At 35.7% G+C, this 144,179-nt stretch overlaps 1 protein-coding gene, 3 long non-coding RNA genes, 1 other non-coding gene and 2 pseudogenes across 24 annotated transcripts; 4 read left to right on the top strand and 3 right to left on the bottom strand.

Moving 5' to 3' along the window:
• Window positions 1-29,518: 29,518 nt before the first annotated feature.
• Window positions 29,519-31,798, top strand: LOC148783844 (uncharacterized). Its single transcript, XR_016055066.1, has 3 exons — window positions 29,519-30,040; window positions 31,118-31,310; window positions 31,460-31,798. It is a non-coding gene; the product is annotated as an uncharacterized LOC148783844 (long non-coding RNA).
• Window positions 31,799-48,590: 16,792 nt separating this feature from the next.
• On the bottom strand, window positions 48,591-50,094 carry LOC148783843 (putative glutathione S-transferase; annotated as a pseudogene). The gene is made up of 2 exons (XR_016040243.1): window positions 49,635-50,094; window positions 48,591-49,239 (listed from the first exon to the last, which is right to left on the bottom strand). The product of XR_016040243.1 is annotated as a putative glutathione S-transferase (transcript).
• A 12,302-nt stretch (window positions 50,095-62,396) lies between these two features.
• LOC148783842 (putative glutathione S-transferase) lies at window positions 62,397-64,012 on the top strand (annotated as a pseudogene).
• A 10,518-nt stretch (window positions 64,013-74,530) lies between these two features.
• On the bottom strand, window positions 74,531-79,262 carry LOC110006494 (uncharacterized). 3 transcript variants are annotated; one of them, XR_016055063.1, is made up of 3 exons: window positions 78,958-79,230; window positions 78,405-78,875; window positions 74,531-74,928 (listed from the first exon to the last, which is right to left on the bottom strand). It is a non-coding gene; the product is annotated as an uncharacterized LOC110006494 (long non-coding RNA). The 3 variants fall into 3 exon arrangements; XR_016055064.1 differs by lacking the exon at window positions 78,405-78,875 and having other exon boundaries at window positions 78,958-79,262; XR_002279509.2 differs by lacking the exons at window positions 78,405-78,875; window positions 78,958-79,230 and adding an exon at window positions 75,480-77,320.
• Window positions 79,263-81,539: 2,277 nt separating this feature from the next.
• LOC105421937 (uncharacterized) lies at window positions 81,540-107,112 on the top strand. Of its 17 annotated transcripts, none has more exons than XM_088865977.1 (6): window positions 81,540-84,102; window positions 84,422-84,587; window positions 96,914-97,040; window positions 97,354-97,819; window positions 106,163-106,355; window positions 106,505-107,112. In XM_088865977.1, the coding sequence occupies exon 1, from the start codon at window positions 81,677-81,679 to the stop codon at window positions 83,870-83,872; it is 2,196 nt and encodes a 731-aa protein (XP_088722103.1). In that variant the 5' UTR covers window positions 81,540-81,676; the 3' UTR covers window positions 83,873-84,102; window positions 84,422-84,587; window positions 96,914-97,040; window positions 97,354-97,819; window positions 106,163-106,355; window positions 106,505-107,112. The 17 variants fall into 17 exon arrangements, with proteins under 17 accessions (XP_088722103.1, XP_020517764.1, XP_011629387.2 ...); XM_088865987.1 differs by having other exon boundaries at window positions 81,545-84,102; window positions 106,231-106,355; window positions 106,503-107,112; XM_088865991.1 differs by having other exon boundaries at window positions 81,551-84,102; window positions 96,919-97,040; window positions 106,503-107,112.
• A 5,501-nt stretch (window positions 107,113-112,613) lies between these two features.
• LOC18425645 (putative glutathione S-transferase) lies at window positions 112,614-112,919 on the bottom strand. The gene has a single exon (XR_016040228.1). It is a non-coding gene; the product is annotated as a putative glutathione S-transferase (transcript).
• Window positions 112,920-120,185: 7,266 nt separating this feature from the next.
• On the top strand, window positions 120,186-121,799 carry LOC148783841 (uncharacterized). Its single transcript, XR_016047036.1, has 2 exons — window positions 120,186-120,479; window positions 121,292-121,799. It is a non-coding gene; the product is annotated as an uncharacterized LOC148783841 (long non-coding RNA).
• Window positions 121,800-144,179: the final 22,380 nt, after the last annotated feature.

Genomic DNA, 144,179 nt, shown 5'->3' with positions numbered 1-144,179 from the left:
ATGGTTATTATTTTATTTCTGTATACATGAGGCACGGCTTCAAAAGTCTAAGCTAATGTAATCTCTGTAAGATAGGCCTTGTTGCCTTCTTTTAGGGCCTTCTTTTATGATTTAATTGAGTCTATCAATTCTCTAGTTTTCTCCCTCTAATTATTCTCTGGTATGTTTCTTGGTGATTGCTTGCAGTTTAACAAGTTTCGATTGGTCTTACTCTGATTTTTAATGTTCCTCTTTTATCATTCAATTTCTGGCATGCGTCTATATGTATTCAACTAGGTATAAGGTAGGCCTAGTTGCCTTCTAATAGGGCCATCTTTTTAGTCTTTCAATTCTCTATGTTTCTCCCTCACATTATTTATTCTCTGGTATGTTTCTTGATAATTTCTTGCATCACTAGTTTTGATAGATTTCATTGACTCCTAATGCTATTGCACTCGGGCTGCCCTCCAACTCTCCTCTAGGTGAAGTTGGTAAAGAGTAAAGAGGTGTTCTTTTTGTTCAAGCATAAAAAATTGCTCTCTGATTCTTCTTGGTTATCGATTAGAGTGTTATCATTGTAACATTGTAACCTGACTTTATTGTTTGGTATTTGTGTGCGGAGGAATAAGGTTTCATCACCATACTTAATTTCATCACCATACTTCATATTTTGGCAAGCTTCTCTGTGTATTTACGTGCACTTTACTATTTTAGTCATTTTAGGGTATCATAGAATGATGGTTATTATTTTAATAATGCTCATTTTTTGTGCATCAATTTTTGGCTTGCTTCTATGTGTATTTGTGTGTTCTTTTCTATTTTAGTCATTTTAGAGTATCATAGGATGATGATTATTATTTTATTTCAGTATACTTGGGTCACGGCTTCTAAGGTCTAAGCTAATGTAATCTCTGTAAGATGATCAACTCCCTATAAGATAGGCCTTGTTGCCTTTTGTTAGGGCCTTCTTTTATGATTTAATTGAGTCTATCAATTCTCTGGTATGTTTCTTGATGATTGCTTGCAGTTTAACAACTTTTGATTGGTCTTTCTCAGATTTGTCATGCTATTTTTTTATGTTTCAGTTTTTGGCATACTTTCTATGTGTATTTATGCGCTCTTTAATATTTTAGTCATTTTAGGGTATCGTAAGATGATGGTTATTATTTTATTTCAGTATACGTGAATCACAACTTCAAAGGTCTAAGCTCATGTAGTATCTCTGTAAGATAAGCCTTGTTGCCTTCTGTTCGGGCCTTATTTTAGTCTATCAATTCTCCAGTTTTCTCCCTCCAATTATTTTCTGGTATATTTGTGGTTATTATTTTATTTCAGTAAACTTGAGTCATGGCTTGCAGTTTAACTAGTTTTGATGCATTTCATTGTTTTGTGAAGTTGGTAAAGAAGTGTTCTTTTTGTTCAAGCACCAACTGCACATAAATACACGTAGAAGAATGCCAAAAACTAAAGTATTGTGATGAAACCTTATTAATTGTGGTGATGAAACATTATTCCTACCCACACAATAGCGAACTATAAAGTCATATTACATTGGTTACAATGATATAGCTCTCTAATCGATAACCAGCAATAGTCAGAGATCAATTTTCAAAGCTTGAATAAAAAAAACACCTCTTTACTAACTTCACAAAACAACATCACCTAGAGGAGAGTTAGAGGGCAACCCGAGTGATAGCATTAGCACTCAATGAAATCCATCAAAACTAGTTAAACGTCAAACAATCATCAAGAAACATACCGTAGAATAATTGGAGGGAGAAAACCGAAGAATTGATAGACTAATAGAAGTTCCTAACAGAAGGCAACAAGGCCTATCTTATTGAGATTGCATTAGCTAGACCTTTGAAGTCGTGACTCAAGTATACATAAATAGTATAACCATCATCTTTTGACACCCTAAAATGACTAAATTAGTAAAGAGCGCCTAAATATGCATGCCAAAAATTGAAGTATGGTGATGAAACCTTATTCCTCCGCTGCACGCAATAGCAAACTATAAAGTCAGGTTACAATAGCAAACACAATACCAAGAATAAACATAGTGCAATTTTCGATGCTTGAACAAAAAGCACACCAACATGATACAACAATCTGAGTAGAAGTAATCCACAATAGCTTAGGCCAGAACTGTATAGGCTAAACAATGCAAGTCTATTTTAGTCATTTTAGGGTATCTATCATAGGATGACCGGTGGTTATTTTTTTATTGCTTCTTTTTTATGCTTCAGTTTTTGGCATGCTTCTATGTCATTTATGTGCTATTTACTATTTTAGTCATTTTAGGGTATCATATGATGATGGTTAATATTTTATTTTACTATACTTGAGTCACGACTTCAAAGGTCTAAGCTAATGATACTCTGTAAGATGATCAACTCTCTGTAAGATAGGTGTTGCCTTCTGTTAGTCTATCAATTCACCAGTTTTCTCCCACCAATTAATTCTCTGGTTTGTTTCTTGATGATTGCTTGCAGCTTAACTAGTTTTGATTGGTCTTACCTCGTTTTTCATACTTCAGTTTCTGACATGCTTCTTAATCATTTTAGGGTATCATAAGTTGATGGTTATTATTTTATTTCAGTATACTTGTGTCACAGCTTCACGGTAATCTAATCTCTGTAAGATTTCAACTCTTTGTAAGATAGGCCTTGTTGCCTTATGTTAGGACCTTATTTTTGTCTATCAATTCTCTAGTTTTCTCCCTCCAATTATTCTCTCGTAGGTTACTTGATTGCATCTTGCAGTTTAACTAGTTTTGATGAATTACGTTGACTCCTAAATCGCACTCAGGCTGCCCTATGACTCTCCTCTCAGTGATGTTGTTTATGAAGTTGGCAAAGAGGTGTTTTTTTTGTTCAAGCTTCAAAAATTGATCTCTGATTTTTGTTGGTTATCAATTAGAGAGATATCATTGTAATTTTATAGGTTGCGATTGTGTGCGAAGGAATAAGGTTTCATCACTATACTGTGCATAAATACACATAGAAGCATGCTTGAAACTGAAGTATGGTGAGGAAATATTGTTAACTATGGTGATGAAACCTTATTCATCTGCACACAATAGCATACTTTAATAATGTCAGGTTACAATGATAGCCCTTTAATCGATAACTAAAAGAGAGAGTAATTTTCGATGCTTGAACAAAAAGAACACTAACATGATACAACATTCTAAATAGAAGTAATCAACAATAGCTTAGTTTTCTTCAGTTTTCTCCCTGCATTTATTCTCTGGTATGTTTCGGGCTGCTCTCTGACTTTCCTTTCTCGGTGATGTTGTTTTGTCAAGTTGGTAAAGAGGTGTTCTTTTTGTTCAAGTATCGAGAATTTATTTATGATTCTTCTTGGTTATTGATTAGAGAGTTGTTATCGTAACCATTGTAACCTAACTCTATAGTTTGATCACCATATTGCGCTTAAATAGAAGCATGCCAGAAACTGAAGTATGGTGATGAAACCTTATTCATTCGCACCAGTAAACTATATAGACATTTTAGAATGGTTACTATGATAGCTCTCTAATCGCTAACAAAGAAGAAACAGAGAGCAATTTTTGATGCTTGAACAAAAGAACATCAACATAATACAGCAATATGAATAGAAGTAATCCACAATAGCTTAGGAATTAGAACGACATAGCCTAAATTCACAACAACAATGCGATTCTATTTTAGTCATTTTAGGATATCATAGGCTGATGGTTATTATTTTTTAAATGCTCTTTTTTATGCTGCAATTTTTGGCATGCTTCTATGTGTATTTATGCGCTCTTTACTATTTTCGTCATTTTAGGGTATCATCATAGGATGATGGTTATTATTTTATTTCAGTATACTTGAGTCACGGTTTCAAAGGTCTAAGCTAATGTAATATCTGTACGATCGGCCATGTTGCCTTTTGTTAGGGCCTCCTTCTTTTATGATTTAATTGAGGCTATCAATTCTTTAGTTTTCTCCTGCCAATTATTCTTTGGTATGTTTGTTGATGATTGCTTGCAGTTTAACTAGTTTTGATTGGTCTTACTTAGATTTGTAATGCTCCTTTTTTATGCTTCAGTTTCTGGCTTGCTCTTTACTATTTTTGTCATTTTAGTGTGTCATAAGATGATAGTTATTATTTTATTTTGATTATACTTGAGTCGTGGCTTCAAAGGCCTTGTTGCCTTCTGTTAGGGCCTTTTTTTAGTTTATCAACTCTTCAGTTTTCTTCCACCAAATATTTTCTGGTATGTTTCTTGATGATTGCTTGCAGTTTTACTAGTTTTGATGGATTTCATTGACTCCTAATCCCACTGACTATCCTCTAGGTGATGCTGTTTTGTGAAGCCAACAAAGTGGCGCTCGTTTTGTTCAAGCATCAAAAATTGCACTTTGATTCTTCTTGATTACAAGCTTTTAGCATGCTTCTCTGTGTATTTATATGCAATATGGTGCTGAAACTTTATTCCTCCGCACACAATAGCAAACTATAATGTTATGTTACAATGGTTACAATGATAGCTCTCTAATCAGTAACCAAGAAGAAACTGAGAGCAACTTTCGATGCTTGAATAAAAGTAATCTACAATAGCTTAAGCATCAAAACTACATAGGCCAAATAAACAGCAATAACGCAAATCTATTTTTTTCATTTTTGGGTATCATAGGCTGAGGGTTATTATTTTTGCAATGCTTCTTTTTTATGCTTCCATTTTTGGCATGTTTCCATTCTTATTTATGCACTCCTTACTATTTCAGTCATTTTTCTCTCATTTTAGGGCATCTACCGTTATTATTTTATTTTTGTATACCTGAGTATCTAATGTAATCTCTGTAAGACAATCAGCTCTCTGTAAGGTAGACCTTATTGCCTTCTTTTACGGCCTTCTTTTATGATTTAATTCTATCATATTCTATTAATTCTCCAGTTTTCTCCCTCAAATTATTCTCTGGAATGTTTCTTGGTGATTGCTTATAGTTTAACTAGTTTTGATTGGTCTTACTCTGATTTGTAATGCTCTTTTTTTATGCTTCAGTTTCTGGCATACATCTATATGTATTTATGCGCTCTTTACTATTTTAGTCAGTTTAGGGTATCATAAGCTTATTATTATTTTGAGTATGCGTTCTTTACTATTTTATTTATGCACTTCTTACTATTTCAGTCATTTTTTTGTCATTTTAGGGTATCTATGGTAAGTATTTTATGAAGTATACTTGAGTATCTATGATTATTATTATATATTTTAAGGTAGCTAATGTATTCTCTGAAAGATGATCAACTCTTTGTAAGATAAGCCTTGTTGCCTTGTTAGAGCCTTCTTTTAGTTTTTCAATTCTCCACTTTTTGCCCCCCAATTATTTTCTGGTATGTTTCGTGATGATTGCTTGTAGTTTCACTATTACACTCGGGTTGCCAGCAGACTCTCCTTTAGGTGATGTTGTTTTTTGAAGTTGGTAAAGAGGTGTTCTTTTTGTTCAAGTATCGAAAATTGCTCTCTGATTATTCTTGGTTATCGTTTATAGTGCTATCATTGTAACCATTATAACCTGGCTTTATTGTTTAGTGTGCAAAGGAATAAAGTGTAATCACCATACTTCATATTCAAGGATGCTTCTATGTGTATTTATGCGCTCTTTACTATTTTAGTCATTTTAGAGTATCATAGGATGATGGTTATTATTTTTGGAATGCTCCTTTTTTATGCTTCAATTTTTCACTTGCTTCTAGGTGTATTTGCGCGCTCTTTACTATTTTAGTCATTTTAGTGTATCATAGAATGATGGTTATTATTTTATTTTAGTATACATGAGTCACAACTTCTAAGTTCTAAGCTAATATAATCTCTTTAAGATAATCAACTCTCTGTATGATAGGCCTTGTTGCCTTCTGTTAGGGCCTTCTTTTATGATTTAATTGAGTCTATCAATTCTCTAGTATGTTTCTTGATGATGCTTGCAGTTTAACAAGTTTTGATTGGTCTTATTCAGGTTTGTAATGCTCTTTTTTTATGTGTATTTATGCGCTCCTTTTTATGCTTCAGTTTTTCGCTTGCTTCTATGTGTATTTGGGCACTCTTTACTATTTTAGTCATTTTAGGGTATCATAGGATGGGTTATTATTTTATTTCGGTATACATGAGTCATAGCTTTTAAGTTCTAAGCTAATGTAATCTCTGTAAGATGATCAACTCTTTGTAAGATAAGCCTTGTTGCCTTCTGTTCGGGCCTTATTTTAGTCTATCAATTCTTCAGTTTTCTCCCTCTAATTATTCTCTGGTATGTTTGTGGTTATTATTTTATTTCAGTATACTTGGGGCACGACTTGCAGTTTAACTAGTTTTAATGCATTTCATTGACTTGTGTTATTGCACTCGAGCTGCCCTCCGACTCTCCTCTAGGTGATGTTGTTTTGTGAAGCTGGTAAAAAGCAGGTGTTCTTTTGTTCAAGCACCATGCTGCGCATGTAATCTTGAGCCACGGCTTCTAATGTCTAAGCTAATGTAATCTCTGTATGATGATAAACTCTCTGTAAGATAGGCCTTATAGCCTTTTGTTAGGGCCTTCTTTTATGATTTAATTGAGTCTATCATTTCTTTGATGTGTTTCTTGATGATCGCTTGCAGTTTAACAAGTTTTGATTGGTCTTACTCAAATTTGTAATGCTCATTTTTTAAGCTTCAATTTCTGGCACACTTTCTATGTGTATTTATGCGCTCTTTAATATTTTAGTCATTTTAAAGTATCATAAGATGATGGTTATTATTTTAATTCATTATACTTGAGTCACGGATTCAAAGGTCTAAGCTAATATAATCTCTGTAAGACGATCAACTCTTTGTAAGATAGGCCTTGTTGCCTTATGTTCAGCCCTTATTTTAGTCTATTAATTCTCTAGTTTTTTCTCTCCAATTATTCTCTGATATGTTTGTGGTTATTATTTTATTTCAGTATACTTGAGTCACGTCTTGCAATTTAACTAGTTTTGATGCATTTGGTTGACTCTTAATGCTATTGCACTCAGGCTGCCCTCGGACTCTCGTCTAGGTGATGTTGTTTTTGAAGTTGGTGTAGAGGTATTATTTCTATTCAAGCACCATACTGCGCATAAATACACATAGAAGCATGCTAAAAACTAAAGTATGTTGATGATAGCTTATTAATTATGGTGATGAAAACTTATTCCTCTGCACACAATTGCAAACTATAAAGTCAAGTTACAATGGTTACATCGATAGCTCTCTAATCGATAACTACGAAGAATGAGAGATCAATTTTCGAAACTTAAAAAAAAAAACACCTCTTTACTAACTTCATAAAGCAACATCTCCAAGAGCTTCACAAGGCAGCCCGACAACATTTGTTAAACTGTAAGCAATCATTAAGAAACATAACTGAGAATAATTGGAGGGAGAAAACTGGAGAATTGATAGACTAAATGAAGGCCCTAACAGAAGGCAACAAGACTTATCTTGCCATGTTAAGGTATCATAGGATCATGATAATTATTTTATTTCAGTATACTTGATTCACTACTTCAAAGGTCTAAGTTAATGTAATCTCTATAAGATGATCAACTCTCTATAATTGCCTTCTTGCTTTACGCTTCAGTTTAACTAGTTTTGAAAGATGTTGTTGACTCCTAATGCTATTGCACTCGGGCTACCTTCTGAATCTCCCCTAGGTTATGTTGTTTTGTGAAGTTGGTAAAGAGGTGTTCTTTTTGTTCAAGCATCGAAAATTGCTCTCAGATGTTGTTTTGTGAAGTTGCTATTGTGTGTGGAGGAATAAGGTTTTATCAGCATATTAATTGCATTGCTGTAGTTTAGCCTCTACAGTTTTGATGCCTAAACTATTGTGGATTATTTCTATTCAAAATTTTGTATCATGTTGGTTTTCTTATTGTTCAAGCGTCAAAAATTTCTCTCTGTTTCTTCTTAGTTATAGATTACAGAGCTATCATTGCAACCATTGTAACCTGACTTTATAGTTAGCTATTGTGTGCGGATAAATAAGGTTTCATCACCATAATAAGGTTTCATCACCATACTTCTATTTCTGGCATGCTTCAATGTGTATTTATGTACTCTTTACTATTTTAGAAATTTTTATAATGCTCAGTTATTTTGCTTTAGTTTTTGGCATGCTTCTTTTATGTGTATTTATGCGCTCTTAACTATTTTAGTCATTTTAGGGTATCAAAGGATGATGGTTATTATTTTATTTCAGTATACTTGAGTCACGGCTTCAAAGGTCTAAGCTAATGTAATCTCTGTAAGATGATCAACTCTCTGTAAGATAGGCCTTGTTGACTTTTGTTAGGGTCTTCTTTTAGTTTATCAATTCTCCAGTTTTCTCACTCTAATTATTATCCTCTTGTATGTTTCTTGATGATTGCTTGCAGTTCGACTAGTTTGGATGGATTTTGTTGACTCCTAATGTAATTGCACTGGCTGTCCTCTAGGTGATGTTATTTTGTGAAGTTGGCAAAGAGGTGTTCTTTTTGTTCAAGCACCGAAAATCGTTGTTTGATTCTTCTTGATATTAGATAGCTATCATCGTAACCATTGTAACCTGACCTTATAATTTGCTATTGTCAGCGGAGGAATAAGGTTTCTTCACCATAGCATTGTTGCTGATGCCTAAGCTGCTGTGGATTACTTCTATTCTTATTCTTGTGTCATGTTGATGTTCTTTGTTTAGGCATCAAAAATTACTCTCTGTATCTTCTTGGTTATTGATTAGAAAGCTATCATTATATAAACGTTTTATAACCATTGTAACCTGACTTTATTCTTTGCTATTTTGTGTGCAGAGGAATAAGGTTTTATCACTATACTTTAGTTTCTGACATGCTTCTATGTGTATATATGCACTCTTTACTATTTTAATCCTTTTAAGGTATCATATGATGATGGTTATTGTTATTTTAATGCTCCTTTTTTGGGTTTTAGTTTCTGGCATGTTTCTATGTGTATTTATGAGCTCTTTTCTATTTTAGTCATTTTCGGGTATCATAAATGTTCATTATTTTATTTCAGTATACTTGAGTGACGTTTCAAAGGTTTAGGCTAATGTAATCTCTGTAAGATGATCAACTCTTTGTAAGATAGTCCTTGTGGCCTTCTGCTAGGGCCTTCTTTTATGATTTAATTGATTCTATCAAATTCTGCAGTTTTCTCCCTCCAATTATTCTCTAGTTTTCTTTATGATAGTCGCTTGCAATTTAACTAGTTTTGATTGGTCTTACTCGAATTTGTAATGCTCCTTTTTTATGCTTCAATTTCTGGATTGTGTCAATGTGTGTGCTCTTTACAATTTTAGTCATTTTAGGGTATCATAAGATGGATGGTTATTTTTTTATTTCAGTATACTTGAGTCACGGCTTCATTGATCTAAGCTAATGTAATCTCTGTACGATGATTGTTTTCTGTAAGATATGCCTTGTTGCCTTTTGTTACAGCCCTCTTTTAGGCTATCAATTCTCTGGTATGTTTCTTGATGAATTCTTGCTAATGCTATTACACTCGAGCTGCCTTTTGACTCTCCCCTAGGTGATGTTGTTTTGCGAAGTTGATAAAGTGGTGTTCTTTCTGTTCAAGCACCATACTACACATAAATACATATAAAAGCATGTCAGCAAATGAAGTATGCTGATGATAGCTTATTAATTATGGTGATGGAACCTTATTCCTCTGCACACAATTGCAAACTATATAATCAGGTTACATTGATAGCTCTCTAATCAATAACCAAGAAAAATCAGAGATCAATTTTTGAAACTTAAACAAAAAGAACACCTCTTTACTAACTTCATCAAACAACATCACCTAGAGCTTCACAGGGCAGCCCGAGTGCAATAGCATTAGAAGTGAACAAAATCCATCAAAATTTGTTATACTGCAAGCAATCATCAAGACACATAACTGAGAATAATTGGAAGGAGAAAAATGGAGAATTGATAGACTAAATGAAGGCAACAACAAGACCTATCTTACATACATTATCCATGACTCAAGTATACTGAAATAAAACAATAACCATCATCCTATGATACCCTAAATGACTAAAATAGTAAGCAGCGCGCACATGGAAGCCAGCAAAAAATTGAAGCTTAAAAATGGAGGTGTTCTTTTTGTTCAAGCATCGAAATTGCTCTCTGGTTATCGATTAAGGAACTATCATGGTAACCATTGTTACCTGAATTTATAGTTTTCTATTGTGTATGGAGGAATAAGGTTTCATCACCATACTTAGTATGTAGTTTCGATACCTGAGCTATTGTGGGTTACATCTATTCAGATTGTTGTATCATGTTGGTATTCTTTTGTTCAAGCATCGAAAATCTCCCTATGTTTCTTTTAAGGTTATTGATTAGAGAGCTATCATTGTAACCATTGTAACCTGACTTTATAATCTATTATTATGTGCTGAAGAATAAGGTTTCATCACCATACTTTGAAGTATATCATTAGATGATGGTTATTATTTTATTTCAGTTTACTTGAGTCATGACTTTAAAGGTTTAAGCTAATGTAATCTCTGTAAGATAGGCTTTGTTGCCTTCTGTTGCAACCTTCTTTTAGTTTATTAATTCTCCAGTTTTCTCCCTCCAATTTTTCTTTGGCATGTTTCTTGATGATTGCTTGCAGTTTAACTAGTTTTGATGCATTCCGTTGTCTTCTAATGCACACTCGGGCGGCCCTCTGACTCTCCTCAAGGTGATGTTGTTTTGTGAAGTTGGTAAATAAGTGTTCTTTTTGTTCAAGCATAAAAAATTGCTCTCTGATTCTTCATGGTTATCCCATTGTGACTTTATAGTTTTCTTGGTTTCATCACCATTCTTAATGCAGTTCTGATGTTTAAGCTATTGTGGATTACTTCTATTCTTATTGTTGTATCATCTTGGTGTTCTTTTGTTCTGGCAACGAAAATTTCTCTCTGTTTCTATTTGGTTATCGATTAGATAACTCTCATTATAACCTGACTTTATAGTTTACTATTGTATGCATGGGAATATGATTTTCTCACCATACTTAGTAAGGTTTCATCACCATACTTCATTATCTGGCATGCTCTATGTGTATTTATGCGCCCTTCACTATTTTAGTCATTTTAGGGTATCATAAGATGATGGTTATTATTTTATTTCAGTATACTTGAGTCGCAGCTTCAAAGGTCTAATAAGCTAATGTAGTCTCTATTAATCAACTCTGTAAGATGGGCCTTGTTGTTTTTTGTAACTTCTTTTAGCCTATCAATTCCCCAGTTTTCTCCCTCCAATTATTCTTTGGTATGTTTCTTGCGGATTGCTTGCAGTTTAACTAGTTTTGATGGATTTTGTTGACTCTTAAAGCTATTGCACTCGAGCTACCCTCTATCTGACTCTCCTTTAGGTGTTATTGTTTTGCGAAGTTTGTTCAAGCATTGAAAATTGCTCTCTGATTCTTCTTGGTTATCGATTAGAGAGATATCGTTTTAACCATTGTTACCTGACTTTATAGTTTGCTATTGTGTGCGAAGGAGGCTTCATCACCATACTTAAGTAGGCCTTGTTGCCATCTGTTAGGGCCTTCTTTGATAAGTTTCTTGATGATTTCTTGCAGTATCACCTGTTTTGATGGATTTCATTGACTCTTAATGCTATTGCACTCAAGCTGCCCTCTAAGTGATGTTGTTTTGTGAAGTTGGTAAAGAAGTGTTCTTTTTGTTCAAGCATCGAAAATTGCTCTCTTATTTTTCTTCTTGGTTATCGATTACAGAGCTATCATTGTAACCATTGTAACCTGACTTTATAGTTCGCTATTTCGTGCGGAGGAATAAGGTTTCATCACCATACTTAATAAGGTTCCATCACCATACTTCATATTCTGGAATTCTTATTTCTTTATTTATACGCTCTTTACTATTTTAGTAAATTTTAGGGTAACATAGGATGATGTTTATTATTTTTGTAATGCTCTTTTTTTATGCTTCAGATTTTGGCTTGCTTCTCTATGTGTGTATTTATGCGCTCTTTACTATTTTAGTCATTTTAGGGTATCATAGAATGATGATTATTATTTTATTTCAGTATAATTGAGTCACGACTTCAAAGGTGTAAGCTAATGTAACCTCTGTAAGATAGTCCTTGTTGCCTTTTGTTAGGGCCTTCTTATGATTTAATTGAGTCTATCATTTAATTGGGATCAACTCTCGATAAGATAGGCCTTGTTGCCTTTTGTTAGGGCCTTCTTTTAGTCTATCAATTTTCCAGTTTTTTCCCTCCAATTATTCTCTAGTATGATGATTGCTTGCAGTTTAACTACTTTTGATGTATTCCGTTGACTCTTAATGCTATTGCACTCGGGCTACCCTCTGACTCTTCTCTAAGTGATGTTCTTTTGTGAAGTCGGTAGATAGGTGTTTTTTTTGTTTAAGCATAAAAAATTGCTCTCTGATTCTTCTTTTTGTTCAAGCATAAAAAATTAGAGAGCTATCATTGTAACCATTGTGACTCTATGACTTTCTTGGTTTCATCACCATTCTTAATTTAGCCTATGCAGTTCTGATTCCTAAGCTATTGTGGATTACTTCTGTTCAGATTGTTGTATCATGTTGGTGTTTTTTTGTTCAAGCAACGAAAATTGCTCTCTGTTTCTTCTTTGTTATCGATTAGAGTGTTATCATTGCTATTGTTTCTTCTGGCATGGTTATCATTGCTATTGTTTCTTCCTAAGCACAGTATGGTGATGAAACCTTATAGCTCCGCACACAATAATAAACTATAAAGTCAGGATATCATTGGCTTCAAAGGTCTAAGCCAATGATAGCTCCTTAATTGATAATCAAAAAGAAGAATCAAAGACCAATTTTCAATGCCTGAACAGAAAGAACACCTCCGTACCAACTTCACAAAACAACATCACCTAGAGGAGAGTCAGAGGGCAGCCCGAATGCAGTAGAAGTCAACGAAATCCATCAAAACATGTGAAACTGCAACAAACATATCAGAGAATTTTTTGAAGGAGAAGTTTGGAGAATTGATGAACTAAAAGAAAACCCTAACAGAGGCAACAAGGCCTATTTATAGAGAGTTGATCATCTTACAGAGAATGCCCAAAATGAGTTGATTGCCCAAAACAAGTACGAGTTGATTGCCCAAAAGAGGTGAGTCGCCCTGAAATAAAGACTTGATTTATATAAATATACTAGTATCTGAATGACAAGTGACGAACGCCAAAAGTCATGTTAATTGAGGTAAACTTCCCGTTTTCCTCCCTGTGCCCGGAGGGGATAGTCACAATTGACCTGAGCTGAGCGGACGAGAGAGTATAGAGCGGGACAGAGAGGCTAGTTACTAAAGATCGGAGGGGCTAGAAATGAATGGCCCGAGGTTAAAGTTGGCTATTCCAAAGGGTGTTTTTCCGATCTTCAAGCTTTCTCATGGTGCGAAAATGAAACGCCTTAGCTGTGGCTGGAGAAATGCTCTTAGTTGAAGCTTATATATAGTGCGATAGATAAATTGGAACAACAACCTTCGGTTCCATCATTCCACCTTAACTAACTCATAAACTAAGGGCATTTTGATTAGCATGGGCATGGCATGACCTTCTTTCTCATCTAGAGAGTAAATAATAGAATGAATCACCTTTTCGTCCTTGGTCGCACTATCTAGTAAAACTTACCTCGCGTACTTTCACGTAGCGGTCCGTTCGCGACTCTTCCAGAGTCATCAAAGGAGCTATTCCTGCATTTGTTGACTCTCGAAAGTCCTCTCCTATTAATTAAGAACCGGAACTTTCACCCCGTACATCTCGTATGGCCGTCATCAAACGTCCTTATGTCCCATCTCTCACCTATTCGTCTGTCAGAAAACAGGTCAGCTCTGTGATCTTGCTTACCACGGACTAGCCCTCCTATGAATGAATTCTTCCTTCGGGTGATCAAACAGAGGTGGCTTGCTTTTTTTTGCTATCTATTATTCTACTCTGTCGGGTTTAGTAGAATGCTTTCTTTCATGCGGCATTGGCCGGTGGAAAGTATAGATGTTTTTGGCATGGCATTCTTTTTTTCTTTCTTAGCTTTGAACCTAAAGTGTTGAGCCTAGTGGGCTTATATTGGTAGAAATCATTTTCTTCGCTCTCCCATGAGCAAATGAATTGGTGCTTGCCTTTGTCTTCAATCACTTTTGAGCTCATCATAGGATAAATCTCCTTATCATTGGCAATTCCCATCTAAATCAGCATAAAGATATATTCCACCAACGGGCACATCATTAGAGGAGACCAAAGGAAAGAGGATTGAATGGATTGTTTAATGCCTCGACCGAATGAGGCTATGAAATAGATTTTGTTCGTTTAGTCACTCTTAGCTGGTTCCTTAAGTTTCAACCATTGAACATGTGAATCTTATAATATCAAGTATCTATCTTTGGGACGCATCGCCATATGTAAGGCCGGTTGGGCTAATATGAAAGGGAATATAGCTCGTTTCGTCCTTGTGTCCGTTGTCTTGCAGACCCTCACGCATTCCAGCTACAACGTAACCATCCTGAACCTTTCTTTACCCTGCTTTTCTCCTCTATAGCATTGTTGAATACCATGGAACGCAGCTACTATGCAGCAACAACATAACCGTGCCATCAAACATGCAGTTGAATAGAAGCCATTGCTTGATGGGAAAACTCCTATTTACCGGGTCTGAAATCGATTTCAACTCGGAGATTGCTTGGTCTTTCTTGCCTTTTTCTACTATGCCTTTCGTCGTGAACTACTAAATCGACTCCTCTTGTTGGCAAAGATAAATCTAGCCTTTTGGCTTTCTCGGGTCCGGGCTAATTCTTTGTCAAGCACCAATTCTTCCTTTAAGGGATCTACTATGGAAAGCATATGAACAAGACCGATACTGATATCAGCATAACATGAAGCCTACCACCCTACCTGAAAGCATTCTCTATCCGAAAGCCAACCATCGACATTGACTCAATGTAAGGGAAGGAGAGTCATTATTCAAGCCATCCTAACATTCGATCCCAGTCAACAAGAGAGAAGAACTTCTGAAGTATGTCTTTTCCTTGATTCCCTTCTACCCCAGCCCGGCTCAACGCCATGAAGCTTCTCCGCGGGTTCCTTCGCCTCTTCTTCTTTTTGTGCCACATTCAAGCAATAGAAAAGTTATTCTTCTTAGCAGTTGAACAAGTGAATGGGATGATTCTTCCCCCAAGGGTGACTTCACTACCTGGATCCTCATCTCTTGAACTTGTTCTGACAGCTAGTTTAATGGCACTGACATCTCATCTAGTCGTCATCGATTCCCTAACTATTTTAGTTATTTTATGCGCTCTTAACTATTTTATTCATTTTAAGGTATCATGGGATGATGGTTAATATTTTATTTTAGTATACTTGAGTCACGGCTTCAAAGGTCTAAGTCAATGTAATCTCTATAAGATAATCAACTCTCTGTAAGATAGGCTTTGTTGACTTCTGTTAGGGCCTTCTTTTAGTTTATCAATTCTCCAGTTTTCTCTCTCCAATTATTATTCTCTGGTATGTTTCTTGATAACTGCTTGTAGTTTAACTAGTTTTGATGGATTTCGTTGACTCTTAATGTTATTACACTCGGGCTGCCCTCTAGGTGATGTTGTTTTGTGAAGTTGGTAAAGAGGTGTTCTTTTTGTTCAAGCAACGAAAATCGTTGTCTAATTCTTCTTGGTTATTGATGAGACAGCTATCATCGTAACCATTGTAATCTGACTTTATAGTTTGATATTGTATGCGGAGGAATAAGGTTTCATCACCAAAGCATTGTTGCTGATGCCTAAGCTGTATTGGATTACTTCTATTTCGATTCTTGTTTCATGTTGATGTTCTTTTGTTCAAGCATCGAAAATTGCTCTCTGTATCTTCTTAAATATCGATTAGAGAGCTATCATTGTAACCATTGTAACCTGACTTTATAGTTTGCTATTGTTTGTGGAGAAATAAGGTCTCATCACTATACTTCAGTTTTTGACATGCTTCTATGTGTATATATGCGCTCTTTACTATGTTAATCCTTTTAGGGTATCATAGGATGATGGTTATTATTTTTTTAATGCTCTTTTTTTATGTTTTAGTTTCTGGCATGTTTTTATGTGTGTTTATGAGCTCTTTTCTATTTTCGTAATTTTCGAGTATCCTAAGATGGTCACTAATTTTATTTCAGTATACTTGAGTCATGTTTCAAAGGTTAAGGCTAATGTAATCATTGTAAGATTATCAACTCGCTATAGGATAGTCCTTGTGGTCTTCTGTTATGGCCTATTTTTATGATGTAATTTGATTCTATCAAATTTTGCAGTTTTCTCTCTTCAATTATTCTCTGGTTTTCTTGATGATAATCGCTTGCAGATTAACTAGTTTTGATTGGCCTTACTCAGATTTGTAATGCTTCTTTTTTATGCTTCAATTTCTGGCTCGCGTCTACGTGTGAGTATGTGCTCTTTACAATTTTAGTCATTTTAGGGTATCATAAGAAGGATGGTTATTATTTTTATTTCAGTATACTTGAGTCACGGCTTCAATGATCTAAGCTAATGTAATCTCTGCAAGATGATTGCTCTCTGTAAGATAGGCCTTGTTGCCTTCAGTTAGGGCCTTCAGGCTATCAAATCTCTAGTATGTTTCTTAATCCTTGCTAATGCGATTGCACTCGAGCTGCCCTCTGACTCTCCACTAGATGATGTTGTTTTGTGAAGTTGGTAAAGAGGTGTTCTCTCTATTTAAGCGCCATACTGGGCATAAACACACATAGAAGCATGCCAGAAACTGAAGTATGGTAATGATAGCTTATTAATTATGGTGATGAAACCTTATTCCTCTGCACAATTGCAAACTATAAAGTTAGGTTACAATGGTTACATTGATAGCTCTCTAATCGATAACCAACAGGAATCAAAGATCAATTTTCGAAACATGAACAAAAGGAACACCACTCACCAACTTCGTAAAACAACATCAGGGCAGCCCAAGTGCAATAGCATTAGAAGTCAAAAAAATCCATCAAAATTTGTTAAACTGCAAGCAATCATCAAGAAACATAATTGAGAATAATTTGAGGGAGAAAACTAGAGAATTGATAGACTAAATGAAGGCCCTAACATGACTAAAATAGCAAGGAGCAAGTATTACATTAGCTTAGACCTTTGAAGCCGTGACTCAAGTATACTGAAATAAAACAAGAACCATCATCTTATGATACCCTAAAATGTCTAAAATAGTAAGGAGCTCGTACATAAAAGAAAGCAAAAAACTGAAGCATAAAAAAGAAAGTGTTCTTTTTATTCAAGCATCGAAAATTGCTCTCTGATTATCTATTAGAGAGCTATCAATGTAACCATTGTAACCTGACTTTATAGTTTGCTATTGTGTGCAGAGGAATAAGGTTTCATCACCATACTTAGTATGCATTATTGCAGGTTATGCAGTTCCGATGCCTAAGCTATTGTGGATTATATCTATTCAGATTGTTATATCATGTTGGTATTCTTTTGTTCAAGCAGCGAAAATTGCACTCTGTTTCTTCTAGGTTATCTATTAGAGAGCTATCATTGTAACCATTGTAACCTAACTTTATAGTTTGTTATTGTGTGCCGATTAATAAGGTTTCATCACCATATTTCATATTCTGGTATTCTTCTATGTGTATTTATGTGCTCCTTATTATTTAAGTCATTTCAGGTTAACATAGGATGATGGTTATTATTTTTGCAATACTTCTTTTTTATGCGCACCTTACTATTTTAGTCATTTTAAGGAAATGTAATCTTTGTGATATCAACTCTCTGTAAGATAGTCCTTGTTACCTTTTGGTATGCCTTCTTTTATGATTTAATTGAGTCTATCAATTATTTGGTATCTATCTTGATGATTGCCTGCAGTTTAACTAGTTTTGATTAGTCGTACTCATACTTGTAATGCTCCTTTTTTATGCTGCAGTTTATGCACTCTTTACTACTTTAATCATTTTAGGGTATCATTAGATGATGGTTATTATTTTATTTAAGTTTACTTGAGTTATGGCTTTAAAGGTCTAAGTTAATGTAATCTCTGTAAGATGATCAAGTAGTAAGATAGGCTTTGTTGCCTTCTGTTACGACCTTCTTTTAGTCTATCAATTCTTCAGTTTTCTCCCTCAAATTTTTCTCTAGCATGTTTCTTGATAATTGCTTGCAGTTTAACTAGTTTTGATGCATTTCGTTGACTCCTAATGCTATTACATTTGGGCTGCCCTCTGACTCTCCTCTAGGTGATGTTGTTTTGTGAAGTTGGTAAAGTGGTGTTCTTTTTGTTCAAGCACCATACTACACATAAATACACATAAAAGCATGTCAGCAACTGAAGTATGGTGATGATAGCTTATTAATTATTGTGATGGAACCTTATTCCTCTACACACAATTGCAAACTACATAGTCTGGTTACAATGGTTACATTGATAGCTCTCAAATCGATAACCGATCAATTTTCGAAACTTAAACAAAAAGAACATCTCTTTACCAACTTCATCAAACAACATCACCTAGAGCTTCACAGGGCAGCCCGAGTGCAATAGCATTAGAAGTCAACAAAATCTATCAAAATTTGTTTTACTACAAGCAATCATCAAGAAACATAAATGTGAATAATTGGAGGGAGAAAACTGTAGAATTGATAGACTAAATGAAGGCCCTAACAGAAGGCAACAAGACGTATCTTACAGAGATTATATTAGCTTAGACCTTTGAAGCCATGACTCAAGTATACTGAAATAAAACAATAATCATCATCTTATAATACTCTAAATGACTAAAATAGTAAGGAGCGCGCTCATAGAAGCAAACCAAAAACTGAAGCATAAAAAAGGTTTTCTTTTTTTTCAAACATCGAAAATTGTTCTCTGATTATCAATTAGAGAGTTATCATTGTAACCTAACTTTATAGTTTGTTATTGTTTGCGGAGGAATGGGGTTTCATCACCATACTTAGTATGCATTGTTGTTGTTTATGCAGTTCTGATGCCTAAGAAATTGTGGATTACATCTATTCAGATTATTGTATCATGTTGGTATTCTTTTGTTCAAGCATCGAAAATTGCTCTTTGTTTCTTTTAGGTTATCTATTAGAGAGCTATCATTGTAACCATTGTAACCTGACTTTATAGTATGTTATTGTGTGCGGAGGAATAAGGTTTCATCACCATACTTCATATTCTGGTATGCTTCTATGTGTATTTATGCGCTCTTTATTATTTTAGTCATTTCAGGGTATCATTAGATGATGGTTATTATTTTATTTCCGTTTACTTGAGTCATGGCTTTAAAGGTCTAAGCTAATGTAATATCTGTAAGATGATCAAGTCGTAAGATAGGCTTTGTTGCCTTTTGTTACAACCTTCTTTTAGTCTATTAATTCTCCAGTTTTCTCCCTCCAATTTTTCTCTTGTATATTTCTTTATGATTGCTTGCAGTTTAACTAGTTTTGATGCATTTCGTTGACTCCTAATGCACACTCAAGCTGCTCTCTGACTCTCCTCAAGGTGATGTTGATTTGTGAAGTTGGTAAAGAGGTGTTCTTTTTGTTCAAGCATCGAAAATTGCTCTCTGATTCTTCTTGGTTATCCCATTGTGACTTTATAGTTTTCTTGGTTACATCACCATTCTTAATGCAGTTCTGATGCTCAAGCTATTGTGGTGCACTTCAGATTGTTGTATCTTAGTGTTCTTTTGTTCTGGCAACGAAAATTTCTCTCTGTTACTTTTTGGTTATCAATTAGAGACCTATCATTATAAACATTATAACCTGACTTTATAGTTTGTTATTATTGTGTGCGGAGGAATAAGGTTTCATAACTACACTTGAGTCACGGCTTTAAGATGGGCCTTGTTGCCTTTTGTAACTTCTTTTATCTATCAATTCTCAAGTTTTCTCCCTCCAATTTTTCTTTGGTATGTTTCTTGTTGATTGCTTGGAGTTTAACTACTTTTGATTGATTTCGTCGACTCTTAAAGCTATTGCACTCGGGCAACCCTCTGTCTGACTCTCCTTTAGGTGATGTTGTTTTGTGAAGTTTGTTCAAGCATTGAAAACTGCTCTCTGATTCTTCTTGGTTATCGATTAGAGAGCGATCGTTGTAACCATTGTTACTTGACTTTATAGTTTGCTATTGTGTGCGAAGGTGGGTTTATCACCATACTTAATAACGCTTCATCTACATTCTTCAGTTTTTGGCATGCTTTTATGTGTATTTATGTGCAATATGGTGATGAAAATTATTCCTCGGCACACAATAGCAAACTATAAACTCAAGTTACAATGGTTAGCTCTCTGATCGATATCCAAGAAGAAATAGAGGGCAATTTTTTATGCTTGAACAAAGAACACCAACAATCTGAATAGAAGAAATCCACATTAACTTAGGCATCATAACTACAGGCTAAACAAACAGCAACAATGCAATTATATTTTAGTCATTTTAGCGTATCATAAAGTGATGGTTATTATTTTTTTAATGCTTCTTTTTTAGGCTTCCATTTTTCTCATGCTTCTATGTTTATTTATGCGGTCTTTACTTTTTAAGTCATTTTAAGGTATCATAGGGTGATGGTTATTATTTTACTTGAGTCACGTCTTCAAATGTCTAAGCTGATGTAATCTCTATAAGATGATCAACTCTTTGTAAGATAGACCTTTGCCTTCTGTTAGGGCTTTCTTTTATGATTTAATTGAATCTATCAATTCTTCAATTTTCTTCCTCCAATTATTCTCTGGTATGTTTCTTGATGATTGCTTGCAATTTAACTAGTTTTGATTGGTCTTACTCAGATTTGTAATGCTCCATTTTTATTCTTCGATTTCTGGAATGCGCCTATGTGTATTTATGTACTCTTTATTATTTTTGTCATTTTAGGGTATCATAAGATGATGTACTCTTTACTATTTTTGTCATTTTAGGGTATCAAAATTTTGTATCATGTTGGTATTTTTTTGCTCAAGCATAAAAAATTGCGCCCTGTTTTTTCTTAGTTATAGATTAGAGAGTTATCATTGTAACTATTGTAACCTAACTTGATAGTTGCTATTGTGTGCGGAGGAATATGGTTTCATCGCCGTAATAAGGTTTCATCACCATACGTCTGTTTCTGACATGCTTCAATGTGTATTTATGTACTCTTTACTATTTTAAACCTTTTTGTAATGCTCATTTTTTTTGCTTCAGTTTCTGGCATGCTTCTATATGTATTTATGCGCTCTTAACTATTTTAATCATTTTAGGGTATCATAGGATGATGGTTATTATTTTATTTCAGTATATTTAAGTCACGTTTCAAAGGTCTAAGCCAATGTAATCTCTATATGATGATCAACTATCTGTAAGATGGGCCTTGTTGACTTCTGTTAGGACCTTCTTTTAGTGTATCAATTCTCCAATATAAGCATGCCAGAAACTGAAGCATAAAAAAGGAGCATTAGACAAATGAGTAAGACCAATCAAAACTAGTTAAACTGCAATCATCAAGAAATATACTAGAGAATAATTTGAGGGAGAAAACTGGAGAATTGATAGACTAAAATAAGGCCCTAACAGAAGGCAACAATGCCTACTTACAGAGAGTTGATCATCTTACAGAGAATACATTGGCTGACTTTTGAAGCCATGACTCAAGTATACTGAAATAAAATAATAACCACCATCTTATGCTACCCTAAAATGACTAAAATAGTAAAGAGCGCATAAATACACATAGAAGCATGCTAGAAACTGAAGGAAAAAAGAGTATTACAAAAATAATAACCATCACATCCTATGAAACCCTAAAATGACTATAATAGTAAAGAGCGCATAAATACACATAGAAGCATGCTAGAAACAAAAGTATGGTGATGAAACCCTATTAATTACAGTGATGAAACCTTATTCCTCCGTACATAATAGAAAACTATAAAGTCAGTTTACAATTGTTACAATGATATCTCTCTAATCGATAACCAAGAAGTAACAGAGAGCAATTTTTGATGCTTGAACAAAAGAACACCAACATGATACAACAATCTGAATAAAAGTAATCCACAATAGCATAGACATCATAACTGCATAGGCTAAAATGACTATTTTAGTCATTTAGGGTATATCATAGGATGATGGTGATTATTTTTGTAATACTCCTTTTTTATGCTTCTGTTTCTGGCATGCTTCCATGTGTATTTATGCGTTCTTTACTATTTTTGTTATTTTATGGCATCATCGGATGATGGTTATAATTTTATTTCAGTATACTCGAGTCACGACTTTAAAGGTCTTAGCTAATGTAATCTCTGTAAGATAATCAACTCTCTATAAGATAGGCCTTGTTGCCCTATGTTAGAATTGAGTCTATCAATTCTCCTGTTTTTTCCCTCCAATTATTCTCTAGTATGTTTCTTGATGATTGCTTGCAGTTTAACTAGTTTTGATTAGTCTTACTCAGATTTGTAATACTTAGTTTCTGGCATGCTTTTATATGTATTTATGCGCTCTTTACTATTTTAGTCATTTTAGGGTATCACCTTTGAAGCCATGACGCATGTATACTAAAATAAAATAATAACCATCATCTTATGATAGTTGATCAACTCTCTGTAATCTCTATACTACCATCGAGTTATGCTAATGTATTCTCTGTAAGATGATCAACTCTCTGTAAGATAGTCCTTGTTGCTTTCTGTTAAGGCCTTCTTTTAGTCAATTCTCCAGTTTTTCCCCTCGAATTATTCTCTGGTACGTTTCTTGATGATTGCTTGCAGTTTAACTAATTTTGATAGATTTAATTGACTCCTAATGTTATTATTGCACTTGGGTCCTCTAGGTGATGTTGTTTTATGAATTTGGTAAAGAGGTATTCTTTTTGTTCAAGCATCGAAAATTGCTCTCTGATGTTGTTTTGTGTAGTTGTTATTAATAAGGTTTCATCACCAGACTTATTTGCATTGTTGTTGTTTACCCTCTACAGTTCTGATGCCTAAGCTATTGTGGAATACTTCTATTCAGATTGTTGTATCATGTTGGTGTTCTTTTATCCAAGCATCATAAATTGCACTTTGTTTCTTCTTGGTTATCGTTGTAACTATTGTAACATGACTTTATAGTTTGCTATTGTTTACGGAGAAGTAAAGTTTCATCACCATAATAAGGTTTCATCATCATAATAAGGTTTCATCACCATACTTTTGTTTCTGGCATGCTTCTATGTGTATTTATGCGCTCTTTACTATTTTAGTCATTTTTGCAATGCGCCTGTTTTTTGCTTCAATTTCTGGCATGCTTTCTATGTGTATTATGCGCTCTTAACTATTTTAGTCATTTTAGTGCATCATAAGATGATGGTTATTATTTTATTTTAGTATACTTGAGTCACGGCTTCGAAGGTCTAAGCCAATGTAATCTCCGTAAGATGATCAACTCTCTATAAGATAGGCCTTGTTGCCTTCTGTTAGGGCCTTCTTTTAGGTTGTTCTCTGGTATGTTTCTTGATGATTGCTTGCAGTTTAATTAGTTTTGATGGATTTCGTTGACTCCTATTGCTTTGCACTCGGACTACCCTTTGACTCTCCTCTAGGTGATGTTGTTTTGTAAAGTTGGTAAAGAGGTGTTCTTTTTGTTCAAGCATCGAAAATTGCTCTCTGATTCTTCTTGATTATCGATTAGACAGCTATCATCGTAACCATTGTAACCTGACTTTACAGTTTGTTATTGTGTGCGGAGGAATAAGTTTTCATCACCATACTTAATTGCATTGTTGCTAATGCATAATATATTGTGGCTTAATTCTATTCCGATTATTGTATCATGTTGGTGTTCTTTTGTTCAAGCATCGAAAGTTGCTCTCAGTTTCTTCTTGTTTATCGATTATAGAGCAATCATTGTAACCATTGTAACCTGACTTTATAGTTTGCTATTGTGTGCGGAGGAATAACGATTCATCACCATAGTTCAGTTTATGACATGTTTCTATGTGTATTTAGACGCTCTTTACTATTTTAATCATTTTAGGGTATTAGAGGATGATGGTTATTATTTTTGTAACGCTCCTTTTTTATGTTTTAGTTTCTAGTATGTTTCTATGTGTATTTCTGTGCTCTTTTCTATTTTACTCATTTTAGGGTATCATAGTATGGTCATTATTTTTTTTCAATATACTTGTATCACGCTTCAAAGGTCTAAGCTAATGTAATCATTGTAAGATGATCAACTCTCTGTAAGATAGGCCTTGTTGCTTTCTGTTAGGGCCTTCTTTTACGATTTAATTGATTCCATCAAATTCTGTAGTTTTCTCTCTCCAATTATATTCTGGTTTTCTTGATGATAATCGCTTGCATTTTAACTTGTTTCAATTGATCTTACTCGGATTTGTATTGCTCCTTTTTTATACTTCAATTTCTGGCATGCTTCTATGTGTATGTATGCACTCTTTACAATTTTAGTCATTTTAGGGAATAAGATGATGGTTATTATTTTATTTCAGTATATGAGTCACAGCTTCAATGATCTATGCTAATGTAATCTCTGTTAGATGATCAACTATTTGTAAGATAGGCCTTGTTGTCTTCTGTTAGAGCCTTCTTTTAGTCCATCAATTCTCCAGTTTTTTTTTTTTTTCTTCAGTTTCTGGCATTCTTCTTTGTGTATTTATGCGCTCTTCACTATTTTAGTCATTTTTGGGTATCATAGGATGATGCTTATTATTTTTGTATTTCTCCTTTTTTATGCTTCAGTTTCTTGTATACGTCTTTATTTATTTATGCGCTCTTTACTATTTTAGTCATTTTAGGGTATTTGTGAATGGAGTAATGTCTCCGCTAGAGGTTTGGAAGATGTGATTGTAGCAGTCTTTTGAAGTTCAACTGCATATCCAGGCTTTTGTATCGCTTACATCTGGTATTTATTTGCTTATTGCCAGATCTCGTTCTAGTTACACTCTTATTCATGGCAGCATCTGCCTATCCATTTGTTTGCATCAGTTGCTTCCTCTTGATACGTGCTCTTCTTGAGGTGGAAGGTTATTCTACTTTCTCAAGATCTATTTGAACGGGTGTTGATTTAATTTTATGTGAACACAGTAGAAGTTGCTGGCTTAATGCAATGTTTGATTTGGATGAATAGATTTTCTAGATTTCTTCTGTTCAGTGTTGAATTACTGCATCAGTAATATCCTTTTTAGTGTAACATTGTGAAACATGACGAGTACATGAACTACTATTTTGATTGGATTGTTTCTAGAGTTATGCAAGTTCCGAGTTTATGGTGTGGCCATAGGTATTTTTATTTCTTGTGGTTTTGGAATGCAGTAGATTTCGCAGTTTAATTATTCACCCAAAGAACATTATTTGGGTGTAGTCAATCAAGCTCTTGTTGCACTGGATTTCATCAAAACTCTGAATTTTATATGTGTACATGTAAGAGATCTTCGATGATGGGTGAAAACGCCATGATAAGCTTGGACTGCCTTCTTGATCTATTAGGCATGTTCTCGAGTAAACATAAGCATCATCTTCATCATCAGATAATGTCAATTCAAGATTTATAGAAATTTTTGGCAAAGTTTTACGTTGGTTATCCTGGAGTAGACATATCCTATGGAATCTTCAGCGTCCCAAAGAAGCGCAACTCCAAGCTCTCCACAGTTGGGACTTGGTCGAAGAAGACCAGCCTCTATCCCACGAGAAGAGGAACCTTAGAACCCAACCCCAAATCGGATACCAGCTGCTCCTCTGTGAGGAAGAAATCTTCTGATATCAATGTTTGAGAATTAAAGGTTGAAGCATGATGATCTTAACACTGCCTTCTTCTACAAAACCACCAATTGCCATAGGCCGGACAACACGATCACCCAGATTAAAGTGGGAGACTCCATTTACGACAACCTTCTCAAGTGGAAGGGGCGATCATTGAATTTTTTGGCAACCTCTTCTCTATTCCCTCGGCCCCTAAACCAAGGATGGCAGAGCTCTCCTTCAGGTCCGTTCAACTAGACAAAGTGGCATGGCTTCAACGGTCTTTCATCGAAGACGAGATCTTCAAAGTCATCAACGACCTAGGCCAGGACCAAGCCCCTAGACATAAGGCTTCCCGATAGCACTCTTCAAAACCTTCTGGACATCCATCCTGATATCCTATCCTTCTTCAAGGAATGTCATTCTAGAGGCATTATCCGTAAGGCCTTGAATGCCATTTTCATTGCATTGGTACCTAAGGTAGAGGGCATGGAGGAACTTAAGGACTTCATACCCATTAGCCTCATTTATAGCTCTTATAAAATTCTATCCAAGGTTCTTGCCTCTCGCTTAAGAGAGGTCCTAGACTGGGTCAAGGGGGCCTTTGTCAAGGATAGGCAGATCCTAGATGGAGCCCTAGCGGCTAATGAATGTATACACTCTAGACACCTTACAGAATCCTTGGAATCGTTATCAAAATTGATTGGGAGAAGGCTTACGATCATGTGGACTGGAATCTCCTGGATGCTTAGAATGGGTTTCGATAGACGTTGGAGGACTTGGATTAAAAGGTTGCATCTCCTGACCCTTTTTCTCTATCCTAATCAACAGCACCCCGAGAGGTCTTTTCTCTTCTTCTAGAGGTCTTCGACAAGGGGATCCCCTATCCCCTTTCCTATTCTCCGTGTTGGCAGAGGTTTTCAGCAGGTCCATTGAAAGGATGCACCAACATGGACTGCTGGAAAGGTCAAAAATTGGGAGTCAAAGCCAGGTCATCTCCCACTCCAGTATGCTGACGACACCTTTCTCTTCTGCTGGGCCACCACTCAACAGGTGGACTCCCTCTTACTTCTTCTCAAGTGCTTTGAGTTGGCCACTGGTTTAAGGGTCAATATGGCCAAATCCAAGATGATTGGTGTATCCGTTGATGCCGAAGTGAATAACTTGCCGTCCACCTACCTTGGCCTACCCCTCAGTACTGGACTCCTTAGAAAGCAACAATGGAGTTACATTGCTGGACAAGTTTGAAAGGGAACTGGCTGGTTGGAAAGGCATATTCCTATCATTGGCAGGTAGAGTCACGCTCATCAAGGCCACCCTCTCTAACATCCCAATTTATCAGATGTCCCTCTTCCATATGCTTGCCTCTATAGCAAACTGTCTAGAGCAGCTCATGAAGAATTTATTGTGGTCTGGTCTGGAAGAGCAACAAAAATTTCACCTCATCTCTTGGGAAATAGTGTGGAGGCTTAGGAATTTGCAACCTGAGAACCAATAATTTGGCCCTTTTAGGTAAATGGTGGTGGTGCTTTTTCATCTAGGATAGCCAATTATGGATTGAGGTGCTCCAACACGAGTACCTTTGTCACTAACCTTATACGCTATCTGATCCCACAATCACCTGTAGATCCTCTGGGTCTGGAAATCTATCCTTCTGCTCCCTTGATCTTTTCAAGGCTCACATTTACTTCCACCCCTGGTTGGCCAACAGGGTCAAGTTTTGGCACGATATTTGGCTGGGCAGTTCTCCCCTAAAGGACCTATTGCCTCTTCTTTTCCAAGTGACTCTCAAAACGGAATCCATGGTGTCTGACCTCTTTGTACCCCAGGGTTCTTCTCACTTTTGGAATCCAAACTTCCGCAGGCCAGTAAACAACCATGAAGTTGAAGAATTCCTCCATCCATTTCTATTCTTCACTTATCTTTCTCTCTGCATTTGGAGGGGTTCAACTAATCTGGTCCCCCTCCACTTCGGGTCACTTCTCAGTTTCCTCTTTCTACAACATACTCCATCCCCCCTCCTCTCCCACGTCCCTCTCTCCCCCTATCGTTAGTAAGGCTTGTTTCTTCTTCATTTCCCCCAAAATTCAGGTCTTCTCCTGGATTGCCCTATCTGAAAGATCTCTCACTGTCAACTAGATCCAAAGGAGGAGAGTCCCCATCGCCAACAGATGTGTAATGTGTAGGCCGATGCGGAGACCAATGCCCACAACTTCATCCACTGTGAAGTGGCATTGACCCTCTGAGGAGACATACTCCAACTATTTAACTGGTCATGGGTCACCCTGCGATCTGTTCCCCACCTTTACCCAATATCTCTACCCTGTCCCATGGTTGAAATCAGGTTCCCTCCTGTGGTGTGCCTCCATTGCAGCCACTCTATGGGTTCTTTGGATGGAGTGCAAAAACAGAACCGTTAAGGGAGAGAGGACACCATTGAAGCTCTTAAGGCCTGGATAAAATTGTTGATTATCTTTTGGGCCAATAACAACAACCTTTTCCGACATCTTGCCTGTGCTGATTTTCTTCTTAATTGGCAAACTTTGCTCATTTTAAGCCCTGCTCGCGCACCCCGAACCTGGTCAAGTTGAATTTTGATGGTTGCTCACTCAGGAACCCAGACCCAGCTGGGATTGGTGGCATCTTTAGAGACCATCTCAGTGTCATGCTGACATCCTTCTCCAGATCCATCAGCCACACCAACTCCATCATGGCAGATGCCATCGTGCTCCTCGAAGGGCTATGCATTTTCAACCTCAGTCGGAGCCCGACTCTAATCATAGAAGGGGATGCAAAAAATGTCATCTCCTGGTCCTCTTGCTCTTCCCCTTGCCCTTGGAGGTTGTCTCACATCTTCGACAAGATCTTCCATATTTGTAGGCCTATTATTGTTTCATGGTGACATACGTGGTGCGAGGCAAACTCTACAGCAGATGCCCTGGCTAAAGCAGCAATATCGCAGCACCAAGATGGGGCCCTTGTAGAACAGCAGTAAGTTCCTGGATCACCATTTTTTTGTACCTAAAAGAGATACTGTAAAGCATTTTTTGGACTCTCCTTTGGGGCAAAATTTTATCCAGAGCACCCAACTAGTGGGTTTACCCATTTCTTGTACAATGGATACTTCCTCTTCAACACAAGATAAACAGTTTAAAAAAAGTACATGCGCATGCGTATAATAATGGTTGTCATCACTAGTGGACTGTAGAGATGAGTGGCTTTTCTGCTCAAGTCCACTTTTGTCTGTCATAGTAACAGCAGTTTGTCTTGGATGCCCATTGACGATGATAGGCAGTGGATGGCTGGTTTCTCCATTGATGATGATAGATGATGAAAGGATACTCATGCATCATTTGCATGGCTACACGGTTAGCAATGAGTGCATCCACTTTAGATTCCAAAGTTGGATCATGGGGATGGACTGTGGTTCTGATGATGGGCATCATTTTGATTTGCAATTGTTCATAGTTCACAATGACATAAAAAACTCAAAGTTGCTAGTCCTCTGCAGCTCTTGGGAAGTTTCTGGAATGATCCAAATGGACATATGACAATCGCTCTTTGTGGTGTTTTTTTTTTTTGACATCTTAACAGGTAAGAATGGAATCATTGATGTTACATGGTGGCTCTGCCACATTGACCACCCAGGACAAAGGCCAATTACTGATGGCTGCTCGCCCTTTGTTCCCATGTGCTGCCTTCCAAGCAATTCTGCCTCCATTTTGTGGGCATAAAACACTTCAAAACAAACTCAGTGCAGGACTTATAAATAACAAGGGTGAAGGATAAAAAGGCAGGCGAATTATCTTGTAATATTGTTATGAACATGAATTGAAACACACAATCAAGGGAAGAGGCCAATCCCAAAAAACAGTCCTAAGAGCCATCTTGTGCGGCTCCCTCCTTAGCGAGTGTGTCAGCTGCTTTGTTTCCTTCCCTCCAAATATGCCTCCATAAGACCTGCGTATCCCTGCAAAGGTGGTTAATCTCCTAAAAAATATGAGCTAGGACCCAGTGTGGGGGAGAATATTTGGAAGCCCAAGCAATAACGTTCTTGGAGTCTCCTCAATGGTGAGGGACTCGAATGTGAAGGGAGGAAGGAGCTTGGCATCCTCATGTCGCGTGGTTTCCTCTGCCTCCATAGAGTCGGAATAACCTATGAATTTAGAAATGGACGCAATAGTGGATCCTGAGTCATCCCTGAGTATAGCGCCAAGTCCTTTTTCCTTTTACCAACCAAGCAAGTAGGCCAGAAGAGTTGAATGGAGTTCTTCCAAGCTTAGCAATGGCCAATATGCTTGGGTTTGTGAATGTAATTGAGAGCCAAATTTGGACTACTACTTCTGGTTCATTATTTATTTTGTTTCACTTGCGACTTTGTTTTATGTGGTGCTTTGAAAACCTTGGCTCTCTACCTTGGTAACGTTTACAACTTCTTGTTGGCAATACTTTAAGAGCGCATGTACTATGCTCCTGCGAGAGCATACTCTGCATTTACTCCTCCTCCAGGAAGACTTTGGAGGATTTTTTGATTTCAGAATTTGGGAAACACTAAGTATCCTTATTTGATTTATTTCAAAATAAAAACTGTGGATTTTGAGTTCTCTAAACACTTGGACCCCACCCTAAAACAATTGGATGGTCTCTATTCAATCTTGATGCATTTTATTTTCAAGCATATAGTGGAATTTTTTTCTTTTTTTTTCTTGAGGTTAGTCTATAGGTTGAAGACTTTACATCCCCACAATTTGAGGTCCTAAAAATACTCCTAGATTGGGTTTTACCTGATGAAATAAATGCAGAATATGCTCCCACGGGAGCATGGAACCTTTTGGCTGTCTTTAATATGAACAGAGTGAAAATATATGTCATTGATATCAAACATGGAACATTTATTTTGGGGTTTTGCCTTTTATGCATGCGATGCAGCTTTTGTTTTTGTTTTTCTTTTTTAATCTTTTGTATAAGACTAATTATGATTTGTCTTGCCTCCAGAAAATTAATCATGTTTGTCAAACATATCCATGTCATCCTTGGTGAATTGTCTCTAGTGCTCAATGATTTACTTTGATTCTTGATTGTATATGCATTTATTCTTGTCATATTTTCTATTTAAATTTTAATAGATCCTTGTTTCTTCTACATGTTGCGAAAGCTGAAGAACATGGTTCGCTTTGAAGAATATGTGCTTTTTGAACACATGCATGTGTGAAATGCATTGCATGTAAAATTATGTTGGTTCCATTGTGGTCACTTAACATGGAAATACGTTAGTCGAAGCTTGTATGAGATACTGTTTCATTGCCAGAACTTGTTCCTCTGCTGCATCGTAAAACAATAGTAGCATCCAAAAATTACTAGCTTGTATGAGATACTGTTGCATTGCCAGAACTGGTTCTTCCGCTGCATTGTAAAACAATGGTAGCATCCAAAAATTACAATGATTCACTGCTCAAGACCACAACTGTGGGGGAACCCTCGATGGACCTAGTTTTTGATGCACTTCAAAGAAGGTTCTTTGGGTTTTCACCGCAGTCATAAAATGGACAAGGAGAGAAGTCACGTGTTTCAGGCCTCTTAAGGTGTTGTTTCCCACTAGCCAGACTGTGAAACCTTAAATTCCTTTTCCAAATGCCATCTTTTTTCCTCATACGTATACTAAATAACACGATTGTAAACTTTCTACACAACACTAACTTTGGATTTTCTTTTTCAAAATGAACATCTATAGGTTTGGGTCTTACGACTTCTACAAAAAGAAGAAGTTTGTGCAGAGAAAGTGGGACATGTGAAGATGCACGAGTTCGTGAGGAACTATGCTTCACTTCTCTGGCGTTCTGCACTCCTCTCCTCTGATGCCCATGGATAAAGAGATAGAGTACATAAAGCCGTGTACTACAGAAATAGATGGAAATACAAGTAAAATGACACTATTTCCCTGTGACTAACAACATGTTCTTCTCACACTGATGTTCTTTATTCATGAACATCAGTTTGTTGACCAAGATTTGAGAGTGGCTTTGTCTGCGGACAGGTATTTATAAAAAAGATGCATATGTTCATGAGCAAATTTCTTTGGTTAAGTGGCTATTTCCCTAATTGTTTTTGTGCTTCCACGAAAACTGAATTAAAGGAAACCTGGACCGAACTTGGAATATCAAATTGGAGTTGGAGTTGTCATGAGAAATTTGTATCTTTATAACCCATGTAAACAAATAACCTTACTACAGGTAGAAGGCATCTCATAGGGAGAAAATGGGTTTTAAGAGGAATGAGAGATTAGGTTTCTAGAGAAAGAAAATGAGTTTTTAGAGAGATTGAGTTTTTAGAGAGAAAAAATGGGTTTTTAAGTAGAACGAGAGATTGGGTTTTAGAGAGAAAAAGAGATTGGATTTTTTAAAAGAGAAAGAGAGAGATTCGGTTTTAAATAGAGAAAATAGGTTAGGATTAGGTTTTTAGAGATAAAGATATTTGAATTTTTATAGAGAGAATAAGTTTTAAAGAGAGAAAGAGGTTGGATTTTTAGAGAGAAGAGAGATAAGTAGAGATTGGGTTTCTAGAGAAAGAAAATGAGTTTTTAAAGAGAATAAGAGAGATTTGGTTTTTAGAAAGAAAAAGTTTTTAGGGAGAGAGAGAGAGATTAGGTATTAGAGAGAAAAAGAGAGATTGAGCTTTTAGAGAGACAAATAGAGATTGGATTTCTAGAAAGAGAAAATGGGTATGAGATAAGGCGGGAGAAAGAGAGAGATATATGGGGATAGTTTACTAATGGATTACCAAACATAAGAAACTGGTGCACATGAATTCTAGATATGTTGACCGAACATGGGAAAAAAATAAAATTGGAAAGCTATTACACAGTAAACTGTTTACATATGAAAATTGTTTTATAGACAGCATGCATCAAACGAACCTTTAGTCTCTTATGCAAGAAAAAACTAAAAACTTTCTTATCGCACCACATTAAATGTACTATATCGGCTGCCCTTGCTTCATTCAAAAGCCAAAAAGATTATTCCCATTTTATATTTTCATAGTCGTGGGATGGGTTTCCGATGCTGGCAAATGGTACAATTATTTTCTATTGTTGCATGTCGGATCTCCTAAATTAGGGCCTGTTTGGCAAATTAGAATATTCAAATTTTTGAAAATTTAAATAAAAGCATTGCTTGCTTTTCATATATCTGAATTATATATTATCTCGATATTTGTCTTTTTGTGCATGTTTAATTTATCTTCCTGTATTTTAGAAATTTTTAAGATTTAAGATACTTGATTGTTTGGATAATAAAATCACAATAAATTGAATTTTTTTCATTAAGCACACTTGATTTGTAAAAAACTTGTATTTTTTCTTGCTACTAAAGATAGGCACTTCTCATAAAAAATATGTATAAAAACCAATAATTTATAGAAGCACAAGGTAATAAAGATAAAAAGAGGGAGTTCATGGGTAACATCAAACCTTTATTTTTAGTAAGATATTAAGATTGCACGAGAGGAATAGAAGGAGACCATTTGTTTTTAATTGAAATTTTATTGGCGTTCTATATAAGAAATTTGCTCCATTAAAAAATCAATATTGAGACATAATCCCAAATTAAGCTAATTGTGAAGAAGTTTTTTAAAAAAAAATATCGGGCAGATTTATAAAAACTTGAAAAGATTGAAAATTGACGATCCAATATGCATTACAAGAAGCACTATTTCCAAAACTTGAAATCTAATTTTTTTTTTCATGTCCATGAGGTCGAGATGATCAATTTGAAGATATTTGAGCTTCAAAACACCCTCTTGTACTGAAATGTTTTGGGGCATGCTCTAAAGAAAAAAGAAGTGCAACAGGGTCAAAGCATTCACCCTTTATGGGCCTTCTAGCACTGGCAATCTCTCAGAGCTCGAATAGAGAATCCAATTCTCTTCCTCTTTCAAAAGTCATAACTTTAGTGATTAACAAATTATAAATTTATTGCATAGGGCAATGAGCGGATCATGACTTTACAATATGTGCTTTCAATTCTGCTAAATCCAATGGAGGGTCTTTCTCCACTACAGAACCGACAATTAGGTTTTCCTTCTCAGCTAAATCTAGAGGAGGTCGTGATGGTTTTTCTTCTCTGACAGGGTAGTTGACATTCAGGTAGCCTCCATGGTTGAGAGTGAGCTACTGAGAGAGTTTCTTGGATTGGAAGGAGCCATCCTCTTTCTCAAGGATTTCCTAGTCCTGCAAATCGATCTCATATGTGACAAAAGGGACGCAAGAGAGAGAGGTGTTCAACGAATATTTGTTGCTTTACCACTGTTGCACTTTTTAGAGAGAGAGACGTTATAGAGGGTTGGGGGCTTGAGAGCTGTGGGTTTGAGAGAGAGAGAGAGGAGAGAGATGTGTGGGTTGTAGAGAGAGACGGTATGCGCTTGTGGGTTTCACAGAGAGATGAAAGAGATGGTGTGGGTTTTAGAAAGACAGTATGCTCCAGTGGGTTTTACAAAGATAGAGAGGAGAGAGATGTGTGGATTTAGAGAGAAACAATATGCTCGATTTTGAAAGAGAGAAAAGAGAGGTCATTTCATAAGTTGTTTGGGTCGATTATATATGGTCAAAACGGGTTATTTGGGTCAAAGGGTTAGGCAGATACAAAAAATTGGAATTTTATACTGCAAAAAAAAGTTTTGAAACTTTAGATCTTTTAATAAATAAGTTTCAAAACCGTACAAGAGAAACGAAAATTGTTTTATTAGAAGGTCCAGATAATATATTACAAGCACTATTTTCATGACTTCAATTTAATTTAATTTTTTTTCTTATAGAATGTTGTTATATTTTTTAACATTAGAACATCTTTCTATAGAGTTTTTAGGTGCACCTTAGCTTTCTAGTAAAAGGTTGTTTTCCTTGATAATATGAAATTTATTTTCCCGATGAATTTCTACAATGCTGACTGCTACCTTGTTGCACCACAGCCAATAATGACATTGCTGTATACAAAATTGGGAAGGTAAACTATGAACCCTAAATCTAAAAAAGTCCCGAATAAATAATAATTCAACATAAACAATAAATCTTCCAAGAGTGCTCGATACTCGCAATCACAAGAACTAGGCATGCAATTAATCTCTATAGATGCTGAGCACCCAACGATCACGATCTATTGAAGAGAGGAATGCTTATAACATATCACAATCATCGATATTAAGGGTGATGCATGTTACGGGTGATTATTAATAGTGTATGTGACCATTTTAACAGTAATTTCACAAGTCTTTTAAAGCTCTATATAACGAGCCTTCTTCCCATTATAAAGAAACACAATATATACCATTATCTATACAAAATTCTAGAAAGAATAAAAAACTCATCCATTTCTCTCTACGTCTCTTTTTTTTTTTTCTCTTTAAAATACAAGACTCTTAGGCCTATACAATAGGCTTCTTGTTTGGGTGCATAAAACTAGAAGTGCAACAAATTGCATTTTCTTATGCACACCATTTACAATAGGGTGCGGTTGGTATTGAGCCGATGCCCTAAACAATCAAAGTAAAATGCACCTTCAAATAAGGTCAAAAAATGTAGTTTCAATAATGGAAATCTTTGTGATAGTCTTAAAATATATTTTCATTTTTAATTATAGAATTTAAAACTTAAAAAATAGTGTAAACGGAGGAGATTTATAAAAACTTGAAAAACTTGAAAATTGACAATAAAAAAATGAATTACAGTGTGTACTATTTTAAAAACTTGAAATCTATTTCTTTCCGTATCCATGCATCTTAAGGTCGAGATAATCAATTTGAGAATATTTGAGCTTCAAAACAACCTTTTCTAGTGGAATTTTTGAGACGAGTTCTAATTTGAATCTTTAGAGCATCACACTCGTATAAACTTTTTCCTTTCATGCCCGGGAGTTTGACTAATTTGTTCATATATATATATATATATATATATATATATATATATATATATATATATATATATATATATATATTTGCCCATTTTCACTCAACCGATGTGGAACACAATGTTATAGGAAAAGTATTTAGTGGCCCCACATTACCACAATGTACACTTGTTCGCCCAACGACCACTTTAGGTAATTTGAATGACCGTAAACTTCTCAACGCCTTTGATTAGTGGAAAAAATTATATTAAAGGTTGTTATCTTTCTTGTAGAAATAAGTTTGTACATTTTTTATTTTATTTAAATTGGATAGGTGGATTTGACACTTTCTAAAGGACGATCACTTTTTTATTACCAAATATACAGTCATTTATCCAAAATTACAAGCATCACCTCCCCAATCTCATAGGTTTTTTTTTCAAAAGTTGGCAATGCAAGTACCCGATAGGAGTAGGGATAATTTTTTGAGAAAATTACAAAAAAACCCCAAGCTCACACTTTTTATGCAACTTGCTTCTAATCTAACTTTTTCTCTCAACTTTTTCTCTTATTGGTATTAATTGTAGGGACGAGTTTGTGAAGGAGCTTGCTGTTGTTTTGGGATGTAAGTGGGTTTCCATTTATTTATTTAGGGATTTCTATTACTGTGGGGAGGGAACCTATCTCGGTATGAGATATTGTTTTCCATAGTGTCCATGTTAAACTGGACTTGTGAAAACCAAAATATTTATCCTTGAGAGGAAGGGTAACTTTGTTACAGTCTTGCTGGCAAACTTACTAATATACCAGATGTTAGTTATGTAAATGTTGTCTTCTATAGTTAAAAAAATTGAGAAGATGATGAGATATTTTTTGTGGTCCGATGTTGAGAATAAGAAATTTCATCTTCTTCGATGGGATAAAGTATGTACACCCAAAAGCAACTGTAGATTGGGCATTAAAAAGGTGGGGTTACTTAACCAAGCTTTGTTATCCAAATGGTGGTCCCTTAGAGATCATTTATGGTTCCAAATCCTTTCCCACAAATATGGAATGGATAGGCTTGATGTTTGGATTGGGGGTGGGGGTGGAAGCCAGAGCCATTCTAGTATTTGGCGTGATATTTATCTGTGCAAACAACTAATTTTGAGTAATATACGATGGTTGGTTGGTGACAGCAGAAAGATATTATTTTGGAATAAAAAATGGGTTGGGGAGATGCCTCTTAAATGGGCTTTCCTAGACACATTTGATGGAATGGTGCTGCCTAATGCCAATGTTTCAGAAGTGGTTGAATTTATGAGTGAAGGTATGGTATGGAATGTCAATTTCAACTATTATAGGATAAATGTAACAACTCTGTCTAGCTATCTCGCCCTTATGGATATGCTCAATAAGGTTGTTATTCATAAAGAAGTAATGAGGTAGTCTGGGAAATTGAGAATGATGGTCTATTCTCAGTTAAATCACTCTACCGGCTTCTCTTTCATGATCGGGTTAGGAGGTCTCTACCTCAGGTGGCATATTTCTGGAAGTGGCCTATTCCTCATAAAGTTCAGGTATTTCTATGGTTCGCTGCACAATATAAGGTGTTAACTGTGGATAACCTTATCAAGAGAGGTAAGATCCTCCCAAATATATGTCTGATGTGTACTGATGATGGTGAGTCAGGAACCCATTTGTTTTTGCACTATGTGGTGGCAACTAGGATATGGTCGTGGTTTATGGCTCGTGTTGGTGTTTCACTTGTTATGCGCCAATGTGTATTTGGTGTGGCAACTAGCCTTAATCTTCCTCATCTTCCCAAGGCAGGTAAGAGGGTATGGCAGATTAGCTTAGCTGCGATTCTATAGGAAGTTTGGAAAGAGAGGAATAATAGAACCTTTGAAGGGGTCGATTTAGCTTTTGACAGACTTCTCAACACAATTAAGCATTACTATATGGTATTGGTTGTCTATTGTACCTGAGGGCTAGGCCATTGCTGAAATTGATGTATCTCTCAACCTTGATAACTTTTATTGTTTGAATTTTACAAAGTGTCGACCGAGATCAATTTGGACTCTTCCGTCTCTGCGTGGCTTAACTAAAAATAGATGGTGGTTCCTTGGGTAACCCTGGTTTGGCTGGATTTGGTGGGGAGGTTCGGGATTGGAATGTGAATGTTATTTTCTCCTATGCAGGGCCAGCTGGTGATACTACTGCTAATTACGCTGAGCTTTTTGCCCTTTGTAAGAGTTTGAAGATCATCTTGGCTAAAAATCTGGGACCGATTGTGGTTGTTGAAGGTGATTCACATAATGTGATTAGCTGGTACAAGCGAGAGATGAAAATCCCCTAGACGTTGAGATCGCTATGGCTGCAAACCTTGAAGTCATCAGATCACCTCTCAATCTCCTTTGTTCATATTTATCGAGAGGCTAATGATGTGACTGATTCCTTGGCTAAGTGTGATGCTACAGTTTCTTCAATTGTGGTAGCGAATAATGTAATCTTATCTTTATAATTTCCCATTATCAATAAAACTTTGTTAACATTAGTAAAAACAAATAGAATCAAAGAATTTTATTTTATTAATTAATTACCAATCCACAAAAAAATATAAAATATAAAATTACTGAAAACCAAAAAGCAACCACAACACCGACATTTACGTGGGAATCTCTTTGAAAGAAAAAAACCACGTGATAAACAAAATAAAATCCACTAAGAAAAGGTACAACGATTCTTCTCAAGCCGATTGAATGTGGCATAAGGATGTGGGAACAAGAAAAATAAATAAATCCATAGTTATTTATGTGAGATTGGGTTTACAGCTGTATCTAGGCTAGTTCCAACATCAGATCTGCAAAATTCCCTCTAAGCTTAGTAATCATAAAAATAAGTAGGGTTATGTCGAATTCCAATCTAAAGATGAACCAACCTTAGAAGAGAGAGAAATTATCTAAAATGTTTAAAGAGGGAAATATCAAAAAAATTTAGAGAGAGAAACTACCTTCAAATTTTAAGTTTTTGATATATAACATATCTTAAAATTTTAGAGAAAAACTATGTGAAAATAGTTTAGAGAGAAAATCAATAGAAAGTTTTTAAAGAGAGAAATTATCTCAAAGCTTTATTGTTGAGTTCCAAGGTAGAAATAGGAGGGAAGTCGGCATTGCCGGCGGTCTGAGAGGGATAAGGTCCTAGGACCCGATTCGCCTTCGGACCGTAATTTGACGGCACCCATACTCTTCCAACTATTCAATTTATTTGTACCAGAAATCAAGAGGGGCCCACATTTTCGATTATAAACAATTGGTTGCTTCAGAGGCTCGTCTTTCTCTCTTTGAGTTTCCAACAAATTATCTTAATATGCATTTTTCTCTTGGAGTAATTGTAATGAATATTATATTTTCTTGATCTGGATTTGGATCTGGACCTGCCTTGATCTTCCAGTCTCTTTGCACTTTTCTCATTAGATCTCCTCTGACGATTAAACCATCTGCATTTGGTTAAGCATTACCATGTCTCTTCTTCAAATTATTAGAGAGAAGAGTTGGAAATCACATTCTCCATCTCTATGATATCTTTTTCATAAAGCAATGTTGTGACTAGATGATTATACGAATGAGGGAGTTAGAATAATAAAATTACAACCTTATCCTCATCATCCATTTTACCATCAATATTCATAATTCACAATTTTCTATTTCTACAAAACCCCTCAAAAGTTTCCCTCTAATTTTTTGGCTCTTTTCTCTCTCTAAAATAACCCATATAAAGAAAAAGCAAACTCCATATGGAAAGTACATGGAGCCAATCTTAAAACACTAACTTTATATAATCCCATAAAATAGGGATTCAAGGCATATATATCAACATTAAGTTCCCTTCTTTGTAATAGGTCCGTCTAATATTCTGGTTACGCCTAAAATAATTATCATGGAGAACCAACAATCTCACTCCACCAACAGTCATGAATCAATCTGGTGAGGAGTAAAACATTAACACGGTCGACATAATTAGAAGACATTTCTTATTTCATGTCAATTATTCTTTCAAAATAATAATAATAAGGAAAAACAATCAACATATTCAATACCATATACAAAGGATTACTTACTGCAATCTATAAATTTCCAATTAGTCATCCTCATACAATTATTTCAGTATCCATGTTAATTATAGTAAAAGTGCAAATAAGTAAGCTAGGCTATGGTTAATGGTAAAATTTCATGAACAAATATTATTCTTAAATTAACACTTAATATTATCATTGAAAAAAAAAATGCCAATTATTAGATTGAAATTTCACATGCCAAAAAAATAGTTAAACAAGCACATAAACCCACAATCCGCCATCCTTTATTGTTCTACTTTAACGATTAACAAAAGAGATTCAATTTTTTTTCCAAAATACTTGTAATGCATCCCATCAGTAAGGCCCTCTCAAAATGTATAAATATATTTTATTATTAAAGTGATTTTATGACCCAAAGAATAGGCTTTTTGAGCTCCAAAACCCCAATCCTCTATTACTCATATTTTTTTTCCCAACTTAACACACAACCATTACACATTTCTGGGATTTTCTTGATGATTGGACCAACTGTCAATACACTAGAGTTACTGATTCAATGCGAACAAAAATCATGAAAACCACTATTAAAAAATAAATAAATAATATGAATAAAAAAGTATGGGATGTTAAACCTACCTGAATAATAGTCGATAGATTGTCAAATGTCTGCGGTTGTGGAGCTTTTGATGGCTGCTCTGCAGAGAGAGTGAGAGCTCTGGGTAGAGAGAGACAGGATAGAGAGAGAGCGAGAGAGAGCAGAGAAGAAATAATGGGAAGAATGGTCAAACGGTGTTTAGGGGGCACTCCAAAAACCTGTCTGATGATATGAATACCGAACAAGTTAGACTTACCTACTATCCGGTATCAGAAATATCAGAGATCTAACTAACAAAAGAAAGCTGCTATCCGATAGTCGAAATGGCAGACATAGCCAATGCTTTTCCGAAAGAATAGGCCCTCTTGTCTGGTGTTGTTATTGTGGGACAAGAGGGCCACTTAGGTGAAAAACAAAAACCACCCCGAGGGGGTAGTCCTCGTAATTTATGAAAAAAAAGGTAATCAAATGATAAAAAAAAAGCCCTAAATAGTGTTCGTACGTAAATTTCTCTCTCTTATATAACTATTGTATGAAAAGAACGAAAAAAGTTTATTATGCATTATAGTGTCCTCATGACTCATTTTACCTACTATTTTGTAGAATACAAACAAAATAAAATAAGGAAAAAGTTCATATAAGGTTGCAACCTTATACAGTTGAAGTAAGGTGCACCTCAAAAATTCTACAGTGGAACAGCCCTCTAACTGATCATCTCAACCTTGTGATGAATGAACAAGAAGAAAAAAAAGAATTCCAAGTCCAAAAAATAGGGCATCTTGTAATAAGTTATTTAGACTGTCTATTTTCAAAAGTTTCAAGTATTTCTTGATCTGTACCATTTTTGAAATTTTAAATTTTGAAGTCATCATAAAGTTTACTAAGTCGAGATGATATCTCTAGGTAAATTTTATAGGTGCTCCTTACTTCTACAGTATAAGGAGGCAACCTTATACAAACCTCACCCATAAAATAATGGCCTTCTTACTAATCTTTAGCTTGAAGCACACCATATTTCATACGCTCATATCGTCGCAGAGGCACTCCTAGCCTATGCACAGTTGCCGGTCGAGCTCATCGCTTCTCCCGAGCAACCCAAACTTCACCGTGGTGGACTTGTGGGATTTAACCATGGAAAATCCAGACTTGAATGTAGTGGATTGGTAGATTTGACCACGGGAAACTCAGACTTGACCGCGGTGGACTTGTGGATTTGACCCCCTGCAACCCAGACTTGATCACCGTGCATTTGTGGTTGGCTTGCGGAACTCGACTATAAGAATTAATTGCAACGAAAAGTATACCATGGCGTAATGTGCACTATAGAAGTGCAATGAGTGCATCATGCATAACTTCTTGTGACTATTGTAAACTGCACTAATTAATGGCTGTTTAGAAATTGCATAACTACTCAGTGAATAAGTGTTGATACTTGTGTGGCCATGGGGCCTTTAAACGTGCAATATTTCTCTCTCTTATAATTTAATGCTTATCACAAAAAAAGGAGGCTTCTTAGAGAGAGAAAGTGTCGTTACTTAACGACTAGAAAGTAACCACCAATTTTTCAGGATTACACGGCCACATTTTCTCAGATTTCAGGAGAAAGCCAAATGTTGGAGAGCGGTATCGTCCATCCCTCTTCAAGAAGGGTGTCATGGCCATGGAAAGGTACACAGAAATTTAAAAAGTGGGTCCATCTCTGCCCTCAAGTTTTTTCAACATTGGTATTAGAACAAGTTGTTGAAGCATGGTGGGCTCATAACCTATAGGTCCCAATTTTTTTTGGTATTTTATATCTTTTTTTTTTTCTGAGTTTAATTTACAGTAACTTTGATATTGTGCTTTGTCATTCACGTATATCTTGCTGTAATTTTTTTTTCTAACCTTAAATTTAATAGTTTGAATTTATTTTATTTTTTAAAATTTCTCTCTCTTAATTTATTGCTCCTCATTTGCGATTCAGTGTTTGTTTTTACTGGTATTGTTGGTTTTGGAATATTTTCTCTCCATAAATTCTTTTGCCATATTTTCTCTCTCTAGATTGCATTTGGCTTACGTGATCATAGCGTACTCGGATGAGTCCTCTCTTTAATCTTTTGTAGAGAAAAGTTAAAGAGATAAAGATGCTAAAAGAATCATCAAAAGAATAGGAAGAGAGAGAAAATAAGTTTAAGGTTGTTGCAGAAGAGTTATCTTAACTTAGCATATGCCTCAATATTAGGTTCTCTCTCTACGCCTTAATATTAGGCTCTCTCTCTAGAGTAAGAACAAGTTGTGTAGTTATTTTCTCTCAGATCAAGTTGCTGATACAGTACATACTTGAGCCCACAAAAAATAAGGCGAATAATTCTTATCTCTATTTTCTAATAAAATTAATAATAATAATAATAGTAATTTGTAAAGACAGTAAAAATAAAAAAAAAATTCTTCTACTCTATGCAAGGAACCTGAACATCTAAATTTGTGTATTGTTATACTTTTTTTACTAACCATGGACTGCTGAAATTCAGGCGGCTGACATCTTCTTTCTTCTATCTTTTTGTTGTTGAAAATTAATGCATATTTTTTTTTTTTATTGAATCTTATTATGCACATGCCAATTCTATTGAAGTAAAGGCTTACATATCAATTGCATTTTTATTTTTATTTTTATTTTTTGTGACCTATAATTTAGTAATTTTCGACATATTTTATTTCCATAATAATTGTCACTGCATTGCATAATTATCATATGCTTTGGTCTCTTTAAGTTATAAAATTTCATGATCTTGATTTTGTGAATTTTCCCTTCTTCTTTTTTTTTGTGATTATGCAATGCCATGTTTTTTGTTGAAAAGTATCAAATATCATTGTAGACTCTCTATCTTGTACTAAGACATATTCACATATTTATAAAAATTATTCTCATGCAAGATTTGACATAAAAGTAGTTGTTGCCTTACTTTATTAATTTTTTTTTGCGTCACAGCAGTGCGAACATAAACTGTTCGAAAAAAATTTTCTTTGAAGTTGCAGCTCACTGAGAGTCGGCAAACTTATTGATTTAGCTAGCAGACAACCTTTTCTTAAACACAATTAAAATTTTTTTTGAACTTTTAGGTATTATCTAAAAATTTAAAATGGCATCTAGGTTAGTCATGTCAAAATTATCCAAACTTGAAAAACTCAATGGGACCAATTTTTCTATGTGGAAAAGAAAAATTGGATATATTCTTTTTCAAGATAGGATAGGTTATGTCCTAGAAACAGAACCACCAGTTTTAGAGCCTAATGCCAATGGTCAAGCCAGAAGGAGACTTGAAAAATAGCTAGAAGATGACAAAATAGCTAGGACTACTATGTTGAGCTTTATGGAAGATGATTTAATTAAAGCCTTTGAGGATTATACCACAGCTCATAGTATGATAGACGCTCTATCTGAAAAGTATGGGACCACTTCTAAGACCCATGTACAATTTTTGTTAGAAAAATACAATTCTTGCAGAAGGAAAGAAACGGACTCAGTGACCGAGCATGTCAATAAAATGACAGTGCTCGGACAGGACTTTGCTGCAGCTGGGAATCTAGTCCCCGATCGCATGCAAGTGTCCAATGTCCTTAACAGTTTCCCGCCATCTTGAGAGTCTGTTGTAATTGCATTGAACGATTCTACACGAGGGATAACCATATTAAATATTCTCATGCATCTTCATATTGAAGCTGAGAGAAGAATGATGAAGAAGTCAAATAAGCTCCACTTTGAGCAAAGTTCATCTTCTCAAATCCTCAATAAACCTTTCAATTATCAACAAATACTAGGTATAAGGGAATGAGGAGAAAATTTTAAAATCAAAAGAATAACGTTGAGAAGACTTGTTTTTATTGTAAGGAAATTGGGCACATTAAATTTAATTGTCCTAAACTGAAAAATAAAATTAAGAACCAAAATAACAACCTTGTTCGAAATAATCAAAATAAAAGAAAAGACTTGATCTGCGTAGTCCTAGAATCAATAGTGGTCGATCATGAACTGAGAAATTGGTGGGTCGACTCAGCCTCCACTCGACATGTCTCGAGGACCAAGGATGGATTCCAATAATTGAAAGAGATTGCAGTCGATAACCAGCGGATTTATATGGGAAATGAAACCTACTGCGATATACTAGATGTTGGTACTTTTAAGCTGTGTTTACCAAGAGGAACAAATCTCACATTGACTGATACATTGTATGCGCCCAATATGAGGCGCAATTTGATTTCTGTCCCAAGGCTAGACGACAAGGGTTATGAAATAAGGTTCAGGTCTAGTCGGGTTACCATTGGGAAGTATTCTAGAACTTTGGTGTACGGTACTAAAGTTGACAATTTGTATCGACTGAATATTAATGAAAGTTTATCATTTTCTGGTTATATTGATGCTTCTTTTGATACTTTTATGTGTATAGAGGATCCATATTTATGGCACTTAAGATTATGACATATAAATAACGACAAAATGAATCAAATGGTTAAAAGATGCTCGCTCCCCAATTTAGAAGAAATTGTGTTCAAAACATGCGAGCCATGTATTTCTGGTAAATTAACTAAGAAGCATTTCCCCAAAGGGAAAAGGTCTAGTAAACTACTTAGTATTATTCACTCTGATATATGTAGCCCATTAAATATGAAAACACATAGAGGCATGACATATTTCATAACATTTATAGACGATTATTCACGTTATGGATATGTATACCTAATGAGTAAGAAATCAGATGCATTAGAAACATTTAAAGAATATAAAACTGAGGTAGAAAATCAGTTAGGTAGACATATTAAAATTCTTCAAACAGATAGGGGAGGTGAATATTGTTTCGCCTTATTTTCTGAATTTTGTAAAGAGCATGGTATAATTCACCAAACAACTATGCCATATACACCACAACAAAATAGTATAGCTGAAAGGAAAAATAAAACTCTAATGAACATAGTTAGGTCCATGATGAGCCATTCAAATTTATCACCTCATTTTTGAGGTGAGGCTCTCAACACTGTAATATATATCATTAATCGTATTCCAGCTAAATCTATAGACTTGACCCCATATGAATTATGGACAGGTAGGAAACCTGACCTTACTATCTTGAAAGTTTGGGGTTCTTGGGTACATGTGCTTATACCACTCCAAAATAGAGATAAATTACAAAGTAAAACTATAAAATGTTATTTTATAGGCTATTCAGAAAATTCTAAAGGGTATATAGATTTTATAACCATGATACTAGATCATTAGTAGAGAGTCGTGATGCTCATTTATTAAAAAATATAGATGATGAAAATATTTTAAATAAGCCTATTAACTTATATGAAATTGATAATGATGAGGGTCTGGAAGACCCTGTTTCTAAGACTCCCTCTATATTTGGTGATAATGATTCAATTGAATCAAGTATACCAGATAGGCCTAAAAGTACTAGAGCCCCACCTACAACTTTAGAAGAATTTTATGTACTTATGAATGAAGATAATTACTCTTCAATGAGTAAGGATACAATAGATGAACCTCATAGCTACAGTGAAGCTATTAGCTCACTTGACTTAGCTGAGTGGACTCAAGCCATGGATGATGAACTTGATTCTATTAAAAAAAATCAAATCTGGGAGTTGGTTGACCTCCCTAAAGAGAGAAAAGCCATCGGCTGCAAATGGGTCCTTGTTTGTGAAGGGATGATGGCACCTGGGCAAGAATTAATCCTGCGACGTCCAGCACACAAAGCAACGCTCTAACCACCACGTCAAATGTTAAGTTGTGATACAAAGAGGTCACTCAATAATTATATCCTATTTCTTTTTGAGCTATTACCTTGGCGCAATTGTCCCACATCGAACCCACAGAACAAATTTGGTGAGGATAAATAGTCTTCTGCTACCAAAGCTAGTCGCGCACAAAACGCACATAGCAGTGTGGGTTTGTGATGAAGCACGTGTTTTTGACAATGAGTGCCCATTATAACTCGAAAATTTACAAAAATGAGTGCCCATTGTAACTCAAAAATTTATAAAAATGCCCCTTGTGACTCATGACACCATGCACGTGCACATAACCAGGCGAGTCATGACGTCAATCGGGCGAGTCATGGCGTCATCTAGTGATTCACTGTACAGAATCGCCGATTCTTCTCTAGAATCAGGTGATTCCCGGTTTTACAAAAGAATCGACACGAGATGACTGATTCCCGGTTCGAATAGGCCGATTCCGTGCCGACTCGGTGATTTTTAAACCACTGGCTAATAGGTTAGACCATTGTATATATGTCTGGAATATTGGGAGCAATTTTGTTATATTGTCATTATATGTGGATGATATTTTGATAGTCGGTAATGATATTGACATGATTAACCATACCAAATCATAGCTAAGTTCCCATTTTGAGATGAAAGATATGGGAGAAGCCTCATATGTATTGGGCATTAAGACAACAAGAGATAGAAATTCAAGACTTCTATGTTTATCTCAAGAAAATTATTTAGAAAGTATTTTAAAGAGATTTAAGATGAAAAATTGTAAGCCTATAGATACACCTGTTTGTAAAGGCTTAAAATTATCAAAGAAAATGTGTCAATTAAATGATAGTGACAAAGCTGAAATGAAAAGAATTCCATATGTTTAAGCTGTAGGATGCATAAATTATGCCATATTGTGTACAAGACCTGATTTGAGTCATGCATATGGTATTATAAGTAGATTTCAGAGTAATCCTGGGATGGCTCATTGGCAAGCTGTAAAAAGGATACTCATATATATTCAGAAAACTAAAAATTACAAGTTGCGCTTCCAAGCTGATAACTTAGATCTTACTGGGTACTCTGATACAGATTTTACAGGAGTCCCAGATGATAGAAAATCAACCTCAGGAATTGTATTCCTCTTTGGTGGTGGATGTGTTTCTTGGTTTAGTAAGAAACAAGGTTGTGTAGCTCGGTATACTATGGAATCCGAGTATATTGCTTGTAGCATTGCTACAACTTATACCGTTTAGATTAAAACGCTTCATAAATGATTTGAAGCTAGATATAGCCGACGGACATGTTAAAAAAAAAATTTGTGATAATCATGTTGCTATTTCATCAATTAGAAATGGAGCTTATAGTTCCAAAGGTAAGCACATTGAAATTGATTATCATTATATTTATATTATTGGAAAGAATGAAATAATTGTAAGTTATTTGCTATCTTCAGATATGATTGCTGACCCTTTAACAAAGGGATTGAGTGCAGAAATATTATCAAAGCATATAGTTTTGATGGGACTTAAAAATATTTAAGTCAAGAACTCCCAAATGGGGTATGTTTTTGATGTCTTGGTCATGAGAGAAAAAACTCCATTAGCGTGAAAAACCATGACATAACTTTGGATATTTTTTGTTATGAGATATATAACCGCATTTGCGTGAAAGCCTCATGACAAAAATATGCACATAAATGTTAAATTCATTAAGTGGTAAAGAATTTATGATATTTCAATATATCTGGCCCTCATGGCTAAGTGCGAGATGTTGGTACGTGTGTGTGGCCATAGGGCCTTTAAACGTATAATATTTCTCTCTCTTATAATTTAATGATTATCACTAAAAAAACGAGGCTTCTTAGAGAGAGAAAGTGTTGCTATTTAATGGTTAGAAAGTAACCACCCACTTCTCAGGATTACAGGGCCATATTTTCTCAAAGATTTCAAGAGGAAACCGAATGTTGGAGAACGGCCTCATCCATCCCTCTTTAAGAAGGATTTCATGGCCATGGAGAGGTACACATAAATTTACAGAGTTCCTGACTGCCATTGATGCATTAACAGTCTAAAGACACTGTCATTAATCCTAGGAGTGGGTCCATCTCTTCCCTCAGGTTTTTTCAACGATAACAACTAAGAGTCACACATATTCAAATGAAAAGACACTTGCCACTCTAGACATAGATGTTTGTTTTTCTCACTTTGTTTTTCTTCTCATCTCTCTCTCTCACACTTTTCTACTCATTTTCTCGCTCTAAAATCATGCTAGTCATTTTTTCGCTCTAAAATCATGCCAAGCAACTCTGGTGTTTTGTATACTCGGTTTTTTTACCGAAATAGTTGGTGAAATTTTTTTCTACCCTTCTGTTTTCAAGTATCCCGAGGATTGTTGTGCCGCAGTCTACCTTTGTTTACACTAATTTTTATTAGTAAAAAGTCAAAATACAATCTTGAGAGAACAACTTTAGCATGGCTAAAAATAGGAAGGTCTTCACATCCTTCTCTTTATTTTCTCAAATTCTCCTTAACCAAAAAATGACGCCCCCGTTTCATCTCTATCTAGGAACCAGAATGTTATTTGAGGATTTTTAGAGTATTCAGTTTAGATAAGTGGAGGATCAAAGTACCTTATCATAATGCTTTAAACGACAACCACTATAACCTATAAGATACAATCTTCTTAGCTACTCAACTCTACATGCAAATTGTGATCAAAGAAATCTTCCACAAGCTAAGTCTTTCGACCTTTTCTTGCTATAATTTTTAATCTCCAAGTGAAACTCTGAAACTCAGAGACTGATATAATTAATTTGGAAAAAACTTTGCTGCGAGATGGTCTTCACGGCGAGCTTTGTCGGAGGCGATAAGCTTATTGTAAGGAGGAAAGCTCTCCTTGAGCAGATCAATGCTTGTGAACTCTTCAAACTAAGAACGTAAGAGTGGCAATGTTTCAGAATCTATGAATTTTGTGCCAACTATTTCCCCAAGCACTTCTGACCAGATGCTTAGACTACTAGCGGCAATGTCAACAAAACCGATTACTTCTCCACTAAAGAACCTCCCCTTAAGGCCCCCTTCCAGGGTTTTAAGAGCTTCTTTAATCTCCGTCATGGCCTTTTCTTGTTCCACGCCTTCTGTTGAGAGAACCGTCTTCATTGGTGCCATACACTGTTTGAAGGGAACAAATAAAAATTGTGAGCCACTGATCAAGTTATCATGGGCAAGTATGGCTATCTTTGAAGAAAAACAAAATGGAAATCAGGTTATATGCCAAGGTTCAAGATAAATGTTCACATGCTAACATCAACTATTTTACAAACTAACTTCTTCTCCTCATTAATGCTCATTATGACATGAAAAATAAAAGAGACCATAATATAAGACTTCACCATTGATGCATTAACAGTCTATTGGGAAATTGCAGAGTTTGGAGCATGTCAAAAAGTTTGAAAATTTCTTTTGGACCTCGAGGCAAAAATATATACCCAACTATTCAATTTCACAGGGTAACGATTAGGGTAATTGTGAGCTCCTTGTCCCAAAATAATAATAATTACAACAGTTATTATGTATATACTTTTCCTCTTAAAAAAAATTGCAGGGCAAATGGCCCAAATTGTTAACTTTACCTTCTCATCGATGAATTTGGACCAGAATCAAGCAACGGCTATGTCATGGTCATGTGGCATGAGAGGATTTTCAGGCCATGTTTCATCTATAAATTCTAAGATCACACTTGATTCTGAAACCGGATTATTGCCATGAATGAGCACAGGGACCAACTTGTGCACAAGGTTGGATTCTAAAAGAAGGGGGCTCTTATTCTTGAGGTCGACTTCTATGCATTCGTACTCAATTCCATTGAGTTTGACGGCGAGACGAACTCTGTAAACAAATGGGCTTCTCCATGTTCCCAACAACCTCACTTTGTGCTCCTTTGCCATTGCTAAGTAGTGGTGTTCATGTTCTCCATTCTTTGCTCCATTTTATGCCTGGAAACCCTAAAATTTGTGTCTTGCCAAATTATCAAGTCTGAAAATTTGTGGTATTGAAGTGGCTTCAATTTTAACAACCCATGGTCAAACGCTGTGGGTTGGTCCCTTGGAAAGTTTGAGCCCGGTAGCATTTATGTCCTCGACACTCAAAAATTGACACCCTCTCTCTCTCTCTCTCTCTCTCTCTAAATTCACTGTTTCTCTCTCGCAATTGACTTGCTGACCATTTACGTCACGGATGATAATGCTAACGGATGATCATGCTGTCCATTTACGTCACCGATGGCATCACCAGTGCGATTAAGGACTGGATAGTACAGCGTGTCACATCATTGGTGATTTGATTCACTTTTTGTTTTGTGAAAAATGTTATTAAAGGGTTTAAAGTTTCAAATTAAAAAATATTCTCAACTTTTATAAACTTCCTGCATACTTTACTTCTTTTTTTAAAAAAAAAAATTGATATTATTTTTTTACCAAAATAACTTTAGCGGTAGTCATGTTATACTGAATGCCCTATCGTAAGTATTGTTATGCTGTGGTAGTCATTATGGTAATACTTCTACGGCAAATGTTATTTTGGTAAAAAAATAATAATTAAAAGTTTTTTTTTCCAATTAAACGAAAAATAATGTATATTTCTGATAATTTTTCAAGAGTTAGTTTGTATATAATTATTTGTATATGGTTGAGGCCCTAAATAATAAAAATAAGGCGTACTTTCAAATAGTATCAAACATATGTTTCACTAGTAGAAATCTTTGTAATAGCCTGAATATTTATTTTTATCTCTAATTATAAAATTTTAAATTATAAAAAATAATTTAGATGGAGCAGATTTATGAACATTTAAAGTCAAGATGATCAATTTGAAGATTTTAAGTCATCAAAACAAACCTCTTTTAGTGAATTTATGAGGTGTGTCTTAATGTGATTGTTTAGGGCCTCACCCTTGTATAAACTTTTTCCTTTTTAGATAAAAGTAAAATGCACTTTCATATAACATAAAAGTAAAATGCGCTTTCAAATCCCATAAAAAAAAAAAATAGTGATTCCAAAGCCGGAAAACTCTCCAATTGATCATCTAAAGCATTATATGTAAATACATAAAAAAAAATGAATTTCAAGGCATAAAAATAATGCATCTCATAATACATTATCTGGATTAGGATTTTTAAGTTTTTATATCTGTACTCGAACTGCATATTATTGGATCGGAAAATTGTCTCATGCGGGCTGGACCGCATAACTACATATGCGATCTAAAAAGTATAAAGCATCTATCCTAAAGATGATGCAAGTAGGTGTTCCATCTAAAAACAATGGAAACTCACGGTCCAAATGTTTTCTTACTAAAACTATTATTTTTAGTTTTTAAAATTTACTTATTTTTTCATATTCATGATCTTCATGTAAGAGATTACATGCCCTTAAAAATTAAGTCTAAAAATCCATTTCAAAAATATATTTATTAATAAGCTCACATTTCTACATATGCGGGTTTAGCCGCATAGTAACCAAGTCCTTTTGGATCTAAATTGTCAACAAGGGATAAAATATATTTTCATGCCATTTTAAGTGTTTTCATTATTAGAACTGCATCTTTCAACAGGGGGTGCACCATACTTTAATTGTTTAAGGTCGACACATAATATGTGAAGGGCTCTTGAGCACCCTTTGCTTGCAGGACCAAGAATCCCAAATATTGGGATCCCACCCTATTGGGTTTATGTGGCATTTAAAAGCTTTACGAGTGCTTGTAAAATGAAACAAATAGTAGAACATGAACTCAATGGGAGTGTGGTCCCTTGTGGACCATACTAAACAAATGATGTTTGCTGATACCGGACTGTGCTTGATGATCTAGGCCAGTCGGTTGGAAAACCCATGGTATCTAGGCATAGAGAACAAATCGAGAATGGCTCTAAGTTATCTCATGATGAGGTCAGAGCTTATGCCTGGATGAATGAGCCGAGGGACTATGTGACCCTTGTGTGTGATGATGGGCCTACAAAGACGGGGGCAAAAACCTCATCCATGATCCATCACACGGCATGCATATCGATAGATCATTTGGGAAAGCCAGATATCCATCATTTAGGGTGAAGCATATGCATGTGCAAGAGATACTCTTATGTGTCATAGAGCTGTGTTCGCATAAGGTCTTGGTGGCGTTGATTCGTCTGTAGGGGAGGACCTGAAATCCACAGACTGGGATTGCGACCCCTTGGCTCATCGGGCAGACTTTGGTGACCCGCTAATGAGCCCCTGCTTGGAATGTGGGTCATAGGAAACACTAGGTCAATCTGATAAAACAAGTATGGTCTGTAGTCCACAGTTAAAGGTGGAGTGCCCCATGATTGTTAATTCAATTCCTAAACCATATAGATCTATTTCATCATATTAATTGAATTATGTTTGTTTTATAATTGAAATTGTTTTAGAATTATTATTTGAATTTTTATGAGTCTTTTGATATTTTATTTATAATTTTTGGACTTAAAAATAAAGTTATTGATTTTACAAAAGTATAAAATTCAAATAATATTTTAAAAATTAATTTGTTAAATATCATTGGGACCCATAGTGCACATGAGCCCACCATGTACTATTTGGGTTAGGCCCAACGTGCCACACATGGGTGGCATGCTCCACCTATTGGTTGTTTGCTTTGTTGCCAAGTTATTCAAATTTAGGAAAGGTATCTTGATGTCATTAGTTATCTTTTTTTCTTTATTAAGTCTAGATCAAGCTTGGGAATGAGATACATGAAAGCCAATTACCTTTGTGGTCAAGTAACCCACAGTTAAGAATTATTGGAAACACAAAAAATGCACTCTGCATAATGGGCATTCTGGGCTATTTTGGAGCAGTGATATGAAGAAGATAATGATGTATTTTTCTATCGCATACCCATTAATATTGTGTGTCTTTGAGAGTAGGATCTACCGACAAAATTTCAATAGGAAATCCTGAGGGAATTGAAAGTTATGGACTCATCAATGAAGGGCGTTAGTTCTAACCCCGTAAAATCTAGGAACTATCTACTGATATGATTTTATATCTTGCTGAAATTTTACTATGACTCATAAAATTGAGTCTAATTTCAAGAAAAAAATGTTTCATGAAGAAATTCTTTGTGATTTAAAAGAAATGATCGATTTGTTGAAGGATGCGCAAGTGCTGTTTTCTACAAAAAACATTATTTCTATGATTTTAGAAGTCAAGATTTTATTTCTATTATTAAAAGAATGTTTTATAGGTCACACTAAGATTTTAGGCTTCCATTCTGAGTCTAGTTTCTAATAAAATTTGTTTGAGAGAAAAATACCTATGGGAAGAGATGAATAAAAATTTTGGATTGAATAGAGGTCATCTTGAATTTTCTGCAATTTGGTATGTCCTTCATTGAAGGAGTGGATAACTATATTTATCAAGCCTACTTAACAGAGTGATATAAGGCTTGTGAAAATATATGTGTTATTATTATGTGTCTACTTTTAAAAAAAATTGGTTTAAAAGGGAAACTCCATGCTGGTAGAGAGAAAAAATAACTTTACTAGATAGTATTCATCCTGAAATTCTGTAGTATGATTTATTTTATGACATGAATGTCACTTAGTTATTTTTCTAAAGAAAATTATTATTTGGGATTCACATTATAATGTTATGATTTAGTTTTGAGTTTAGCTTTCAACACAAAGATTTCAAGAAGAAATTCTTTGAGGATTGAGAGAAACAATTTTTTTATTGAGAGGTGCTCAACCTGATTTTTAACTGAAAAAATTGCATTGTGACGTAAATGTCACTAAAATGAATACTCACTAAATGGTATGATTGAGGGATAAAACTAAGTAATATTTTATATTTTTTAGTCTATTTCAATACTCAAAAGAATTCGAAGATTAACTCTTTATGAGTTGAGAGATATCATATTTTTATCATGGGATGCTCAAGTTCTATTATACAGTAAATTAAAAAGATGTGGCATGTTAAGACATATCTTTGGATTCCTAATTATGGAGATATTTTTTAAGGCTCATTTAAAATGGTTTTATAGTGTGCTATGAGTATGGTTTATTATAATAAAGTTTTAGAGAGAGGTAATACAGAGTTGGCAAGATATAACACTCTATGTGAAGAGTATTCGATTTGGAAATACCATAAAGAAGAAGAAATACAATACCTATAAAAACATATTAGCTTCTTCGAAATGAAGGGATATAAAGAGAGACTTGGTCGTAGCATAGAAACGCAACAGATTAGTGGGAGAATTGAAATTGTGATATTTGAAATAATGGGATGGAGAAGAGGTTTTCTTCACGGTGTAAGACAGGAAAATCCAAGTGCCGAAGAGATGGACACTTCCTGACATGTGAAACAGATAACCAATATATTCTCTATCAGTTGCGTGTACTTGTAATATCACAAAAGCTTGTCAAACAAGTAAAAACGATGAATCAAGAAAACCTAAGTACCACACTACATGGTTTTGAGGTATGAAATCTATCCCACATTACATGGTAATGTCATATAGGGAAAGATGATTCAATAATTTTGTTTAATATGCTTTGATTATATTTTGGCTAATTGTTTTATGAATATGTATGGAATGTATGGACATTGAGAGATAAGTACTAATAAATTTGAAAGAGCCGGTTTTGAATACATTGTGTTTTGTGCCTCCGTGTGCTTGAGTATAAACTACTTAAGATAGTGATATACATGGAGATGTGATTTGATCGAGGGCTTTGAGCCCTGAGGATGAAGAATGAGAGATGGGTGTAGCTCATTCAAATATGTAAGTACAAAGGGAGTATTTTGTTGGAATTCGGTCTTGGCGACTGTCCTCTCAATAATGTCTATAATATGATGTGTTGCATGTGATGATGATCTATTGATAAATTCTCCAAAATTGCCAAAAAATAAGTATTTTGTCAAGACTTTAATAGACATTTTTTAGTCATGCTTTATTTTGGATAAAATTATAAGATAGTATATATGATTTGTTTTTGTGGCCATGAACTTGACTTGGTAGGAAATTAAAGGTGAATGCTTTAAAATGATTTATGAAGACTAAGCATGTATTTTAAAATTAAATTGGATGATTTGAGAAAAACCTAAGTCTGTGAATATGGTTTTGAAAAAACCACATAGTCTTGCAACGTCCATTAAGTCTTTATGAAAATCATTTTAAACTGTCATATTATTATATAACTATTGCTTGTGAATATATATATATATATATATATATATATATATATATATATATCAATTTTTTTTATTAAAAAGAAAAGTATTGTGTTTTGAAGGTATTTATAAAAGTGTGAGAAAAACTATCATGCACTGTTTTTTTTAAAATAACTATGTGCCTTGAATTATATTTCTAGTTATTTAGAGTTCTCGATTACTTAAAACTTTGAACCATAGGGAATGTTATAGGAATTCCATCGTGCTAGGCTTCCTTGACACATGGTGTATTGATTAGATAACTTGGTTTGTATGAATTTACTACCAAGATGCCTAGTATGGTTGAACCTTTGTGGTTCATGAAGGTTTTTACATATTGTGAAACCAATGGGTATTGAATTACATATTGTATGAGACTTGATTTGCTACCTCATGATATATGCATAACAATGTTGAGAATGTATATGTTGTATGTGCAATAATTGAGTGGGAGCTGCTACAGACCCACATTTTTTTAGCTGCTTGGATATTCAGATATACATGTGCAAGCTATCTCACGGATCCAGATGATGCGAAGTCTACATCTGGATATGTGTTCATACTTGGAGGGGGTGCAGTTTTTTGGAAATAAAGAAAACAGGATGTGACGAAATTGTCCACTATGGAGGTAGAGTACGTAGCGTGCTTTTTGGTGATCGAGGAGGCCATATGAATTAATAAATTTCTTAATAGACTTGACTTTCACCTCGTGCGTTGTGAGGCAGTAAGAATTTTCTGCGACAGCACGACAGCGATATGCGTGTCAAAGGAGCCATAAGAACTCCAATCATATAAAACCATATTTTTATCACCTTAGGAATGAGGTCAGATCGAGAAAGATCGAGATAACCTAATATTCCAGTGGGAGCACCTGCTAGTATTTGACATATCAGATGGAACAAAAGGCTATAATATTGTTCACCCATAGAACCCAAATGTGTGGTGCTGGTTGTATGGTTACAAAAGGGAGCAGCTTATTTAAAGAACTATTTTGAGTCCATGAACATACAACCTCATGCGATGAGGGTCCGTGATGGTCTTCTACGTCTATGATTCGTGATGCGATGTGAAAGATGAACTACGACCACTTTTGAGATGAGATCCGAACAGCAAAGAGAAAAATGTGTTGCCTTTATAAATCTTTTTGTAAAAGGATTGATGTCGAAAGTCATGATTAATATAGTGAAAGAATAAGTAAAAATACTTAAGAGAAATTGTAATTGGGAGAGAGAGATAGGAATGAGAGAAAGTGAGAATGTAAGGCTTTCAAAGCCCAAGTGGGAGATGTTAGGTTTATGTGGTCTTTAAAAGCTTTATGACTGCTTGTAAAATGAAATAATATAGTGGAACATGAACTCAATGGGAGTGTGGTCCCTCGTGGGCCATACTAAGCAAACGATGTTTGCTGATATCGGACTGTGCTTGACGATCTAGGCTAGTCTGTTGGAAAATCCAAAGTATCTAGGCATAGAGAATAAATCGAGACAAGTTATGGGTTATCCCTCGATGAGGTCGAAACTTATGCTTGGATGAATGAGCTGAGGGACTGTGTGACCCTTGTATGTGATGGTGGGCCTACAGAGACAGGGGCTAAAACCTCATCCATGATCCATCACATGATATGGATATCGATAGATCATTCGGAAAAGCTAGATATCCACATTTTAGGGTGAAGCATATGTATATGCGACAGATACCCCTATGCGCCATAGAGCTATGGTCGCATAAGGTCTTGATGACCTTGATCCGTCTCTACGGGAGGACCTGAAATTCACAGACTAGGATTGGGACCCCTCGGCTCATCAACCAGACTTTGGTGACCTGCTAATAAGTCCCAGCTTGGACTGTAGGTCATGGAAAACACTAGGTCGGTCTGATAAAAGCAAGTGTGGTCCGTAGTCTACAGTTGAAGGTAGAGTACCCCATGATTGTTAATTCAATTCTTAAACCATATGGATCAATTTCCCCATCATATTAATTGAATTATGTTTGTTTTATGATAAAAATTGTTTTAGAATTATTATTTGAATTTAATGAGTCTTTTAGTATTTTATTTATAATTTTTAGACTTATAAAAATAAAGTTATTGATTTTACAAAAGTATAAAATTCAAATAATATTTTAGAAATTAATTTGTTAAATATCATGGGGGCCCATAGTGCACATGGGCCTACTATGTACCAGGTGGGTGGGGCCTACACGTGCCATACATGGGTGGCAAGCCCCACCTCTTGGTTGTTTGCTTTGTTGTCAAGGTATTCAAGGTTAGGAAAGGTATTTTGTGGGATTTCATATTAGATATGGAAAAGATTAACCCCATCTTATCCTAAATATTCAAAGCATATATTGACTTGACATATCTTTGAATAGTATAGGAAAGAATACGCTATTTTATAGAATGAATAATATTTAATAGGATTCAATTTATTTAAATATACTGATGAAAAAATGGTTTAATGAAAAAGGGATAATGGTCCAAGTACATTCCATAATATTGATGGCCCATCTATGGAATGGATAACTCAGATTTTTCACCCCACAAGTCACTTTGATCAACGGTCCATATTTAATCTCAATAAAGAGGCAAACTATGAGAAACCCTAAACCTAATTCTCCTCTATAAATAATGGTTCACCCTCTCCCTATTCTCTACACTTTTTTCTCTCCTACAGCTCTCGCTCTTCTCTCTCTCCCATAGGGGCATGCCCCGTCAAGAAAATTTTGGGGGTTAGAGTTTGTAGAGATTTAAGGATGAATACTCAGTTTGACCAAAATTTGCTCTCCTGGTTTGAGATTGAAGCTAAACTGTTGATCCCACATCATCGGATGTTGGTGACTCGGTGTGGGGTGTAATAAGCCCGGTTGAGGTAATCTCCGACACTTTCTTTTTTTGTTTCTTGTTATATTTAATTATATTGGTTTTATATTCCCAAGCATAAGAATTGTGGATATTTTCTTTGTTTAAAGAAAATTGGTTTAATGGCATCAAAGGTTTTTAAGATATTGGATTTGTTAGTTTTGTTTTCTTTGAAGCAAGAATTATTGTAATAAGACTACTTGTAAGTGATATTTGCCAAAAGAAAAAAAAAAAAAGATAAAGTAGAAAAATAAAAAATATATTTCCCGACAAGATCGCATTAGTCTTCTTTCACACCCATGATTATGTAAACAATATGCTAAATGTAAAATAGATGAATACAACTATAAATCAAGCACAAGAAATAGAGCAAAAACTAAAATCACACTATAAAGACATACGATTTACGCGTTTCACCCTATATCCCCAGCCTTAGTAAGTAGAAATCCACTATAACAATGAAGATTACAATTTTGGGTTATAAGAAATACACCTCTTTCCCAACGTCAGTAAAATATTTCTCACCAATCTACTCTTTTAAACCTGCTCTCTTGATCGAGCAATGCTATTGATTAACCTCGTCATTCCTACCACTGCACCAGTATCAGAAAGTTAATCTTAAGAGCAACCAAGAGACTTTCTCTTTCTAGAAGTGAAAACCTTACCAACTCAAAACCTCCTGGGCACTTATAAAAAAAAAAAGGAAAAAAAGCCCTCCATGAGAAAAACAACCTCTATCTATTAGGCCATTGGTCTCTATCTTGAAGACCTACCTAATCCCTTCTCATGTCTAACTTAACGCCTTTTTATAAAGATCACTAAACTTCTTTCTTATTCTCCAAGAAAGTCATTTTTTTTTTACTATAATACCCTTAATCTTTTGAGGAAAATATAATTATAGTGATTTTGACTATCACCAAGCCTAATAATATAAATATCACCCTTTAAGCTCTGTTATGATATCCACCATAGAATTTGCTTTTGAAATTGATTTCAAAAGAGTACCTCCACAAAAAAATTGTTGAACATTCCTAAATTTCATTTGTTCTAGGTTGGCTGTACGGGACAATTAGGGCATGGATTCTTTGGCCTATTTATTTAAGGGATTATATATTATAAGACCTTTTTTTTTTTTCATACAAGGATGTCACAATCACTTTTAGCCACTGTATGTGAAATCCAATAGATAAAAATATATCACAAAATTAGTGAAAAATTGTCATGGACTTTGTGACTAAACAATAACACATCCTCAACCACCCAATTTCAAATCTAACGTGCAATGATAATTATGACCTCCTTGTATTAAAAGTAACTGGTCTCATTATATGTATTTTGTTTTATTAACTAGAGCCATAATACAAAACATGTCTAGTTGTTCGCCGTTAGAAATATAGAACTTCTGAATTACAAAATATCTTTGGTTTATATTAGCAACAATGGATATTTGGACATTCGGCCATTTCATTTCCCAAACACCTATCAACGAGCATTTTTTTAAAAAAAAATTTTGCATATCAAAGAAAATAAAAACTAGGATGTTTTTGCAATATACTTCGGGCCAAGTGGGTCAAATTATCAAAATTCCCTTCATTTTCAAAACTTCCAATCTTGAAATATGGGCAATTTAAAAAAAATTGACAATTTTTTAGATGGTAATTTTATCCAGGGTGAGGTTTGTATAATGTGCCCTTCTTATACTATGAAAGTAACGCACATATTTAAATTTTTTTCTAGATATATATTTTTGGGGTCGAAAACTTTATGAATGCTTGAAAATCTATTTTTATTCTATAATTATGAAATTTGAAAATTAAAAAATGGTACAAAATGAGCAATTTATAAATACTTGAATATCTTGAAAATAGATGGTCCAGATAACTTGTTACAAGATGAACTATTTTTAAAACTTAAATTATTTTTTTTTATACCATATATCTTGAGGTTGGCATGATTAGTTGGAATGTTTTCCAACTTTAAAACATTATTTTCTACTCAATTTTTGAGATACACCTTAGCTATATAGTATAAAGTTGCAACCTTATATAAACGTTTCTTTTTGTCAATTAAAATTGTAAAAGTAAACTCTACATTCATAAATAAGATCATTGAGCCCTTTTAAGGATTAATAACGGCCTTCTAACTGGTGTTTAGCTTAGACACCTATAAATGGAGAGAGAGAGAGCGCAAATCCTAACCAGGAACTACAGATAATGCCTTGCAAGATTCGTTATTTTTGTTACTTTAAAATTTTCTTGTATATGTATACATTTCGCTTGACTTTAAATCTTTTTTTGTCATATGCATATATACCTCGAGGTTGAGAATATCTATTTGAGGATTTTTCCAATACTCAAATAGTCATTTTTATGGATTTTAGAGGTGCGCAGTATTTCAATAATGTAGGTCTAACACTATATATATATATATATATATATATATATATATATATATATATATATATATATATATATATATATATATATATATATATATATATATATATATATATATATATATGTGTGTGTGTGAGAGTTTTTTCTCAAGAATATAGAGTTTATTTTTCTGATGAACCACTACAATGCTGTGTGCTCCCTTTCTACACCATATTCAATAGGGAGATTGGTTTATTATACAAAATATGGAAGATTAAATATGCAATCCTTAAAATCTAGAAAAATCCATAAAAATAAGGGAAAAGTTTATACAAAGTTACAACCTTAAAAAATAGAATCGCAGATGCACCTCCAAAATATATCGCAAATGTTGTTTTAATGTTGACAAAACACTCTAGTCGATCATCTCGACATCGAAATGTATTAATGTGAAAAAAAAAGTTTTTCAGTCCTGAAAATAGTGCATCTTGCAACAGTTATCTAGACCGTCCATTTTCAAGGTTTTCATATATTTATAGATCTACTTGATTTTAACCATTTTTTAAATTTAAAATTTTCTAATTAGGTATGAAAATATATTTTAAAATAATACTAAAAAAATTTTACAATAAAATTACATAACGATAAATTTTAAAGATCACCTTAATTAGATTGTTTATGGTTGAAACCTTATAGAAACCGCACCCTAAAAATAATAACTTCAACATAAACCATAAATTTTCCCAAATGCTCGATACGCGCAATCACAAAACTTGAGAAGCAATTAATCTGTACGAGGGGGATTTAATATCTTTGCAGTCCTTTGAAACTGTCGAGATGTTAGAGAGGACGCATAGTGGCACTACTAAAAGACGGCCCATAAATAAGGAGCGGATACATTATGCCCCCTCACAAGCATATTATAAGTTTACTCCCTCGGGCAATACACTTATGATTTTTTATTTTTCTTTTGAAATTTTGCGATCAATGTAATTATAATTAAATTATTATTTAAGATAAATAAATAAATTTTAAGTTTTTGAACATCTAGATCATTTCCTCCAAAAATTAAATGTTTCCAATACAATCTTGGGATACTATTTTTTTGGTACATAGATGAAGATAATTTTTTTTTTTCCTTTAAGGTTGATTTTTAGATTCTATAGACCACATCCCAAAAATTTGGGATCTAAATGATATTCCTAATGTAAGTTTTGACTGAAGGAGTATATAGATAGTATACTCCTTACAAAAGCAGTAAATCTTTTTGGTAAAATAAACATTACTACCAATCTTCTTTTCAAATTCTTGGGCCAACTCGAGCAATACTATAAGCAAAAACAAAACAAAAAGGAATTCTTACTCTTGTAGGAGTATACTATCCATTTACTCCCTCAAACAAAATTTATACTGTGAATTTCGTTGAGATCCCAAATTTTGGGGATATGATATCTAGAACCGAAAACCAAGCTCAAAGGAAAAAGAAAAAAAAAAATATTTCTCACTCTCTAAGCGCCTAAACAATGGCATACTAAGTTTGTGCTGGAGCCATCCAGTTTTTGGAGGGAATGATCTAGATGATCAAGAATTTATCATCTAGTATAATTAGATGGATCCCAAATTTTCAGATCACAAAAAAAATCTCCCAATTAAGTGTTTTGGCAGAGAGAGTAAACATATAGTACGCTCTTTAGGGAGCATGACGCATGCTCTCAAAATAAAAAAGAAAGAAGCCTAGATATTACGCATGCGAAAAGATAAAGGTTGACGTCAAAGACCATAGGAAAGAGGCGGTAAAAGCGCAGGTGCTCGAGTTATGAATTTTTAAGGATCATTTAAAAAAGAAAAAGAAAAAAGAGGAAGCACAAATAGAAGTTCGAGGCCCTCAAAATTTCTATAAAAAGGGCGCAAAGTAGTATTGCAAACTCACATAAAATGGCGTCCGAAGAGCAAATAATGAGGTTGTTGGGAATTGAGTATGAATTCATAGAAGAAGACCTAAAAAATAAGACTGCTCCTCTTGGAGACCAACCCTGTGCACAAGATGGTTCCTGTGCTCATTCATGGTGGAAAACCCATTTGTGAATCGGTGGTAATATTAGAATACATAGAGGAAACCTGTTCAAAAAATCCCATTCTGTCCAAGGATCCGTACGAGAGGGCTCAAGCTCGATTCTGGTCAAAGTTCATCGATGAGAAGGTAATATTTGAAATTTGTTGTTGTGCGATATATTGAAGGTCTTAAGACTCTTAAATCTAGATAAACAAGTTTCTAGATTGAATTTGTGGATTAGAATCGTACCAAGTATTTTCTGTTATTGAGTAGGTCTCACCCATGAGGTTGATGTTACATCTTATCAATAAAAATGAAAAAGTGAAAGAAAGAAGGATAGATGGATCTTAGGTTTTATGAAGGGCTGCTTTTCACTTTCTGTTTATAATATATTTAGTTTTGGGCTATGCATGTTTGCAACCTCTTTAAAGACAGCTTAAATTGTAATGCCATCTTGTTTTATCATTTTATTCTAAATCGACTTTTGGAAATTATTTATTTGTGTGGATCTTGATTATTTTTAAACCATTATAAGAGTGAATGTTTGGTAATATGTGCTCTATTTTTTACGATTCATTGTAATTCTTTGCGGATCATTGATCTGCACTATTTTTTTAGCATGTACCGAAAGTTGCAATGCATCCGAAACAATTTTGGACTTTTTCATATTCTAAATCCATATGCAAGATGGAATTTTTCCTCTCATAGGTACGTACCTCGTGTTTTTGAAAGATTCAGGACCCTAAAGACATACCAAATAATTGTGAATTCATTTCCATGCTCCAACAAAATGACAATGTCATCCTGGAAACCAAGGGAAAACTGTTTAGTGCCCCCATATTTGGATGACCATAAAATTCTCAATTTCTTTGATTAATGGAAAAAGTATATAAAATGCAACATATTTATTTATTTTGTAGAAATGAGGTTGGAGTAATCTGCACTATTTATTTTATTTTATTTTATTTGGATTGGATGTATAGATTTGACACTAACTTAAAGGGCGACACTTCTTGACCACCAAACCAATCCACCCTCCTAGATTAACTCTGCGGATCCATTTGATACTCCTTGTCTTGTCCTTTTCTCCGAACAGGTTTTGCTTTACCTGCTGGACTGCCTATAGCAAACAAGGGGCGCAACAGGCGAAGGCCCTCAGAGGAATTTCAAGAGGGCCTGAAAACCCTACAAGGAGGGCTCAAGGGGAAGTTTTTCGGTGGAGAAAATATTGGATTTTTAGACATAGTTGCAAATTTTCTAGGCGTGTGGATGGGAGCTCTAGGGGAAGCTGCAAATATAGAGCATTATGATGCTGAGAAGACCCCACTTATTCATTCTTGGATTGAACATATGAGTAGCATTCAGATTGTGAAGGATAGCCTTCCTTCTCGTGATATGCTTTTTGCCTTATTCAAAGGCTACCATGAGACCTTAACTTTTCTTGTGTTTGAATAATGTAGGCCCTTGGCTGCATTTTCTTAAGCTTTTTTTTATGATAGTAAATCGTGGTGCACTCTTGAGTTGTTTCTTTCATATGCACATTTATTATTGAGGGAGCACAAATGAATAAACAGGAGCTTGACTCCAAATTTATTTCTCAAACCCTTATCTTAATTTTTTACTCTTCTCTCTCTTTCTCTCCCTCACTCTCTATCTCAACTACAGATCTTACTACTTTCTTTCTCACCCCAGAATCTTACTCTCTCCTCACGCTCTATATCTCGAACAAAAGTCAGTGGCACCACTCTCTCTCTCTATGTCTCTTTACATAAACAATCTTTCTACCTTCTTTCTCTACACAAAACAAATTCTAGTCCCCCCTCTCCCTCCCTCTGTTCATAGAAATCCAAAGTTATGATCATAATTAGTATCTTAAATTCCACTAACCCACATTGAGAATCGATGGGGATGGATTGGTTCCTAGTCGAAATAGGGAGTTGATTCGATTTGGACGAACTCACGCCCAATTCCGTCAGATAAATGGGTGAGTTGTTAGGGAACTGGGCGAGGCAGATTGTCTGCGTGGCTAGTCCTCACCCATTTTATATTTTTATTATATCTATATTTTATTTTCAAAATTAAAATTCTTAATTGGTCTGTTTGGGGTCTGATTCTCACACTAGTGGATTTGATATATTCTCACATCTAGATCACTAATTTATTGATCTTTGTATTCTTTTTCATTTTAATATTTTCAAGAGTCAAATTATTGTTTAAATTTTATTGGGGCCCTATTTTGACATCAGATAATTGGACCGCTTCTTCAATCTGGATCACCAATTCGTCTGGATTTTGGGAATGTTGGTTTGCCTAGGCAATCTACTTTTTGAAACACTAATTATAATGACAATGGACCCAATTGTAAAAATAATCATTACTAAGGTCTTGGCTAAGACTAGGAAAGAACGAATGAGTAAATAAATAAATAATACAAAATCACTTAAAGCAAGAGATCACTCAAATCAAACATGGCGAGTCGACTCAAGGAAATACATATTAATCAAGAAAACTTATAACAGTTATGGTAAAGGTTTAAAGATTCTGCTCGAGTTGGTGAGGTGACTTGGCCCTTGCTCGAGGCAAGTACCTCAAGAGAGTCCAGATGGAATCGCATGAGTACTATACAGGAGTGAAAATGCCATAAAAATATGCAAAATACAAAACAAAAATTTTCAAGAACTTCTCAAAAAGAGGAAACAGGTAAAATGGAGAGAGACAGAGAGAAAGGGAGCTCCTCTTTTTTTTTTTTCTTTTTTTTCTTTTTTTTAAAATAAAAAAAGGGTGGAAAGAAGGAGGAGAGTTTAGGAAAAGAGAGAGTAACTATTAGGTAGTGTGAGAGAGAGAAATGAAACAAGAAGATTTCAAACCCCGCCACCCACCCCCCCTCAGCAATTCTAATTGCCCAATCATCACCAATTTTGTATTTTTATTATTTTTTATTTATTATTTCTAAAGTGAAATTATTGTTTAAATTTTATTGAGGCCCTATTTTGACATCAGATAATTGGTCCACTTCTTCGATCTGGATCACCAATTCGTCTAGATTTTGGGAATGTTGGTTTGCTTGGGCAATCTACTTCTTGAAAAACTAATTAGAATGATAATGGACCCAATTGTAAAAATAATAATTACTAAAGTCTTGGCTAAAACTAAGAAAGAGTTAATGAGTAAATAACTAAATAATACAAAATCACTTAAAGCAAGATATCACTCAACTCAGACATGGCAAGTCGACTCAAAGAAATACATATTAATCAAAAAAACTTATAGCAGTTATGATAAAGGTTTAAATATTCAGCTTGGGTTTGTGATTTGGTCCTTGCTTGAGGCAAGTAACTCGGGAGAGTCCAAATGGACTTGCATGACGTAAAAATACCTTAAATATATGCCAAATACAAAATAAAATATTTTAAGAACTTCTCAAAAAAAAGGAAATAGGGAAATGGAGAGAGAGATAGAGAGAGATAAATTTTTTTTTTCTCTAGGTGGGGGAAGGAGGAGGGTTTAGGAAAAGAGAGAGTAACTATTAGGTAGTGTGAGAGAGAGAAATGAAACAAGAATATTTCAAATCCCCCCTCTCCCCGCCCTCCCCCCCCCCCCCACACACACACAATAGAGAGAGAGAGAAATGCAATTTCTTGAGATTGGATGTGGCTATCTAGAATGACATCCAATCCATCATTCAAGTATGTGTACAAGAGAGAGAGAAGGGGACAACTTTCAGGCTCTTTCTAGAGAGAGGAATGAAAGGGATCAACATTTTGTGTCCCCCTTTTAGAGAGAGGAACGGTAAAAAAAAAAAAAAAGCCCCCGTTTAAATATTATAAGAGAGTGACGAAAACAAGGGCAAATTTATGCCCTATACTAGAGAGAGAGAGAAAGAGAGAGAGAGAGAGAGAGAGAGAGAGGAGGTGGTGTTAAAATTGTTAAAGTGTATTTTCTAGAAATGATATTAATTTTTTTGTTATTTTATTATGAGTGAAGTAGTGAGGCTATACTTGTAAGTTTGTAAAGTGGAAAGTTATGAAGCTACTAGGGGATTAGTAGTTATTGTTGCAAGTGGGTAGTTTTTGGAGTAAATATAGTTGTAAAAAACATCTATTTAAAGAGATGTGTATTATGGGAAAAATTAAGTCTCATGTTTTAAGATTAATCTTGGGTGTCAAGATTGTAATGCCTTTATGTACCCCATTTTTCATCTTTGAATGCTACCTCATCTTGATTGTTTTTCTTCTATCTCTTTGATTGTGAGTATTGGGCTAGTGTGATGTTGTTACACTAATTGAGAAGTGGATTTTTCGGGGATTATGGCATCTGTCTTTCTCTATAGGTGGTACATTCTCTTCTCTATTAAAAGTACTTGGGACAATACATAGTAGACTAGCTCAAGTACATGGAAGTTGCTTGAAGTTTTTTTGCGAGTACTCGGGTGAGTCCCTACTACACAATTTCTAAGTACCCTAGCGAGTATATGGGACCTCGTTAAGGCCGAATAACTCAAGTGAGTCTGAGTGGACTTGACCAAATTTTCCTTATCATTATATTGGATTCATTTGGATTGAAATTAACTCCTTTAATAACTCGATTAACGAGAAATCGTCGCATTATAAACAAAGAATAAAACATGAAGAAATTGAAAATACAGACAGAGAGAGCCGCGACAAACCTCCATTCCAAAATCCGTGACTTTGTGGTTTCATTTTCTGATAATTTTGAAGTCAAAACTGTTAGAATTTGTGAGAATATAGAATGGAGAGAGAGAAAGAGAGAACACAATATTTACATAGTTCAGGCTAAAGCCTTATTCCAAAGCCTAACTGGCTACATCTTCATTATTTTGGATGAATCATTACATCAAGAAGTACTTCTATATATAGAGAACAATCACATAATTAGAACATATAATTATGAGATGATAACTTGATGACCAAGTAACTTGATCGCTATCTTCTAGATACCTAACCTTATCAAGAGATATATACATATACATCCATAATGATGTATATCAACATGAACTTAAGATATATATATCCCAATACTCCCCCTCAAACTCAAGATGCTTTAACACAAAGCAGCTCGAGTGTGAATAATACTAAGTCACCAACCATAACTTCCTTTTGTATAGTAATTGGACTGATCCAAAATTTGGATTTTCTTGTCTACGTAGTGGTTACATTAGAGATGTTGACTTCATTTCTACTCATCTCATCTCCATATCTCCTATATTGTCCCCCTCAAGTTGGGTATGGATGCGAAGAAACACCCAACTTGCAAAATATGATTGTTTTTTCTTTTGAGTACAACCTTATCAAAAAAAAAAAAAATGCCAATGAAATTGGGCTTCTAGACAAAAGGCCACATCTTAAAAAAAATACCATTCAAATCCAGATTTCAATGGCGATCGTCTCCTTCACCAACAAATTCATGTGCTAACCCGAAAATCTCTGCAAGACGATGTAGAAGCATGCGATGGTAAGGATTCATTGATACGAGCTCCAAGACAGCCTCGAAGCATGTATTTCGTTGAAGAAATTGACTAGGGCATCTTCCATTAAAAGAATGAGATGCTTACAAGGTAAATTATCTTTAATAAGAAAGGTCAATTCTTCTGCCATAGCAAATCGATCCATGCCAATGATTTGGAGGTCAAGGGTTGCAGTTGAAATTTGAGGCAAGAAACCCTATATAATATTCAGCACTCGCTTCACATCGCCATCGTTCACAAGGAACCCTGGAATCACCATCACGTCTCTCTCACTCTTTTTACCAACTCGATCCTCGGACATCATGGGAGAATAAAGGTCATGCTACCAACACATCAACAAGGATCGGTGGTTACAGATGGTCTTGAAATTTCCCGATATCAAATCTGTAAATTTCCCGATATCAGGTCTGAGCCGAGGAGTCTATGGCTCTAATACCATGTTAGAATTTGTGGGAGTATAGAATAAAGAGAGAAAAAAAGAAAACACAACATTTGCGTGGTTCAGGTCGAAGCTTACATCTACGGATCCAAAGCCTCACTAGCTACATCTTCATTATTTTGGATGAATATTTACATCAAGAAGTACCTCTCTATATAGAGGACAATCACACAATTAGAAGAGATAATTATGGTATGATAACTTAATGACCAAGTAACTTCATCTCTATCTTCTAGATACCTAACCTTATCAAGAGATATATACATATACATTCATAATAATGTATATCAATATGAACCTAAAATATCTATATTCCAACAAAAACATGGGGTACCCAAGTCCAAAAGAGCTAGCACTGATAAGTAAATTTTTAGAAAGATGTAGAAAATGGGGTGATTATAGGGTTCTTCTAATTGGAATTGTGTGGCACTCTATGTATTCCATCCCATGTCTAATCGTTAATTTTTAAAAGAACTGCTAGAAGAGCTTTATTATGCACTTATAAATCTCTTGTGGTTGTATAGGTAGTGCATTTCATTTTAGTTAAATCATGTCCTACCCCCGTGGGAGTGTACTATCCATCTACTCCTTCAGGTAAAACTTAAGTTAGGAATGTATTTAAAATGTGAAATTTTGGGGAAGTGATTTTTAGAACCCAACAACCAACTTAAAAATAAAAAATAAAAAATAAAAAAAAATAAGCCTCTCACACTCTATATGACTAAAAAAATGGCATCCGAAAATTGCATTACAACCATCGAGTGAATGAGCTAGATGCTTGAGAACTCAAAATTCAATTTTTTTTCTTTGAAAATAATCATCCACTTCTATTAGATGGATCTCAAAATTTCAAATAAAAAAATTATCCCAAATAAGTGTTTCGCCTAAGGGAGTAAATGCATATTATACTCCCGAGGGAGTATAGTATATACTAGTTCTTCATTTTAGTAAAGGTCAGGGAATACTGTTCTCTTGTAAAACCCTAAAAGGAAGAAACGATCATGTGTTTTTTAAATACTCTGCGGTGTACTTGAATTGGATGCAATTTCTACAAAATTCAGGCCTCGTAAAAAAATGTAAAACCTCACCTTGAAATCTCACCGATAACACTTTGGGCATGGGAACTCCTAAGGTGGATCTAAAATCTATTTCCATCAATGGTTATAAAATTTGTAGTAATAAAAAGGGTACACTTGAAAATGGGAGGTTTAGAAAATGTATTTCAATGTAGATTATCTTTAGGACTTAAAATCCGAGTTTCTTCCAACCATAATAATCAAGGTCAAGATGATTGATTTGAAAGTTTTTCAATACCAAAACTATAATTTTTACTCAATTTTGAGATGAAGCTTTATTTATTTATCCTATAGAGCCTTGGCCTTATTTTAACCCTTACCATTTGAATTTGGACAAATCCAATGCAACAAGGGAAAAAAAGAAAAAATCTCATAATTCTCTCTCTCCTCGCTTACTCCCACATAGACTTCATTCGTTGTTCATCTATGTGAATCTTTAAAAACACTCTTATTAGAGAAAGAAGATAGCGATGAAGGTAAAAAAATGCGTATTTTATCATGTTTAATTGCGTTATTCATCAAACACCAACCTTGTAGATATAATATAAATAAAAAATATATAAAACGAAAGAGAGCCTCCAATTTGGATATCGTATTTTAATCAGAAACAAGTAACATGAGAATTAGTGTCATGAAATACACTTGCTAGTGGCCCATGAAAAGTGAGAAATAACCAATTTACCCTTGAACACTAGGCAAACAAATAACCTTCCTATTGGCCAGTGGATTTATTTCTAGGCCGGCATAATGGCCTCATTACAATTTCTTCCAGTAAATGTGATCATCACTTTTTTCTCATTTTTTATTTTATTTTTATTTATTTATTTTTTTGAAAGACACTGTTCACTTGCTTGTTGAAAAACTTTTTCTACACGAGGAGAGGAGCAAGATAAGGCCCTCAAAGTGGTTCATGAGTGACCAAAACACATTGAAGGAAGGCTCAAGCTCAACGGGAACGTTTTTAATGGAGAAACATGTGGGTTTCTTTGCATAGTTGCTAATGCTATAAGGTTCGGCATGGGAGTACTAGGGGAGGCTGGGGGAATAAAGTATTATGATCCTGGGGAAATGCTGGTCCTTCATTCTTGGATCCAAGGGTTCAGAGGCATAGAAGTCGGGCAGATGTTTCCATCTTGCGATGAGCTTGTCTCCTACTTTAGGGGTCGCCATGAAGCCCTACTTGGAAGCCCAACTTCCTCTTAATCAAATGAAGGGTACCCAATTGCATTTCATTGTCTCATGCTATGTCTCACAACTCTTGTTTAAAGTTTTCCTTCAAGGTGTGTTTGATTGGTAGAAATTTAATGAAAAATTCAAGTTCCACTAAAATAAACTTATGCAAGGAAGTTGCAAAATGGAAGAGGCGGCTTTAGAAAGCATGTAAACTTGACGTTAAATATGGAAGCCGCTCCTTCCATGTAAATACCCCCTCCCACCAACAAATTCCCTAGTATTGGCACTTGTTCAAATTTTGAAATAATGTTATAAAAAAATTAGCTTTGTGTTTAATTGGTGAGGGGCTCAATGAGTAAAAGCTGATCTCACCACCGCCTATTCTTGTCACTTGTCAAACTTATAGGATCTAATTTTCAAAAAGGGAATAAAAAAATAAGGATAATGGTTTTAAAATATTAAAAAATATTCAAACTTCAGGGCAGGCAATGAGTTGGGCCTCGGTCGGACCAGTCATATCCCAAGTCAAAACTTAGGCCCTATAGGGCTGGCCCAAGCCTAGCTTGGACCCGACCAAGCTAAAGAAGCCCTAGCCTATTAGAGCTGGGATAGGTGAAGTACAACCAAAACCAAAAAAAAAAAAAAAGGAAAAAAAGGATTGGGCTTGGCCGAACCAATCCGGCCCTATTGTGGTCTAGCCCTCAGACCACATTCTAGCTTTTTAGAGCTGGGCCGGGGTGCACTTCCCAGCTCATTGCCAGCCCTACAAACTTTGTTTAGTAACTCTTTTGTCCAACCTTGTTTAGCAACAGCTGAAATCGGCTAATCCAAAAATGCCAAATTAGTTAAGAATTGATTTTAACTTAATTTCAATCAAATCAAATTTTTACTTTTGACCCAGACTGGCCAAGGTATTGGACAATAATCGACTCGGTAGGATTGCCAGTTGTGTCTTGCCATTCTTAAACACTAGCTGAAATGCATTAAGAAAAGAAAACAATGAAATTTGGGATTTTCATATGCAGGGTTATGAGCTCTGCGTGGATTTTATCAATGGTGAAAGAGCTTCTTTCCCAAAAGGATGTATGATTTACTCCCTTTGCAAATGGGAATAAGTAAGGATGTATTTCCCATGTTGTACCTAGATACTACCGAAACAACAACAATTTATTTTTAGAAAATGTATTACGCTAGTAATTTATTACAACAGTAATATTTCATAGACAATATATTTTCAGGTACCCACAACGGCTCCTTAATGTCCGTATTTTCTAGGTGAGCTTTTATTTAGAAAAGTTAGAGTATTTCTTTTGAAGTATTCTTTTGAAATAAAAAGGGAAGTACAATGAAGTTAGCTTGGGAGGAAGGTTATCCTTTAATTCGTTTAGGAAAGTTTCTCTTGTATTAGGTGGGGGTAAAAGGTATTTATCTTTAGTTTTTAAGAAATATATTTTGTTTTCTATTTCAAAGGGAGTATTATATTTTGTGTTAGGTTGAAACTAGGGAAAATAACGAGTCATGTAGGTGACAAGGATGAAGTAGGGAGTTGTAATTATATTTTAGGAAGTTGGATTGAAGAATATGGAAAGAATCTAGAGATCGATTTATTTTGGTTAGTTATCGTTTTTAGTAGGAACATATATTAGGAGTTATCTTTTGAGAGTCACGTGAGGAGGTGATTTAAATGTATAAAAGGTGGTATGCACCATGTAAAGGGAGATGGAATTGAATTTGATGAAAGAAAGAAGTGTTTTTTGTGGAGAGATAGAGAGGCCCTTTGTGGGTGTCGGAATACTCGTATCCATGCATTTAGTTCTTTCTTCTTGTGATTACCTTCCCGATTTTGTTTCTTTCTCTTAAACATGGTTACTTTTGCTTGGTGGTATTCGCCAGTAAATTTTATACTACGTCAGGTGATATCATAGCTAGTCGATTCTTGTGGATCATGGTGTTCATCGATTGGCTTCATGGCTCATGGATAAGGTCTATAGCCTGGCATCGGGACTCAACCCATCCAATGAGAACGAAACCTCCGAGGTCTCTGAGAGATGGAGAACTTGAGAAGGCAAGATAAGAGCTGACCCTGTGTTTGGAGCAAAAACTAGCTTCGACACACTATGATGACAGTAGTGAGTCAGACGCTATTTTTGAGAACATGTTCCATGCCAACGCTCTGTGTAGGAAGCCTCACATGATCAGAAGTGTGATCTATTTTCTCATAGCTGGGAACTTGATCTGCCTAAGTTTGATGAAGAACTAATTGAAGATGAAGGACGTGTAGTTTTTGGATCTTCCATTGCAATCATCATTCTTGGATGTCATAGGTTACCCCATCTTTGATGAACTTCCTCTTTTTGATAAAAACAAGATGAAAGGAAAGAAATTATCCTTGAGGCAATATGGATATCTAACTTCTTATTGATTGAGAGGTGGAAACTCAAAATGTTGACTTTATCCCAGAGGAGATCCAGCTTTTAGAGATGCATAACGAATAAATAGAAGCATATGTGATGTGCCCTAATGGGATGTTTGAGCAATTTCATAACATGATGTTTGAGCACTTTCAGCAAGTCGATGTGGCTGAAAAATCAACATACAACGACCATTTCCTTGAGGGTTTCACAATTTTAGTGCATCATCGTTGTGTCTTGATCAATGCAATAACCCACATGTTGCATGATCCTTTTTCCAATTGTCAAGAAGCATATGCGATGTCCTCTAATGTGATGTTTTAGCAATTTCATAACATGATGTTTGACCAATTTCAGCAAGTCGATGTGGTTGAAAAATTAACATACAACGACCCTTTCTTCAAGGGTTTCACAATTTCAGTGCATCATTGTTGTGTCTTGATTAATGCAGTAACCCAAAGGTTTTTCAATATTCAAGTTGAAGAAGGCAGCATGACTACTACAAATCTTATCTTAGTGCACTTTAAAACTCGAGGACGAGTTTTCTCCAACCAGGAGAGAATGACGCAGATCAAAATTTAGTGGCTACAAATTTTAATTTTATTTTTTGTTAATTTTATTTTTAGAGATTGGGTAGACTTTTTATTTATTTTATTAGGATCAATGTTTAGAAATAAGATTAATAGGGATTTGTTTAATTTATTTTAATAAAGTCTATATTTTAGGACGTGTCTGTTTTGAAAAAAGATAAATGTTTAGTTGTATTTTAGTATCCATATTTTCTTTATTTAGGAAAGTTAAAGTATTTCTTTTGGAGCCTTCTTTTGAAATAAAAAGGTATGTACGATGGAGTTAGCTTCGGGGAAGGTTATTTTTTAATTCGTTTAGAAAAGTTTATCTCTTGTATTAGTTGGGGGTAAAAAGTATTTATCTTTAGTTTTTAAGAAATATATTTTATTTCCTATAGTAAAAGGAGTATTATCTTTTTGTGTTGGGTTGAAACTAGGGAAAATAATGACTCACATAGGTGGAAAGGATGAAGTATGGAGTTGTAATTATATTTTAGAGTGTGTTTGGTAAGCGGAAGTTTCTAGAAGTAGGAGTTAAATGTCCCACTTCCATGTTTGATATTACTGTGGAAAATGTAAAGTGGAAGGGCGACCTTCCATGCAGCTTTTTTTAATGTTAAAATGGATTCATTTTTGGAGGACCTCGCTTCCATAAAAAAATTATGGAAGAACAGTTTTCCATAATTCGTGGGAGAGTACTTTCCACTCCCAAAAACTCCATGTGTCAAACACACTCTTAGGAAGTTGGATGGAAGAATATGAAAAGAATTTAGAGATAAATTTATTTTGGTTAGTTATTGTTTTTAGTTTTTAGTAGGGAGATATATTAGGGGTTATCTTTTGAAAGTCACGTGAAGAGGTGATTTAAATGTATAAAAGGATGCACGCACCATGCAAAGGGAGATGGAATTGAATTTGATGAAATACATAAGTGTTTTCTTGTGGAGAGAAACAGAGAGGTCCTTTATTGGTATTGTTTCCTCTCTTGTGTTATGGACCCGCGTCAGAATACTTGTATCCACGCGTTTGGTTATATGCATCGATCTCGCCCTCCGGGTCGGGTTGACCTAGTGGTATGGTTCCAGATTCGAGATGGACCCGAGACTCGAGACTGCTCTCTCGGGGAACCACATGAGGAAAGACACGTGGGTCCATGACACGCTCAGGCTAGCTCGCATGGGCACCCTCTTGGATCACATGGAATGTCCCCTCTAGCTTGTGGCTTGTTCGGAATCGCCTCTCTTGACCTGTTTCTTTTTACCTGCAGTCACACACACACACATTAGAGTACAGACAAATGGGTCTGAGGACCCCACCTTGTCATAGGGTGAGCACACATGTGTGTATGTACTCAATGGAGAATGAAAGAATTAACATAATGAAATCCGTGTCAATTTGACAGCTTTACAGCGTCTCCTTGACAAGAGACTCTTAGTACATATTTTACAATGAAGGGAAAGAGAAGAGGGGTTAGATAGAGAAAGAATATTAAAGAGGAGATAATTTTTAGAGAGAAGATAAAGGAAAAGAGGGGGGGTAAAGAGAGAAAAAGATATCAAGGCTGGTTTGGCTGTCACCCAGCATTTCAAAGAGAATAGAGAAAGAAAAGAGGGATGAAAATTGGTTTGTCATTCACTCAACACATGAGAGAAATAAGAAAGAGAGAGACAAAGACTGGTCTTTTTTTCACCCAGATCCTTCCTAGATAAGATGTATTCTTAAGAAGAGAGTGAGAAAAGAGGAACGGAAGGTGGTTTAGCTTTCACCCAACTCTTCAAAGAAAAAAATTTTTGGAGAAAGAAGAAATAATACTCTTTAAAGATGTATTCTTAGGACTTGCACGACAGCTGGTCTGGCACAGCGGCTGGTCTAATGTGACAGCTAGATGGACTCAATAACTTGACCGGCACGATGTCTAAACTGCTCGACGACAAGACTGGCACGACAGCTGGTCAGGTACAGCGGCTGGTCTGACACGGTGGCTAGACGGGCTCGGTAACTTGACTGGTACAACGACTAAACTGCTCGGCGATAAGACTGACACAAGGCTCAGCCTGCCCTTTGGTCAAACAAGCAAAGGAGAGAAAGAAGAAAGGAGAAAAAAAATGTCGCGCTTGGCAGTATTTACTGCCATACAAGATGGAGAGGAAAGAGAGAGAAGGAAGTGTCACGCCCGACAGTGTTTATCGCCATGCGAGATAGAGAGAAGAAAAAGAAGGTCGTGCCTGACAGTGTGCACTGTCGTGCAAGACAGAGAGAAGAGAGAGAAGATTGTGCTCGACAGTGTACACTGCCGTACGAGACAAAGAGAAGAGAGAAAAGGTTACGCTCGACAGTGTGTACAACCGTGCGAGACAGAGAGAAGAGAAAAGAAAGAAGAGAGAGAAAGTCATGCTCGATAATGTGCATTGTCGTGCAAGACAGAGAGAAGAGAGAGAAGGTCGCACGCGACAGTGTGCACTGCCGTGTGAGACATAAAGAAGAGAAAGAGAAATGTCACGTCGACAGTGTACACTGCCATGCGCAACAGACAGAGAAAAGAGAGAAAAACATCACACTCGACAGTGAGTGCTGCCGTGCATGACAGATAGGGGAGGCATGAGAAAAGAAAAAAACAGAGAGAGAAAAGGAAAGAAGAGAAAGACAAAGAAAGAATAAAAAGAGAGAAAGAAAAAAAGAAGAGAGAGAAAGGAAAAAATAAGAGAGAAAAAAAAAAGAGAGAGAAAGGAAAAAATAAGAGAGAAGGAAGCAAGAGAAAGAAGAGATAAGGAAAATAGAGAAAGAAGAGAGAAAGAGGAGAGAAATGAGAAAGAAGAGAGGAGAGAGAAGGTTACCTTTGAGGCCCAAGGGTACCCATCCAGATTTTCTCTCATCTCACTCTCTACAAACCATGACCCAAGACTCAAGCAAGAATTTTTATTGATTGAGGAAGGATCCATTACATGAAGAGAGTACATACTTATAATTTAATCCCGTTAAGTATTTTACAAGCAGTTTCATCCAATTTAATGATTTTTTTTTTTAAAAAAAAGAAAAATGTACGAAAGAGGGGTTTTGGGGTTGGGTTGAGTTGGAGTTAGGGCTAGCAATGGGCCGGGGCTGCCTTGGCCGTACCTGACCCTATTTTGATGGGGCTATGTTGTGCAGGGTAAAATTAAAGGAAAACAATACAAAAAAGATGAAAAAACAAAGATTGGGACATGCCAAACGGGGTTGGGCCTGTCTTGGCTAGCCCAAGCCCAGCCCTTAAGACACATTTTGTGGCCCACGCCTTAATTTTTTAGGACCAGGCCGACCAAGACAGGCCATTTGACCCATTGCCATCCCTAGATGGGGGAACCGGGTTGATACCACATTTTTGGAACTAGTTCAATCACGGCCAAACTCCAATCCCGATTTCTCCTGATCCATATTCCTCAATCTCGATCGCTCGGTTTTTGAAAGACTTGCGAGGAATCAAGTAAACACAAACGGTGAGAGATATATATTAATCTCCCTATTATATATTTTGACTACTGTCTTTTTGAATTTCAAATTTGCCCATTTAAGTTTTATTTATACCATATTGATTATTTAATCTCTACATAAATATCTCTCAATTGCATCTTATTAAATATCTATTAATCTCTCTCTGCTCCTCAATTAATGTCCCATTAAATCTGGCTTAAATCGATATTGCCAAAATAACATGTATCTATTCATTAATTGAGCATAGTATTATATTGGTAAAGATAATCATAAAGTAAATATTTAAAAGAGATAATTATAAATTAAATATATAAAAATGCAATTATGTAATGCAAATGCATGGCTTTTTTTTTTTTTTTTTGTAATTTCACTTTCTTTAATTTTTATAATAATATTTATTTACAAGTAAATAATATATTTACTAATACAATTGTAAATGATTTTAAATATTTTTTAAATAATAAAAAAGGGAATTAATTATATTTTTACATTGTGATTTTTAACAATTATTAAATTATTACACACTTGAGAATGCAAAAATAAAAGAAGAAAAAAGTACCCTCATATTCATTTTTTAACCATTATTACAAAATTACCTCTTAGTTCACGTTATAACTTCTATACCCATTTTTTTTTTCATTATCAAACTTTTTCTAAAAAATGTCAAAAAATTCCAGTTTTGAATCAAAATTCTCAAATTTTTGGTTTTCAAAAATTGAAAATCTCAAATTTTTAGTTTCTGAAATACGGAAAATATCAAATACTTAATTATTCAAAAACAGAAAATATTCATTTTTTTGTTTTTTTAAAATATCAGATATCAAAATTTTGGTTTTTCAAAAACCCAAAAATATAAGGATTGCAAACACTAATAACATCGTTTATTTTTACTCGAAACATGAAATACGGGTAACCAAGCTACCCATATTCTACTTCTTATAACTTTTTTAAACATATCCTTTTTATTTATGTGAACATGTACATTTCAGCTCTTAATAGAAACATATCCTTTTTATTTATGTGAATTTGTATATTTCATTTCTTGATAGAAACAACTCCCATTCTTTTTACATGGCTATATGTGTCAAGCTTATAACAAAACGCATGTTGCAGACTAGAAACAATAAAAAAAGAGGTGGCTAATGGATATCACACTTTAAAAGAAAAAGCAAAAAAGAAAACAATTGGCTCATGAATAGATGTACGCTATGATACAATTTCAAAAAAAATAGATGTAACAGGGGAGTCTTATATATAGAGAAGAGTTACCTGAAAAGATAATAAAAGCGACGCAAATAACATAGGCTAAGCAGGCTTCAAGAGATAAGAGAAACTTGTTGAAGCCCGTCTAGGGTTTGGATATTGAGATTGATTGAGGTCAAATTTAAAGCTAATATGAAAACTTGATGTTATTCTTTTATTTTTATAAAGGGTGCGGTTTGTATCATAGTTAGCAAATTGGTGATTAAAAGCCGAGTTTTTCAAAAAAAACGGAGCTTTTTTTAAAAAACGTTTAAAACGGGACAAAAAAAAGGTTATTTTTCTTGCTGATTTTATAGATAAAAACCCAAAAAAATAAAAAGAGCCATGTTTCTCTGTCTAGAACCACAAGCTTTGGAACCTGCAAATTACAGAGAAAAACCCCATTGAACCACAGTCTTTTATATTGATTTTACAAAGAAAAATCCAAAAAAATGAAAAGGGCCCTGTTTCTCTCTCTAGAACCTCAACCTTTGAAACCTGCAAATTATAGAGAAAAAGCCTCATTGGAAAATTACAAAGAAGAAGAATAAACAGGAACCTTAATGAGGAGTAGAACAACCTTGTTTGCATGAATCTTGTTCTGGTGGTTTCTCTCTGAAACCTCGATGCTCTTACTGCTCGTAAACCTAGTTTTGTAGCAGTTCCTTTCATAATCCTGAAAATACAAGGTATGGTTGCGCATCGATATTGAATGCATATGCATATGCATCTGCTCTGAGACTTACAACATGAGAAGAGGAATTATGGCACCACACTCCCTTCCACTCACAGAAACAGTTCCCCCATTCTTTTGTTCTCTCATCTATCCCTTCTCTCTCTAGAAACTAGAAACAAGAGGACTCAAACCCAAATGCAAGCATGCATATAAACCCTAATCATTAACCGTAGTTATAAAGTTGTTATATTATAGTGAAAGCATTTGATGAAAAAATAAATAGTCTTTTTTTTTTTGGTATGTAATTAAGTAGGTGTGATATTTGCTAAAGTATTTAATGAGAAAATTTTTATGGTGTATTTTTTTTTAATACGCATTTAAGTAGGTTTGATATGGTGTATATGTATTTTTTTTATATGTATTTATCAGATTTTTTGATTCAGATTTTTTGAGCCTAGTCCGATAAATTGGCGATAACTTCACATGAAGTATTTTTGTCGATCCGTATTTTTTATCCTATTTTTTCATCCGACTTTTTAAAATAAAAATGATTTTGATAGTCCCCGACTTGCTAACTATAATTTGTATGGAGCCCAGGCTCTAAACAATCAAAGTAAAGCTCACTTTCAAATGGTATGGAGAAATGTGGTTATTAGCCTTAAAATATATAAAATTTTTAATTATAAAATTCAAAGCTTCAAAAATAGTGTAGATCCAATAAATCTATACAAATATGAAAATCTTGAACATTGATAGTCTAAAAATGTGTCACAAGATGCACTATTTTCAAAACTTGAAATCTACTTTTTTTCATGTCCATGCATCTTTATGTCGAGATGATCAATTTGAAGATATTTGAGCATTAAAACAACCTTTTTTGGTGAAATTTTTGAAGTGGGCTCTAATTTGATTATTCAGGGTTTGGGCTCTATATAAACCTTTTTCTTTTTTAAATTAAGTTGATTTATTTCGATTTTATGGATATCTTTACCCAATAGGGTAGCTGGGCTGCAAGTTCTCCATTAAATTTGTGGAAAGAAGGGACTTATTGGATATGTTCCATTATACTATCGCTATTTTCCATATTATGACAAGATCTATAGTTTACGAACTCAATTTTAGAGGGGATTTTGGGTCGAGCAATTTTGATACTTTTGGATTTTTTAAAAATAGAAAATTTGAGATATTTGGTTTTGAAAAATCAAATATTTGAGATTTTTAGGTTTTTAGAAAACCAAAATTTTGAGATTTTTGTTTTTAAAAAACCAAAAATTAGAGATTTTTGATTTTTTAAAAACTAAAAAGTGTAAGTTATTTGTTCCATGTATCATGTGACGACATGTTTATATTACTTCATTTTTTCTAATTTTTTGATACTTATAAGTAAATAGCACAATTAAAGATAATTTCAATTATTTTTTAAAATAATTTAATTAAAATACAAAAAATAAAATAGGAAATAATTAATTAAAAATACAAATTATATGAGTTAATAATATACTACTATATAAAACAAAAAAAGGGTAATACTTGTATCTATCAATAATAAAAAAAAGATAATTCATTTTCTATTTTTCTCTTTGGTATACCCATAGATATCTATATCTATCTCTCACTTCCATCCAAATAATATAATTGATATTGATTTTAAAAACAATTACTTCAAAATGTAATTATAAATAGAACTATAATTATATTTTAAAATTTATTGATATGTTTTTATATTTTTATTTTTTAATATTCTAGAATAATATATAAATAATATATTTACTAATATAATCAATATTAATTTTAGAGTAGGTTAAAAGATAATATAATTAAAATATAAAATTCATTATTATCTAATAGTGAAGAAGGATTCATAAAATATTACAGTGAACGATATATATATATATATATATATGAAAAAAAGATGGGATTAGCCAATTAGCTCTTATGAACATATGAGCCCAACAGTTCAGATTGAATCTGGGCCGATCTGATGATCACAGATGTCCGGTAGTATTTTAATTTTAGGTTCTTTCTGTAAATTCAAATTATTTGAAATTTTAAACGTATGTTCATAAAAAATAGATGAATCTGCAAAAAATATCAAAAAAATATTTTGCATAAAATAAATTATCCAAAATACCCCCAAAAAGTTTTGAGGGTATTTTGGTTATTTTATTTTTCACGAATTTTTTTTTTTATATTTTTTTTAGGTTCGTCTTGATGAAAAGAACACACGTTTAAATTACAAGTGATTTGAATTTATAGAAAATGAAATAAAATTCAAGTATTATCGAACATCAGTTATCGTCAGATCGATCTAGATTCAATTGAACCATTGAATTGGTATGCGTGGGCTAATCCCAATCTTTTCTTTTTACATTATATATATATATTGTTTTTTTTTTTAATAATTTTATTCAGTTTAAAATTTTATATAATCATTAATATTTAATTTACATGCCTACCATATCACCAATTTATTTTATATAAGCAGGCCCGCAAGAGAAATCGGTGAATGGCAGGTTGTCTCTCTCCACGACCAACTCATTCCTCACTGTGCACAATCTTCACTCCGAAAACTTTTATACCCATCATTTTGCATTGTTCCAAATCACAAAAGTGAGAGAAAACAATGAGAAAACTCCTCAAATCCCCCCTCAACGCCCAAGGCCACCACCTTTTCAGACCTCCTTCTATCCCCCCTCATTTGGGTTTCCTCCGTATGCCATATGCTTCCTCTTTCTCACGTCCTTCTGTCTCTTCTATGGAATTTGAAATCTCTATTATCGACCGGGCCTGCAACTTGGTCCAAAACTATCAGTGGATCTCTCTCAAAACTGAGTTTCCTTCGATGAATCCATCAATGGCTGCTTTTATTCTATCTAAACTCTCTAGCAATCACTACTTGGTTCTTCAATTCTTTTTATGGGTCTCTGACCAACCAGGATTCAAGCACTCAGTTGAGACTTATTGCACAGCGTTACTGGTTTTGAGCAATGGTGGTTTGAGAAGTGGCATATTCGTTCTTATCCAAAGGCTCATATTCAATCACAGTAAGTCTTTTCTAATTGAAGCTGTTGATTTCCTTGTCAATCACTCTGTAAAACCGATGATTTTGGACACGATTATTGTTTCTCTGGTAAGGGTTCAGATGTTTGAGGAAGTTGTTTTGGTGGTCGGTGTGATCAATAGACATGGGTATATTCTTCCTTTCCACTATTACAATAGATTGGTGAGATTTTTGAAGATGAACGAGGGGATTCTCGATCTGAAGAAAAAATGTGTAAAAAACAATGCCTTACATAGGTTGAAGAAATTTGGTGCAGGGGATGGGTACACTGATTATTCAGGGAATAAATTTGACCCCAATATTTGCAAGCACATTGGCTTGATCAGGGCGTTGTCTCACAAAGGCAAGGTAGAAGTTGCTCTTAGGTTGAGAGAAAAATTGCTTGTTGTTCCTGATATTGGTACTTATAACGGCATGATGAATTGTCTCTGCAAACTGGGATATCTCGCAAAGGCAAATAGGCTTTTGAAAGAGATAATGGAATTCGGGTTGATCCCCAATTGTGTCACCTATAATACATTAGTTGATGGGTTCTGTAGATTTAATTATATAGATGGTGCTTTTGTTCTTCTAAATTTTATGGTGATGAATGGCATCAAACCCAACAGAATCACTTGTAATATACTTGTTAATGCCCTTTGCAGCAGGGGCCAATTGGAAGATGCTAATAAGCTTTTAGCAAAGATACTAACTGAGCACGAGGCCTCTAATCTGATCACTATGACCATTCTTATGAATGGACATTGCAGGGAAGGGAATATGCTTAAGGCTCGTGAATTATGGGATGAAATGTTGAGAAAAGGCATCTTGGTAGACGTTGTTTCATATAATGTTATTATTAAAGGATTTTGCATGGGAGGCGATATGAGCTTTGCTTATAAGTTCTTCTCTGAAATGTTTAAGAAGGGAATTTCTCCTGACATTGTGACATATAATACTCTCATAAATGGACACTGTAGAGAAGGGAAATTGGTAGAAGCATGGATCATGCACTCTAAAATGTCTTCTAATGGTGTTTTACCTGATCACATCTCTTATGCACTGGTTATTCAAGGCCTTTGCTTGCACGGAAATGTATGCAGAGCACATCAGCTTCTCCACAAGATGTTAGATGATTCTATCCTTCCTGACCCTTTTGTGTGGAATTTAATTATTGATGGGTATGGAAGATGTGGAGAAATAGAGCTTGTATATGAGGTGAGAGATCATATGTTAGCATTAAGTGTGGCGCCGAACTTGTTCACCTACAATGCCCTTATTCATACTCATGTGAAGGAAGGATATCTTCAAGGAGCATTCATGTTGAAGGAAGAGATGTTTGAAAATGGGATTCTTCCTGATGTGGTTACGTACAACCTGCTTATAAATGGGTTGTGTAGTTTTGGTCATGTATATTTTGCATTTCAATTGCACGATGAAATGTTAAGAAGAGGGTACCACCCTGACGCATTCACTTATACAGAGTTGATTCGTGGGCTTTGCATAAGTGGCAAAACGCATGAAGCCCATGAGCTTTTGGTTAAGATGAAGAAAATGGATGTGCCTCTTGACCATGTACCATACCACATACTTATAACGAAATATTGCAAAGAGAAGCAGTTGAATATTGCATTTGATCTCTATGAGGAAATGTCAGAAAAGGGTCTCCGTAGTAAGGCTTGTACCTATCATACCCTTATTGTTGAATTGACGAAGAAGGGCCATTTTAAAGAAGCCCTGCAGGTATATCATAGCATGGGTATAGAATCTGCCATATAGGATAGAGATTTCGTTGCTATTTCATCCATGGAAGTCTCATTGGGCACCTCTTAGAATCCATTTGGTTCCCAAAGCTGTTTCATAGACATGGGTTTTCCATGTCATGGGTGATATAGCATGGCATGGGCAGTCCAAAAGATACTCAGATATTTGAGCTCCTCCGGTGTACCAGGAGATGAGCACAACACATTTAAATGTGTGCATCAAGATCGGGCTTTGGGGCTCGTGAGGTATGTGTTGTACTTGGTCATGTGATCTACTGGTAAATTTCCTTTCCTAGTGGTTTCTCTTTAAAAGATCAAGGGATAGTTATTAGCTTGTTTAGTTGATATTCAATAAGTATTTATTGTTTATTAAAAATCATGTCTCTTTTTCTTCCGGACACCTGCAAATAGTTAAACTATGCAACTAATTCGTGTATTGCTTGTCCATTGACGATTTTTGTCTGAAATAAGGATAATATAAGTTCTGGTGGAAAACTGAAAACATTTATTTCTGATGGTCTTCTGATTGAAACATTTGCATTGATAAATATCGCTCTGCCTGCAGGTATTATTCTTGTATGGGGTGCGGCCTTTCTCGTTTGGACAGAACCTCATTAAAGAAATGCACAATTGCACCCAAGTGATCTCACTTCTTGTTGCACTTCCTTTCTGTTCGTTACTTTAAATGAAATCTGGTGCGAGGCTGGAATTTTTAAATGTCAAGAAATGGGGTAATATGTCTCAAATATTCAAAAAGTGATTCCCAAATTGCGGTTCCTATTGGTAGAGCTACAAGCTGAGAGTCTTCTTACAATATTCCTTTTCATAGGTTTTATTTATTTATTTATTTTTGTTTGGTAACATGAAACAGCTCATACGGGCATTATTACATTTTGCACCATTATAACATCACTGAATGGGACTACCATTTCCCCCTTGTCTGCATGACTAGATGTTGGGCACTTTACTGACAGTGCAGAAATGCGTTTATATTTAATATTTTGGATGAAAAGTCAAATTATGGTGGCTGTCAATGAAAAGAGAGCCCATTGATCAGAGTTAAGTCTTGAACTTTTGATTGGCTTGCGAGAAGTCTAATCAATGAAGTATTCAAATTCGTAGGATTTTCTTACTTGATATGGTTGATAACCAAATTTTTGTTTTTGTGAATTTCTCACACATACATTGTCATTCCGCTAGCAATTTTTTTTCTAAATCCTCTTTAATTCAGTGACAAAAAATCCGTTGTTTCTCCATGCCACTGTGAAATTATGTTGTTTTGCAGTACTCTATTTCACTTGCTTTTATTTGTAATTAAAGCATGTCTCCTTCATAAATTTAAATAGAAGTAGCATGACAAGAATCTTAAGATTCTTAACCATTCCACATGACTGTTGAAAGTTTTCTCTAGGATTTTATCAAGTCTGTTAAGTTCCCCAGATTTATGCTTGGTAGTTCTAATATCTTTACCATTTAGTTAGTAACAAGACATCTTAAATATGCTTTGTGAATATTGGAGTTATCTTTTTTTAGAATTGATTACGTTGGGGGAATTCACCATTTTATGGGGAAATGATGCCTTTCTCAGTGAATCACCTCTTGTGCTGCTGCTGGATTCTTACTTCCCAGCTGGAGATAGTGTCTATTTCTGAAGCTTTGATTTACTGCTATATTATGGAGCCCATGAAAAGTGAGGAACAAGCACTGTTTGGCACTATTAGAGAGTGGATTCATGATCCAGCCATTGCTTGGGATTTAGCAGGAGAGGATTTTCGAGTTTTCAGGCCCCCAAATTTTGTTAGTGACTGGTACTTGGTGGTTGACATTGAATCTCAAGACTATTTTTGGGGGTCTGTCCAATATGGCACCTCAAAGCTTTAATGTTATTGACAAGTTGTATGGACCAGTGTTTGCAAATCCGAACCGGAATGGTTAACCGGACATGGGCCTAGAAGCGGTTTAACCGGCCTAATCGGTAAACTGGCCGATTTAACCATTCTAACCGGCAAGTCCCGGGCGGTCAAAAACTTGTTAAAAAATAAAAAAGATAAAAAAAAAATCTGCTAAAATATGAAAAACATATAAAGAATGATTAAAATAAAGCACATTCAAATGAAGTTGAAAATTAATGAAAAAAATAGATTTTAACGAATCGATTTTTGAATTAAAGTGAGTATTAATGACAAAAACAATTTTTAATCTTTACCATAATGTGAAGAATATTAAAAAATGCATTACAAATCAAATTCCTTATTTTTGGGAATTTATGTATATTTTTTTGATTTTGTTTTTAAAAAATACCGATTGATCACCAAAATCGCCCAAAGCCGGAACCAGCCACTGGCCGATTCTGATCTAACTGGGCGGTTAGCGGTTAGATTGCTTGGTTTTTCTAACAATGGTATGGACACTCCGGGCCCAACTAGCACTGAAGGACTTTCTAAAGACTGCTCTGAGGCTATTTGTTTGACCTTATTAGAACCCATGGCTTGTTGGGCTTTACAATGCCACTATTGTTGAAGCCACCACCATCTTGACCAATTAAGCTTTTTTACATAATCTATCTCTAGACCTGCCTTTTTGGAGGAGGACTCATCAAACATCCATTGGGTGTGCTAAGGTAAGGCACATGCTTGAAGACTAGTGAACCTCATTGAAGATATTCTCCATCTTTGCCACTCTGCAATGGTTAGCACTTGCTGTGTTATTAGAGAGACTAATGATGTAGCAAATAGATTAGGGGAATGTGTAGTATCCTCAATGCCTTGGTGGTATTTAGCACCTCGGATGCCTATGGCGTGAATTAGTTTTATGTGGTTCTATCAATTTACAGCACCACTTTTCTTCTGTTTTTGCATCATACTACGCAAACCATTTCCCAAGCCAAATTAGAGAGGGATTGCCAAGTCCGATTGGTTTCTTCCAGATCATGGAAATATGTTAGGCATCCTCTCCCCCCACCTGCCACCTCTCTCTCTCTCTCTCAATACACGTGGATATTTTTGAAAATGAAAGCTCACTCCAGTATTCTGATTCATTTGTAAATTTCTCCACTATAAGTTAAAACTTGGACTTGGGTCTCCTTCACTATCGAAGTATTCATTTGTAAGTTTACTATATTGGAAATCAATGTCCCTTTGTATAATGGCAGTACCTAGATAAGAGGTAGGTGGGAAGCTGCATGACTGTATTGGCCTTTTGGGATATGCAACATAAGAACTTCCTGCCTCCATTCGCTCAAACATAATTTAACCTCTAATGCCACTAAAACCACTTATCAATCAGACAAGTCATCTTGAGAGTCGTCATGCGCTTCATGAATATCATCCTCGACGGCCTCCATGTATTCTTCTTCATCGGTCTCCTCTGAGTTAGCTTCCTCCTCGACCTCTGAAGCTAATGTGCGAGTGCGACTAGACCCAACAGCTCCTCTACTCCTTTGTGCTTTAGTGTTAGGTTGATCTTCTTCATTAGCCCCTGTTGCTAGCTCGACATCAAGCCATGTAAGATCCTCACCCTCAAACACACGTTCTTGTCTTGGATCCATGGTCTGCTCACTTCTGGAATCACCATCAGCTTCATATAATTGAATAGGGTTGACTTTCGTGCGATTTTCATATCTCTCCCTAAGCCGCGTGTTATATCGCACATAAACCAAATCATTCAACTTTTTCTGCTCCAACCTATTTCTTTTTTTGTATGGAGTTGTGGTAGAAATTTGAAATCAGATAAATTAGATTTTAGATTAGAAAATTGAAATTCAAGAAATAAGGATTAAGGAATAAGGAGTAAAGGACTTACATGCTCAAAAGCACTCTAATTGCGCTCACAACCAGATGAGCTACATGTGAGATTCAACACTCGAATAGCGAGATGTTCTAGATTTGGTGTCTCGCTTCCATATAATGCCCACCATGCAGTTGTATAATATTTTGTAATTTAGAATATAGTTAAAAATTAAAGGTATAAAATAAATAATGGAACTATACATAAAGTAAGAGACAAGTAAGATTATTTTTGGGCTTTTGGCCTTTACCAGGATCTGTAGTGTCCCTATTTTCAGTGGCAATATCTCTCCCAAAGTTTCCCAAGGCTAACTTGAACGTAATCAATTCATGGCTCTGGATCTCATCCTGGATATCTTTGGCTGACACCAACCTCTCCAGCACATCTAAGAACCCACCATTTATTACACGATCTGACTCAATGGATGGGTGCTTGTAGTGAAGAGATAGGTTTAAAAAATAACCGGCTAAATGGAAGTGTCTGTGAAGCTGGGTATCCCATCTCCTATCAATAATTTCAAGAATAGCCTTGCGCATATTTTCATCATCCTTTAAAACATCGTTTATTTCAGTTCTTGCCCTAGTCATTGCCTCATGTATGTAGCCCATGGTGGGCTTTGCATCACCATCAACCAGTCGAAGCACTCTCACTAAAGAGTGAGCCACCTCCAATGCAATAATTATTTGACTCCAAAAAGATGTATTCAGAATAATTTTTTCAAACTTTCTCCCATCCTTATGCTTTGACCATTTACTTTGACTCCATTGCTCTGAAACAAACATGGTCCTCAAGGCACTGTTTTGCTTGGCTATGCTTCAAAGAGTGAGAAATGATGTGGCAAATTTAGTGATACTCAATCTCACTAATTCTCTCTTCTTTGTAAAAGACCTCATCATGCTTAGGACTATGGTGTGATTGTAAATAAATCCAACAACAAACATAGCTCTTGAAATCACCCCACTAAATAAAGATGTTGTACCCATTTCCTTAAGCATAAGATTAACACAGTGAGCTGCACAAGGAGTCCAAAACATATGCTTCCTTTTCAAAGTCAAGAAATTCCCAGCTGCAGCATAGTTGGCAACATTGTCAGTGATAATTTGTATCACATTTTGCTCCCCAACAAAATCGACAATCTCATCCATCAAGCCACATAAGTATGTATCATCATGTGATTTGTCTGATGCATTAATAGACTTAACAAAAAAAGTACCTGTTGGGCGGTTAACCAAAAAATTAATGAATGCCCTTGATTTTCCATCGGGCCAACCATCACACATAATAGTGGCCCCATATTTCTTCCACCCTTCTCTCTGAGAAATCAAAATTTTATTCACATCAAATACAACATCCTTCGACAATGGCTCCCTAACCTCATTTAGTAAAGGAGGAATAAGTTTTGGGCCATATTGCCCAACTGCCTGGTGGACCATACTTGCAAAACTATCCAGAGTTGTAGTATTGAAAGGAATGCCGGCCATGTAAATCCACTTTGCAATCCACTTACATACCGACTTCTTTTGTTCTTTCTTATATTTATTGTCAATTGTGGTTTGTTTTGTTTTTTTCTCTCTCCTGAACCACAATTTCGGGGATAGGGGTGAAAAAAGAATCCATTGGCCCCTTAAAGAGAGGTGTGCTTCTCTCAGCACTACCACCAATATTTATAACCCTCTCTCTTGAGGTTGGAGTATGAGTACCCCTTTGCCTCATAGCAACTTCAGACATATCATCATCATCATCATCATCATCATCATCATCATCATCATCAAATAATTGCATATCATCAAGTAATTCCTTTCTTTTCTTGTTTTTTTTCTCTTTATCTTTTTTCAATCCATCCAAATATTCTCTAATCGCCTTTTTTATATCATTTGTAGCTTGTGGGCATGCTCTTATATTCCCAAAAATTCCAGCCAAATGCTCTTTTTGTTGAAAAATACCACCCATATAAGTATTTCCACAGAGCAAGCATATCACACAATTTCTATCTTTCGGATTTTTTAGTTTAGCATATTTTCAAGCCGGATCCTTGTTACTAGAAGATTGGGAAGAAGACATTGCCCTAAAAATAAGTATAACAATATTATTGTACAAGAAGGAATAAAATGTTACCGACTCTGTGAAGTACTGCTCGATTTCTTCACGGCCTCTTAAATCCCCAATTTCTTATCACAAATTCACCTTAACATCCCCAAATCAACAATCAAAGGAGGCATCAAATGAACATCCAAGCATCAAACAACCGTAAAATCGAATATTTGGATGAAAAACAATTTTCGCCAAATTTTTTTTTCCCTCGATTTGATGCAAAAAAAGCCACAAAAGTGGCTGGAAATCTTCGTTTAGGGGGTATAATAACCCCCCAAACAGTTTCCCTAAACTTTGAAAGTTAAAAAAGGCCATAGATAATTTTTTCCGCGGAAATAGATGCGGCGCGATGCGGCCTGATGCAGCGCGTATGCGGCCGCATATGTCAAAAGCGCATATGCGCCAGTTCGCGATGCGGATGCGAGCGCATCCCGCATGATGCGGCCTCATTTTAAAACACTGCTCTAGCGTTTTTCTTTTTTGATAAGGTGGCTGAGAACCAATTGTTCCATTTCAAAACTTTCATTTTGGAGGTGGACAAAGGGATTTGGAGACATCCCTACAAACGTCTAAGCTTTTTCTCTTACAAAGAGGAAGAGGCCAGGGTAGGAGGTCTAGAGGATTGATCTTCTGTGTTTTCATAGTCAATAATTTAAGAGTGGCCTTTGAGTTCTCTCTCGCCTTTCCCTTTAGCGTTACTCCTCAGAGCAAAGCTGATGTCGTTGGAGGGGATGTTATAGACAACGCCCATGACACTTAGGATGTGAAAATATTGCCTTACGTTTGATTTATCCTTTCAATCTCCCTTGGGTCCTCTAATGTGGATGAACCTACATCTGACGGCATGTAGTTTGTCGTAGAGGGGGGATCAACTTATATATTATCAGGTGTCTCCCAGGGCTAGGGGTTTAGGAAAATAGGAGTTATAATATTGACGATCTAATTAATACCAGGAGGATTTAGAGGACACATGTTTGAGGCCTTGGGATGAGAAGGGGTACTAGAAACAAAGACACCTTTGGAGGAACAAGATGGTGGTGGGAAGTGCCTCTTAAGAAAACCTTTCGATGTTCAAGGGAAACTCAAGGAATGTTTTGGCTTAGTTGCTTGAAAAGGGTTTTGGCATTGGGGGAGGGAGACTAGAACAATTGACCAACAAAGAGGTTTTTTGTATGGGATAGTGGATAACACTTGTAGAAAGGAAGGATGCACCCGAGAGTTAGAGCGTGGGACTAAAATCACTGTCACTTGCTAGAAGCAGGTCATGAGGTATTGAGAGAAGGAGAGGGGCAAAGTGGCCATGAAGGAAAAGACAGGGGGCATTGGTGACTGCAATAAGAGGCAAGAGGGGCTAGTGAGATACTACCTTTGAAAACACCTACAACTCAATAGACATGAATGAGTACGACACCATTTTGGGAAAGAAGGATCGGAGTGAGGGTGGGGAGGAGAAATGAGAGAAAGGCAGAGAAAGGGGAAGAGGATTAGTGGTGGGAGAAAGGGATGGGACAGAGAAAGAAGGGATGGCCATGAAGAGAGAGAGAGAGAGAGAGAGAGAGAGAGAGAGAGAATATACATGGGTGGTATTATTCATAGTTATCAAGACCGAATTGTACCACCCAGTTTGATCAGTCGGACCATTGACTAGTGCCTTGGGCAATCTAGTTTGAGGCAAAAACCTAGTTTGATAGAAAACTAGTCAAAATCAATGTTTGGCCGATGTTTGCTGTGTGGTTTTGACCGGTTAAACAAATTTTAGAAACTTTCTTCTACTATATTTTATATTTTCACACTATTATTCTTATTTTGTTGTTTCTAGTTGAGCTAGTTTTGATTGTACCAGACCTTTTACCGCTTTGATGGCCAATCTGATCCTGGTAATTATGGTAAAACCAATTGGAACCCCATCTAGCAGGTGGACGGTTGAGATGCATCCTGGGCCTTGTCTAAATGGGTTGCGTGGCAAGTTGGCAATCACACATCAGTCCAAAACATGTAGAGGGTGGACCATCGTCGTGGCAAGATTGTCAATTCCCATCTATCTTTGGTTTGGTAATGCGTCTGCCATGGGGCTGGTAGTCCTAGGAATCTCTAAGTTACTGGATGTGGCAAGATCGGGGCTGATCATCAATGAGGTTGGTGAGGGGTATTATTGGGGATAAAAATAACGTTCTTTGGATTGGGGCTTTAGTTTGCATGGCACATGGGATGATACTGGTCAATGATTTTCGAGTCGGCGCAATGATCTTTATTTTGGCCATTGATCTCTCAGTCAGTGCTCATGGCCTGATTTGGGCCATCCTGGCCATCCATTCGAAGGCTCTTGTAGGATGTGCTCATTTCTTGGGGAACGAGGGGGTATAGAAGAGGTAACAAGTGGAGCAAACATGGTCGTTGATGGGACCAATGTTGCAAAAGTTACTGATGGAGCCATCTGAGCTGGCCATCTAATCGACGGCCATCTAGCAAGGGGCAGAGGGCAGTAATTACTCTGGTTTTCTCGCTAGCAGCTCACTAGCATTTGGATCTTGAAAGTGGGTGATAGTGGCTGAGTAGTGTTTGAGCGTGGCTTTCTTGGAATTTGTGGGGGGCTACTAATGTTTGAATTTGGGCAGGAGTGGTGGAAATTTGGATTTGAATTTAGATGATCCATAGGTGGTGACTGGCAGGGTAGCACGGGAAGGGGATTATCGATGGGACTAGGGAATCTGTCTTCCTTCAGTCATGAGTCGCATGCAGATTTGACTTGTCCAAGGTCTGGGAATTCAATGGTGGGGATTGGTCTCTTGTGTGGTTAGGAATCTGATTGGAAATTGAATTTTGATAAGCTTCGAGTTTTGGGGTTACGACCTGTATGGGAATTCATAATGATGATGGTAAGAATGTTTGGGAGATGGAAATTTTTGTGTGCGCTTGTGTCCCATAGTAAACAGGCAGTGACCTTTCTTTGGATCAACATATCTCTCCTTTCTCCAAGTCATCTTCATCTTTTGTTATGTTGTTGGCAATGTTAAAAAATGCGGATTCGGTCGCCTAGGCACCTGCCTAGAGATAGAGTGCCCTCACCAAAATTGGAACCCCCCACCCCAAACAAAAAAAACAGGGTAGTTCTTAGGGCATAAAGCCTTAGGGACTTAGGGCAATTTTAGAGCCCCAAACTTCTCGTGATTGTGAAATAAACGAAAACATAATATAACATTACAATACTGCAATCACATAACAAATTTACAAATGATATGAGTTTCAAAGAGATTGTAACTTGTAAGACATTAAAATGCTTGAAATCCCAAATGTCATTGTAGAAAACTAGAAGTCTAGACTTGAAACAATACACAAAGGCAGCAAGGAAAAATAAAAAAAATGTAAATATATACTCTATTTCATTGTCCAAATGAGAAAAAATTTAATTAATCACAAAAAAATCAATCTTTAAACTACAAACATGTAAATATATTGTAAAAGAAAAAAAAAAGTAAAAGGAAAAAAAAAGTAAAAGAAAAAACATATGATTCATAACATAATATGTTGTAGCAAAATAAAATCAAAACCCTCTTTCAAATATAAAAATACTTTAAAAATATTAAAATCAAATGGATGTCGGTGCAAACCTCATCTATTGGGTCAACTACTAGAAGCTCCATATCCACCCACGAACAATTGCCTTTATTTTGGGAAGAAATAAAAAAAATAAAAAAATTATCGATCTTTCGATAAATCACAAAAGAGTGGTTTTTCTCGGCCATGTTTTTTGTTTTGGGGGTTTGGAATACCCCCCAAAACCCTTTTCCCCCCTTTTAAGGGGGGGGGGGGGGAATTACATTTTCTGACCCTCACCGAGGGTTTTCTTCCACCTGTCCACAAAGCATCACGGGGCGGCTCTTAAGCAGGCGTCCAGACATTAGTGCTGATGCGGCACATTGCCTGTCTAGGCGGGCGCCCAAAGATATGGCGCATAACGACCCCGCCCAGACAACACCTAGGCGTTCTTTAAATTTTTTCGCCTAGGCAGTCGGGGGGCGAATTTTCGAACACTAGTTGTTGGAGTTTCGAATTTCAAGCAAGCTCTTCATGTTCTGAGATCTTTCCAGTGATCAACTACCTACTTGCCTTTGATCGCTTTGAATTGCCCTTTATCTGCTCTCTGTATTGATACTTGATTTGATGACTCCAACCTTTGGACCTTGCTACCCTTTTAATGTTCTATGCAACCAGAAACTCTGATTGAGCAAAATTAGTCTAATAGATTTGGGATCAGGGCTGGTTCGAGGACTTCTGCTAGAAATTGGAGGCAGGACCCCTATAAACTTCCAATTCTCCTTTAAGAACTTACAACTATTACCATCTCTTTGAAGACTTAGATCTTCCATTTATGGAAGAGGATGCCATGAACATCCATGTCTTATGGATTCTTGAGGCACCTAATGATGGATGCCAAGGTTGCAGACGAAGGATGATTTCAACACCTGTAAGGCATTTTCTTGAGTGGGGAGGGAAAAGAATGGGCTACTGTAATGCACCAACCTTGTAGAGCCTTTCAGTTTGGGACGGTGCTCTCTTGGCCCAAGCATTGATCTCCTTTAGGTCATTTATGGGAGGATCGATGATCCCCACGAGCGTCATCAACTGAAACAGGGAATCCCTTTCTTGACTAATATTCTCTTCAAATTGGGATGGTTTTGGCCGCTTCACAGGGAATGGGATAGTGTCGAGGAGAATGGGCGAGCCAGGGGGGGACAAATGGATTAATTGACCCGGTCTGCAAGCTGCTGTCGGGGATTTTTCGTTGTCAATTGGATTTTTGAGAGCAGAGGTCATAGATACATTCATAGGATTAGGATATCAGAAGTGGAAGAAGATTTGAAGAGGATGAAGATAGGAAAGTCCTTAGGTACAGATGGTATCCTGATAGAGGTTTGGAAATACATGGGGAGATTGACATTGACAGGTTGGCCAAACTATTCAACAAGGAATCGAGAACAAAGAAAATAATAGATGAATGGAGGAAAAGTATTATGATACTTATTTACAAGAACAAATGAGACATACAAAATTATGTGAACTATTGAGGGATCAAACTTATGAGCCACACTATGAAGTTGTGGGAGAGAGTGTTTGAGCAACTGCTAAGGCATGAAACGAGTGCATCAAAAAATCGATTCGGTTTTATGCCAGGGAGGTCAACAACTGATGTTATTTTCGTACTTCAGCAGATGATTGAGAAGCTTAGGGCAAAGGGAAATGACCTCCACGTGGTCTTTATTAATCTAGAGAAAGCTCATGATAGAATACCTCGAGATTTACTTTGGTAGATCTTAGAAAGAAAGGAGTCTCCAAACACTACATTGACTTGGTGAGAGATATGTAGGAAGGAGCACTAACTAGTATTCCAATAACTAGTGGAGAGACAAGTGAGTTTTCAGCGACAATGAGTCTACATCATGAGTCAGCGTTGAGCCCATACCTCTGTCTTAGTTATGGACGACTGAACTAGGCACCTACAAGATGAGGTACCATGGTGTATATTGTACGACATAGTTTTGATCGATGAGACCCGCAATGATGTCAACACAAAGTTAGAACTTTGGAGGGATGCTTTAGAATCTAAAGTATTTAACATTTAGTGGACTATGAAAGAGTATATGGAATACAAGATTAGTAATAATAGGATTAGACAGATGAGGAAGTAGTTAAGATTGATGGCCAAGAAATACCAAAAATAATGCGCTTTCGATATTTTGGGGCGATAATCCAAGAAAATTGAGAGATTGAGGAAGATATTGCACATAGAATTAGAGCTCGATAGGTGAAGTGGAAATATATAGCCGGAGTTCTAAGTGATCTCCACATACTAATGAAGCTGAACGACAAGTTCTATAGGACAGTTGTGAGACCAGCTTTGCTTTTAGGAGGGGAATGTTGGGTAGTGAAGGAACATACCCATAGGATGAGTGTAGTTGAGATGAGTATGTTGAGATGGATGAGTGGCAAGGCAAGAAGGGATAGAATTCAAAATGAAACATTTCGAAGAACTCATGTGCAACGCAGCTTAGTATAGCAACTGTTAGGAGGTGTGAGTTAGTTGAAGTGGAAGGCTCAAAAAGGGCAAGGGGTATACCCAAAAGGCTATGGTTGGAACCAGTGAGGAAGATATCTGGACATTTGGCCTCACTGAGGATATGACCCTTGATAGAGCAGAATGGTAGACCAAAATTCGTATAGCTAACCCCAAATAGCTCTGATGATGATGATGATGATGATACTTACTGGGCTTTCTTGAGTTTGGCCATCGGGATCATTATAGGCTTGATTGGAGGCTTGTTTCTGCAAAGAGTAGGTGGGTTAAAGGTTAGCTTTGTTAAGAGAGAGTGTGTGATGTGGATCCACATGGGCAAATTCTGGGTGACATGGGGCACTTTGCTTGGGTGAATTAACTGGGAATAGTTGTTGTATGGCTTTGGCAGTGGTAGGTTTTCTGCTGGTCTAGGTTGTTTGGGGGATCGTTGTTGTCTAGAAGGGACATTTTGTCTTCTCAACTCATTCGTTTGTCTGAGGTGTGGTTTGGTATTATAAGGTTTTTATTTCATCACCTTTTTCCCACCTTTACCCCAACCTACCTCTTTCCCTCTCCCTCCTCCCCACCCTGTCCCCTGCCAAAAAAAAAAGCAACAATATTCTCCTCTCTATGCTTTTCATTTTCTTCTGTACCTCCTCTCTTCCCATATCTCGTTTGACTCTAATTTTCTCTTTGTATTTTATCGTTCTCATAACTGTATTTAGATCCATGTACAGGCCTTAGTTCTTTGCACAAAAGAGGCTTTTTTTGTGTTTTTGTTTTCTGGTATGTACTTTTTGTGTGAGTGCAGAGCACCTGACCTGGTTGCCTCATTCCCCCCTCAATTTTATTATCTATAAAGTAATGTATTGTCATCAATTTCAAAAAAAAGGAAAATAAAATGTCTCTCAAAAATATGAGTGAAGAGTGCTAGAATCATTGGTATTTCGTTGTTTGTAATTGTCATCTTTATTCAAATTAGGAATTAAAATTTCTTATTTTTAAGTTGTAAAGCTTATGATATGCTATAATTGCCTGAATTTCCAAGAATCTCTCTCTCTTGCTCTATCTATGATGTATTTCTCATATATCATTGAGAATGTCTGCGACTTATGACATATTTTGCAGGACAGTTTTGCAGTTGTTGCGGCTGATGGTCCAGGTGAATATCCTGTGATCGCTGAAGCAAGAGCTGGGAATGATGCTGAGGGAATGATAATCACTCCTGGAACTGTTGCTTATATAACTACTGGAGGTAAGGTCATTCCTGGAAAAGAGTACATTCTTAGTTATATAACTGTGTGCTGCAATGTTTCATTAACTTTTATATACTGAAAGATTTTTGATAGTTTTTCTACCAATGTTTCATTAACTTTTATCTACTGGAAGATTTTTAATAGTTTTTGTACCATAAGTTTCCAGTCACATTTCCAGTTGGATCTTCCAATAGTTTTTGTACCATAAGTTTCCAGTCACATTTCCAGTTGGATTACTCGTATGGACATGTTTATATCCATCTGAACATGAAATATGTGTATCTCAATAACATCTGAACATGCAATATGCAGATGACACCTTGGTGCTCCTTGACGTCTCTCCTAGAGAAATTGACACCCTCAAGCTTTTTCTTAAATGCTTCCAAGTAGCGACAGGGTTCAAAGTTAACATGGAAAAATCTAATATGATGGGCGTTGCTCAAATGAATGCAGAAATAAGAGCGATCATTCCTAATTGGGAGTGCCAAGTGGCGGATCTCCCCACAACCTACCTAGGTCTTCCATTGGGACTGGGGAAGCCAAAAGTGAGCTGGGGAAACCAACCACTTCCAGTCACTCTTGGCAGTCTTACACTCGATCTTCATTTGAACACATGGGAGATATGCTATGGCTAAATTTGACGGGCGAATCATGAGCCTCAGCACAGGTCATGGGCGCTTGGTTGGTTTGAGAAGGCCGTTGTGGATCATGGATTTTGGCATTGGTGGAGTGCTTTGATAGTCACTTTTGACCTATTGATATCAATCCACTTCTAGAGGTATTTCTATGTTTTTTTAATTTTATTTAACCCTAAAAATATTGTTTTCAACCATATTTATGCTTATGTGTTTTTTGGATTTTTTAGAGCTTTAAAATTGATTTTCAATGAATAAATGCTCCCTAAAGGTTATTTCTGAATTTTTTTTTTCTAAAAAGGGGTGGTTTTCAAATAATGGTCTTATGTGGTGGGACCCACGTGGGGGGGCTAAGGTCGCAGCCCCTACACATGTGGGGTCCACATGGTGTGGGACGTGGAGCCCCCATGGGCCACGCACCCCACATAGAGTGATGCCCCATTTTTCTCACTAATTTGGGGTATCTTGAGGGTGTCATTTTTATTACAGAAAATATCTTTTTTGGTTAGGTAAAAATATTCATAGATATTTTTTAAGTAAATCTTTTGTGATATTTTTATAGGATCTACATTATTTGGACCATATTTGTTTTATTTTGAAATTCTTAAATATCCCTTGATGAGATTAAAAAGGAATTTTTTAAATAAATCAAGAGATATATTTTGATTAATTATAATCTACATGGATTAGAAGTGGATATGGGTCAAATCTTATGGGATAAGGTTCCTAAATATCTTCTCTAAATCATGATGGCTGGTCTTAGAGATCAATGATTCAGATTATTTATCTCTCACCACACATAGTACTTAAATATTCTAGACAATGCTAAAACCTAATCTGATTGGAACACCTTTGGGCCCTTTAGGCCCCTATAACTAGGGGACTCCCCCTCATTCTTAGTATATCAGCTGTCTCCATCTCTTTCTCCTCTCCATGCCACTCTTCTCTCTCCTCGCTCTCTCTCTCTCTCTCTCTCTCTCTCTAAGGTGGCATGCCACCCTCCATAAGAATTTGGGGTGGCATAGACCTCCCAAGAGAGAAAGGGGGCACGCGCAGCCCAGAGTGGAAAATCCCACAGGATTAAAAGGGTCTAGGAAACCCTAATTGTAATCCTTGCTCTCATCCCCATAGATGTCCGATAAGGGTGTTCCAAATGTGCTTCCCAATTTAGATTGGTAGATTCAGCATGATCTAAGGATCAAGTGAGCCATGGATCGGGTGATCGGGTGTGGCGTGTGTGAAGTCTTAACGGGGTAATCCTTGGCAAAAGTCAAGTAAGCCTTCCCAGTTTATTATTTTATTTTTTCTGTTCTTGATTCATATTTCCTAATTGTGATTTCGAGTTCAATTAACTTTTGAATAAAAGTTTTATTTTGGCAGTAAGTATTAAAAAGATCCTAGATTGTGGTAGGTTTTATTTTTGTGTTGTTTTTTTTTTTATTTTTATGGAAATTGTACATAGAAATTCCAACAATTAATAAAAGAAAAAGAAGATATTTTTTGAACTTTATATCTTGCATTCTACATAGCCACTCCTTTCATGCCTCAATAGGCTAGATGCCATACAATGAAACTGTGGATGTGGAGGCCTCAAGGTAAGCTTCCCTAAAGTGGACTTGAGCAGACCTGGACCTGGGTTGTGTTGACCCAACCTTTTGGCATCCCTAGGAGATATCTCCTTAGGCTAGCATATAATCTGGATTATTTGTTTTATTTGTTAAATACACCTGATCACCCAATGCACAAACAAGTGAGCACAATGCAAAAAGAAAATTGTGATTGATGAACAAATTCCGTGTAAGGTCAATATTTTTGTGTGTGTGTGCACATGTGCGCACATGGAGCTTGGTTTTCATGTGGGTTGTGGTCACATTTTTTGGGCCACTCTGGTCCAGGGTCCATTATTTAACCTGATTATGAATTTCTTGTAATTTCTTTCTAAAGTCAATCAATTTCTCTTCTTGGATCACTACTCAGTTTTTTCAATAAGAGACCATAGAGAGTAGGTACTTAAATCTTTTGGTCTTGCTGTTGGCATCATATTCTTTATATCTGTTGTTGCATTTCTGCTTTATATTTAACAAACACTTCATAGATGTAGCATCAATTATTGGCAATGGCATGACTAGTTTTTTCCTTTATAACTGCACTTAGGCAAAGAAAAAAGAACTTCCTTGAAGACTAGACTACAGGTCATGGTTATGAAGGGAAGATATTCCATCTCCCTCAAGCACAAGGATGAGTCCTACTGGTTGTGGGTCGTGTTATGTCAAGATATATTTATTTTCAGCAGATGCCTGAGGCTTATAAATAAATGAAGAAAGCAGAACCAAATGACGCTTTTCTACCCTGTTAGACTGTGATTTGATCTGTGAATAAGATGCACTTTTTCTTTATCAGTTTTGAACTTGTAAGTTCTTCGCATTCTATATCTGAGCATATCACAATGAAACGATGAGATCTTACAGGGCTTCAAACTTTCCTTTGATGTCCCAATGGCGTGCCCTTTGGTGCATCCATGCTTCATATAGCAGAGAGATCTATAAATGCTTGTAACAGTGCAGTTCTAATTTCAAGTTGCAGTGACAAGCCAATTCAATGACTCTCTTACTCTGTTTTTTGTGTTGTAATATACATCTTTAATCTGGCTTAAGGTGTGTGAATCGATGCATTATTTGGGTGTGGTCAATCAAGCTCTTGTTGCACTGGATTTCATCAAAACTCTGAATTTTATGTGTGTACATGTAAGAGATCTTCAATGATGGGTGAAAACGCCATGATAAGCTTGGACTGCCTTCTTGATCTGTTAGGCATGTCCTGGAATAGACATAAGCATTATCTTCATCATCAGATAACGTCAATTCAAGATATATAGAAAGTTTTGGCAAAGTTTTATGTTGCTTGTCCTGGAGTAGACATATCCCATGGAATTTTCAGAGTCCCAAAGAAGAGCAACTCCAAGCTCTCCACAGTTGGGACTTGGTCGAAGAATACCAGCCTCTATCCCGTGAGAAGAGGAACCTTAGAACCCAACCCCATATCGGATACCAGCTCCTCCTCTGTGAGGAGGAAATCTTCTGGTATCAATGTTTGAGGATTAAAAGGTTGAAGCATGCTGATCTTAACACTGCCTTCTTCTACAAAACCACCAATTGCCATAGGCGGGACAACACGATCACCCAGATTAAAGTGGGAGACTCCATTTACGACAACCTTCTCAAGTGGAAGGGGCGATCATTGAATTTTTTGGCGACCTCTTCTCTATTCCCTCAGCCCCTAAACCAAGGATGGCAGATCTCTCCTTCAGGTCCATTCAACCTGGCAAAGTGGCATGGCTTCAATGGTCTTTCACCGAAGACGAGATCTTCAAAGTCATCAACGACCTAGGCCAGGACCAAGCCCCTGGCCCATAAGGCTTCCCGATAGCACTCTTCAAAACCTTCTGGACATCCATCCTGATATCCTATCCTTCTTCAAGGAATGTCATTCTAGAGGCATTATCCATAAGGCCTTGACAGCCATTTTCGTTGCATTGGTGCCTAAGATAGAGGGCATGGAGGAACTTAAGGACTTCATACCCATTAGCCTCATTTATAGCTCTTATAAAATTCTATCCAAGGTTCTTGCCTCTCGCTTAAAAGAGGTCCTAGACTGGGTCATCTCCCCCCAACAAGGGGCCTTTGTCAAGGATAGGCAGATCCTAGATGGAGCCCTAGCGGCTAATGAATGTATACACTCTAGACACCTTGCAGAATCCTTGGAATTGTTATCAAAATTGATTGGGAGAAGGCTTACGATCATGTGGACTGGAATCTCCTGGATGCTTAGAATGGGTTTCGGTAGACGTTGGAGGACTTGGATTAAAAGGTTGCATCTCCTAACCCTTTTTCTCTATCCTAATCAACGGCGCCCCGAGAGGTCTTTTCCCTTCTTCTAGAGGTCTTCGACAAGGGGATCCCCCATCCCCTTTCCTACTCTCCGTGTTGGCAGAGGTTTTCAGCAGGTCCATTGAAAGGATGCACCAACATGGACTACTGGAAAGGTTAAAAATTGGGAGTCAAGGCCAGGTCATCTCCCACTCCAGTATGCTGACGTCACCTTTCTCTTCTGCTGGGCCACCACTCAACAGGTGGACTCCCTCTTACTTCTTCTCAAGTGCTTTGAGTTGCCCACTGGTTTAAGGGTCAATATGGCCAAATCCAAGATGATTGGTGTATCCGTTGATGCCCAAGTGAATAGCCTGCTGTCCACCTTCCTTGGCCTACCCCTCAGTATTGGACTCCTTAGAAAGCAACATTGGAGTTTCATTGGTGGACAAGTTTGAAAGGAAACTGGCTGGTTGGAAAGGCAGATTCCTATCATCGGCAGGTAGAGTCACGCTCATCAAGGCCACCCTCTCTAACATCCCAATTTATCAGATGTCCCTCTTCCATATGCCTGCCTCTGTAGCAAATTGTCTAGAGCAGCTCATGAAGAATTTCTTGTGGTCTGGTCTGGATGAGCAACAAAAATTTCACCTCATCTCTTGGGAAATAGTGTGCCAACCAAGGCACCCAGAGGCTTGGGAATTTGCAACCTGAGAACCAATAATTTGGCCCTTTTAGGTAAATGGTGGTGGCGCTTTCTCATCTAGGATAGCGAACTATGGATTGAGGTGCTCCAACACGAGTACCTTTGTCACTAACCTCATACGCTATCTGATCCCACAAGCACCTGTAGATCCTCTGGGGTCTGGAAATCTATCCTTCCGCTCCCTTGATCTTTTTAAGGCGCACATTTACTTCCACCCCCGGTTGGCCAACAGGGTCAAGTTTTGGCACGATATTTGGCTGGGCAGTTCTCCCCTAAAGGACCTGTTGCCTCTTCTTTTCCAAGTGCCTCTCAAAACAGAATCCATGGTGTCTGACCTCTTTGTACCCCAGGGTTCTTGTCACTTCTGGAATCCAAACTTCCGCAGGCCAGTAAACAACCATGAGGTTGAAGAATTCCTCCATCCATTTCTATTCTTCACTTATCTTTCTCTCTGCATTTGGAGGGGTTCAACTAATCTGGTCCCCCTCCACTTCGGGTCACTTCTCAGTTTCCTCTTTCTACAACATACTCCATCCCCCCTCCTCTCCCACATCCCTCTCTCCCCTTATCGTTAGTGAGGCTTGTTTCTTCTTCATTCCCCCCAAAATTTAGGTCTTCTCCCGGATTGCCCTATCTGAAAGATCTCTCACTGTCGATCAGATCCAAAGGAGGGGAGTCCCCATCGCCAACAGATGTGTAATGTGTACGGCAGATGCGGAGGCCAATGCCCACCACTTCATCCACTGTGAAGTGGCCTTGACCCTCTGGGGAGACATACTCCAACTATTTAACTAGTCATGGGTCACCCTGCGATCTGTTCCCCACCTTTACCCAATATCTCTACCCTGTCCCATGGTTGAAATCAGGTTCCCTCCTGTGGTGTGCCTCCATTGCAGCCACTCTATGGGTTCTTTGGATGGAGTGCAAAAACAGAACTGTTAAGGGAGAGAGGATCACCATTGAAGCTCTTAAGGCCTGGATAAGATCGTTGGTTATCCTTTGGGCCAATAACAACAACCTTTTCCGACATCTTGCCTGTGCTGATTTTCTTCTTAATTGGCAAACGTTGCTCATTTTAAGTCCTGCTCGTGTACCCCGAACCTGGTCAAGCTGAATTTTGATGGTTGCTCACTCAGGAACCCAGACCCAGCTGGGATTGGTGGCATCTTTAGAGACCATCTCGGTGTCATGCTGACATCCTTCTCCAGATCCATCAGCCACACCAACTCCATCATGGCAGATGTCATCGTGCTCCTCGAAGGGCTATGCATTTTCAACCTCAGTCGGGGCCTGACTCTAATCATAGAAGGGGATGCAAAAAATGTCATCTCCTGGTCGTCTCGCTCTTCCCCTTGCCCTTGGAGGTTGTCTCACATCTTCGACAAGATCTTCCATATTTGTAGGCCTATTATTGTTTCATGGTGACAAACGTGGTGCGAGGCAAACTCAGCAGCAGATGCCCTGGCTAAAGCAGCAGTATCACAGCACCAAGATGGGGCCCTTGTAGAACCGCATTAAGTTCCTGGATCACCATTCTTGTGTACCTAAAAGAGCTACTGTAAAGCATTTTTTGGACTCTCCTTTGTGGTAAAATTTTATACAGAGCACCCAACTTGTGGGTTTACCCATTTCTTGTACAATGGATACTTCCTCTTCAACACAAAATAAACAGTTTAAAAAAAGTACATGCGCATGTGTATAATAATGGTGTACACAGACCGACCATCCACTTTCTGTCATCACTAGTGGACTGTAGAGATGAGTGGCATTTCTGCTCAAGTCCACTTTTGTCTGTCATAGTAACAGCAGTTTGTCTTGGATGCCCATTGACGATGATAGATGATGAAAGGACACTCATGCATCTTTTGCATGGCTACACGGTTAGCAATGAGTGCATCCACTTTAGATTCCAAAGTTGGATCATGGGGATGGACTGTGGTTCTGATGATGGGCATCATTTTGATTTGCAATTGTTCATAGTTTACAATGACATAAAAATCTCAAAGTCCATGTGACACTGACTTGCTAGTCCTCTGCAGCTCTTGGGACGTTTCTGGAATGATCCAAATGGACATATGACGATCGCTCTTTGTGGTGTTTTTTTTTTTTGACATGTTAACAGGTAGGAATGGAATCATTGATGTTACATGGTGGCTCTGCGACATTGACCACCCAGGACAAGGGCCAATTCCTAATGGCTGCTCGCTCTTTGTTCCCATGTGCTGCCTTCCAAGCAATTCTGCCTCCATTTTGTGGGCATAAAACACTTCAAAACAAACCCAGTGCAGGACTTATAAAGAACAAGGGTGAAGCATAAAAAGGCAGGCGAATCATCTTGTAATATTGTTATGAACATTGAAACACACAATCACGGGAAGAGACCAATCCCAAAAAACAGTCCTAAGAGCCATCTTGTGCCGCTCCCTCCTTAGCGAGTGTGTCAGCCGCTTGGTTTCCTTCCCTCCAAATATGCCTCCATAAGACCTGCGTATCCCTGCAAAGGCGGTTAATCTCATAAAAAATATGAGCTAGGACCCAGTGTGGGGAAGAATATTTGGAAGCCCAAGCAATAACGTTCTTGGAGTCTCCTCAATGGTGAGGGACTCGAATGTGACGGTAGGAAGGAGCTTGACATCCTCATGTCGCGTGGTTTCCTCTGCCCCCATAGAGTTCGAATAACTTATGAATTTAGAAATGGACGCAATAGTGGATCCTGAGTGATCCCTGAGTATAGCGCCAAGTCCTTTTTCCTTTTACCAACTGAGCTAGTAGGCCAGAAGAGTTGATTGGAGTTCTTCTTCCAAGCTTAGCAATGGCCAATATGCTTGGGTTTGTGAATGTAATTGAGAGCCAAATTTGGACTACTACTTCTGGTTCATTATTTATTTTGTTTCACTTGTGACTTTGTTTTATGTGGTGCTTTGAAAACCTTGGCTCTCTACCTTGGTAACGTTTACAACTTCTTGTTGGCAATACTTTAAGAGCGCTTGTACTATGCTCCTGCGAGAGCATACTCTGCATTTACTCCTCCTCCAGGAAGACTTAAGAGGATTTTTTGATCTCAAAATTTGGGAAACACTAAGTATCCTTATTTGATTTATTTCAAAATAAAAACTGTGGATTTTGAGTTCTCTAAACACTTGGACCCCACCCTAAAACAATTGGATGGTCTCTATTCAATCTTGATGCATTTTATTTTCAAGCATATAGTGGAATTTCTTTCTTTTTTTCTCTTGAGGTTAGTCTATAGGTTGAAGACTTTACATCCCCAAAATTTGTGGTCCTAAAAATACTCCTTGATTGGGTTTTACCTGATGAAATAAATGCAGAATATGCTCCCACGGGAGCATGGAACCTTTTGGCTTTCTTTAATATGAACAGAGTGAAAATATATGTCATTGATATCAAACATGGAACATTATTTTGCGGTTTCGCCTTTTATGTATGCCATGCAGTTTTTGTTTTTGTTTTTGTTTTTAATCTTTTGTATAAGACTACTTATGATTTGTCTTGGCTCCAGAAAATTAATCATGTTTGTCAACCATATCCATGTCATCCTTGGTGAATTGTTTCTAGTGCTCAATGATTTACTTTGATTCTTGATTGTATATGCCTTTATTCCTGTCATGTTTTCTATTTAAATTTTAATAGATCCTTGTTTCTTCTACATGTTGCGAAAGCTGAAGAACATGCTTCACTTTGAAGAATATGTACTTTTTGAGCACATGCATGTGTGAAATGCATTGCATGTAAAATTATGTTGGTTCCATTGTGATTACTTAACATGGAAGTACGTTAGTCGAAGCTTGTATGAGATACTGTTTCATTGCCAGAACTTGTTCCTCTGCTGCATCATAAAACAATAGTAGCATCCAAAAATTACAAGCTTGTATGAGATACTGTTTCATTGCCAGAACTGGTTCCTCTGCTGCATTGTAAAACAACAGTAGCATCCAAAAATTACAATGATCGACTTCTGCAGACCACCACTGTAGGGGAACCCTCAATGGACCTAGTTTTTGATGCACTTCAAAGAAGGTTCCTTGGGTTTTCACCGCAGTCATAAAATGGACAAGGAGAGAAGTCACGTGTTTCAGGCCTCTTAAGGTGTTGTTTCCAACTAGCCAGACTGAAACCTTAAATTCCTTTTCCAAATGCCATCTTTTTTCCTCATACGTATACTAAATAACATGATTGTAAACCTTCTACACAACACTAATTTTGGATTCTTTTTTTCAAAATGAACATCTATAGAGGTTTGGGTGTTACGACTTCTACAAAAAGAAGAAGTTTGTGCAAAGAAAGTGGGACATGTGAAGATGCACGAGTTCGTGAGGAACTATGCTTCACTTCTCTGGGGTTCTGCACTCCTCTCCTCTTTTGCCCATGGATAAAGAGATAGAGTACATAAAGCCATGTACTACAGAAATAGATGGAAATACAAGTAAAATGACACTATTTCCCTGTGACTACCAACATGCTTTTCTCACACTGATGTTCTTTATTCATGAACATCAGTTTGTTGACCAAGATTTGAGAGTGGCTTTGTCTGCGGACAGGTATTTATAAGAAAGATGCATATGTTCATGAGCAAATTTCTTTGGTTAAGTGGCTATTTCCCTAATTGTTTTTGTGCTTCCACGAAAACTGAATTAAAGGAAACCTGGACCGAACTTCGAATATCAAATTGGAGTTGGAGTTGTCATGAGAAATTTGTATCTTTGTAACCCATGTAAACAAATAACCTTACTACAGGTAGAAGGCATCTCAGATACCCTGATTTGATATTAGATTTAAATGGTATGTTTGTTTCTTACACTTTCGACAATAGTAAATAATGTCCAGCACAATTGGCATCTCGAAACTCAATTTGGGATGATGAGGGAGAGAAGCGTGATCTACTAAACATGCCCTTAAAATACCAAATAATCATTTGAACAAGTGATGTGTGCATGCACGATAAGCTAAGAACATGCACTTTATGCGTGATGTCAATGATATATGATGTCAAATAAACGTAATAGTAGTGCTTTCTAACACATCTCCATCATCTTTAGAGGACTTGAAGGGGAATGAACCGTCTTATTAGCAGTGAGATTAGCAAGTGCAAGGATATTCTTTTCATTTCTTATTGGCTTATAAATACCCATTTTAAGGCTAAGAACTTCAAGTTGTAAGAAATATGTCATTACACCTTGATCCTTCATTTCAAACTTCCTCTCTAGGAGATGCTGGTTGTGATCTATGCCCTCGTGGTCACCCTCGGCAGCATGTCATCGACATAAACTGGTTGTAAAACAACACCTTAGTATGTTTAAAGAGGTGTTATACCCACTTTGATTCAATCCAACATGAATAATATAATGAAATTTCTCGAACTGCATGCTAGGTGCGCGTTCAAAACTTGTAAGCCTTTCTGCAGCTCACAAACTTAGTGGTGATTAGCAGGTCACTGGATTGTGCAGGAGGAAGCAACTGGATTCTTTATTCGTAGAAATAGAGTTCCGTGGGAGTGTCAGTATAGATTTGAATGGAGTAGGCTTATTCTGGTTCCAGACTGTCTTTGGCAAGCATATTCACATTTTACTTTATGGGTTTTGAGCTAATTCTTTCTTACTAGATAAAGCAAACCATAGTACCATGAGCCTTGGAAGATGCAAAATAGTTAATGCCGAAAAATTAATTGGATAATGAGATTTAATGCATATTTTAAAGTTAGGTGGATCTTTGCTTTAAATCTTTGTGTTGCTCACGGTGTTCTCGTTTAAGGTATAAGGAAGGCTTGAAGTTATCTTTTTCTGTTTGTAGCAATAACTTCTGGCATTTGACAAGTTAACTTCATTTTACAGACCATGAGGCCCATGGGAATTCTATCTTGGGCAAAGCTTGCCTTCTGAGTTCAATGCCTGCCTTTAGAGAAGTGGTCCATGTAATTCCAATGTTTGCCTTAAATGACGCATACACAATTAGCAGTTGGACATGTCCTTGGTGATATACACAACTTCACTATTCAAGTATGACTTGCAAAGATAAAATTGGCAAATCTTTCCAGTGGCATACATCTATTTCACTCACGTGGCAGCTATTAATTGGAAAGGGGATTGTATACTATGAGACCATTCACCTTTGGTATAAGGACGTCACAATCATCCTTAACAATCGATTGTAAACTCTAACGCCATGGGGTGCGTCACAAAGTCAATGGCACTCATTCAACCACCTGATTTGATGTCCAATATCCGAGGGTAATTGTGACTTCCCTATATCAAATGTAAATGGTCTTATTTTATACTTTCCCTTGAAAAAATTGCTTTCTTTTCTTCACTTGTACTTTATGACATGCACTATTCTATGTGTCTTGCATCAAATTGTTGTTATTGTTGTAAATGCATTTTGGTGTGATAAGTCATGAAAAAGTAAATTTTTGGAGTATATGGAGCGAAGTATTTGTATTTGGAACATGGCAATGATGAAGGTTGTCGATGCCAGTGGGCCACCAGGACTTCCAAGTTTGTTATAGTAAGGCTGTCACTGGTCGTATTTCAGGGTGTTATGCTTTTCACTTGATGAGGAGGTATGCCATTTCTATTGGTAGAAAGCAAAATCCTTGATGTTTTTTTGTGTTTGTTTGTTTTGCATGATGTGGATTATAGCCTGCCTCCATCAATTCTCTTAAACAAGTACACGTATTTCTCAAGTAATATAAAGGCATGCGATGACCTATTAGAAAGAGAGCGCCTACTTGTTAAGGAAAACACGTATAACATGCTATCGTATACCCAATCACCCGATCTTATGGTTCAAATTCGCTTATTTACTGCGCAACAGTCATCCAAAAGAAAAGACTCTCTCTCAAGACTTGTTCTTGGCAGCAAGCCCAGCCTGTCATTGTGAATGAAAGCTAGTGAGCATCGGATCAAAAGGTGGTAGGTTCTCTCCAATTAATGGAACATCCAACAAATCACTGGTACATACTCGAAGCCGATGAAAATCCCCAGGTCAATGAACTTTTACACTCCCAACCTCTGTGAGAACTTGTGGCCAACATGAAACCCAATGCTGAAGAATATCGGAAAGTACAATCATGTTGCCTTTGAAGAACTTCCCCTCTAGGCCTTCTTCCAAAAACCCAATGCTGAAGAATATCGGAAAGTACAATCATGTTGCCTTTGAAGAACTTCCCCTCTAGGCCTTCTTCCAAAATTGAAAGGGACTAGAGCAATTCTTGGACAACCTTCTCTTGTTCATCTCCCTCTGAGTATGACATTCTCCATAGAAGAGGAAGCATCTCTACAAGCCAAAAAGAAAAGAGAAGTATGGGATAGAATGTAGGATTTTCACATAGAGGTTCATTGGTCACGCATATTGTTGTCTGGTACAGCCTTAATTTGCATGAAATTTGTGTCGTTTTGGCACTTGATGACAATGGAAAGAGGAAAGTATGTATCATAGAATGTTTATGCATTTGCACTGGTCAGAGAGAGAGAGAGAGAGAGAGAGAGAGGTAGTATGGAGAAACATTTCATACAGAATTGTATGGCATAGGGTATGCAGAATGGACATTTTTATTTGTAGATTCTGACACCGGAATGCAGCAGAAAAACACATATGGTAGCATCCACCAGTCTGTTCCTACTGACAGAGTGAAGAGAACTCTTTTACTTGGGTTTGTGCATCATTGAGAGTTATGTTTAATTTTCCTGCTATTAGTGGTGTAATGCATATTTGCCCAATTACTACTATATGGATCTGTATAATTATAATGATCTATGTGGTCATCATAGCAGCATGACCATGAGGTTTTCTCGTGTCTCACCAATGGGTTGGATATTGATGGAGAGGACTCTGTATGTCCCACTAACCTTTTCATCGATGCAATCCTATATCCCTCCATCATCATCCAACATATAGATCGAATAGTGACTGACCTTATGGTCATTGCTCTTACTATGACCACATGGAACATTATTTGTTTCTCCTCATACATTTAGAAGAGTAGCCTTACACCACTAATGTATGTACACGACATTGTACGGCATCCACCGTTCTTTCTCCAAGACAGCCGGCAGAGACTAGTCATCCACCTGGTCATTGTTAATCTCTACTGTTCATCCTCTCCAGATGCTTTACCAGAAACTTTCTAAATCCGAACTCTGAAAAACTAGAATATGCTATAGTGATTAGCAAGGGAAGAAGGGTTATCTTATCATCTCAGAATTTGGCCCAAATCCAAGGCACTGCTCTCTCATGAGGATGTTTGGCCAAGGTGGGGTTTTTGTGGCCATGTTTCTTTTGTATATATTCTAAGATCAACAAGGATTCAGCCACTGGATTTGGCCATGTAAGAGGAAGGGGACCTTCTTGTAAACCGGGTTGCAGTGTAAAAGTGAGTGGCTTTTGATAGAAAGATCTATGTACTGGTATTGGATTCCCTGGTGCTTCAACAGCCATTCTGCTCTTGACCGAATGACCACATTCCAAACTCTTTCGCCAGCCATTCGTATGAAGAAACTCTCTTTTGTGGGGACTAATATGGGCTTGCCACCTAGTTTCTCAAACCAAATAAATGGGCTTGTTACTTGGGGCTCGTTTGGTTCATATGAAAACGTGCATCATGAGACGATTTTCATATGAAACATGCAGTTACACATATTTGGTTCGTGCGTAAAGCAGATGAAAACTGGTTCCATAGGAAAAGGTTCTACTACCACAAGGAGCAAATGGTGTGAAAAGACATCTGCGTCCCAAAAGATGTGGAGTAAAACGAAAAAGAAAAAAAAAAGAATTATATATTATCTCGATATTTGTATTTTTGTGCATGTTTAATTTATCTTCCTGTGTTTTAGAAATTTTTAAGATTTAAGATACTTGATTGTTTGGATGACAAAATCACAATAAATTGAGTTTTTTTCATTAAGCGCATTTGATTTGTAAAAAACTTGTATTTTCTCTCGCTATTAAAGATAGGCACTCCTCATAAAAAGTATGTATAAAAATCAATAATTTATAAAAATGCAATAAAGACAAAAAGAGGGAGTTCATGAGTAACATCAAACCTTTATTTTTAATAAGATATTAATATTGCACGAGAGGAATAGAGGGAGACCATTTGTTTTGAATTGAAATTTTATTGGCGTTCCATATAAGAAACTTGCTCCATTAGAAAATCAATACAGAGACATGATCCCAAATTAAGCTAATTGTGAAGAAGTTATTTAAAAAAAAAAATCGGGCAGATTTATAAAAACTTGAAAATATTGAAAATTGACGATCCAAAATGCATTATAAGATGTACTATTTCAAAAACTTGAAATCTAATTGTTTTCTCACGTCCATACATCTTGAGGGTCGAGATGATCAATTTGAAGATATTTGAGCTTCAAAACACCCTCTTGTAGTGAAATGTTTTGGGGCATGCTCTAATTTGATTGTTTCGAGCATCGCACTTGTATTTTCCTTTACAATATTGAAGGGGAGGCAAATATCATCTCGCATGCATGCCCGAAAACAGTAAGGGAGTTTGACTAATTTATTCCTTTTTTTTTTTCACCCAACCCATTTCGAACACCAAATAATTGTGAATTCATTCCAAGCGCCAATGCTATACCGGAAATCCACGGAAAAATTGCCACGACTGATTAATAAATAGTTATACTCTATAACGGTTAGTCATGAAAAGAGACTTGCAACTCCTTTCTCAGAAAAAGACACTCACAAACCTGTAAATAGAGTTTTGTTTTCCTCATTTTATTTTAGTACTCATTTCTCTCTCTCTCTCCAACGTTTCTACCAGTTCTCTAAATCATGCTCTTTCTACGTTGATTTCTCTATACATTGAGGCAACTCTAACGCTTTGTAAGCTCACTTTTTTTAATGCAATTATCGATATTTTTGTATCATTTTGTTTTAAGATATCCCGAGGAGTATTTTGCCCAATCCGCTTTTTTGTTAAGTGATTCTTACAGTAAGGGGGCAAAATATAGGCTTATTGTAGGAGAAACAAAGGTCCATCGTTCTTTGTATTTTCTTAAATCTTCCTCAACCAAATACTACGGCCTAGTTTCACCAGTCCAATATTTCAAGACAAATGACCTATCTAGGAACCTCTCTGTTATTTGAGGATTTTAGAAGATTCATTTTAGATAATTGGAGGGTCAAAGCATCTTAGCATAAATTCTTTAAGCAACAATCACTGTGGCCCAAGATGCGATCTCCTTAGTTACTCAACTCTACATGCAAATTGTGAGCAAAGAAATCTTCCACAATCCAACTCTTTCTTGTTATTATTTTTTGACTCCATGTGAAAACCTTAAACTCACAGACTGATATCATTAATTCGGAGAAAATTTCGATGCGAGCATGTCTTTATAGCAACCTTTTATGGTAGGCGAGAAGCTTATCACGAGGAGGAAAGCTCTCCTTGACTAGATCAATGCTTGTGAACTCTTCAATCCAAGAACAAATGAGTGGAAATTTCTCAGAATCTATAAATTTTGTGCCAATTGCTTCCCCAAACACTTCCAACCAGATGCTTAAACAATTAGCAGAAATATCGACAATGCTGATTGCTTCTCCACCAAATATGAGGCCGCCCCTTTCTAGGGTTTTAAGAGCCTCTTCTGCCTCCTTCATTGCCTTTTCTTGTTCCTCCCCCTGTGTTTTGAGAACCATCCCAAGTGTTGGTATGAACTGAGGTAAAAGGGAAAAAGTGTGAGCCACCCTTTAAGTTATCATCGGCACCTATGGTTCTTTTTGGAGAGAAACAAATTGGAAATCATGCTACACGCCAAGTTTCAAAATGGAAAATATTAACACGCCAACACCAATTATTTTACAAACAAACTTGTTCTTCTCATTGATGCTCATTATGACAAAAAAAAAAAAAGAAAAAACAAAAACGACAGAGAGAGAAGATTGAAACTGTAAAATGCCGCCATGGTTACATGAATAGTCTCATGTGAAATTGGATAGCTTGGAGAAGTGTTAAGAGACTTGGTCGACGCCACTTGGACTTGGCCGAGTTACTCACCTTCACCCTAAAGGCAAGGTGAGTTTTGGGTAAATAGGTTGTACACCATGTTTGAAAATTTTATTTATATTAATATGTAAATTTTATCACACGTGCTTGAATGACTCCTTGGCCAGTGCCATGCACATGCCCCAACATGATGTGGAGGTTCGAGCTCGCAACATGGGAGCTCCTCAAAGACAAAAAGAAAAAAACAATGGTTAAACTCAGGACCTCACGTAATAAAAAAATAAAAAATAAAAAATAAAAAGGACGAAAAAGAAAAAAAAAAAAAAAGATAGAAAATGAGTGTGGATACATAATAATTAGCATGCTTTTCAACATATGATGTCAAAATGTGAAGGCTATATTTTATATAGTATATTTTAATCAAATTTTATTTTTAAACTCGGGATAGACTCGGGCGAGTTTCACGTATTTGCTTGAGCAATTTGCATGTGTTTTAGAACACTAGCTTGGAATATGTCAAAGAGTTCCAAAAATCCTCGAGGAAGGATAGCACACTCCGCCATCCGATTTCATAGTAATGGTCAAAGGTGATTTTGATCTCCTTGTACCAAAAAAAAAATGACTATTATTAGATAACCTTTAAAATAAATAGTAGAGCAAATTACCCAAGTGTCGACTTTACCTTGTCATCAATGAATTTCGACCAGAAACGAGTTGTGGCTCTGTCGTAGGGGTCTTGTGGCATGAGGGGATTTTCAAGCCATGTTTCCTCTATATATTCTAATATTACCACCGATTCGGACACTGGATTGTTGCCGTGAATGAGCAGAGGGACCTTCTTGTGAATATGGATCCTAAGAGAAGGGGGCTCTTATTTTTGAGGTCTTCTTCCATGTATTCGTACTCAATACCCTTAAATTTGAGGGCCAATCCAACCCTGTAAACAAAGGGGCTTGCTCATGCTCCCAACAATCTCACTTTGTGCTCGTTCTTTGCCATTGCTGAGTAGTCGTGCTCATATTCTCCATTCTTTGCTCCCATTTATACATGGAAGCCCTAAATATCGTCTTTAAAGGATGTGTTATTGAGTTGGATTTTGTCCATTGAAAAGTTTGAGCCTGACAGCATTGGTGTCCTTTGAGGAAAAAAAATTTACAGTCTCTCCTGACAATTGACTAGCACTTTTACGTCATGGATTTTGTCACGCATGATCTCCTGGTAAGGGGCTTGTACGTGGTGATAGCACCTGACAACCTAATCATTATAATGGGGTTTTCATTTTTTCACCATTAACACTATCCTACTAATACTTTCAAAAAAACATTACTCTTACTCCACTTAAAAAATGGGTAGGGGTCTGTTTCCCCCGTTGATATTACCCAAAAAAACTAAACAAAGAGTCACTCTCTCCTCTCTCTGTTCTTCTTTGTTGATTGATTGTATAAGGCATAGTGGCACATACTACGTCATTGGTGATTTACTTCTCTTTTTATTTTTTTGAAAAATATTATTAAAAGGATTAAAATAAGAAAGAGTTTGTCTATAGTTTTTAAATTTCGTATAATATAAAAGCAAAATACAATTTCAAATATCCAATAAAAAAAAAGTAATTTTGACGCTAGAAATCTCTCTAATTGATCATTTAAACTGTCGTTTATATTTGATATTAAAAAAAAAAGATCTCAAGACTTAAAATAAGTGCATTTTGTAACACATTCACTTAATCATTTATTTTTAATATTTTTAAGTTTTCACTTATGTGCTCCAACTGCATAATTTTGGAGCTTTAAATTTCGCAATTAAAGATGAATTGTATTTCCATGCCATTGTTATGATGTCAATGAAGGGTTCAAGACATCTTATGTTTCACCATAGAATTTGCTTGTGAAATTCATTTGAAAAGAGTACCTCCTCAAAAAAATTGTTGAAAATTATCAAAATTAACCTTGTTCAAGGTTGGGAATCTAAAACAACTAGGGGCGTTGACATTTTTTGGCCCATTTAAATAACTAGAGCCATACTACAAAAAAAACGTAGCTAGTTGTTCACTATTACGAGTAGACTACTCAATAACGAAATATCTCTTCTTTATATTTGCAAATTTCGGATATTTGGCCTTTTCATTTCCCTAAACCCTAAACAACTAGGATATGTTTTGTTTTTGCAATATACTTCGAGCTACTTAAGTGGCCTCAATTATCAAAATTTCCTTGTTATTCTGAATTTCCAATCTTTATAGGTAATTTAAAAAGTTCTTTAGCGGATTGTTTGAGAAGGTAATTTCGTAAAGTAATTTTTTCAAAAAATAATTAAACTCTTTTAACAATTTTTACCTTGTTTTTTTTTTTTTATCTCGCATCTCTCCGTCGTTGTCAATTTAGGTTGAGGAGACATGGGAGATTGACACTAATAACTTGGTAGTTTCTTCTATAACACCATGGTACAAAAGGAAAGGCAAAAGTTTAATATTTTGTGCACGGTCAAAGATGGGTCGAGCAATATTATAGTGTCCTCATGTTACATATTCCAAAATCCTCTTTTGAATAGAAAACAAAATAAAATAAAGAAAATTGTTTCATGCGGGTTGGACCGCAATTCTACAATATGCGGTCCAGATGTATAAAGCATTCATTTTAAAGATGGATGCAAATAGGTGGTCCATCTAAAAAAAAATAAGTGTAATTAACGGTCAAAAGGTTTTTTTAATATAATTACTAGTTTTTATTTACATTTTTTTTTTTTCTTTTACGTTCATGATCTATATGTTAATGATTATATATTCTCTAAAATATGGATCAAATTATATATATATATATATATATATATATAATATATTTATTACCAAATCCACATTTCTATAAAATAGGGTCTGGCCGCATAGAAACCGAGTCCATATTAAAATGTCCTTTGGACTCATGTTACCTACTCTTTGGAATAGAAAACTAAATAAGCTAATGGACTTCTGACTTGTCCTTTGCTTAAAGACCAAGAAATGGAGAGAGAGAATGGCCTATCTGACTAGTCCTTAGGTTAATGACTAAGAAAAGGGAGAGACAGAGACCAAGAAATGGAGAGAGAGACTGGTCCTTAGCTTAATGACCACGCAATGGAGAGAGAATATAAGCAAATTCTAACGCAATGGAGAGAGAGAATATAAGCAAATTCTAACTCCGATTTATATAGAACCGCTTGGGCTTCAGGCAGCATCCAAACAGCTCCGATCCAAATTATATATGGAACCGCTTTGGCTTTAAGCAGCATCCCAACAGCTCTACCCAAGGTTTTAAATCCTTTCTCGCTGCGTCCGTTCCAATCTTTTTTATTTTCCAAAACCCTGAACTCAAATAACCTCATCATATATAATTCACCCAAACAAAATTTGAAATGACTCTCATATCTCTCAAAAGATAAAGCAGCAATGTCCCTCTCTCTAAAACCCACACAACTCTCTCCAAAACCCATGCAGCTCTCAAACCCTACAACGTCTCTTTCTCTCTCTCAAAAAAAAGAAAGAAGTACGGCAACAGGGTCAAAGCATTCACCCTTTATGGGCCTTCTAACACTGGCAATCTCTCAGAGCTCGAATAGAGAATCCAATTCTCTTCGTCTTTCCAAAGTCATGACTTTAGTGATTAACAAATTATAAATTTATTGCATTTTTGCATAGGGCAATGAGCAGATCATGACTTTCCAATATGTGCTTTCAATTCTGCTAAATCCAGTGGAGGGTCTTTCTCCACTACAGAACCGACAATTAGGTTTTCATTCTCTGCTAAATCTAGAGGAGGTCGTGATGGTTTTTCTTCTCTAATTTGGCGCCGGCGCCTGGAGAAATGAATGGGGCTGACAGGGTAGTTGACATTCAGGTAGCCTCCATGATTGAGAGTGAGCTACTGAGAGAGTTCCTTGGTGGAAGGAGCCATCCTCTTCATCAAGGATTTCCTAGTCCTGCGAATCGATCTCATATGTGACAAAAGGGACGCAAGAGACAGAGAGGTGTTCAACGAATATTTGTTGCTTTACCACTGTTGCACTTTTTAGAGAGAGAGACGTTATAGAGGGTTGGGGGCTTGAGAGCTGTGGGTTTGAGAGAGAGAGAGAGAGAGAGAGGAGAGAGATGTGTGGGTTTTAGAGAGAGACGGTATGCTCTAGTGGGTTTCACAGAGAGAGAGGAAAGAGATGGTGTGGGTTTTAGAAAGACAGTATGCTCCAGTGGGTTTTACAAAGAGAGAGAGAGGAGAGAGATGTGTTGTTTTAAAGAGAAACAGTATGGTACATTTTGAAAGAGAGAAAGAGAGAGGTCATTTCATATGTTGTTTGGGTCAATTATATATGGTCAAAACGGGTTATTTAGATAAAGGTTTGGAAGTTACAAAAAGATTGGAACTTTATACTGCAAAAAAAAGTTTTGAATCATTGAGTCTCGAGTTTCAAAATCGTGGAAGAGAAATTTTTCCATAAAAATAGATAAGAGAATTATTCTAGAAAAATAACCGAGATTTGTTGTATATGGAGCAAATTAATAAACAACGAAAATTGTTTTATTAGAAGGTCCCGATAATATATTACAAGCATTATTTTCATGACTTCAATTTAATTTAATTTTTTGTCTTATAGAATGTTGTGATATTTTTCAACATTAAAACATCTTTCTATAGAGTTTTTAGGTGCACCTTAGCTTTCTAGTAAAAGGTTGTTTTCCTTGATAATATGAAATTTATTTTCCCGACGAATTTGCTACAATGCTGACTGCTACCTTGTTACACCACAGCCAATAATGACATTGCCGCATACAAAATTGGGAAAATAAAATATGAACCCTAAATCTAGAAAAGTCCAGAATAAATAACAAGTTCAACATAAACAATAAATCTTCCAAGAGTGCTCGATACTCGCAATCACAAGAACTAGGCATGCAATTAATATCTATAGATGCTGAGCACCCAACGATCACGATCTATTGAAGAGAGGAATGCTTATAACAGATCACAATCATCGATATTAAGGGTGATGAATGTTACGGGTGATTACTAATAGTGTACGTGACCATTTTAACAGTTATTTCACAAGTCTTTTAAAGCTCTATATAACGAGTTTTCTTCCCATTCTAAAGAAACACAATATATACCATTATCTATACAAAATCCTAGAAAGAATAAAAAATTCATCCGTTTCTCTCTACGTCTCTTTTTTTTTTTCTCTATAAAATACAAGACTCTTACGCTCTATACAATAGGCTTCTTGTTTGGGTGCATAAAACTAGAAATGCAATAAGAGATCTTATCTTTTTCCTTATTATGGGACAAATTGCATTTTTTTATGCACACCATTTACAATAGGGTGCGGTTTCTATAGAACCGATGCCCTAAACAATCAAAGTAAAATGCACCTTCAAGTAAGGTAAAAAAAATGTAGTTTCAAATTTAGAAATCTTTGTGATAGTTTTAAAATATATTTTTATTTTTAATTATAGAATTTAAAACTTAAAAAATAGTGTAGATGGAGGAGATTTATGAAAACTTGAAAAACTTGAAAATTAACGATAAAAAAATGAATTACAATATGTATTATTTTAAAAACTTGAAATCTATTTTTTTTCATGTCCATACATCTTAAAGTCGAGATAATCAATTTGAGAATATTTGAGCCTCAAAACAACCTTTTTTAGTGGAATTTTTGAGGCGCGTTCTAATTTGAATGTTTAGAGCATCACACTAGTATAAACTTTTTCCTTTCATGCCCGGGAGTTTGACTAATTTGTTCATATATATATAAATATATATATATATATATATATATATATATATATATATATATATATATATATATATATATATATATATATATATATATATATATATATATATATATATATATATATATATATGCCCATATTTCAACCGATTTGGAACACAATGTTATAGGAAAAGTATTTAGTGGCCCCACATTGCCACAATGTACACTTATTCGCCCAACGACCACTTTAGGTAATTTGAATGAACGTAAAATTCTTAAAGCGTTTGATTAGGGGAAAAAAGTATATTAAAGGTTGTTATCTTTCTTGTAGAAATAAGTTTGTACATTTTTTATTTTATTTAAATTGGATAGGTGGATTTGACACTTTCTAAAGGACGATTACTTTTTTATTACCAAATAGACAAATAGACGGTTATTTATCCGAAATTACAAGCATCACCTCCCCAATGTCATGCGTTTTTTTTTCAAAAGTTGTCCTCTTTTCTGGCAATGCAAGTACTTTAGTGATAATTTTTTGAAAAAATTACAAAAAACCCCAAGCTTATATTTTTTTATGCAACTTGCTTCCAATCTAATTTTTTCTCTTATTTTTTTGCCAAAACAAATTTTCTATGCAAATACGCTCAAGGGAAAAAGTTCTTTTTTTTTAAACAGAAATGCTTTCCCCATATACAAAACTCATTTTGGCCTTGATATTGACTTTTTAACCTAGTAGAACATTGTCGGAGCGTACAAGTACCAAATTGCCCGTGTCGGAGCCTTGAAATCCAGTGACATCTATTACCGGACCGCCCTCTGCAACTGTTGGACCGCCCTTTGGAAAGGTTGAACTGCTTTTTATACAGTGCCGGAGCCATACTGCCGGACTGCACTTAGTGCTGGAGCCTTACTGCCCAACCACACTTTACATAGTGCCGGAGCCCTTATTTTGGTGGGATGGAGCCATACTGCCGGACTGCACTTAGTGCTGGAGCCTTACTGCCCAACCACACTTTACATAGTGCCGAAGCCCTTATTTTGGTGGGATAGAGGAAAGAGAGGCGCCGGTAAGAAAAAAAAAATAAGGAATGGTAATTTAGGAAATTTTTTATTTTTTATTTGGATGGGGGCATTTGTATAGATTGTATATTTTGGGGAAAAATGTGGGAGAAAATGTTAGGGTAAGGTAAATTATAATAGGAAGTCTCGTATTGTTCTTTTTTGTAATTTTCTTTTATTTAAAGTGAAAGAGTTGCTCGGGGGTTTGACTTACCGGAAGTTCTCCTCAGAGTTTGTTTAGTCCTTTGAAGACCGATATTCAAAATGCCAGAGATCTGTACGGGATTCTCTCTCTCTAGATCAGCGTGAGTGGCGCTCTCTCTCACTCTTTGAATAACGGGTCTCACTCTCTCAGACAAAACAGCAAAAGCTTCTCTCCCTCTGAGACTGGTTCGCTCTTTGTCTCTATATTCCTTCCCCTCCCTCAGCCCATCCGCCCACGAGTACAGGCTACACAGGTATCAGAAAAATACTTTTCTATTTATAAATGGAAAATTCTGGAAGATAATTTTTGAAATTAAGAAGACCCTATTATCATGTACGGTTAACCTATTCTCTAGAGAGAGAAAAGAATTGGGGGAAAATGGTGAGAAGAAATCAGACAATAAAAGTTAGGGAAATTGTATAAAATCCGCAGGGAAAGAAATGGGGGCAATGTAAGAGACACATGAAATGGTTTTTGAATGGGTTTAGGTGCTTTGAGGCTAAACAAAGGGATACCTAGGGTTTCTTGTACGCAGGAGAGAGAGACCCTTTTAGGGGGGCCATTTTCCAGCCGATACCGGTTCTTTCCGGCCACTCTCTTTCCCCCAAACCTCAACCATTTTTAGTCGTAATTTTTTTTGCCAATGGAAACCTTCTTTTCTGTTATCACTCCATATTGGGTTATCACGAAAACCCCGTACAGTATCACTCCATATGGGGTTATCACACCATATGAGGAAAACCCCGTATAGTTGTTCGGTATTTCGCACGTTGGATAACCCTTTTATTTTTTTAAAAAAATAGTTTTCCTCATGTCGATATTTGTATTGCCGGACACAACTTAGCAAAATAAAAAGTGATAGCTCGTAAATAAATGAGTCTCCTATCGGTAATTGACCCCCCATGATGTCTGTACTCTTAATTTAAAACTAAAAAAACAATATTTGGAGCTCAAAAACCTTTGATCCATCCACCCTCCAGATTAGCTGTGCTGATCCATCCACCCTCCTAGATTGACTTTGCAGGTCCATTTAATACAATGCATATTTTTCTTTTCTCCAAACAGATTTTGCCTGCTGCTGGATTGCCTACAGCACACATGAGTCCAAACAGGGGAAAGCCCTCGAGGAATTTCAAGAGGGCCGAGAAGAAGGGCTCGAGGGGAAGTTTTTCAGTTGAGAAAATATTGAATTTGTAGACATCATTGTAAATTTTCTAAGCTTGTGGATGGGAGCTCTAGGGGAAGCTTCAAATATAGAGTATTATGATGCTGAGAAGACCCCACTTATTCATTCTTGGATTGAAGAGTTCAGAAGCGTTGAGGTTGCGAAGGAGAGCCTGCCTTCTCATGATATGTTTATTGCCTTTTTCGAAGGTTGCCGTGAGCTTGCTTGCTACCCCCACTTCCACCAAATCAAGGAAAATGGTTTAATTTAATTGTGTTGGTTGAAATTAAAAATTGTATTATGTACAATAAAGATTTGAGCTTTTCTCATAAAAGCAAGAAAAGCTAAAATCTATCTTTTCTTGTGTTCGAATAATGTAGGCCTATAGCGGTATTTATTTTAGGAAAATTATCTCCATACCTCTCATTTTTATGTTTTATATCTTAATAGACCTAAGGTTTCAAAACATATATTGAGTCATAAAAATTCTAAGTTTTATATTTTTTAACTTCCTAGGCTAACTTTATCCTTTTTAAATCTAGTTTTTTTTCCAAAACAAATATAATAAAAACATATCATTTCTAAACACCATCTTTTCTCTCTCTTCACATGTTTTTCTTTAAACCTTTCTTTCTACCTATTTTCCCACTCTCTCTTCCCCTCTGTTCTCCGTTAGAGAGACAAAATGATGAATTTTAGAGAGAGCGAAATTTGGGGGGAATATATCACGTAAAGAGAGGAAGGGTTCAGAATGAGAAAGTCCTTTTTATATTTGTTAGGATTAAAAAAATAGTTAAAAGTGGATAAAGCTAGTTAGGAGGTTAGGAGATATATTTTGAACCATTGAATCTATTGAGGTATGAAAATAAAAAATAAAGAGTATGAGGATATTTTTCTTTTATTTTAAGCTTTTTTTATATTATTAAACTGTAGTGCACTCCGGAATTGCTTCTTTTATATGCACATTCATTACTAAGGGAGCACCAATGAATAAACATGAGCTTGACTTCCAAATTTATTTTTCAAACCTTATTTGTCTTAATTTTGTACTCTCTCTCTCTCTCAACAACAAATCTTATTGCTTACTCTTTCAGCTCAGATTCTTACTCTCTCCCCACAAAACCTACTCTCTCTATCTCTAACAAGTCAGTGGTACCGATATCTCTCTCTCTCTTTCTCCCACTCTCTATGGCTCTTTATTCAAATAGAATCTTACTAGCTTTTTTTTCTCTCTTTCTCCCTTTCTCTATGCCTCTTTATACAAGTACATTCTTACTAGCTTCTTTCTCTCCACAACAAATTTTGGTCGTCCCGCTGCCTCTGTTCATACAAATCCATAGTTATGATCATAACTAGTATATTAAATTTCAGTAATCCAAATAGGAAATCAATAAGGACCGATCGATTCCTTCTTGAAATAGAGAATTGATCCGATTTTGATGGACTCACACCCCCGTTCTGTCAGAAAAGTGGGAGAGTTGTTAGGGATACAGGCAATTTGGATTGCTTGAGTGACACAAGTTCTCACCTATTTTATATTTTAGTATATTTTTATTTTCATTTTTCAAAGTTAAAATTCCTATGTAGTTTTTTTGGGGATTGATTCTCACAATAGAGGATTGGACATATTATCACTTCTAAATCACTAATTCATCGATCCAGACTAGATTTTCAAAAGGCCAGTTCACCCCAGCAATTATGATCACCGAGTCATCACCAATTTTAATATTTTTGTTATTTTCATTTTACTATTGTCAAAATTCAAATTATTATGTAATTTTTATTGGGGCCCTAGTCTAACACCAGAGAATTGGTCTGGTTCTTCGATCTGGATCGCCAGCTCTCCAATCTAGACAAGATTTTGGGAATGCTGGTTTGCCCAAGCAATCTAGTTTTTCAAACACTAATTATAACCACGATGGACCTCAGTTGTAAAAGTAATAATTACCAAAGTCTATGAATAAGACTATCAGAGAGTAAATAAATAAATAACTTAAAGCAATAGATCACTTTACTCAAACATGGCGAGCAGACTCAAGGAAATGCAAATTAATCAAAAGAATTATCGCAGTTATAGTCAATGTTTAAATATTCAGCTCGCGCTCATGACTTAGCCCTTGCTCGAGGGAAATAACTCTGGAGAGTCCACGTGGACTTGCCTGAGTACTACCTAAAAGTTTTTTCAAGAGAGAAGCTATCTCAAAACATTAGAGAGAAAAAACTCACTCAAATTTTAAGTTTTAGACAGAGACATATCTTAACATTTTAAATAGAGAAAAATATCTTAAAATTTAAGAGAGAAACAATGTGAAGTTTTAGAGATAGAAATTACTTGAATTTGTTTTAGAGAGATAAATTATCTCAAAATTTTTAGAGAGAAAAGTTTCTCAAACTTAATGAAACAAATGACATGGTAATGAATAATACAATCAAAAGAGTTGAACGAAAAAAAAAAGAAAAAGAAGCATGAAAACGTTATGTATCCATGTACCCTCCAAACGGCAGCTTAGAGTTGGCTATTACAAATCATTTTAAAAGGGCTTTTTCTTCTAAAGTTAGATTTACACCGAGGTTAAATAGTGTTCCATTCAAGGTGCTTTTAATTACTGATGTTTCTCAATTGGATGCACATGTTTCTATGGAGGAATTGAAATTTGCAGTCTTTTCACTTTATGGTGATAAAGCCTCAGGTCCAGATGGTTTTCCATTTATTTTCTTTCGGAATTCTAGAACTTGGTTAAGATGGAGCTTTTGGAGATAGTAAGGGGTTTTTTGATGAGGGGTAAATTATATAAAGGAGTTGACTTTTATAGCGCGGATTCCCAAAAAATCCACTATTATAGAGTCGTCAGATATTAGGCCCATTAGCTTTATCACTAGTCTCTATAAAATTATTGCCAAAATTTTGGCAATGAGGCTAAAAAGGGTTCTGCCGTCGATTATTTATAGTCCTCAATCAATGTTCATTTAAGACTGTCTTACTTTGGATAATCTGCTAGTGGCACAAGAGTGTGTTCACTAAAGGGTACTAAACCAACTACCAGGGGTTGTGATTAAATTAGATATGGAGAAAGTTTATGACATGGTTGAATTGGGTATATTACTAGAAATTATGAAACAAATGGGTTTCTCTGAGTGATAGAAGAGTTGGATATATGGTTGCATGTCATCCGTTCATTTCTTAATTCTAGTAAATGGAAGCCCAAAAGGTTTCTTTAGGGCCTCTAAGGGATTACGCCAGGGTGACCCATGTTTTCATTTCTCTTCACGATTTATGCATAATGTTTTAGCTTGATGTTAAAAATGTGAAGATTGTAGGTAACTCTATGGGATTCTAGGTTGGGGTTAATGGCCTTAGTTTATCTCACTTTCAATATGTTGATGATACATTGATATTCTGCCAAGCGAGTGTTGATCAAGTATCTAATATTGCTCTCTTTTTAACTTGTTGTGAAGTAGTTGTGGGGCTCAAAGTTAATTTCAATAAGACTTCTCTTATTGGTATTAATTGTAAGGATGAGTTAGTGAAGGAGCTTGCTGTTGTTTTGGGGTGTAAAGTGGGTTTCCATTTATTTATTTGGGGATTCCTCTTACTGTGGGGAGGGAACCTATCTCGGTATGAGATACTGTTTTGTATAAAGTCCATGTTAAACTGAACTTGTGGAAACCAAAATATTTATCCTTGAGAAGAAGGGTAACTTTGTTACAGTCTTGCTGGCAAACTTACTAATGTACCAGATGTTAGTTATGTAGATGTTGTCTTCTATAGTTAAAAAAATTGAGAAGATGATGAGAGATTTCTTGTGGGATTCCGATATTGAGAATAAGAAATTTCATCTTTTTCGATAGGATAGAGTATGTACGCCCAAAAGCAACGATGGATTGGGCATTAGAAAGGTGGGGTTACTTAACCAAGCTTTGTTATCCAAATGGTGGTGGCGCTGCCTTGCCCTTAGAGATCATTTAAGGTTCCAAATCCTTTCCCACAAATATGGAATGGATAGGCTTGATGTTTGGATTGGGGGTGGGGGTGGGGTGGGAAGCCAGAGCCATTCTAGTATTTGGTGTGATATTTATCAGTACAAACAACTAATTTTGAGTAATATACAATGGTTGGTTGGTGACAGCAGAAAGATATTATTTTCGAATAAAAAATGGGTTGGGGAGATGCCTCTTAAATGGGCTTTCCCAGACGTGTTTGATGGAATGGTGCTGCCTAATGCCAAGGTTTCATGGGTGGTTGAATTTATAAGTGATGTTATGGTATGGAATGTCAATTTCAACTATAATAGGATAAATGTAACAACTCTGTCTAGCTATCTCGCCCTTATGGATATGCTCAATAAGGTTGTTATTCATAGGGAAGTAATGAGGTAGTCTGGGAAATTGAGAATGATGGTCTATTCTCAGTTAAATCACTCTAGCAATTTCTCTTATATGATCAGGTTAGGTGGTCCCTACCTCAGGTGGCATATTTCTAAAAGTGGCCTATTCCTCATAAAGTTCAGGTATTTCTATGGTTCGCTGCACAAAATAAGGTGTTAACTGTGGATAACCTTATCAAGAGAGATAACCTTCTCAAGAGAGTCAGGAGCCCATTTGTTTCTGCATTATGTGGTGGCAACTAGGATATGGTCTTGGTTTATGGCTTGTGTTGGTGTGTCCCTTGTTATGCGTCAATGTGTGTTTGGTGTGGCGACTAGCCTTAATCTTCCTCATCTTCCCAAGGCAGGTAAGAGGGTATGGCAACTTAGCCTAGCTGCGATTCTATAGGAAGTCTGGAAAGAGAGGAATAAAAGAACCTTTGAGGGGGTTGGTCTAGCTTTTGACAGACTTCTCAACACAATTAAGCATTACTATATCGTACTAGTTGTCTGTTGTACCTGAGGGCTAGGCCATTGCTGAAGTTGATGTATCTCTAAACCTTGATAACTTTTATTGTTTGAATTTTACAAAGTGTCAACCGAGATCAATTTGGACTCCTCCGTCTTTGTATGGCTTAAAACTAAAAATTGATTGTGGTTCCTTGGGTAACCCAAGTTTGGTGGGGTGGTTCGGGATTGGAATGTGAATGTTATTTTCTCCTATGCAGGGCCAGCTGGTGATACTATTGCTAATTAAGCTGAGCTTTTTGCCCTTTGTGACGGTTTGAAGATCTTCTTGGCTAAATATCTGGAAACGAATGTGGTTGTTGAAGGTGATTCACATAATGTGATTAGCTGGTGCAAGAGAAAGATGAAAATCCCCTGGACGTTGAGATCGCTATGGCTGCAAACCTTGAAGTCATTAGATCACCTCTCAATCTCCTTTGTTCATGTTTATCGAGAGGCTAATGATGTGACTGATTCCTTGGCTAAGGGTGATGCTATAGTTTCTTCAATTGTGGTAGCGGATGATATAATCTTATCTTTGTAATTTCCCATTATCAATAAAACTCTATTAACATTGGTAAAAAAAAAAAAAAATAGAATCAAAGAATTTTATTTTATTAATTAATTACCAATCCACAAAAAAATATAAAATATACAATTACTGGAAACCAAAAAGCAACCACAACACCGACATTTAAGTGGGAATCTCTTTGAAAGAAAAAACCACGTGATAAACAAAATAAAATCTACTAAGAAAAGGTACAACGATTCTTCTCAAGCCAATTGAATGTGGCATGAAGATATGGGAACAAGAAAAATAAATAAATCCATAGTTATTTATGTGAGATTGGGTTTACAGATGTATCTAGGCTAGTTCCAACATCAGATCTAACAAAATTCCCTCTAAGCTTAGTAATCTTGAAAATAAGTGGGGTTATGTCGAATTCCAATCTAAAGATGAACCAACCTTAGAAGATAGAGAAATTACCTAAAATGTTTAAATAGGGAAATATCAAAAAAATTTAGAGAGAGAAACTATTTCAAATTTTAAGTTTTTGAGAGATAACATATCTTAAAATATTAGAGAAAAACTATGTGAAAATAGTTTAGAGAGAAAATCAATAGAAAGTTTTTAAAGAGAGAAATTATCTCAAAGCTTTATTGTTGAGTTCCAAGGTTGAAATAGGACGGAAGTCGGCTTTTGCGGCGGTCCGAGAGGGATAAGGTCCTAGGATCCGATTCTCCTTCGGAACATAATTTGACGGGACCCATACTCTTCCAAATATTCGATTTATTTGTATCAGAAATCAAGACGAGCCCGCATTTTCGATTATAAACAATTGGCTGCTTCAGAGGCTCGTCTTTCTCTTTTTGAGTTTCCAACAAATTTTCTTAATAAGCATTTTTATCTTGCAGTAATTGTAATGAATATTATGTTTTCCTAATCTAGATTTGGATCTGGACCTGCCTTGACCTTCCAGTCTCTTTGCACTTTTCTCATCAGATCTCCCTCTAACGATTAAACCATCTGCATTTGGTTAAGCAGTACCATATCTCTTCTTCAAATTATTAGAGAGAAGAGTTGGAAGTCACATTCTCCATCTCTATGATATCTTTTTCATAAAGCAATGTTGTGACTAGATGATTATACGAATGAGGGAGTTAGAATAATAAAATTACAACCTTATCCTCATCATCCATTTTAGCATCAATATTCATAATTCACAATTTCCTATTTCTACAAAACCCCTCAAAAGTTTCCCTCTAATTTTCGGACTCTTTTCTCTCTCTAAAATAATCCATATAAAGAAAAAGCAAACTCCATATGGAAAGTACATGGAGCCAATCTCAAAACACTAACTTTATATAAACTTAACTAATCCCATAAAATAGGGATTCAAGGCATATATATCAACATTAAGTTCCCTTCTTTGTAATAGGTCCATCTAATATTCTGGTTACGCCTGAAATAATTATCATGGAGAACCAACAATCTCACTCCACCAATGGTCATGAATCAATCTGGTGAGGAGTAAAACATTAACAAGGTCCACATAATTAGACATTAACAAGGTCCACATAATTAGAAGACATTTTTTATTTCATTTCAAATATTCTTTCAAAATAATAATAATATGGAAAAACAATCAACATATTCAATACCATATACAAAAGATTACTTACTGCAATCTATAAATTTCCAATTAGTCATCCTCATACAATTATTTCAGTATCCATGTTAATTATAGTAAGAGTGCAAATACGTAAGCTAGGCTATGGTTAATGGTCAAATTTCATGAACAAATGTCATTCTTAAATTAACACTTAATATTATCATTGAAAAAAAAAAAAAAAAAAGGCAATTTTAAGATTGAAATTTCACATGCAAAAAAAAAAGTTAAACGAGCACAAAAACCCACAATCCGCCATCCTTTATTGTTCTACTTTAACGCTTAACAAAAGAGATTCAATTTTTTTTCCAAAATACTTGTAATGCATCCCATTAGTAAAGCCCTCTCAAAATGTATAAATATATTTTTTTATTGAAGTGGTTTATGACCCAAAGATTAGGCTTTTTGAGCCCCAAAACCCCAATCCTCTATTACTCATACTTTTTTTCCCAACTTAACACACAACTATTACACATTTGTGGGATTTTCTTGATGATTGGACTAACTGTCAATACCTTAGAGTCACTAATTCAATGCGAGCAAAAATCATGAAAACAGCTATTAAAAAATAAATAAATAATATGAATAAAAAGAGTATGGGATGTTAAACCTACCTGAATAATAGTCAATAGATTATCAAATGTCTGCTGTTGTGGAGCTTCTGATGGTACTCTGCAGAGAGAGTGAGAGCTCTGGTTAGAGAGAGACAGGATAGAGAGAGAGAGCAGAGAAGAAATAATGGGAAGAATGGTTGGACGGTGTTTAGGGGACATTTCAAAAACCTGTCTGATGATATGAATACCAAACAAGTTAGACTTACCTACTATCCGGTATCAGAAATATCAGAGATTTAACTTACAAAAGAAAGCTGCTATCCGACAGTCGAAATGGCAGACATAGCCAATGCTTTGTCGAAAGAATAGGCCCTCCTGTCTGGTATTGTTATTGTGGGACAAGAGGGCCACTTAGGTGGAAAAAAAAACCACCCCGAGGGGGTAGTCCTTGTAATTTATGAAAAAAAGGTAATCAAATGATAAAAAAAATATAGTGTTCGTACGTAATTTTCTCTCTCTTATATAACGATTGTATGAAATGAACGGAAAAAGTTTATTATGCATTATAATGTTCTCATGACTCATGTTACCTACTATTTTGTGGAATACAAAACAAAATAAAATAAGGAAAAAGTTCATATAAGGTTGCAACCTTATACAGTTGAAGTAAGGTGCAACTCAAAAATTCTACAGTGGAAGAGCCCTCTAACTGATCATCTCAACCTTGTGATGAATGAACATGAAGAAAAAAAAGAATTTCAAATCCAAAAAATAGGGCATCTTGTAATAAGTTATTTAGACTGTCTATTTTCAAGTATTTCTTGATCTGTACCATTTTTAAAATTTTAAATTTTGAAACCATCATAAAGTTTTCTACCTCGAGATGGTATCTCTAGGTAAATTTTATAGGTGCTCCTTACTTCTACAGTATAAGGAGGCAACCTTATACAAACCTCACCCATAAAGTAATGGCCTTCTTACTGATCTTTATCTTGAAGCACACCATATTTCGTACGCCCATATCGTGGCAGAGGCACCCCTAGCCTGTGCACAGTTGCCGATCGAGCTCATCGCTTGTCCCGACCAACCCAAACTTCACCGTGGTGGACTTGTGGGATTTGACCCCCTGCAACCCAAACTTGATCACGGTGCATTTGTGGTTGGCTTGCGGAACTCAACTGTAGGAATTAATCGCAGCGAAAAGGATAACATTGCGTAATGTGCACAATAGCAGTGCAATGAGTGCATCATGCGTAACTTCTTGTGACTATTGTAAACTGCACTTATTAATGACCGTTTAGAAATTGTCATAACTGCTCAGTGAATAAGTGTTGGTACGTGTGTGGCCATGGAGCCTTTAAATGTGTAATATTTCTCTCTCTTATAATTTAATGCTTATCACTAAAAAAAAAGGCTTCTTAGAGAGAGAAAGTGCCATTACTTAACAGTTAAAAAGTAACCACCAATTTCCCAGGATTACAGGGCCATGTTTACTCAGATTTCAGGATAAAGCCGAAGGTTGGAGAACGGTCTCCTCCATCCCTCTTTAAGAAAGGTTTCATGACCATGGAGAGGTATGCAGAAATTTACAGAGTTCTCATAGTTAAGCCTGATCTTTGTAATCAATAGTCTAAAGCCATTGCCCTTAATCCTAGGAGTGGGTCCATCTATCCCCCAAGTTTTTTCAACATTGGTATTACAGCAAGTTGTGGAAGCATGGTGGGCTCATAACCTACAGGTCCCAATTTTTTTTGATATTTTATATCTTTTTTTTTTTTCTGAGTTTAATTTGCTTTAACTTTGATATTGTGCTTTGTCATTCACGTATATCTTGCTGTAATATTTTTTTCTAACCTTAAATTTAATAATTTGAATTTATTTATTTTTTATAAGTTTCTCTCTCTTAATTTATTGCTCCTCATTTAGGATTCAGTGTTTGTTTTTACTGGTATTGTTGGTTCTGGAATAGTTTCTCTTCGTAAATTCTTTTGCCATATTTTCTCTCTCTAGATTGCATTTGGCTTACGTGATCATAGCATACTCCTCTGTTTAATCTTTTGTAGAAAAAAGTTAAAGAGATAGAGACGCTAGAAGAATCATCAAAAGAATAAGAAGAGAGAGAAAATAAGTTTAAGGTTGTTGCAGAAGAGTTATCTTAACTTAGCATATGCCCCAATATTAGTTTCTCTCTCTACGCTTTCTCTCTAGAGTAGGAACAAGTTGTGTAGTTATTTTCTCTCAGATCAAGTTGTTGATACAATACATTCTTGAGCCCACAAAAAATGAGGCAAATAATTATTCTCTCTATTTTCTAATAAAATTAATAATAATAATAATAATTTTTAAACACAGTAAAAAAAAAAAAAAAAAAAAAAAAAAAAAAAAAAAAAAATTCTTCTACTCTATGCAAGGTAGCTGAGCATCTAAATTTGTGTATTGTTATATACTTTTTACTGACCATGGACTGCTGAAATTCAAGCGGCTGACATCTTCTTTCTTCTATCTTTTTGTTGCTAAAAATTAGTGCATATTTTTTTTTTATTATTATTGAATCTTATTATACACGCGCCAATTCTATTGGAGTAAAGGCTAACATATCAGGTACATGTATTTTTTTTATTTTATTTTGTTGTGACCTATAATTTAGGGATTTTTGACATATTTTATTTGCATAATAATTGTCACTTCATTGCATAATTATCCTATGCTTTGGTCTCTTTAAGTTAGAAAATTTCATGATCTTGATTTTGTGAATTTTCCTTTCTTTTTTCCTTGTGATTATGTAATGCCATATTTTTTGTTGAAAAATATCAAATATCATTGTAGACTCTATATCTTGTGCTAAGACATATTCACATATTTATAAAAATTATTCTCATGCAAGATTTGACATAAAAGTAGTTGTTGTCTTACGTTATTAATTTTTTGTTGCATCACAGCAGTGCGAACATAAACTGTTCGAGAACATTTTTCTTTGAAGTTGCAGCTCACAGAGAGTCGGCAAACATATTGATTTAGCTAGCAGACAACCTTTTCTTAAACACAATTAAAATTGTTTTTGAACTTTTAGGTATTATCTAACAATTTAAAATGGCCTCTAGGCTAGTCATGTCAGAATTATCCAAACTTGAAAAACTCAATGCGACCAATTTTTCTGTGGAAAAAAAAAATTGGATATATTCTTTTTCAAGATAGGGTAGATTATGTCCTGGAAATAGAACCACCAGTTTTAGAGCCTAATACCAATGGCCAAGCCAAAAGGAGACTTGAAAAATGGTTAGAAGACGACAAAGTAGCTAGGACTACTATGTTGAGCTTTATGGAAATTTGGTTGTCATTTTTTTAGGTGGTGTTATGATGTGGACATATATCTTTGGTTCGTCCAGTTCGTCCAATGATGCAGAATGGCTCGTGAAAGTCGTGTAAGAACAATCGTCCATGTCCGCTTTGTTTTAAGCTTTCGTTATTTGTGTTTCAAAGCATTTTGTAGTTATGTCCTTCGACAGCTTTTGTTCCAGTTTTATCTATGAATGGAGCAATGTATCTGGTAGAGGTTTGGAAGATGTGATTGTAGCAGCCTTTTGAAGTTTAGCTGCATATGCAGTCTTTTGTATCCCTGACATCTGGTCTTTATTTGCTACTTGCCTGATCTTATCATAGTTACACTCTTATGCATGGCAGTATCTACCCATCTATTTGTTCGCAACAGTTGCTCCCTCTTTGATGCATGCTCTTCTTGATATGGGAGGTTATTTTGCTCTCTCAAGATCCATTTAAACGGGAGTTGTTTTATTTTATATTAACACGCTGGGGAGGGGAAGTTGCTGGCTTGGTACAATGTTGTTTGATTTGGATGAATATCTGAATTTTTGGATTTTTTTTGTTTTGTGTTGAATTATTTCATCAGTAATATCTTTTTTATTGCATCATTGCTAAACATGACGAGCACAGGAACTAGCTATTTTGATTGGATCCGTTCTGGTGCTATGCAAGTTTCATGATCTATGGTGTGACCACAGGGATTTATTTCTTGTGGTTTTGGTACGCAATAGAATTCACAATTTAATTATTCACCCAAAGAAGTAAAAAAAATAAATTTAATTTAACTTCTTTTGTTCGTGCGATGATGCAAAATGGCTCATTATAATCGTGTAATAACAATCATCCATGCTTCGTGTTACCTATCTTGCCTCTTTGTTTTATGCTTTTGTTATTTCTCTTTCTAAGCATTTTGTTGTTTCGATGGTTTTTGTGCCAATGTTATCTATGAATAGAGTAATGTATCTGCTAGTGGTTTGGAAGACGTGATTGTAGCAGTCTTTTGAAGTTTAGCTGCATATGAAGTCTTATGTGTCCCTAACATCTGGTCTTTAGTTGCTTCTTGCCTGATCTTGTCCTAGTTACACTCTTATGCATGGCAGTATCTGCCCATCCATTTGTGCGCATCAGTTGCTCCCTCTTGATGCGTGCTCTTTTTGGGATGGGAGGTTATTCTGCTTTTTGAAGATCCATTTTAATGGGGAGTTGTTTTAATTTTATGTGAACACATTGGGGAGGATAAGTTGCTGGCTTGATGCAATATTTGATTTGGATGAATATCTAAATTTATGGATTTCTTATGTTCTGTGTTGATTTCATAAGCAATTTCATTTTTATTGTACCATTGCCAAACATGATGAGTACAGGAACTAGCTATTTTGATTGGATTGGTTTTGGAGTTATGCAAGTTCAGAGATCTGTGTTGTGGGCATAGGTATTTATTTCTTGTGATTTTTTAAGGTAGTAAAATTTGCAATTTTATTATTCACCCAAAGTAGTTAAAAAATATATATAAATTTAATTTGGTTGTTTTTTTTTAAGTGGTGTTATGATGTGGATATACATCTTTGGTTCATGCAATAATGCAGAATGGCTTGTGATAATCGTGTAAGAACAATCATCCATGCTTAGTGTTACCTACCTTGCCTCATTGTTTTATGCTTTTGTCATTTATGTTTCAAAGCATTTTGTAGTTATATCATTCAATGGTTTTTGAGCTAGTGTTATCTTTGAATAGAGTAATGTTTCCGCTAGAGGTTTGGAAGATGTGATTGTAGTAGTCTTTTAAAGCTGAATTGTTTATGCCGTCTTTTATATCCCTGACTTCTGGTCTTTATTTGCTTATTGCCTGATCTTGTCCTAGTTACACTCTTATGCATGACAGTATATGCCCATCCTTTTGTTCGCATCAGTTGCTCCCTCTTGATGCGTGTTCTTCTTGGAGTGGGTGGTTATTCTACTTTCTCATCATTCATTTGAATGGGAGTTGTTTTAATTTTATGTGAATATACTAGGGAGGGGAAGTTGGCTTTGATGCAATGGTTGATTTGGATGAATATCTGATTTTTTGGATTTCTTCTGTTATGTGTTGAATTATTTCATTAGTAATATCCTTTTTATTGTATCATTGCTAAACATGACAAGTACAGGAACTAGCTATTTTGATTGGATTGGTTTTGGAGTTATACAGGTTCTGAGATCTGTGCTGTGGCCGTAGGGATTTATTTCTTGTGGTTTTGGTAGGCAATAGAATACACAGTTTAATTATTATTCACCCAAAGAAGTAAAAAGTAAGAAAAAATCTAAATTTAATTTGGTTTGTTTTTTAAGTGGTGTTATGATGTGGATATACATCTTTGGTTCGTGCAATGATGCAAAGTAGCTCGTGATAGTCGTGTAAGAATAATCATCCATGCTTAGACCTACCTTTACCTTGCATCTTTGTTTTATTCTTGTTTATTTGTGTTTCAAAGCATTTTCTAATTATGTCCTTCGATGATTTTTGTGCCAGTGTTATCTATGAATGGAATAATTATTCACTAGAGGTTTGGAAGATGTGATTGTAGCAGTCTTTTGAAATTCAACTGCATATCTAGTCTTTTGTATCCCTGATATCTGGTCTTTACTTGCTTCTTGCCTGATCCTGTCCTAGTTACACTCTTATGCATGGCAGTATCTGCCCATCTATTTGTTTGCATCAGTTTCTCCCTCTTGATGTGTGCTCTTCTTGGGGTGAGAGGTTATTCTGCTTTCTCAAGTTCCATTTGAATGAGGGTTGTTTTAATTTTGTGTGAACACACTGGGGAGGGGAGTTGTTAGCTTGATGCAATGTTTGATTTGGATGAATATCTGAATTTCTAGATTTCTTATGTTCTGTGTTCATTATTTCATCAGTAATATCATTTTTATTGTATCATTGCTAAACCTGACGAGTACAGGAAGCTATTTTGATTGGATTGGTTATAGAGTTAAGCAAGTTTCGAGATCTGGCTATTTTGATTAGATTTCTTGTAGTTTTTGGTAAGTTGTAGAATTCGCAATTTAATTATTCTTCACCCAAAGTAGTAAAAAAAAAATCTAAATTTAATTTTGTTGTTTGTTTTTTAAGTGGTGTTATGATGTGGATATACATATTTGTTTTATGCTTTTGTTATTTGTATTTTTGCAGTTATGTCTTCGATGGTTTTTGTACCAGTGTTATTTGTGAATGGAGTAATGTATCCGCTAGAGGTTTGGAAGATGTTATTGTAGCAGTCTTTTGAAGTTTAGCTGCATATTCAGTCTTTTGTATCCCTGACATCTGGTCTCTATTTGCTTCTTTCCTGATCTTGTCCTAGTTACACTCTTTAAGCCAGTATCTTCCCATCCATTTGTTCACAGTCGTTGTTCCATCTAGATGTGTGCTCTTCTTGGGTTGGGAGGTTATTATGCTTTCTCTGGATCTATTTGAAATGGGGTTGTTTTAATTTTATGTGACCACATTGGGAAAGGGAAGTTGTTGGTTACTTGCAATGTTTGACTTGGATGAATATCTGAATTTCTGGATTTCTTTTGTTCTATGTTGAATTATTTCATTAATAATATCTTTTTTATTGTATCATTGCTAAACATGACGAGTACAGGAACTAGCTATTTTGATTGGATTGGTTCTGGGGTTATGCTAGTTCCGAGATCTGCGTTGTGGCCATAGGGATTTATTACTTGCGGTTTTGGTAGGCAGTTTAATTATTCACCCAAAGAAGTAAAAAATAAAAATCTAAATTTAATTTGGTTGTTTGTTTTTTGGGTGGAGTTAAGATATATATATTTATGTCTTTGGTTCAGGCAATGATGCAGAATGGCTCGTGATAGTCGTGTAGGAACAATTATCCATGCTTAGTGTTACCTATCTTGCCTCTTTGTTTTATGCTTTTGTTATTTGTGTTTCAAAACATTTTGTAGTTATGTCCTTCGATGGTTTTTATGTGAGTATTATCTGTGAATGGAGTAATGTATTCGTTAGAGGTTTGGAAGATGTGATTGTAGCAGTCTTTTGAAGTTCAGCTGCATATCCAGTCTTTTGTATCTCTGACATCTGGTCTTTATTTGCTTCTTGTCTGATCTTGTCCTACATACACTCTTATGCATGACAGTATCTACCCATCCATTTATTCATATCAGTTGCTCCCTCTTGATGCACGCTCTTCTTGGGGTGGGAGGTTATTCTGCTTTTTCAAAATCCATTTGAACGGGAGTTGTTTTAATTTTATGTAACCACACTAGGGAGGGAAAATTGTTGGCTGGATGCAATGTTTAAGTTGGTTGAATATCTGAATTTTCGGATTTCTTCTTATCTATGTTGAATTATTTCATCAGTGATATCATTTTTATTGTATCATTGTTAAACATGACGAGTACAAGAACTAGCTTTTTTTATTGTATTGGTTCTGGAGTTATGAAAGTTCCGAGATCTGTGTTGTGACCATAGGGATTTATATTTTTTGGTTTTGGTAGGCAATATAATTCATAGTTTAATTACTATTCATCCAAAGAAATAAAAAATAAAAAAATCTAAATTTAATTTGGTTGTTTCTTTTTTAAGTGGTGTTATGATGTGGACATACATCTTTGGTTCGAGGAATGATGTAGAATGGCTCGTGATAGTTGTGTAAGAACAATCATCAATGCTTAGTGTTACCGAACAATCATCAATGCTTAGTGTTACCTACCTTTCCTCTTTGTTGTATGCTTTTGTTATTTGTGTTTCAAAGCATTTTGTAGTTATGTCCTTCGATGGTTTATGTACAAGTGTTATCCATGAATGGAGTAATGTATCTGCTTGAGGTTTGGAAGATGTGATTATAGCAGTCTTTTGAAGTTTAGCTGCATATCCAATCATTTTTATCCCTGACAGCTGGTCTTTATTTGCTTCTTGCTTGATCTTGTCTTAGTTATACTCTTATGCATGGCAGTATCTACCCATCCATTTGTTCGCATCAGTTGCTCCCTCTTGATGCGTACTCTTCTTGGGGTGGGAGGTTATTATGCTCTCTGAGGATCCATTTTAACGGGAGTTGTTTTAATTTTATGTGAACACGCTGGGGAGGGGAAGTTATTGGCTTGATGCAATGTTTGATTTGGATGAATATCTGGATTTCTGAATTTCTTCTGTTATGTGTTGAATTATTTCATCAGTAATATCATTTTTATTGTATCATTGCTAAACATGACAAGTACGAGAACTAGCGATTTTGATTCAATTGGTTTTGGAGTTATGACAGTTTTGAGATCTATGTTGTGGCCATAGGGATTTATTTCTTGTGGTTTTGATAAGTAGTATAATTTGTGATTTAATTATTCACCCAAAGAAGTATAAAAATAAAATAAAAAACTATACTTAATTTTAGTTGTTTGTTTTTTAAGTGGTTTTATAATGTGGATGCATAATGGCTCGTGATAGTCGTGTAAGCACAATAATCCATGCTTAGTGTAAGAACAATAATCCCTGACATCTGGTCTTTATTTGGATGAATATCTAAATTTCTTGATTTCCTTTGTTCTGTATTGAATTATTTCATCAGTAATATCTTTTTTATTGTATCATTGCTAAACATAATGAGTACATGAACTAGCTATTTTGATTGGATTGGTTTGGAGTTATGCCAATTCTGAGATCTGTGCTGTAGCCATAGGGATTTATTTCTTATGGTTTTGGTAGGTAGTAGAATTTACGATTTAATTATTCACCCAAAGAAGTATTAAAAAAAAAAAAACTATATTTAATTTTAGTTGTTTGTTTCTTAAGTGGTTTTAAGATGTGGATGCATAATGGCTCGTGATAGTCATGTAAGAACAATAATCCATGGTTAGTGTAAGAACAATAATCCCTGACATTTGGTCTTTATTTACTTCTTCACTGATCTTGTCCTAGTTACACTCTTATACATTGCCGTATGTGCCCATCCATTTCTTCGCATCAATTGCTCCCTCTTGATGCGTGCTCTTTTTGGGGTGGGAGGTTATTCTGCATTCTCAGGATCCATTTGGATGGGGGTTGTTTTAATTTTATGTGAACACACTAAGGTGGGGAAGTTGCTGGCTTGTTTGATTTTGATGAATATCTGAATTTTCGGATTTTTTTTGTTCTGTGTTGAATTATTTCATCAGTAATATCCTTTTTATTGTATCAGTGCTAAACATGACGAGTACAGGAACTAGCTATTTTTATTGCATTGGTTCTGGAGTTATGCAAGTTCTGAGATCTGTGTTGTGGCCATAGGGATTTATTTCTTGTGGTTTTGGTAGGCCATAGAATTCGCAGTTTAATTTGGTTATTCACCCAAAGAAGTAAAAAAAAAAATCTAAATTTAATTTGGTTGTTTGTTTTTTAAGTGGTGTAATGATGTGGATATTTATCTTTGGTTTGTACAATGATGCAGAATGGCTCATGATAGTCGTGTAAGAACAATCATCCTTGCTTAGTGTTCCCTACATTGCCTCTTTGTTTTATGTTTTTGTTATTTGCTTTGCAAAGCATTTTGTAATTATGTCCTTCGATGGTTTTTGTGTAAGTATTATCTGTGAATGGAGTAATATATCCGCTACAGGTTTGGAAGATGTGATTGCAGTAGTCTTTTGAAGTTTAGTTGCATATCCAGTCTTTTGTATCTCTGACATCTGGTTTTTATTTGCTTCTTGTCAGATCTTATCCTTGTTACACTCTTATGCATGGCAGTATCTACCCACCCATTTGTTCGTATCAATTGCTCCGTCTTGATGTATGTTGTTCTTGGGAGTTGTTTTAATTTGAACGGGAGTTGTTTTAATTTGAACGGGAGCTGTTTTAATTTTTTGTGAACACACTGGGGAGAGGAAGTTGCTCGCTTGATGCAATGTTTGATTTGGATGTATATCTAATCTTAATCCAACGATTTTTAATCTTCGTGTGAAGACATTATGTTCAATAGTTATTCAATTTTATTGGTGCCATCTCAAGAAAATGCTGGTGTTGGTGGTATATTCCAAATTTACTTCATTATAGGATTTCAATGTCGTGCACATGTATGGCTCTATGCATCTTTCCTTGTCATATTGGAAGTTCGAATTTTTGCTTATTGAACTTTATATATTTGGTGGCGAGGTAATGTTATTGCACAAGAATGCATCTACTGTGTGCATATTACAGGTGATTCTTTTTATAAAATCTGTGAATGAAATTGATCGATATTATATTTGGACATGAATTCATGAATTAGAATAATGGAGAGATATGATATATTTTGTCTTCTAACTCTTACTTCAACACTTTAAAAATTTAAATTTGGGCCCTTGTGTAACTTTAGGTATAAAAGTAAAGGGACTCTATGTCATATGGTATTCACTTTTTGTGCCAAGGAGTCACTATTAGCTATTGGATATGAAATCTGCAGTTGAACTTTGTACCCAATCGATGATATATTCCCAGTTAATGGTTAATAATGTGAACTTTGCATCATTCCCAGTTTAATGGTTAATAATGTGACCTTTGTATCAAAAAATTTGTTGTATTATTATTATGTATAATTTTATCAAAAGCAAATGGCCTTATTGTATATATTTCGTAAATTCTAGTTGCAATTTGCGCATATCTGGTTTATGTAGGAATGGCGAATGTTTTTTCTTGGTAAAATCGTTGTTCTATATTTATTAAATCTTGATAAAATCATTGTTGTATATTTTATAAAGATTTAAAAGGAGGCGATTTATTTAGTAGGATGAGTATCCAATATACGCGAATTGTTTTGGGTGTGGAAAATTGTGTGAGGGTTGGGATTGGAGTGTGATGCTGTGAAGTAATTAATTTAGGGTGTGGTTTCTATAAGGTTGCAACCTTAAACAATCCAATTAAGGCATACCTCCATATTTGATCATGTAATTTTAGTGTAAAAAATTATTATGATAATCAAAATATTTATTTTCATATTTAATTATAAAATTTGCGTACCCCCAGATTTGATCATGTAATTTTAGTGCAAAAAATTATTACGATTATTTGAAAATCTATTTTCATATTTAATTATAAAATTTAAACTTCAAAAATAGTTAACATCAAGTATATCTAAAAACATATGAAAATCTTGAAAATGGATAATCTAGAGAATGTGGTATAAGCTGCACTATTTTTGGGTCTCAAAATTTTTATTTTATTTTTTTTTTTTACATATTGATGTTGAGATGATAAATTAAAATGTCTTTCAACATTAAAATAACCTTTTTCAATAGATTTTTTAAGTGCACCTTAATCTTGCAACCTTATATAAACTTTTTCCATTAATTTAAGATATATTGAAAAGAAATAATATATCTTCCATTACTTACGGAAGATATTGCCAACCACGAGGGTGTTTGGGGGCACGTTATCCCAAAAGAGTTGGCGCCAAGCATTTCTCTCAAAAACTTTCGAGATCCAGCTGAGATCATTGCTTTTGAACAAAGTGAATGAGGCTTGTTCAATTTTGAGATGTTTTGGGCTTCATGTTCATTTTCTTTTCTTCTTTTTTCTTAAAAGATTAGTTTCATATCAAAATTTTGTCTATTCAAATTTTTCTTTTACTTTTTGTTTTTTTTTTCCAAAAAGATTTGCTGCAAAATGAAACTCTAATGGGTTTTGCTGAACAGTGGAAGGTGGGCAGTATGAAAATAGATAAATAAAATAAGAAGCATCTACACAGCGTCTATGAGCGAAATGCTACAGTGATTTCACCCATAGTCCAATCGTCGAATATATGAGTAACATGGATAACAGATCATGGTTGAATTTAGGTCACAGTCGAATTTACATCACGCGTTACATATGTAGATGTAAAACAGTTCCACGCTCATGAGATATCTTAAAAATATATATCACAAGAAATCGCGATGGCATCTATATCACCCAACATATATTAATTTTATTTTAATAATTTCATGTTGCTTAAATTACATTATAATGTAGTCATATTTTAATGGAAAAGTTATTTGTTAGTCAGCAAGTGAAAGAGGAATAAAAAAATCACGAAAAAACCAACGGGGATAAAATAAATTTAGACAGTGGAAACTTCTCTATTAAAATGATCCTAACGGGGCTAAAATAAATTTAGACAGTGGAAACTTTTCTATTAAAATGATCCTATTGGACCCTTTCTACGTACGTGCGTATGATTTTAAAAGATCACCATTAAATTTGACACAGATCTCTAAAAAAAGTCAAAATCCACACCCAACCTATGTGACAACTGATTGAGATTCACACCAATTTTAAAATATTTAGAAAAGTCAAGTCCCACAACTTCATAACTTTTTTAAAAATTCGCAGTAACTTTAATGATGATCCTTTGAGGTCTTAGACATATGAGTGGGAGAAGGTCCCACAAAAATATTATTCTTTTAAATATTATATTTTTTTTAGTTTGATCACGAATCCTTAAAATTTTAGATCACAGAGGTATAGTATGAGTCCCTGACTCATAGAAACGCATACTTTTTTAATACCAAATAAAACAACGGAAAAAATATAAATAATTCTTGCTTCTACAATACGGTGAAAATACATATTTTACAGGGCCCCTCTGTAACTCTTGATCCTCTATCGACCATATCTTTCTATTCAATCCCTTTAATGTTGCCTGCAGATTTATTTCGTCAGTTTAAACACATGTTTGTTTTTATGATGACCTGGTTCTTGATTGAGTTCGGGTTTATATGGTTTTTCTGTGTTTGATTCTTTTGGCTTTTTTATTTTCATTCCTGTCTATTTTTGGTTTCCCACGGGTTTTGGGCCTTAGGGGTCTCTTATATGATGCTTCATGGTTCTGGTTTCATTATGCTCTCGTTCTGACTGACGAATGGTTTTTTATGGTCCTGTGGTTATTTTTGTGTGGTTTTTGGGTTGCGTTTGTATTTTTTATTTCCGGATTTCTGTGATGCTTCTTGATGAATCACTTCTTGCTCTCTTTTTTACTTTTATTTTAATACTAGGATCTTTTTATAACTACAATTATCTTGCTTGGGCATTTTGACTTGTTCTGGTTTCTTGATTTTACTCTGTATGTATTCATGGGCTCCTTAATGGTGTTTTTTGAGGCGCTTAGGGAGTGATCGTTCTATTTTTTGTTTCAGAAAATTGCTAAGACCATACCAGAATGTGCATTCAAACGATTTAATCACCATCTGTAATATATGTTCTTGCGACGCAATATATCAATTGTATCTCACAATTTTCTGAGTCTTTTATGGAGTGATCATTGTATTTTGTGTTTCAGAGAATACTTGAGACCATTTTTGCTGTCCTGTGGTTGTTTTGTGTAGTTTTAGGGTTTAGGACGATCCTTTGAAATATGTTATTTTGTGAATTTGTTGACGTGGGGTTCTTTTGTTCAAGATCACAATTTTTCTCTAGTTTCCTCGATTGATTGGTTATTTATATATCATTGGGACCTGATTTTTCCAAGGAATGAGGTTTGATTATGGGACTCTATTTCTAGGTGATATTTAAAAAAAGTTTCTTTATTGCGACTCTAGCAAGATTACTAACAATGTCCAATTACAAACAAATTGGACAAAACAAACAACTCTTGAATGAAATAAAAATAAATAAAAACCGGTTCTAAATTGCTACCTCTTCAAATACAACTCTTTATTCAACAATCAGACTGATTGCTTTATAAGAAGAGAAGAGCAAATCATAAATAAAATAAAATTTAAAAAGTAAAATTACTAGAGAGTACCTCAACCAGGTTTAGTACATCGTACGATGAGTCTCTTCTTTCCGTTAGTGGTGGTAAGATCTAGTCTCTTGACTTTTCTACTATGGCAAAAACCCTCTCAATGACACATATGGTTCTTAATCTAAAACCTGCCTAAGGCTTTAATGCTTTAGTCTTGCTTAAGCCCATTGGCTTGATCTGAGAGATAAACTTATCTTTGGAGAGATGAAAGATAGATTTGATCTTTAGAAAGATTTAATGCCTTAGTATTGCTTAAGCCCCTTGGCTTGATCTTTAGAGAGATGAGAGATAAAAATCTTTAGAGAGATGAGAGATAGACTTGATCTTTAGACAGATGAAAGATAAAAATCAAAAAGAGAGGGAGATATCTATTAGCAAGTGGATTCTCCCCTTTGCTACCCACAATCAAAACCACCAGCCTTGGGCATGCCACCTAGAACTCGCAAGAGATGGAGAGATAACTTGGGCATGCCCTCTTTGGAAAACTCGCAAGAAATGGAGAGGTAGCTTGGGCATGCTCTCTTTGGAGAATTGAAAAGAGTGAGATCTTTTTAGAATGTTTAGTTAAATTTTTGTTAATCTTCTGATATTTTATTTTTGTCATTTGAATTTATAAATTAAAAGAAATTATTTTTTTAATGTTTTAAATAAATTATAATATTTAAAATTCTAAATAAAATATTTTTTAAAATTAGACCCTCCATAAAATATGGGGGCCCAATTTACCACATGTAGAAATTTTCCAAGATCTCTCTCTTTTTAATTCTCCAAAGGGGCATGCCCAAGCCGTCGCTCCATCTCTTGCGAGTTCTAGGTGGCATGCCCAAGGCTAGGGTTGGTGGTTTTGATTGTGTGTAGAAAAGGAGAGGATCCCCTAACTAGTAGATCTCTCCTTCTCTCTTTTATTTCTATCTTTTATCTCTCCAAAGATCAAGCCGGGAGGCCTTGAGTAAGGCATTGGCACTTTAGGTGGTTGGTTCTAGATTGAGATCCATTTGCTAATGATAGAGTTTTTGTTATAGTAGGAGAGTCAAGAGACCGATCATAAATTCTGAGCACCATCGGAAAGAGGATACTCGGTGTGGGGTGTACTAAATCCAGTTGAGATAATCTCTGGTAATTTTACTTCTTTAAATCTTTATTGTGATTT

The sequence above is a fragment of the Amborella trichopoda genome, chromosome 1 (assembly GCF_054954075.1).
Source record: "Amborella trichopoda isolate Santa Cruz 75 chromosome 1, AtrichopodaSantaCruz75HAP2 v2.0, whole genome shotgun sequence".
Lineage (NCBI taxonomy): Eukaryota > Viridiplantae > Streptophyta > Magnoliopsida > Amborellales > Amborellaceae > Amborella > Amborella trichopoda.
This window is presented reverse-complemented; position numbering and strand designations above follow the sequence as displayed.

Bases quoted from the DNA above. Each gene is read 5' to 3' on its own strand.
- LOC105421937 (XM_088865977.1), top strand. From the start codon at position 81,677: ATGAGAAAACTCCTCAAATCCCCCCTCAACGCCCAAGGCCACCACCTT.